Source organism: Metopolophium dirhodum, chromosome 7, assembly GCF_019925205.1.
Source record: "Metopolophium dirhodum isolate CAU chromosome 7, ASM1992520v1, whole genome shotgun sequence".
In the NCBI taxonomy this organism is placed as follows: Eukaryota; Metazoa; Arthropoda; class Insecta; order Hemiptera; family Aphididae; genus Metopolophium; species Metopolophium dirhodum.
The window spans coordinates 15,366,176-15,510,354 of NC_083566.1; the positions used below are offsets into that span (position 1 = coordinate 15,366,176).

General features: G+C 30.9%; 10 protein-coding genes across 15 annotated transcripts; 4 read left to right on the forward strand and 6 right to left on the reverse strand.

Annotated features, from left to right (window-relative positions):
* The first annotated feature begins 24,792 nt into the window (after positions 1 to 24,792).
* Positions 24,793 to 55,239, forward strand: LOC132949073 (protein monoglycylase TTLL8-like). Of its 2 annotated transcripts, none has more exons than XM_061019845.1 (5): positions 24,793 to 24,892; positions 38,608 to 39,036; positions 50,289 to 50,653; positions 53,000 to 54,571; positions 54,715 to 55,239. In XM_061019845.1, the coding sequence occupies exons 2-4, from the start codon at positions 38,685 to 38,687 to the stop codon at positions 54,533 to 54,535; spliced, it is 2,253 nt and encodes a 750-aa protein (XP_060875828.1). In that variant the 5' UTR covers positions 24,793 to 24,892; positions 38,608 to 38,684; the 3' UTR covers positions 54,536 to 54,571; positions 54,715 to 55,239. The 2 variants fall into 2 exon arrangements, with proteins under 2 accessions (XP_060875828.1, XP_060875827.1); XM_061019844.1 differs by lacking the exon at positions 24,793 to 24,892 and adding an exon at positions 27,910 to 28,088.
* On the reverse strand, positions 33,821 to 37,686 carry LOC132948540 (deoxyribodipyrimidine photo-lyase-like). 2 transcript variants are annotated; one of them, XM_061019050.1, is made up of 8 exons: positions 37,293 to 37,686; positions 36,554 to 36,674; positions 36,371 to 36,497; positions 36,191 to 36,316; positions 35,041 to 35,402; positions 34,766 to 34,964; positions 34,511 to 34,703; positions 33,821 to 34,428 (listed from the first exon to the last, which is right to left on the reverse strand). In XM_061019050.1, exons 2-8 carry the CDS (start codon positions 36,659 to 36,661, stop codon positions 34,023 to 34,025), a joined length of 1,521 nt encoding a protein of 506 aa, XP_060875033.1. In that variant the 5' UTR covers positions 36,662 to 36,674; positions 37,293 to 37,686; the 3' UTR covers positions 33,821 to 34,022. The 2 variants fall into 2 exon arrangements, with proteins under 2 accessions (XP_060875033.1, XP_060875034.1); XM_061019051.1 differs by lacking the exon at positions 37,293 to 37,686 and adding an exon at positions 37,113 to 37,238.
* LOC132949587 (uncharacterized) lies at positions 41,453 to 43,642 on the reverse strand. The gene is made up of 2 exons (XM_061020558.1): positions 43,340 to 43,642; positions 41,453 to 42,900 (listed from the first exon to the last, which is right to left on the reverse strand). The coding sequence occupies exons 1-2, from the start codon at positions 43,397 to 43,399 to the stop codon at positions 41,566 to 41,568; spliced, it is 1,395 nt and encodes a 464-aa protein (XP_060876541.1). The 5' UTR covers positions 43,400 to 43,642; the 3' UTR covers positions 41,453 to 41,565.
* LOC132949074 (cytochrome P450 4C1-like) lies at positions 45,238 to 48,020 on the reverse strand. The gene is made up of 7 exons (XM_061019846.1): positions 47,824 to 48,020; positions 47,336 to 47,530; positions 46,955 to 47,204; positions 46,567 to 46,861; positions 45,911 to 45,987; positions 45,629 to 45,818; positions 45,238 to 45,566 (listed from the first exon to the last, which is right to left on the reverse strand). The coding sequence occupies exons 1-7, from the start codon at positions 48,018 to 48,020 to the stop codon at positions 45,238 to 45,240; spliced, it is 1,533 nt and encodes a 510-aa protein (XP_060875829.1).
* A 3,019-nt stretch (positions 55,240 to 58,258) lies between the features above and the next one.
* Positions 58,259 to 69,834, reverse strand: LOC132949046 (cytochrome P450 4C1-like). 2 transcript variants are annotated; one of them, XM_061019799.1, is made up of 9 exons: positions 69,667 to 69,834; positions 67,497 to 67,745; positions 66,511 to 66,743; positions 65,305 to 65,499; positions 64,881 to 65,130; positions 63,341 to 63,632; positions 61,454 to 61,530; positions 61,034 to 61,223; positions 58,259 to 59,540 (listed from the first exon to the last, which is right to left on the reverse strand). In XM_061019799.1, the coding sequence occupies exons 3-9, from the start codon at positions 66,705 to 66,707 to the stop codon at positions 59,194 to 59,196; spliced, it is 1,548 nt and encodes a 515-aa protein (XP_060875782.1). In that variant the 5' UTR covers positions 66,708 to 66,743; positions 67,497 to 67,745; positions 69,667 to 69,834; the 3' UTR covers positions 58,259 to 59,193. The 2 variants fall into 2 exon arrangements, with proteins under 2 accessions (XP_060875782.1, XP_060875781.1); XM_061019798.1 differs by lacking the exon at positions 67,497 to 67,745.
* Positions 69,835 to 72,955: 3,121 nt separating this feature from the next.
* On the forward strand, positions 72,956 to 81,613 carry LOC132948943 (acyl-CoA Delta-9 desaturase-like). Of its 2 annotated transcripts, none has more exons than XM_061019646.1 (6): positions 72,956 to 73,042; positions 76,866 to 77,169; positions 78,943 to 79,073; positions 79,191 to 79,396; positions 79,751 to 79,936; positions 81,103 to 81,613. In XM_061019646.1, exons 1-6 carry the CDS (start codon positions 72,971 to 72,973, stop codon positions 81,482 to 81,484), a joined length of 1,281 nt encoding a protein of 426 aa, XP_060875629.1. In that variant the 5' UTR covers positions 72,956 to 72,970; the 3' UTR covers positions 81,485 to 81,613. The 2 variants fall into 2 exon arrangements, with proteins under 2 accessions (XP_060875629.1, XP_060875630.1); XM_061019647.1 differs by lacking the exon at positions 72,956 to 73,042 and adding an exon at positions 75,079 to 75,281.
* Positions 81,614 to 84,689: 3,076 nt separating this feature from the next.
* Positions 84,690 to 96,509, forward strand: LOC132948938 (transmembrane protease serine 9-like). Its single transcript, XM_061019636.1, has 7 exons — positions 84,690 to 84,818; positions 86,005 to 86,071; positions 86,817 to 86,979; positions 88,400 to 88,632; positions 92,907 to 93,112; positions 96,159 to 96,216; positions 96,333 to 96,509. The coding sequence occupies exons 1-7, from the start codon at positions 84,726 to 84,728 to the stop codon at positions 96,452 to 96,454; spliced, it is 942 nt and encodes a 313-aa protein (XP_060875619.1). The 5' UTR covers positions 84,690 to 84,725; the 3' UTR covers positions 96,455 to 96,509.
* A 2,260-nt stretch (positions 96,510 to 98,769) lies between these two features.
* On the reverse strand, positions 98,770 to 101,730 carry LOC132948989 (uncharacterized). Its single transcript, XM_061019725.1, has 6 exons — positions 100,870 to 101,730; positions 100,666 to 100,796; positions 100,090 to 100,270; positions 99,946 to 99,996; positions 99,621 to 99,772; positions 98,770 to 99,265 (listed from the first exon to the last, which is right to left on the reverse strand). The coding sequence occupies exons 1-6, from the start codon at positions 101,420 to 101,422 to the stop codon at positions 99,158 to 99,160; spliced, it is 1,176 nt and encodes a 391-aa protein (XP_060875708.1). The 5' UTR covers positions 101,423 to 101,730; the 3' UTR covers positions 98,770 to 99,157.
* A 152-nt stretch (positions 101,731 to 101,882) lies between these two features.
* On the forward strand, positions 101,883 to 105,490 carry LOC132948990 (U5 small nuclear ribonucleoprotein 40 kDa protein). Of its 2 annotated transcripts, none has more exons than XM_061019726.1 (8): positions 101,883 to 102,037; positions 102,104 to 102,258; positions 102,332 to 102,461; positions 102,539 to 102,712; positions 103,120 to 103,334; positions 103,452 to 103,655; positions 103,760 to 103,925; positions 105,296 to 105,490. In XM_061019726.1, the coding sequence occupies exons 2-8, from the start codon at positions 102,175 to 102,177 to the stop codon at positions 105,343 to 105,345; spliced, it is 1,023 nt and encodes a 340-aa protein (XP_060875709.1). In that variant the 5' UTR covers positions 101,883 to 102,037; positions 102,104 to 102,174; the 3' UTR covers positions 105,346 to 105,490. The 2 variants fall into 2 exon arrangements, with proteins under 2 accessions (XP_060875709.1, XP_060875710.1); XM_061019727.1 differs by having other exon boundaries at positions 101,897 to 102,037; positions 102,107 to 102,258.
* Positions 105,491 to 106,923: 1,433 nt separating this feature from the next.
* LOC132948438 (transmembrane protease serine 9-like) lies at positions 106,924 to 128,623 on the reverse strand. Its single transcript, XM_061018891.1, has 14 exons — positions 128,191 to 128,623; positions 127,538 to 127,664; positions 126,441 to 126,603; positions 123,347 to 123,555; positions 122,396 to 122,592; positions 121,693 to 121,753; positions 120,840 to 120,952; positions 120,393 to 120,429; positions 119,814 to 119,884; positions 119,559 to 119,661; positions 117,567 to 117,729; positions 115,395 to 115,600; positions 113,086 to 113,346; positions 106,924 to 109,055 (listed from the first exon to the last, which is right to left on the reverse strand). Exons 1-14 carry the CDS (start codon positions 128,299 to 128,301, stop codon positions 108,934 to 108,936), a joined length of 1,944 nt encoding a protein of 647 aa, XP_060874874.1. The 5' UTR covers positions 128,302 to 128,623; the 3' UTR covers positions 106,924 to 108,933.
* Between the last annotated feature and the right edge of the window lie 15,556 nt (positions 128,624 to 144,179).

The following is a 144,179-nucleotide window of genomic DNA, read 5'->3' on the forward strand; positions in this document are numbered from 1 at the left end:
TCGTTTATGATACCGGTGACGAGATTTGTGCGCGTTGCGAATGGGTGACGGTAAATACAACTTAATTTCGGTACAGCGATGCGATCGTAAAACTTAATTGGGCTGCAGTCATAATCCATAATATATATATCACCGCAGCATTCCCAAAGACGTCAACGATATTATGGACAATAAATATAATAATGGTGATATATTTTGAATTTGTATGCACGTGTGCGACGGAGACCACCTGATCGAGTACTGCTGCAGGATTTTAAGGCCCGACAAACAGTTTTTTGTCACTATTGTCTATTATCACAATATATACGTCCGCGTTATAACATAATATATGGATATTGGATGTAGGCGCGATTTGTGGTTTGAACAAAATGTTTCAGCACAACTTAATGACTATATGACTTTAGGATGGCTTTGGAAAATCGTCTCGCTATCACCTACGACACGTCGACACCCTAATACGTGATTTGATAACAAATTCTACGTTAAAAAATGATAAAAATCTTGCAGGTATTTTCACATTTTGACTATATAATAAAGCATTATGCACACGCAAAAATATTACGAAGATATAATTAATGTATAATAAATATGTAAGGTAACATACACATAACAAAACGTGCGCTCAAACAAAACAAAGAACTGGGAACTCTATTGGGTTATGGTCTCTAATCGTTAGCCATAGATAATTAGGTTCGTATTAATTATTAGCTATTCGATAATAGGACGGTTTAATAATAATCTGCTCTCGCGATAGCAGTATTATTAAAATAATAAAATTCTGAACGTGCCTAAGGTAATAACATACACTACCATATTAGTACAAAAATTTTTACTTTAATTATTATTGTCTGATGTCGCGATGTACGTTAACTATGACACGTAATTGTTAAAATTAAGTCAAATTTGTCGCGTAAAATTGTAGGTAACCGTACTCGTATTCGTATATCATTTCGTGGATTAATTAGCTTTTATAGTGTTATTTTACAAGTCTGTGCTCAGACAATGCGTAGGTGCATACGATATTTAGGTAATATGAGATACTTTACACGTTCCTAGTATAATGTATAATTCACAGTGTCACCGTAAAACGTGATATAGCGTGCGTACATGATACATTGATACACTTAAAAAGGTGGATAAGTGGATGTCGCTCTGCTGTACAGTAGGTTACAAGTGGGTCACTGTAATGGATGGTGTTAAATTTGAATTCAATGATATAATATCATTGTATAAGAAAAACGATTCTGAGCGAAAACGATCAGTCAGCCTATGATTTTACCAAGTATATTTGATGATATTATTGTGAATAAAGTAATTTATATATAACCTATTTACGTGGAGCCTTGTTTTAAATTTTCAATCCTTAGCCATAAAAGTTAAAAATTTATAAATTTTTAACCACAAAATAATTAATAAATTATAAATTTGATAAATGTTGTCAAAATTTGAACTTTAAATGCTTATAAAAAAAAATTGTGCCTATGTATTTTAATATTTTTCAACTGCTATTAGAACGATATATCAGGAGCCTTATATTAAATTTTCACGCTTTTTTACCCAACAAATAAAAATTTATTGATATTTATAGAAAAAAAACTAAAAAAATTGAAAACTGACAATGTCCGTAAACAGCTTAAAAAGAGTCAAAATATTTTCAACATTTTATGGTGTATAGAAAATGCTAATATAAACATTCAGTGAAATTTTCAAGTATCTACAGTCATTCGTTTTTTAATTACAATAAAATAAGAAAATTGTTACAAGAGAAATCGAGTAAATATCAAATGTTGTAAAAATATAAATTTCAGACGCTCATAAAAATTTAATTTAAGTTTCTTCTAGACATTTTTTTTTTGTGAAGGTAGACAAACTTATGAGTAATCTTATATTACATTTTCAAATCTTAGATTTAAAAAGAAAAATTTTTATGAATTCTCATCTCAAAATAATTTGCTATTTTTCGTGATTTTTCCGTATTTTGTCAAAATTTTAACTTTAAATGCTTATAAAAAAAAATTGTGCCTATGTATTTTAATATTTTTCAACTGCTATTAGAACGATATATCAGGAGCCTTATATTAAATTTTCACGCTTTTTTACCCAACAAATAAAAATTTATTGATATTTATAGAAAAAAAAACTAAAAAAATTGAAAACTGACAATGACCGTAAACAGCTCAAAAAGAGTCAAAATATTTTGTAAATTTTATGGTGTATAGAAAATGCTAATATAAACATTCAGTCAAAATTTCATGTCCCTACGGTCATTTGTTTTAGAGTTACACCAAAAACCAAAATCGATTTTCTCGAAAACAGATTTTGCGTAAAAATTCCCGTTTTTCCTTAATTTTTCTTTTGTTTTTCACGTCGCTTGTGAAAACTACTGGGAAATTTTTACTTTTTACCCCCCAAAGTACCAACTAGATTCACTTTCCTATCAGAAAAGTTACTATTGAAGAAAATCCAAGCACTTTTACTGTCCTAAAAGGTGATGACAGACACAAAAATAAAAAAAAAAATTTAAAAAAAAAAAACACACATCATTGTAAAATCAATAGATTCATCGCTTCGCTCAGAATCTAAAAGTCTCGAATAGTTGAATGATTGTGCAACGGTGATGTTTTATTCTGTAATGAAATAAATTTAATGTAAGGACGATTTTACGACGGTCGCGATCTAGTCTAGTACGTCCCTCTGCAGTGGCGGGGTAAGTGTTTCGTTTTTTCGATGCTCTGGGTTACCGATAATCAATATTATGACAATATCATTTACACTATTATGATGCAATCAAATAGTCAATATAAAGAAATGTATTATACGTTATACTTCTTATACTGCCAATAAGAGGTGATAACAAAAAAACATCCTCGTAATATTCGTATTAGGTACTTTGCTCAGTACTTAAGTTCGTGATGAATAGGTTTTTAGGCGTCGAATATACTTCAACAAAATATTTTAAACATTAATTATTTAATTCCACTTTGCGCGTACGTAGTCTTTTATAATATTTCAATACAGTTATGGTTTATTTAAATATTGTTTATACGTTTGTTGAGCCCTATAAAATAAAATAGAAACATGTCATATCAATAATAATAATTAATATTGTACAAACAATCAAAATAACGAAAAACCTATAAAAAACGAAAGAAGGAAATTTCACCCTAAAATATATCATATGATAATCTCTTTTTGAGTTTTATCTTTACCGGGCACCTTGTAATAAATGATGAAAATAGCACGCAGGTCGTAATATTTTTTATGGACCACGAGGTTTTTCGAATAGGTCGCGTATTATTCAAGCTGCGATAAATTTTAAAACACGAACCCGACGTGCTAATGGCATGAATGCATGATATATTATACGACCCGACGTTTTGTAGTGGGATTTCCGGATACCGATTTCAACATTTCCTGTACAGCTATACAGAGTGTGAGGGGTAACTCTAATCGCACAACAGATTCCCTAGCTCCCTGCCGTTATAATTTCTTCTAAAATATTCTTATTTAGTTATTTTTTACACTTACACACATACAGCCCATACAGGTATTGTATAATAATAATATATTGTATTCTTTATCGTACAGGAACCGTGACGACCGCGAATATATTGTTTTGTTTTTTACAACCTCCGATTTGCAATGTTATCGGAGCCATTAAATTATTATTGTGTACTGCGCTCCAGAAAATCTTCCGACTGCCTAAGGTACCTATACAATCAAACACTGAAGCCGGGTTCACACTACACCGTGTTGTGTGATTTCGTATTTTTATGTTTATAATACTTTATACCAAAATGCAATACCAATGATATGAATATTGTACCTGATGATAAGATAATATAATTTTATTTTAGTTATCACTTTTCCGCACAAATGAAACCACACGGTCAAAAGATGATCAACTATGCGGCGTCGTCTGATTACTATGATTATTTTAACGTCACGGTATGAAGTGTGAACTCGGCTTTACCTGCCATATAGAATAAGTGTATTAAAATTTAAAATATTATAATAAACCGAACAAGATTCGGTTGAAATACCTACGACGTAAAAACCAAACTAGTTACCCCCGGGACGTTGTCGGTGTAATTACATAATAATAATAATACAATTCTATACGTATATAAAAATATTATGTTGTGTTGTGAGTGAGGAAAGAGGTTTAAAAACGAAAAAAACCAAACAATAACAAATCCCCTCCTTCTACGCAGCAGTTCAGAGTGGGAGTGGCTGTTCATAGTGGTTGTAGGTCAAATGCGCACTACATCATACTATTATAATACCTACTTTGTACTTAGTAGGCCGTTATTCCAAACAAAATAATAATAATACATTCGCCCCTATTATTCCGAGTTGCTGGTCTACTGATTTTCGCCAACGATCACATTACGAGAGTCGAGAGATATCTTTTCGTAACTCATCCGCGTGGAAGTGTATAATATACTTTATTGATTTTGAGACTGTGTGCAACAATATATTGTCGGCAATAATATAAAAATATTGGGTATCTAATATCTATACATTGCTTATTCATGGTTAACATTTTGGAATTTATATCGTACACTGCAGTGCGTTTGTATTACAAATACATAATTTTAATACATCCTTATTTTCTTCCTGATATTTTTCGGGTGCCACGGTTCGTCGTCTGGCAACCGTCTATTATTAAATTCCGTATATTTGTGCGAGGGGAGAAAAGTGAAAGCCAAGTCAGATAGATACTCAGATGTACGCGTTAACAACCCAGAAACTTGAATTGTAAATCCCAAGTTGAGTTAATCGTACCATATAGTTTCTGAAATGAAAAAATATTCTTTTCATAAGAATTTTTTTTTATGTATAGGGATTACTTACGTATTATTTTTGTCCATCATGTTTTATTTATAAAACTGTTAATATTATGTAATAGTATTAATTTATAGTTTTGACGATATTTTGAACCCTTTATCTTTTCATAAACACGAATCAGACGTCATCGTGGATCTAGTGTCGTTGAAGAGCATTTCGTATGTAGAATTGTAGACATATTAATGTACATAAATTATGTAATTGTGGGATACCTCGCACACGAATAACTTAATAAATAATAACTTATGTATGATGTACCTAGTTATTTACAATATGTGGACGTCCCTACATAATGCCCCCGCGCGTTTAAATTATCACTTTTATCGGTTTGAATTTAAATATTTTAATACGAATTTGAATCATAGAAAAACAATTTCGGAAATTCATAAGGTCGTTCCTGAATCGTTGAATGCGATAAATACTAAATAGGAATAAAAATGTTATTAGGTGTACATATTTCAGTACTCTAAATAGTAAATGCCCAGTAATGAATAATTATCTAATAATATTATACTTATTAATGGGCGGTGCTGGCGCAACGTACGTTGAATAACAATACTATATTATTACTATATACTACTATATTATACAGTGGCGTATAAAAAGGGGAATGTAAAGGACAGATCCACGTATGGCATTTTTTTAATAAAGATTTTATGAAATAATGTAAGTTTGGTATGCTGATGATGTACTGATGTACTGATGCAACTTTCATACTTATTACAATATATATGACATTTATGACTACGTCTTAGGCCTGAGAGGATGTAAATCCGAATCATTTTCAGTGGTAAAAATAAGTTAACTCAAAACAAATGAAACAGCATCATTGTTAGGTAATTAGAGTAAAACGCATATTATGAAATTATGTATATATTACTAGCTGATCCCGTGCACTTCGTTACCCATTAAAAAAGCCAACTCTATATGAATATGTTTTAAACTAATGGCAATAACTATTATTATAATAGCTTCAAAACCCATGGCAATCATTATATATGAAACATATTTACTTACTCAATATTTAAAAGAAATTTAAATGACGACAACAAACTAAACAAAAGACGAAATAAATTTAGCATTGGAATCTCTGACCTCATCATTACGGAATGCTACTTTGTGTGCCTCCATTTCAAAAACTAACCAAACCACGCAGAATAAAATGCCCCAATACATCAAAAACGTACTAGCAGAGAAACGTAACGCTAGAGCAAAGTGGCAACAATTTAAATACCCCAACAACAAGATTAAAGTTAACCAATTAAGTAACAAACCTAAAAAGGTAATTCGTAAACATAAAAATGACTCTTATAACTTATACGTTGAAGCTCTCACTACAACCAACTGCTCCCTATCTTCTCCTCCTCATCGAAAAGCAGACCACTCTTGGGCTATAACTGACCTTGAAAAAGCTAAAATACTAGCTGAGCATCTATCTAAATGCTTTACTCCACATAATATACAGCCTAGTGTTTCACAACTACAAATAGTGGATATTTGTCTCAAATCACCCCTTCCCGTGTCACTTCCCGCTAAAAGCACCTCTTCTAGAGAAATCAAATATATTATCAAAAAACTACCAGTTAAAAAATCACCAGGCCATGATCTAATCAGTAATATCATTGCAAATAAACTATCCAATAAAACCATTATTTTCTTATCACACATATATTCAGGCTATGATACTTTCCAAGCACTTGGAAACACTCGGTCGTCATTTTAATCCTTAAACCCAACAAACCACTACAAGATCCATCCTCATATAGACCAGCTATAAGTCGTCTCCCAACCTTTTTTAAAATATTTGAGAAAATCTTTTTAAAAGGCTCCTTTCTCTCGGTTCTTCTTCTTCTAATACCCCATACCCAATAAAAATAAAACAATAGGTAATACCTAAAAAGTACCTTGTCGGGTGGCACTGCCGAATGCCTGCCCATGGAAGCTACCTCCTGTTAATAACCTTGTATAAAATGTACCCATTGTATACTGATTGTATTATATTGTAAATAAAATGTTAAATAAATAAAAAAAAACATATTTACTATTTAGGCATTACTAGGCCTTTGCTTTTGAGGCTATTTAGTATCCACAAAAATTATTTTTTATACGCGTGACTATTTTTTAGGGCATTTTAAATACTTTTAAGTTTTTAAAACACCTAATTTCTGTACACACAAAAGTTATGTATGCGTCATTGATATAATACATCGTGTTTATAGGCTCAAAATCTGGTCACGACTCACAAAACGGAATATAGAAACAAACCTCTACCCTACATCTACCTTGCAGCTACCTTGCCTAATGGCTCATTATTATTTGGGCCTCGGCTATCGTTGAGTATAGTTTATTATACTCAGTATTAATTAATATATTATTTATTATTGTAATTTTTAGCTGTATTATAACATTAATATTGTACAAATTATTATTAAGACCGTTCGCCTTCGCATCGCCATTCTATTTTAACTTACTAGTTACTATTATAGTTTATAGTATTACAGAAGTTCTTGAACTGCCAACAGACAGTCTGGGCCTCTGGGGTGCTGTAATAGTCAAACCACTCTAACCCTTTAGGCTCTACGCCTCTACAACGTGTATAGCACGCAGTACTGCCGTAGTATAGAAAAAGTTGCTCTTGTCATGTTTCAAACGACTTTCGTCGGTAAACAAATTATACTGTACCATGTGTAGGTTTTATTTTTAAACTTGTATATTATTATTTATAATTGTACGCGCTATGTTTATGTATATACGAGAAGATTTCCTGAAACGGTTATCGAAAGGTTAAAACTCGAATCAGCAAGTTAGTTGTGCAGGATTAATTATTATTTTATTCTTTACGCTTCCCCGGATCCAGTAGTACCTACTACAAAATATTATGATTATATTATATAAATACTTGCTACATACCTAACCACTACCCGAAATACCTACCCACCCACTCACCTATCTGTACAGTGAACGTACGAGTGCACGTTTGTTTGGTGAAATTCTGTAGATCTAACAGAACAATTACATATGAACACAATGTAATGATTATAAATATTATAATATTATTATGTTCGTCGTGTTCAGACTTTAGATTAAACGCGGATTACGAAATTCTGCTGTGCTTGTTCACAGAAAAACTAGCCGTGTTACCAACTACAATACTATAATTTATTATTTTATTAATATAATAATATTATAGTACCTATACTGTTTACTGTAAAATATGCGTAAACCATAGCAGATTATATACCTAGGTATCATTATATAATATTATCTATGGTGTAAACGTGGTACGCCATTATAGTTAGTGTAATATGACATTTTAACGCTGAAAACTGTGTTCAAACCGAATCTAGTGATGATATTATTATTCTAATAATATTCTATAATATAATGTGTTCTCCGTGCAACAAGTTTTTTCTTTAACTTATGGACGATAATATTATTGTTGTTATTATCATCTCACAATGAACTCACAATAAATAATAATTATTTTCTATGTGCAAAATATCTACCGTCCGACGCTCAGATCGTTTTTATTGAACAGAACATACGAAAAATACCGCCCCGATAATTTGTAGGTACATCATTTTTACATTATATTATATTTAATTTTCACTCACGTGTGCGGTGTGTAGTTAATAGTAAACTTAGAGGTGGTCCATTAAAAATACGACGCCAAGTAAAAATCGTCAAATTTACTCACGTATACCTATAGTATCTATTTATTATAATATGATAACCTATATCCATCCGACCAAACTGAAGTTATCAAGCGTATAGATTTTTGGTCTGTTTTTCTAACTACTATATAATCTGACGTTGTGAAAAACAACATCATCATCTTTTTATGACATCGATTCGTTACTAACGTCAGACACTCAGTCCGAAAACGAAATAAATTTAACGTGGTACCAAATGATACCAAAGTGTTAAAGTAATACAGTAGGTTGTAGGTACAAGGTAGGTACTACATAGCAGACAGTAGTCCACTAATTTCTACTAGATTGCACCTATGCAGAGGTGTCGGAAAAACGTATAGGTACGAGGTACGATGTACCTAAATATTATGCACAATGCGCTTAATACTGCCAAAAATCAAAATATTATATTTCTGTACAGAGTGTACAGAGTAGACATATTTTGAAAAATTCAGAGGCGCATTTTCTATGTCTGCAACTAGTTTTGTAAAATTAACACAGATTTTTATTTTAATCACAGTTTTTTGAAACACTGCTTGTGCCATGTTTAAGCAAGAAAGTAATATAATATTATACTATTATCCAGCGCCACGGTCGTTTCACGAGCTAAGTAAAAAAAAATATATAACTGCACGACGGTGCGTGTATTATATTATAGTATATCGAAGCAGGGAGTTGCCTATTCAAACTGTCTAAAATACAGGTAAATGTGTTATACGACATAACTAATTTTCTAATGCACAAATTAACTCCTAGTAAACTTCAAAACATCAGAAATATTGTGTAGAACGTGCTTTTGTGAAAATAATCAAAATCGTACGTTTAGAAATTAAGTTATAAATGAAAACGTGCGAATTTTTTAATGGAAATTTATATTAAATTCAGAATCACGGTAGCCGTCGTCGTCGTCGCATCAGCGTTGCCAATGTTTGTTATCTAGTCATCGGGGAAAATATGACAAAATTACCGTACTATAAACAATATTACCGTTCTTATAGATTATTGTGTAAATACTCAATATATACTCAGTATTTACACAAACAATTGTTGTTCGTACTTAACGCCGTATTTTATAAAATATACTATATATATATAAATATAGATACATTATCATTATTTGCACTGATGATAAAAATTAGTGATATCACAACAAAAACCCTTCGTAAACTACGTGTAAAATTGGCTAAGTAAAAAAAAATATTAAGATCTTTAAGCACTATAAATATGCGATATCATGAATAAATGCTAAGTATATTGAATTTAAGAAAACTTATTTTGTTTCAATAATTTATTTACTTGGCGAGGAATTATTTAGAATAGTATATAAATATTAATAATAATATTTTTTAAATAATAATAAGTTATATTTTAATAGTCCTTTGCTATTTCATATTTAATCACACTTTGTTTCTTTTAAGAAACAATTCCTTGCCAAGTAAATAAATTATTGAAACAAAATAAGTTTACATTTTTAGCTATACATTTTTTTTACTTAGCCATTTTTACACGTAGTTTATGAAGGGTTTTTGTTGTGATATTATAATATTATGTGATCAGAATTTACCGCATTTTTGTGAAGTATATCCGTGCATGCGTCTTTCTTAATTCTTGATATAAACTATTGACATTTTTAAGTAATATGTAATATGTATATATTATTAATAATTGAATATTTTCAATTTTGTTATATACTTTACTATATTACTTTGTATATTATTCTAGTTCGTCCATTAAATTTATTTTTATTTCATCACAATAATCACAAAACCGAAGTACTTATGTTTTTATTTAAATTGGTATAGTTACTGCCATTATGGCATAATAATTAATATTACAAATATTACAACAAGCAGGGCTTACTATGCTACATTATCAAACATTTTGTTTTTAATATTACACGGGTATCACCGATCTCCGGTGTATTAAATATTTCACTAACAAGCGGAAAAACAATAATGAGAAGTTTTATAACATTTGTGTTCGGGGAAATATTTTGAACATAGAGGTTGCACATATATTTTCATAATTTGGACCACCGATGTTATTACACTATTTCGGGTGCGTGGAACAATCGTCGTTTCGATCTCGCAAGACGGTGTTGACGATGAGTTTTTGACGAAAATTCTGGCGAAACAGAAATCGTGAAATAGGGAGGTGGTGGTGTTCAAACGAAATCCACGCAGAACAGCCAACATCGACACGTGGGAATCGGTGATGATCACAATGACATTAACAACAACAACAACAACAACAATAATAATAATAATAATAATAATATTATTGTACGGCTCTTGAATGACGACACGCATGCGCATTAGGGGTATTTTCATCATTATTAAAACTGTTTTGCTTCGGTTTCATGTTTTTCTCTCCAGCCAGGCAGCAATGCGATCACGTTGACCTTGGGCCGGCCCACCGGTGGTGATGACGGCGGTGGCGGTGGCGGCGGCGACGTTCGGGGTGTACCGTCGCGTCTTCAGTGAGCAACCAACCAAATAATATTTACAATTTATTTAAGACGCAGTTTTTTTATTTCTCAAACACCTATTACAACACCGCCGCCACCATGTGGTACGTCGTGCGTATCGTCACCACCGAAGCGTGCGTGTTGGCGGTGTCACACGTTTTCAGAGATTTTAGTAAAAATTTGAATTTTTTTTATGTTTTTACGATTGTTGACGATAGAACTCGGAAGTGCAAAAAGCGTATTTTGTAACCTTTAATAATTAATTATATAATATTAAACACTCCCCTGAAATATGAAAAAAATTATGTTGATATACCACCCCAAGCGTTTTTGAATTTCAATGCCGGGGGGGGGGGGGCTAAAGCCACCTCATCCCCCTCATAAATACGCTACTTTACAGTGTCTATTATAGTCTATACCTACATAATATAAAACATAATATATGAACTGCTATGATCAGTGCCGCATTAAGCCAAATTGCCGCCCCGGGGCAATATAAAATTTGCCGCCTATATATATTTAAAAAAATCATATGATAAAATCATATGATTTTCACCTCTCTTTTTTCGCTATCATAAACACTGTGAGTTGATCTCGTGTTGTTACATCAGGAGTCGAGTCTACTATAAGTGAAAAATATTTAAATAATTTTTAGTTTTTTTTTCTATAAATATCAATACAATTTTATCTGTTGAGTAAAAAATCTTGAAAATTTAATAGAAGGCTCCTAGGTTATTGTTTCAAAGGCAGAAGAAAAAAATTAAAAATCTTTAGTCACAGTTTTTATTTATAAGCATTTAAAGTTCAAATTTTGACAAAATACGGAAAAATCACGAAAATTAGCAAATTATTTTGAGTTGAGAATTCATAAAAATTTTTCTTTTTAAATCTAAGATTTGAAAATGTAATATAAGATTACTCATAAGTTTGTCTACCTTTATCAAAAAAAAAATGTCTACAAGAAACTTAATTTAAATTTTTATGAGCGTCTGAAATTTATATTTTTACAACATTTGATATTTTCTCGATTTCTCATGTAACAATTTTCTTATTTTATTGTAATTAAAAAACGAATGACTGTAGATACTTGAAAAATTCATTAAATGTTTATATTAGCATTTTCTATACACCATAAAATGTTGAAAATATTTTGACTCTTTTTGAGCTGTTTACGGACATTGTCAGTTTTCAATTTTTTTAGTTTTTTTTTCTATAAATATCAATAAATTTTCATTTGTTGGGTAAAAAAGCGTGAAAATTTAATATAAGGCTCCTGATATATCGTCCTAATAGCAGTTGAAAAATATTAAAAATACATGGGCACAATTTTTTTTTATAAGCATTTAAAGTTCAAATTTTAATAACATTTATCAAATTTATAATTTATTAACTATTTTGTAGTTAAAAATGTATAAAATGTTTAACTTTTATGGCTAAGGATTGAAAATTTAAAACAAGGCTCCACGTAAATAGGTTATATATAAATTACTTTATTCACAATAATATCATCAAATATACTTGATAATATCATAGGCTGACTGACCGTTTTCGCTCAGAATCGTTTTTCTTATACAATGATATTATATCATTGAATTCAAATTTATCACCATCCATTGCAGTGACCCATTTGTAACCTACTGTACAGCAGAGCGACTTCCACTTATCCACCTTTTTTTCTTTTGCTGCTTTTTGGTAAGCTGCACCACTTAATTTAATTCGCTTACCAGACATAGTATAGTATTCAATAACATACATTTAACAAACACAACACTGTTGTCTACCGAAATTGCGTCGATACTGTGGTCGTCAACAGACGACAGTCGATGATAAGATTACTAAAATGATCGTCAAATACGTTTTTTCACGATTATTATTAGATCATACAGCTCGCATTGCCCGCAACAGCAAACAGGCGACAGCTCTTCGATGTGATTGAGTCACTCGCCGAAAATTAAAAGCTATAAATAACACAGACACACAACTGTGATGCATTTAGTTATTATTGAATCGTTGATAGATAAAATTATTATTGGTATTAATATTTTTAATATAATAATAATTATTTTAAAAATTTAATACAAAATTCGTAACGGAGAACGTATAATATTATAATATGATATATTTTTTAAAAATCTGCCGCCCCTCAAATCACCTTAAAATTGCCGCCCCGGGGCAATTGCCCCCCCTTGCCCCCCGTTAAATGCGGCTCTGGCTATGATATCCAAACTGAATTCTAATATTGCATTAATATGCGAGAATTTGTCTTCGCATGTAAAATCATGTATAAGCATTCGACAAAAGAATGACGACAATATCCATATGAGTTGAATAATGCACAAGATCGATGACATTATATTATAATATAAAAACAACGATTTACACTGCAGTAGTCGGTACTCGTGTACCTATATACCGTCTAGTTTATTTATAACCCCAAGTGTATTGCACTTAAAGTGGATCAACATAGGCGTATTTTGAAATATATAATGTGAAGAGGGATTGCGATGGTTTTCCTGCAACTGCACCTGTTTTAGATTCATGTATATAAATATACCTACAACAAAACATACTTTCTGAATATAAATTTAATACTAACCACCTAATTTTATACATTATATGAGTTTCCAAAAACGTTCATAAACTACTGACATATAATTATTGTTAAAAAGTTTGAAATTTCACATACCTAAATTTCACATACCTAAATTTTACATAACCTAACCTAGGGAGGTTTTCGAGATAAGTCGAACAAGGTTTTCACATCCACTCCGTAAATATACACCCTTGTACTGTTAATACATTTCCCTATTGGCTATTATAGGTAGGTCTTGCTAGTTATATATTTATATATTACCTATATCGAAATATTAAACATTCTCAAACGAATTAGTCGGTTCAAAAAATACCTAGACACACTTTATTATCTTATCCATCATGCAAATAAATAAATAAATAACGTAAATACTAAATAATAAATATCCGTTCCCCGGAGTCCAGTGTACACAATCATTATCTGCACAAAATCGTTACAGGGTCGTAAGTTGTTCAAAAATCAAAGCCTTTGTTTATTCGCCATGAACGTAAAAAAAATGTTGAGCTCATTAGTCGTTGCTGTATATAGCAAAAATATAATATATATTAAGTACACAGTACGATAAGTAACAACACAATTTGGGTGCTTCGCGTCATTGTCGAGACAACAAGGAAATCAGTAAGTAAAATTGTCAATTTCCATGTGATCCATAAAAAAACTAAATAAATGTTACATTAATTTGATACTTCACGTGGCCATAACATATAAATACATCACACACATTTTATTGCGCACACAAATATATGTCTTATTAGTTATTATCAATTTATTATATTAAAACTATGAATAATATATCGGAAGGTGAAATTGAGAAAATAATTTGTTTTTTAGGAGGAGAGGGGGATTTATATACATATACCTACCCTCTTAAGACCATACCGTCCGGCGTATATTACAAAAACAAAAAAAAGTTTGACTAAAAATTAAAATGTCAAATAATAATGATGGAGATATTATTATTGAACTGAATGTATAATCGTAACTAAGCATGTGTAATACACTTTACAGGTCTTAGGAGTTAGGGATACAACCCTTTTTCCCATCGAAATGTGTTTCGGTATTAGCCCCTGATGGATGTAATGTAGATAGTTACAAATATCGTATGTGATGTGATAAAATTTAGATGATAAACTAGTTTAAAAGTGTGTCGAGCATTACAATTAGTTTTCAAAAGCAGAACAAGTATATTATTATACATATTATTATAGCATTTTTCATAACTACGTGTTTCAATGTTTGCATGCGTATAGTATCTATAAATTATAATTGGCAAATATAGAATTCGTGAAATACTTGTATACAATGTTTAACTGCTGAATGCCGTTACAATATAATACAAATTCAGCAACTCCATAAATACATTGGTAGTTAAGTATTACATTTTTTTTAGTTAAATAATGTGCACATGTCAAACAAACTAATATTTAAATAAAACAATTATTTTTCAGATACAACTTAATATTACCTAACGGCTAACCTTACTCTTTATTTTTATACTATACAGTTGGAGTGGTAATATATTATAATACATGTAATATTAATTTATTTTTTAATTGTCATGAGAATTTTTTTGTATTTTTTTTTTAGTAATTTCTGCATTTTTTCTACATCGACCTCCAGGGTTTCTCAAGTATGTTTTCGTTGGTATCGCCGATGCTACTACAGGAACTGTTGTGGTGCTGACTGCACGTGGTCCAAGGATATAAAAGTATATTGACTATATTGATTAAATTCGATTTAATCGTATTCATCAATAGAAACTAAGTCTATCAAGGAGCAAAGGGGTCAATAATAATGTTTTCTACATTACGGCACTCACTTTAATTGTGTTTCCACCGTATATCATAATCATATTATTTATAATTTTATGTTTAGTCATCGCGACGCACGCTGGAAAGAACGTGTATAATATTATATATTATAATACATTAATACCTGAATACACATAACAAATACCCATAGGTTAAACTGCAGTAATCTAAAATTTCTCCAATTCTTTTCTCCGTCTTTCTTATTTTTCTATACAATATACTTCGATTTATATATACGTGTTAATTAATAAATTAATGATATTTCTTAGATCCATAATTACTATAAATTTGCATTACTAATTATATATATGTATATTGTATACCTATACCAAGTAATAAATATTATATTAAACGTGAAACTCGTTAAACATAATTTTTTCACGTCTCTTTATTTCGTAGTCACTATTTATTGTGTCTTTAATATATAGTATAATAATTATTAATTGATAACTATAATAATTATAATTTCTTATACAGCGCGTCCCAAAGGTCAAAAGTATCACCCTAATTGTCTCCGTGTCAAATCAATATATCTAAATGCGATTTTCTTAACAGTTATCTATAAGAAATTTATGAATTTGAAATTTTATTTGAAATTTTCTTACACTTGACTGTTGAAAAAACAGGATTTAAATATTCTATTGATGTATCAGTGTATCACAGTTTTATATTATAGAGATACTTCGAGTGATACGAGACTTGTGACAAACTATAATATACTCTCTAAAGTGCTTAAACCCACACTGACTTTCACGTGATTCATTTAGTCTAAATTTGAATCCAACAGAAATCGTAAAATCAGATTTCAAAACGAATAAATAATAGGTAGTGTATAACTGTACAATATCTTTACAGACCTACATAAACATTATATTGTACATACATTTAAACCGTTTAAAATAGTTTAAAATGATTAATTTTTATTTTTTGTAGCTATACCTATCATCTGATTTGATAAATTTAAGCTTTATTACAGCATTAATAGAAAATGTTTTAAGTTAAGAGAACAATGATACGTGTTATAATGATATTATTTACTGTAATGACAAATGACAATATACGATAAATATGTTCTGTATGCAGTTTATTTTATATGCAATGTGCGTTTTATATATTTATTATTGTCGTGACATTTTGTTAATAATATTATAACATTACCGATACATACAATGTTTCGTGTTAAAATGCCAATAATATTTTCGGATAGGCGTGCTTTGTTTAGATTATAGCCAACAGGTAAGGTATATACAATAATTTTGGGGTAATCTCTAAGAATATGCCAAAATGCATAGTAGGGAGTAGGGATTTATGATAAATATAACATGATTATTTAATAATTAATTGTATTATGACTTAAATTTATTAGATTTTGCACTCGGGGGGAGAATTTTTGCGCAGATATGAGTTAAAAATAAGAATTTGTTTGATATATATAAAATATATATAGTTTACATTTTTTGGGTCCATGCCCGTAGCAATTAAAACGTCCATTGTGTATTATAATTTATTTTCTATTGAAGATAAAATTAAAAAAGAAGTGTATCTAACTATAGCTCATCGTCTCGAACTTTAAAATGTTTTGCATATATATTGTATACTTCGCGTCTAAATACAATATATTATATATTGTTTTCGTTATTATTATTATAACACTATTTGTCTATTTATCTCGCGTAACATTTTTAATTATTAATTAACGATTGCTGTTCAACATTGTAAACTTCATTACACAATTTGCAATTTGCATGACGCACTCGACTCGTCGACAACTTCAGAACACACCGAAACTGCAGGTGCAGTCGAAACCGGTTTAGACGCGCAATTTTTTTAACGACATCCAATTCGCGAGTAATTCACTAAACACGCTTATATAGTTATACATGACAATTGTAACTATTTGTTTGTTGAAATTAAATTACTCAACTACTATCAATTACCTCAGCGAGTATCATTCAAATAATTATTACATGCAGTACCTACAATCTGTGAAAAATTAAAATTGGCTTGATAGAATACTTAATATAATATAATCGTTCGAATGAATATTATAATAATAATGTATCATCTACAATTATCGACACAAAAGCACTATAAATAAGTCATAAATTATGACATTCAAAACATGATCGGCGGTGGTGGATGGTACAAACCTGAACAGTGTTAAATAAGGAATTCAAATTCGTACCACTGCAGATGGCAGATGATGGTATTTTAAATGAAATAAGTAAATCGCAAGACTTGTCGACTTACGACTATAGGTACCTATGTATTATAATAATTAATATTATATTTTAACTTATATTATATATCATATTGTTATTTAATTAATCGTATTAATGCAAATAGTTCACGAGATTTTATTGTATTAAGGACATTGAGGTCGTACATTGATCATATTATAATATTATTACGCCTCGTGCGGCGCGGTGTGCACGGTTATCATAAACTTGTAACGATGGCTATCGACGTTGCAGATCAATTAATATAATTAACACTTACCGTGCGGTAAGTATTCGGTTACGACAAATAACAACATTGTCTAAAGAGTACATTCTTCGGTACGGATTCCATGCCGTAAAATTTGTCAACGTTTTGAATAATGATTTCAATATTATGTGCGACGTACCTATATAATCTGCGGATTGCCGACCCGCTGCACCTATAAGCAACGCCTAATGCCTACCTATTATAGTCCAACATCATAAAATGTTATACGACGTATAATATAGGTACCTACGGGCTACGTGCATTATAGGTGTCAGGTACCATAATATTGTTATAGCTACGGACTGCGGTTAGTGGTTGAACTACGTGTAATTACTATAATATTCTATTAATATGTATTTATAAGACAAATCGGCACGCGTTAACAGAAATCTAAATGATTTATAATCGACAACTATAATATAAATATATAATACATAGATTATATAGGTATATATAACTTTCATACCATTAAAAATGAATTTAATAGACAATTTGTACTTAAGTGGACGCCACACTGGCATGTGTTGTCTCCGTCTTACTTCTTACAAGTGCGTAACACAGCAAATTGTACGCTAAGCAGAACACGTATTGTTTGTGCATTTTAAAATACTGATAACTTGTTTTAAAATTAAAATATAAAAAAAAACCAACGAGGTTCACTAAATAATATTCTTACTTCTAAATTTGATAATAGGTCAATTCACTCTAATTTTTTAACTAACGGAGCTACACGTGTTCTGCTGAGCGTACAATTTGCTATGTTACGCACTTGTAAGACGGAGACAACGCGTGCGGGTGTGGCGTCCTCTTAAGAGGAGTCAGCGCACTATTGGTTTTCTCTCTCTGGCCCACGCGCAACATAGACAAAACGTATTTGAGCAGAATCGTTTTTTCTATGTTTTTAAGTGATCTTAGAGTAAAATCACCCATTACAAAAAAGATAGAGAATAATATTTTTGAGGAAATGTTATGTCGATTTCTCTAAATGTTGTTTCAAAACAATTTAAACATCATTTAAATTTACAACATTTTTTTGTTTATTTTGAAACTCAAATGCAAAGTCAAATAACAATAAAATCTAAAATCGATATAATATTCCCTCAAAAATATTATTCTCTATCTTTTTTGTTATGGGTTATTTTACTCTAAGTTTACTTGGAAACATAGAAAAAACGATTCTGCGTAAATGCGTTTTGTCTATGTTGCGCGTGGGTCAAAGAGAGAAAACAAATAGTGCGCTGACAACCTCTTAACGGATAGACGCTATACTATTGTTATTAGATCTGAACTGCCTATATAGTCTATACTATTAGTACCCTATAATATACCTATTATAAAAAGTATTTATAATATAATATAGGTAATATATTATTATTCTATTTAGGATTGTATTTATGTTTAGGTTTTTATCGAAAAATTGATTAACGATGATCCCAATCGGTTCATTTACACAGTTACACTTTACACTGCAGTGCAATGGTATACCTTATTTATGTAATATATAAGTAAGTATTCGAATTCCGAAATTTCCAAATTTTTTAACACAAAATGAGTTTTCTCTAATATTGTATATATATATTATATTTCTATACGTTTTAAATTGCATACTTCACCGTTTCATCAAAAGCTAAAGTCAAGAAGAATTAAATAATAAGGGAGTATAACTTTTCTTAAACAATTTAAAGGTTTGTATGTAGATAGTAATATTATAGTAGTCATAGTAGACTAAAGAGTAGACACCTGTTCTGGCCCCCTCACCAGCGAACGTCAGTCGCTGTCTCGCCAATTTTACGCATATTACGCCGTTGTACACATACATGCAGGTAGGTATTACGTTAATTCTGATATAAATTTATATATTATATTAATTTCACTAGTACACGATACGAGCTGTAGAACCGAGACAAGAAACACGCAGAACGCACGCGTTGAGTATTATACCTATGGGCTATGGGTTTTGAGAAGATTGTTATAAATTATAATATTATAGGTACCTATAGTACCTACGCATTTTTTTCTGTTCGGCGGCCGTGAGCGGCTGTTGTTTTTCCTCGTGGAAATAAATGAAATAAAATGATATAATATTTTGTCGACTAATTTTTTTTTTTTGTAAATTTGCTATCGCGGGTTCACGTTTTATCTCAAACACGCGTTTATATATGTAGTAAATTAGCTAAATATATAACATTACCGCGGCCGTCTGAATAATATAGACTCGGATACACATTCACACATCACACCGAACAAAAAATCGCGACCTCGACTGGTTTGGCCTTTTACGTTTACGTGCGCATTTAATATGACGTTGAATAATAAATATATATTATAATAATATACACTAAATATAAAAATGTACAATGCACAAAAGTCGCGGCTAAACGCGCCTTTTTTTTCATAATGTAATACCTTTGTTTTGTAGAAAATATAATAAATAGGTGCCATTACGTGGTTTGATGCACGTACTTATAATCTATATTAATATATACCGATGTCGAAACGGAATATTTCTGCGAGATAACATGTCATTCAAATTTAGTGATAATATTATACATTTTAGTTCCTTAGACTGAAACCAAAACAGCAAACGCATCGCCCCACGTGTCATTAAGGTTAAAACGATTGGAAATAATTATATGTATAATTATTATTTACCTATATTACCATATATATGGCATAATGGCATATAGGTATTTATTATATTGTACCTATACAAGTCACAAGTTAATACATTTAAGTACCTATACAGTCATTATTTGGAAAAGCTTTAACTTTTTTGAAAATATTATTTTAATGTAATTTCAATACAATATTTTTGAAAAAATATTATATTTTTACAATTTTTAATCCTTATTATTTTTTAAGTGTTCTACCTACTTATTTAAATAAAAACATAATTTTAATTTCATGTTCCAATATACAATATTTTTTATGTATAGTTCAATACTTAAAAATTGAACTTCGAAAGAGTAGTTAAGTTATAAGTAACTACAAAGTATTATATATAATAACTTTTAAGTTTAAATACTTATAGGTATAAAATTATAACTATAAAATTAACTACTTTTCGAAGTTAAATTTTACGTATACCTATATAAGTAGGTATATATACTTACTAGGTATACTTCAAAAATATTCTGCTTCGGAATATGAAATTGAAAATTGATTATGTATTGTTGAAAATTGTCATTGAAAAAAGTAAATAAGTTCTTACTTAAAAAACGATAACGATAAAAAATATAATTTTTTTTCAAAAATTGTGTTTTGCAATGACACCAAATATTATAAGAAAAAAATATCTTCAAAAAAGTTGATATTTTTTGAAATATTGAGTGACAAATAATAATATTTGTATAGATCACCTTGTATATAAGGTAAGACTTAAAGGTAAAAAATTATTCCAAAACGATTGACCCAAAAGTGACATTGGACTTTCTCATGCCATCGTATGGATATATCATATATAATATATACCTAAATATTAATTATACTATACATTATTCATAGTTATGCATAATGTCGTGCAGTTTTTGGTATTTTGATTATATGGGAGGCGTCTTGCAGTGTAGGCATTGTTGTTTTGGTCGAGTGTCGACTGTAAAACATATTATTCATTAATTCTTATTTATTTATTTGTATACAACTATAGTGTAATATCGTCTATACGTTATAATTATTAAAATATTTAATATTTGCAGGTATATTCGATGTCATGACACCATCATGTCGGTGTACTTCAGTATTTGTAGATTTTTTGTTGCGTGTCTTGAAGGTCTTGAATATAATATGTCAGTCGGCACCAGAGTTAATACATATATGATGGAAGTTTTAGCTCTTGTATTTTGTTTTTACCCATATATGAAGATGGGGGGGGGAATATGTGTATATATATTATATATATATTATAGGTGAAATCCAATTTTTTTTATCGTATATACGACGTATGTCATCACATCTGTACTACGCGTGAACAAGGCTGGCGGATTGGTTAGGCGAGCTACTGAGAAAATCTCGGTGGGCTGCTTAAAGTTTGGGCCGGTGGTGTGAGTGTGAGTGAAAATAAATTCATGTTTAAAATACGATTGGCCACCTATAAACTCGTAATAATTATAGACGTAATTTTGGGCCACCTAATATGTAAATGAGCCGCTTATAGAAGTGAAAATCTCGATGGGCCGATACATACCAATCCGGCCCTGCGCGTGAATGTAGTCTTATAGGATGAAACTAGCCAAATATTACATTTTTCACTGTACGTTATATGATTAGCTATACATCTATAGAGGGGTGGTTTAAGCTCCTAGTTCATTCTGTACGACTGTTCCTTTATAATATGCAACTGTATATTATATACAGTAGGTACGGAGTGTTCGATTTGAAAATATGACAGAACAACAATAATATTTTATAAATAAATATATACGTACACGTATGTAGCTTACGAACGAATTAATAATAACAAAAATTGACGTCTACAGACGAGTCTGTAGTTTTCGGACGCATCTTGTACCTACACTTAATAGTTTAAACGCAGTGTATTATACGTCTAGATGGCCATTATTATACCATTCATATGATCGATCCATACTACCAAGTCTCTTAGGCAAAAAAAATATTCGTATCATGTAGAGAAATTTGGTAAATAGAATTAAATACATTTGGTTCTAATTTGGTTTGGTTCTCAAAAATTCGTTTAACAGAACATTTTGTTAAACGGAAGTTCGTTACATGTAAGTTTCTCTGTATATAATATTTATACATCGAGAGAGTGATATATATATATAGTATGGCATAGTGCTCTCATATACACGAATTATATATATGTATATGTGTGTGTACGTTCGAGACGAAGGGGAAATAAACGAATTTCGTTCAATGTCAAGGACGCGGCCATATTGTGTACTGCGTACCTCCGTGTGGATGGACGCGCATCGATCGGGCGGCGGCGTTTGAGCGCGCGACGGGCCGAGCGGGGTTTTTGCGTAGTAGTCTCGAGCTCAGCGGCGGCGATGTGCCCGCAGCCGCAAACCACGGGTCGTCGTGCGCGGTATGTTATGCGTATTGTATTTATTTAATAAATTATAATTTATAATTTAGAGATACGGTACGATAGACACGGAAAAGTGTGTACGATAAACGAGTATAATATTCATAGCGCTGCAGCAACCACGCGGCTTGCGTTATAATAAATAATAATATAATATTGTACTAGGGCAATATTTAGATAATAATAATATATAATATGTAAAGCCACAGCAATTTACATATTATATTATAGTTTCGCGCGATCGTTTAGCGCGCGACGTGTTTGCGTCGCACGTTCTTATGGATATTTTCCTGTTCGCACGGGGTTAATATATAAATCGTTGTGAGGCGTAAAATGAAAACGGCAAAAAAACGTTATATTATGCAGCGCGATTTATAAAAAAACTGCGTCCACCGTTGCAGTATAATGTATAGAGTTCTGGGTAATTTGATACATAAAAAAAAAAATTGGTTCCCCTCAAAATTGCACGTGTAACGCACCCGAGACGATTACGCGTAGTTTCTGCTCCGATGTACGTTTTGTGCGTATCGCATTAGAAGTAAGGGTTTTCGGTTTGTTAAGTTTTTGACGTTTGGCGTGTTCCACGATTTTCTTTTGTTGCGCCTATTAGTTATATACTTATATACATTTAAGTTGATTCATACACGTTTTTTTTTTTTAAGAAATTATCAGCTATAACTGATATATTTGCGTTTGCTATACTTGTGTGGACTGTGAAGTATACATTATTGTTTTTATTATTGAAAGAAAATACATCTATGCACCAAATATTTTGGGTCTTTCGTGTTTTTTGTTGTATTTTATTGTATTTTGCGAGTACAGGAATTAATATGTTTAATGTATAATAGTACTAAACGTCTAAACAGTACACGTATGGTCATCTTAACTAATTAGTATAGCCAGTAAAGGTAGGTAAGGTATTCTGAGTCCTGTATCCCACTTAAGGAAACAATATTATGAAGGTTGATTTGAATTCTCGTAACAAGTTTATTTGTCGATTCACAGTCCACTTATCTTTAACTCATAAAGTTATGCCAAAGCCCATACTAGATATTACTAGCTAGTGGTGGTTATTCAGGTCTATCGACTTTGTTACTATTAAAGCATTTTCGAAACTCAAACCATCAAGTATCATAAATCATATAAACTATTCTATTTTTGAGTCAGTGTGAGTATCGTTATGCAGTACCTATATCAGTCACCCGAGTTGTATATAATATCGTATATTCTGCCACGGTATTAATACAATCCAATATCAATGTTTAATTGTTTAAATGAAAATCAACAGCTGTGAATAGTGTGACGCGAAAAATTTACCAACCTATTTTTTGTTAAAAAATCTTTATAATGAATCGAATCGCCGACGACTGCAATTTTCTCTCGGAATACCAAAAGTCACGGTTTCAGGTAATCCTGAATCTGATACTTCCTTCCGTGTAATAGGTAGTAGGTACACTGCAATGTGTACCGAAATTTATATAATATATTATATAATTATGTTACATTTATTGTCTATGAAAAATTGGTTTGGCAGAGCTGCCGCTCGAACTGTTCACCTATTCACTCGTAATTATTTAACTTGTCGGGAAAAACGAATCAAATCGGCGTATCGCGTATGCTATATAATATCAACTATGTACCTACTCATTGTGCGTAAGACAATTATATTATGTATTATTGGTAATATTATTAATACTGCTGCAGTAAAATATAGAGTGTGGCGTTTCGACATAATATATGTGATAACAGATAAGTGATAAGCAATAAAAATGTGTAAGGCTGTAGTAAATAATAGCATTACCTGTGAATAATTGTTCGTGAATAAATTCTACTGTAATCGTCGGACGTTATAATCTCTGCCGAGTTGTAAGGGAAAAAAATACATGTATACGCAATAGTGTATAACATAATAATATAATCGTTACTCGCGTCGTTGGTGACGAGACAGTGAGTATGACCATTTTAATATTATTATTATATTATATAAAACTAAGTAGTAGGTTCAAAAGAGAATATTAATACGAATTAGTTTGCAGAAACAAAACTGTGAGAAACGAACGAGATTTGTGAAAGAAATAGTCGAACCGCGAGTATTGAAATGATACGATGACGTAAAAAACAAATATGAAAACATAAAATGTAATTTCCACGACTAAAATATTTATGTAAGGAAAGTAATATTTTTCGAAAGGTTTCCTTTTTAATTATTTGAAAACCATTGTAAATATACATATTATATCCATACTTTGTGTATCATACAGTTGTTTGTTTTTGTAATCACAAAAATGAAATCGAATTAAACTCAGAACTACAAAAGTATATATTGTATGAACTTTTGAAGCTAAGTTTTGAGATGAGTTTTGTAGGACTTTATATTTTTAATATAGTGACAATTTATAACTACTTGTTAGTTTTCAATATAAAAATTCGGGGAAAAATCTTGAAATAAAATAACAAATAATTTTTAAGAGCCATTATAGGAACAGAACAAGAATATTTGTTCATGTTTTTGCCAGTTACGTTACATAAATATTTATCGCTTTGCGAATACTGCAAATGCAAATTATTAGTACTTAGCACAATTACAGTAATAAAGTAATAACATAATAATAACAGGTTAGTACTTAAATTAAATGATTCATAAGTCATAACAAGGTGGTACGATGTAATATTTAAGTGACCATGAAAACGAGGAGTAAAATCTAGGCAATTTATGTACACCACAGAATGTGCGACGAAAACGTAATTTAATAATTATATAATACAAAAAACACTTCTATCAAGCACACAAGTACACTTAATTTCGATTTATTTTAACACAATAACACGTTAAAATAAAATTTCAAAAAGATTTTACACAAAAGATGTACGCTGATGGAATGGAATTATAATGTGTATTATAATATTGTATCTAGGTACATTCTACGTTTTTTCTGAACGGTGCATATTATGTACAGACAGGGTACCTAAAGCAAAACGTTTTCAGCGTTTTATTTTATATACCTAGGTAACCGATGTTGCGTAATAGTGGTGTGTAGGTATTTGGTATTTCGATCATTAATTTGTTTTCCTTTAACCGTCGCGAATATAAACCACCTACGCATTTTTCTCGGATACTATACGAAACGTTTTTAACGATGTCAAAATAGAAAAAAAAACAAAACTATTTATTTTCTAAATTGCTTAATAAATTATCATTAAACGAGATTTACTTTTATTTTCGATTTGAAGGGCCCTCGCATGTCTACGTGACTATATTATTCCGTTTGTCAACAATAAACAAAACAAAGTGGCGTGACATAGAACGGTGCTTCGCGTATAGTATTGTATTTATATAGTTTCCGTGTGTGTCTGTGTGTGTGCTGTGCGATAAGCGGATCGATATTCCCGTGACTTCCAGGCAAGTTTTCTTTCGGAAACGAAACCGTCTGGTGTTCGAGTTTTACAAACTATTGTCACTTAATGCGTAGTTCCAAATATATAAACTATATAAATTATTTTGTAAACATAATATTGTTTGCTCCAACCAGTATGTATATCGTATATGGGTATTTCAAGTTTTGTCCGATCATATTATTTACAGTGATTAGGGATGTATAAAGTTCTTGTATGCAATCCCTAAAAATCATACACACTTTTTAAGATCCTAGGACATACCTATAACCTACAAAACAATTTTGTCCGCTATTCAGAAGGTTCGGATTGTAGAAAGTTTGTAGTCGGTTCTCAAGAAAACATCCGCTATTGAGAAGTGTCCGTTAGGGGACGTTTCGCTTTATAACGAGATGAAAAAAAAACACTGTTCTCTGACCTCTGTTAATGACGACCCTTGAGGCACTTATCGCCTATCATAATTTGCAACATGCGTGATGGCCGCATATTATTCAGGTTGGGAACGAGTAAAATTATCATTCTAAAAAATAATGAAACGTCAACTTAATTATTTTTAGCGTATCAAATAAAGGTACTTTACTTTCTCGATTTATGTTTTAAATTTTTTTTCTCTACCGATATACGTAACATATACCTACCAGCTATGCCTAATAGTACCTAACATCAGCATTCGATGTGCAGTGCATCGCGTAATATTATATTACTATCTATAATATAATAATCCGTGTGCACTGCAGTGTCCGGAGATGCAGATAGACCGGACTATCTAGGAGGTACCTGTATATAAATATAATATAATATTATTATGTATGTTATATATTGAGTGGACCATAGCGTTTTTTCGGTTTTATGCGGCGCTTGTTTATACGCATAACTCGTTTACTCGTATGGTATATACCGGGTATGCAATATATATCGTGTGGTATATTATAGCTGTAAACACGTGCACTGGAAAACACCGTGGCCCACACCCTGTATGCACGAATAGTATATACATACTCGTGTGTACACGAACGAATAGTAAAGGAGGTGTATGCCTTATACGACGAAGGTCACCTTCGTGCTCGATTACAATAGGTTCGCGTGTGTTGTGTGTACATGTATGTTGTATAAAAAATATATATAGTCACACGCGCTATACAGCGCGTGCGCTTGTTCAAAACGCATATTATGATATTATAAGTAAGTAGGTACCTATAAAATGTAGGTAAATGCGAATGCGGAATAGTGTTTAGGTAGGTAGATAGGTAAGTTAATTTTGGCGAGCAGTGGTCATTGCTATACCGAACATACCTACTGATGTAGGCTGTAGCAATACAGTTGCAATTTTATACGGCTACGGCTGTGGCGTGTAATGTGTATACCTCCATGTGTGATGGTTCCAAATAGACGAAAAAAAAACTGTCGGTGGTCCCGTGCCTGTAGTGTGTGAGTGTGTGTGTGTGTGTGTGTGTGTGTGTGTGTGTGTGTGTGTGTGTAAGGTGGTGGTGGAGGTGGTGGGGAGGAGGCGAAAAAAGGAGAACAAATCCGTTTCCGCGCGCGTCCGAAAAATTTGGACTGATGTCAAAAAAACACGTTTTCGTCTGTATATAATATTATAATATTCTATAATATATCATCGCGTGTGCATAAATTTATTGTATTCGATAATCGCGCCCACTCCCATGTCTCTTGTATAACGGCGACCGAAAGCACACCGCGGAAACGCGACCGCAGCTGTGCAGAGGTCAACTACAAATTTATCATACCGGTGAGCAGCGTAGGCTTAAATACTTAATACAAAAATATCTTATATCTAATATGTGTAATATGTGTCTAAATATTGTGAGCGGCGCTTCCGAGACGGTTATACTGATTTTTTCGTATTATTTGTTTCACGATGAAAACCAAACTCTTCAAAATGTTTGGGACTAATTGACTAATTAGTCATTACTAATTGATTAGTTAGATCGAAATAAAGCGTATGACAATATTTGTACGTATATTGTCGTTCTCACATTGGGCCGATACTTTGGGAAAACTTTGAAGCCAATACAGCTGCAGGCGCGTCGACGGTCATTATAATATTAATTAATTATGATATAATCGCCTTTGATTGTTATTGCGCTCAGATCGAGCGTATACCGTGAGCAGGCAACACAACCAACGCCGACGCGTAAGTTCAGTCTCATAGGTTACTCACTAGGGGGGTGGTATATTTTAGTAGACACGTCATAGGTATTGCATAAAAAAAATTAAGAGGGAGTCAGGGAGTCTGAGGAGACTAAAGCCACCCCCAAAATATCAGAAAAATTGTTTAGTGTTCTGTAACGTATCTATGTATTAAAATTAGACTATTAGTCTATATAAAAAATTATCAAAAAAATTAATTACGGTTACTGATTTAATATTGTATTTATAACGATATACATGTAACATTTTATTCGTCATTAAATTCTTTGAAATTATGTTTTTTGGCTTTTCTACATTAAATCAAACTTAACACTATTATTATTCACTATTCAATCATGTACACGATTTGACCACGTGATTTTCGATTATTTTAAGTATGGTAATTGGAATGAAAAAAGTCTAAATTTTTAAATCTTCAAGAATTTGTGATAAATAGGAAAATAATAAAAATGTAACTCAGTAATGATGAGTAGGAAGGTAATTTAGCTAGCTTTAATATAAAATATTAATGAGAGGGATTTGATATCACACCCAAGCGGTATAACCACTTGAATTCATAAAAACGTCGGCGTGAACAGTCCCAAAATTTCTATTTTTTAACTTTTTTTCCTAAACTATGATTAAAATTATTTAATTTTTTACAGATAAAAAAAGAGTTATTTTTCGATAGATTTTCATTTAGCGAGGTAGATTTCCGAAACTGGAGAACGGATTTTGTTGTTTGGGGTCTTGTTAGATTCACATTGGCTAGGAGACGTGCAGTGAAGATTTTCAGAACTTTATCTCCAATCGTTAATTCACTATTGAGCTATAAATCTGAAAATCATCAAAAAACGCCCAATAAAATTTGTTTTAACTTTTTTTAATGTTCTGTAGTGAATTAACTATTAAATATAAAGTTCTGAAATCTTCACTGCAGTTTAACTAACCAATGTGAATCTAACAAGACCCCAAACAAAGAAATCCACTCTCCAGTTTCGGAGATCTATCTCACTAAATGAAAATGAAAATGATTTTTTGTGGGGCTGTTCACATAGACATTTTTCTGGATTCAAATTGTTATACCGCTTGGGTGTGACATCAGTTAATAAATTTCTAATAATTAAAAATCAAGAAGTTTTACATGCCAATCCCTGACTTGGCAAGCGTTTTTTAAATGTAATTAATACTTATCAACTATATAATATGTGGTCAACGAATAGTATTTTTTTAAGACTTACGTGTCCGTGTGCATATACTATTCTAATTTATTTACACGATTTAAATTTTAAAAAGCTACTTATTAGTAGATACAAGCAAACCGTTTAGTTTGCATAGTAAAATTAATATATCATCGTTCTGACTTGGTCGCTAATAATTTCAGACGTTTGTGGAACCCACTCAAACGTGAGACACATCGCACATGTCACTTATAGTTAAACTCTGTGATAAATAATGTAGTTTACGTTAATATTTATCCTTACTGTCACCAATGTTACCTGAAATTTGACATTTTTATAATTGTTTTTAGACACGAATACTGCAAATCCCTATAATCTTTCTATTCAAACACTGTCAATTTGAGCACTATATAATATTATAACCATCACAATATATAATATTTTATCATGATTTTAAGACGGTTCCTAAGATTATTCATGGGCGATCGACATTAATTTTTCATTTTTGTTAGTTTCACGAAGTTTCTAGTCTCCGAAACACTGACCCCGTGTCCCCGTGGTTCGAAAACAGGAACCAATAACACCGATTAAAATGCATCAGTTGCGACCAATTTGAAAATTTAAATTTGAATTCAATGATAAAATATCATTGTACAAGAAAACCGATTCTGAGCGAAGACGGTCAGTCAGTCTATGGTTCGTGATTTTTCCGTATTTTGTCAAGATTTGAACTTAAAAACACACACATCATTGTAAAATCAATTCATTCATCGCGAATCTAAAAAAAAATATCACTGTGTGTGTGTGCGTGTTTGAGTGAAAGAGTATAATGATAATATTGAAATCGCAACAACAGTCGTGGACAGAATATTATTTCCGTGCATCCGTAACGATAATTATTATAATCAGACCTACCGAGCGCGTAAACAGTGGTCAAGGACTCACTGCGGGACTATATACTATTATGATACCCAGATACCTATACCATACTATTAGATAATTTACCAATATGTGATATATTATACATCGTCACACAGTACATTCAGTACAAGCAAGTGCTACCGGTGAATAAAATGCGGTGGCGGTCGGTAACGACACAAAGCTTACCAAACTTTGTGCAACGAGTCTGCGTTGTTTCTTATGTTTTGTAATTGATATTGTCGTAATTGTTTTGTTTTTCGCTTTTGTCACGCACTCGCCGACGACTCGGCTTGCGACTGCCCTAGGAGGCGATCGGCCGCGGTTTGAAATCTCGCCAGATCGTTTTTAAAACACGTGCTCAAACGCACGTATCCTATAGCTGTAGGATTGTATTATATGTGCGCGAGAATTGGCTATTTCATTTTCCGTAACCTTGGAGATTTTATAGTCCCTGCAAGGACGTTCTTCGTTTCCCTAGAGAATTGACCATGTTATTATTTATTTGTTAATTCAATCCATAACAATCGGTGTCGGCAGGGACGTAAGCAAGGATGGATGTTGGCGTCAGATCCTCCATAGCCAATTTTTTTCAAATACAATATTGTACAAATAAATGTATTTATTTCAGTACAATAATTAACATTTCACACTTTGACCTAAAATTTGATACATACGTAGGTAGTAAATAGTAATACGTAGGTGTATTTAGGGAGGACTTAGCCCCCCCCCCCCCCCCAGTGTGAATATTAACCCCTCCAGAATTATTGTTAATGTAAAATCATGACAATATTATAATACCTTCTAATATTATCACTTTTGTAATTATTTATCACAATAGTGTTTCACAACAGAACATAATAAATAATATCATTTTAGATTCTGAGCAGAGTGAGTTTGTACTTTTGAGAGGTAAAAATTGAAAATGTCCAATACTTTTCATAATAATAATCGGGAAAAAGAAAAAAGTAAGGAAAAACGGGAATTTTTAAGCAATACCTACCTGCAGTTTTCGACAGAATCAATATTGTTTTTTTGGTGATCTCAAGTAGATCTCAAAAACAAATACAACCGTAAATACCTACTTAAAAATATTGTACTTAAGATATCTAATGACATTTTTTATTTTACGTAGGTTTTTTCTACTTTCTATGTCGATATTTTCAGTTGGTCAAAAAGTTGGAAAATTGAAAACAAAGTTGTTCATATTATAAAATTTAAAAAATATTGAATACCAATAAACCACATTTTTATAAGTGTTTGAAGGTTTTTGACATCCTCCCTTAAATTTAGTATTTCTACTCAATCGGTTTGGTTGTAATTCAAAAACGAATAACCGTAGATACTTGACATTTTCACAAAATGCTTATATTAGCATGTTCTATGGACATGGAAATATTTTGAAATTATTTTGTCGTCTTATAATATTTTAGCAATTTAAAAATATTAAAGATACATAGACATGATAAAAAAAAATATTATTTCATTATCATAAATCGTTCAAAGAACAAATACCATTGAAAATGTACTGAACAGACCCCCCCACCAATATATTTGATTGATGTAGGAATAACTATTACTGTACAAGTGTGCAACTGTACAAGAGGGTTATTGTGTAAAAATTGTATCACTGCTAAAATATGGTAGTGGGTAGGTACCTAATGGTTTCTGAGAAGTATTAGGTATTTTTATTTATATAAGATTTATTTTAGGAGGAGGGGGCAAAAGAGGGCTGTTAGGTATGTTAATTTTTTTAAACTTTCATTGTTGTAAACTTTTCATAACTCCATTAAGTTATTTCATATAATTAATTTTATATTACTTTCTTGATTTTTAATCAAGTAAGTATGGTAATTGAAATGAAAAAAGTCTGAATTTTGAAAACTTCAAGAATTTGTGTTAAATAGGAAAATAATAAATATGTAACTCAGTAATGATAAGTAGGTGGGTAATTTAGCTAGCTATAATATAAAATATTAATGAGAGGGATTTGATATCACACTCAAGCGGTATAACCACTTGAATTCACAAAAACGCTGGCGTGAACAGTCCCAAAATATTTATTTTTTTAACTTTTCTCCTAAATTATGATAGCTAGAAAGTTGGTTGATAACTCATTACAAAGGGATTACAAAGTAGATACTAAAATAAAAAATTATTTTATTTTTCACAGATAAAGAGTTATTTTTTGCTAGATTTTCATTTAGCGAGGTAGATTTCCGAAACTGGAGAACGGATTTTGTTTTTGGGATTTAGTTAGATTCACATTGGCTAGGAGAAGTGCAGTGAAGATTTTCAGAACTTTATCTCACTACAAAGCTGTAAAGCTGAAAAACACCAATAAAATTTGTTTTAATTTTTTTTTTGTTCTGTAATGAATTAACTATTAAAAATAAAGTTCTGAAAATCTTCACTGCACTTGTCCTAACCAATGTGAATCTAACAAGACCCCAAACAACGAAATCCGCTCTCTGGTTTTGGAGATCTATCTCACTAAAAGAAAATGAAAATTATTTTTTGTGGGGCTGTTCACACCGTCATTTTTCTGGATTCAAATTGTTATACCACTTGGGTGTGATATCAGTTAATAAATTTCTAAAAATTAAAAATCAAGAAAGTTTACATGCCGATCCCTGATTTGACAAGCGTTTATATATTAAAATTTGTTGCCATAGTTATTAACCCATTAGCGCCGGAGTTTTTTTATTTACAATTTTAACCAAAATTTTGTTGAAAATGTATATATTATAGTATTATACCTCAAAAATGATTGTAATAAATCTATGTTGCCATATGGCAACGCACGGCGTTAATGGGTTAATATTATAATATTAGCATTTATGTCTTAATCATATTAAACATTGAAATTGATCTATCCTTCACCAAAAATTATGATGGTGTATATTACATTTTTTAATTGTCACTATTTTTAAATCTAATATTTTTTTTTTTTGTTGCACCTGGGCGGAAAGATCAGATTTATTTACTTATTTATTTATTTATTCAGTAGGCGAATCTAGTAGTATTTTATATGGGATGATATGATTATTATTATTTCACATATTTATCAGAGACAAAAATGATGGTAAATAATTTAATTTCTTATTGAACAAAATACTTTAACATGGACTAATGCAAACTTTGCAACTTTTTTTTTAGTTTTAGCTTTCTTAATAATACAGGAACACTTGACGAGGTTTACAAAATAAAAATATTATAAATAAAATAGCAATTTTGTATAAAATTAAATTATTATAATTTATTAAGTAAAGTATTCATAATAAATTAATAATAAATTAATAATAAATTGCATAATAAAACATGTAAAAATAATACTGTGATGTTAAAATTAAAATTAAGACATAAACATTCTAAATAAAACTGATGCAAAAAGAAAATTATTGACTTGTTTTACGTAAATACAATCTTAACATTTATTTTTTAGTATATTTGTGAACCATGCCACCGTATCTAGCTATGAAAGCATTTATGTCAAACTTTCTCTTGCACCCTGCATAGTTCATATACCTAATTTTTCCAAAAATGTCTCTTTCTTTCCACCCCTGATCATGAATACCACATATTGACCACATACATCCAACAAAACCACTTGGATCACGACCATCCATGCTATATTTGTCATTGAGATAAATTGCATCTGCTAGTGCTCTATCTGGAGTATCAGTCCATTCCAGTATCTTTTTTGCCCAGTACATGCGTAGGAAACCGTGCATCTTGCCTTCCTTTACCAACTGTATTTGTGCAGAATTCCACAGATCGTCATGTGTGCGTGAACCTTCCAACTCTTCTCTAGTGTACACAAACATTCGTTTATCTTTTCTAAACAAAATATACAATATGTTTATTAATTATTATGATTTACCACTGAAAGCAGAGTAATACAAACAAAAATAGAACTTGCCTGTGTTCATTTAAGGAGGTTTGAGCCCAGTTAGGTGCACCTTCAATTTTATCATATTTTGGGTTGTAGAAACAAAAGTTGTCAGAGAGTTCTCGTCGAACAATTGCTTCTTCCCTATAAGCTGCCACACTATCTGGGTACTGTTTTGATAGTTTACTAACTTCTAAGATACATCTTTGAGCTGATATCTGACCTGAAAATTATAAATGTTTTAAATAAAATAAACTATTTAACATAAATATAATACATTCTTACCAAAATGCAACCAAGGTGACAGTTTGCTAAGACCGTCTTTTACTGGATTATTTCGATCTGTAGAATATTTTGGCAATCTTTTTTTCAGAAACAGTTCTAATTCGCTCATACCAGCTTTGAAACCAGCCTTTAGGCCTGGTACAGATACAACGCTACGGTCCACTTCTAAGGTTTTGTCGGCTTCATCCCAATTCGTTGGCTAATAGTATTGAATTAAAAACAAAAATAAGTTATTTTTATTGAAATGTTTTAAACTAATCAATTCCAACACATACTTTAGCTTTAAATGTACTGCGAAATGGATGTTTGATCACTGGTGGGAATTCTGTTAAAAACTCTGGTAATTTGTTATTGATTTTGTTTCGTATTGTTCTTGCAGCATATTCTTGTTTGTCAGAAGCCACCCAACAAGGTACAATATTATGGGCATCTACCTGTATAACAGGTACTTCAGATCCAATGCGATCAGCTAATTGTTTAGTCCATAACATATGTTCTCGCACAGGCATAAAATCTACAACTATTGCACCCAGTTTATGCTTCTTCACAAAATCTGGTAGTATGTCTGCTGCACAACCAATTAAGAAATGAAATTGGATATCTAGTGATTTACACTCAGTTTCTAGTTCTTCCAAGCCTATTATAAAAAAAATAAAAAAATAGTTAAGTTCAGTTTTTAGTTAAAGAAACAATATAGTTCATACATAAAATACATTATTAAAAGTTTAACTAAAACTTTTTTTATTTCATCAGCTAATGATAAGTTTTACTTTTAACTAATATGTTAATTTTGTTTTACATGAAGTAAATTCAGTAAAATACTTATGGGATTGGTATTGCCATTAAATATTGATTATACAAATCAAATAAATATATTTAGCCATGATACAATTAATAATATAATCAACGGTAGTACCATATTTTTTTTAACAAATACAAGCAAACACAGTGAAATACTTTTTAAAAAGAAAAACTCTAAATAGCGTAAACATTGCTTAATAATGGTTGGTTTGATTTATAACCCATATATTAGTTCACTCTCAATAATGAAACAATATTTTACATTTAATTTTTATTGACATGTAGTTATTATATAATAACAATCGGTATTAATGCTAACATTTCCAAGAAAGACAAATTTTTTTTACTATTTTTATTGTTAAATAAGCATTTATTTATGCACACAAAAATTCAAAGATACTCCTTAAGCAGTACAAAAATCTAAAGACTTCAAAAATATGGTCTTTAAATATATTTTTAAATTCCAAAAATCAGATTTTGAATAATTGGATTATTGAGGGTAAAAAGGGGTTGAGCATGCTCGGCGAGTCACCTTGTATATTTGTCATAAGTACAATGGTAATAATTTTAGTATACATTAGAAACCAATTTGTATTAAAATATTAAATATATTATTTTTTTTACCTTGAAATATATGCTTATAATGCCGTAAGCTGCAGTCCAAAAATTGTTTCAGTCTACAAAATGTGATATGTAATGAAACTTTGTTTTTAATTGCTAATTTTTGTGCATAAAGTAATGCCCAGTTATCTGGAAAAAAAATGTTATAAAATGATCCAAATTTACATTAAATATTTAATTTACCATGAATACGTTCATCTCTGAAAGTCCAATAAATAACTCCTTCAGCCCATTCAGGGACTTCTTTTTGTTCAGATAACACACGTACACGTTTCTTATTGAATTTAAATTCCATTATAGAAGAAGCTGTCTATAGATAAGAATTTTGTTATATTAATGTACTAATTGATCAAAGAATTAGCTTACTTTATTACGCTCTGCTGCTACATCGTTCAAGAAGTTACTGGTTTTGGAAGTGCCAACTTCAGAAATTGTTTTCTTAAATTTCTTGGTAAGCGGTTCATTTCCAGACATTTTATATCTTATACTAAAAAAAATATAATCATTCTTTTTTAAGTGTTAAATTGTAGTATTTTGAATAATAATAAAATCAAGTAGTAGTATCTGGATTCATTAAATTGATAACGAGCAAGTACTGGCAACAAAGAGCAAGTGCTTGCAATGTCTTGCAACAGGGTGCAAGAACTTACAACAGCTAGCAAGTACTTGCAACAGCTAGCAAATACTTGCAACAGGGAGCTCTTGACATTCAAGCGGATGCAAGAACTTGCAATGGCGAGTAAGGACTTGCAACAGCCAACAAGTACTTGCAAATTGCAATGACTTTTAACAGGATGTATTATGTACTTGCAACAGGGAGCAAGGACATTCAACAGGGTGCTTCTAAAGTACTTGCATGTGAAGTACTTGCTAGCTGTTGAAAGTATTTGCTCCTTGTTGCAAGTCATTGTTCGTTGTTGCTCACCGTTGCAAATCCTTGCTAGCTGTTGTATGCCCTTACACCCTGTTGTAAGTCTTCGTAGCTCATCATTGCAAACACTTGCTCTTTGTTTCCAGTACTTGCTTGTTGTTTCAAGCCAATATTTGCCATTGCAAGTCCTTGCTCCCTGTTGCAAATTATAAAAAAATAACTAGTATAACGTACCTTCCTTAACTTATATTCAAATTCCGTAGTTACTAGTTTGATACTTCAAATTCTTCAATAGTTTATTGTAAAGTGATATTGTGTGAAGTAGATAATTTTAATTTTTAATTTGTAATTTGTAAAAGTCTTTCTAATCTATAGACTATATTATAATTTCGTATTTTTTTATGATAATATAATTTATAAATAAATCATAAAAAATATTTAAAAGTAATAGGTAACAAATTTAAAATAATAATGAAACAATACTAAAATTTAAAATACAAAAATAATAAATTAATGAAATATGTTAAATGCTTGTAATCGTAATTTGATTAAAGATCTGGTTTAGTTAAGGCATTACATAATATAATGGGTTATGGCCTATGGGTATGCTATGCCACCATTTTGCGACTCATTTATCAATGATAAAATGATAAAAATATAAAGGGGGGAAAATTCATATTCACAAAACATTCATAGTCGCAAAATGGCGGCGTAGCATACCTAGATGCTAGTATCTAAAGTGCCCTTGTTTAGTGGTTTGTTTTAGAGTCATAGATAATAATCTTTATTAGAGCACGGTAGATTATAAACCATAATAGATTAATGAATATAATCTACCGTGATTTGGAGCCACAGACTTCTACACTATAGTACTATATAGAAATCTGTGTTTGGAGCACGGTTATCTACTCGAGTAGGTAACCGTGGTTTGGAGCATAGGAGAATTTGGAGGTTTGATTAGTCAGTGGTTTGAATATACTAACCACTGTCTGGTTACCGCTGATATGGAAATTAGGATGAAATTGGTTGATACTGCGGAAGTATATTAAATTTAATTTACTAGAAATATTGAGAGGGTCATTAAAATAACTAAATATAATTATTTTTTAAAACAAACAATTATTTCAACCAAAATGTACCAATCTTTTGTCGATCATATCGATGGGCCTGATAACGCGATAAAACTTCTGAAAACTGATTTGAATTTGTTAATATTTCAGATCGATCAGGCCACATTTTAAGATATTCGAATAATCAAAATTTAAAATTTCCTATCATTAAATATACTTGGTAATATAGGTCTTCGCTCAAAATGGTTTTTCGTATGTAATGATTTATGATTGAAATTAAATTTTACACATGCAGTGACACATACAATGATGAGGTACATTATTTATTCGACACCTACTGTAAAACAGAGTGGTTATCTGTTTTCTCCCCTTTTTCTATACATCGTTGCCATCTTTACGGCTGAATATATTATAACATAATATATTTATTATAGTTAACTACGTACTATTTACATTATCCGTATTACAATTTTTAACAGTAAACACAAAATTTATTCGCAAATTTCAACACCAAACACATTTCATTCGTTTTTTGGACCGCGTTGGACACCTGTAGATGGCCTGTAATAACCACAATGAACTCAAAGAAAACGGTGGCAAGAGATCCAACAATAATGGCGTATGCGGTAAGTTGTCGTCGTCGTCGTGCAATGAGTCGGCCGATAGGACTCGAAAGGTCACGTTGAACGTCGGCGGCGAAAAGTCGTCCAAGGGCTCAAACGCTAAGTCTTCCCGCGGAAAGTTACGTCGAGGCAAGAACTACTCGGTAGGCACCCTGGACCAGGCGATCCGCCAGAGAAAAATATTTACCGCGGTGGCCAAAATGCCGACCGAAATTCAGACGATGTTGATCGAAAACGGCTGGATCGGCAAAATTATGGTCGCCGACGACTGTTTCCGTCGGAACGGTGAGTACCTCCCACTGAACTGAATACGGGATATGGCCGTTTTTTTAACATGCACTATTTGTTTATTAAAGATATAATTTACGGTTAACAGATCTTACACATTGAAAAAAAGGTCGTGGAGGGATCTATCCTCCCCCCACTCTTTTGTCCACCCCTGCCTGATACATCAATTATTAACAAAACATTTAATTTTTATTAAACACTTTATTATGTGTATTATAATATTGTTGAACAATTTTTAATAGAATACTACCAAACAATATTATAGATTTTATTAGAAAACTAAACTCGGTAGGGACTTATGATTTTCGACGATGACACATTTCCCGCCATTGTTTTTAGAGATAATTTGAATTGTTATAACTTATAATATGTAAGTATTAATTTTGGTCGAAAAGTTAAAAGTTCTAGTAACATGAAAATTGAAAAGTATATTGCGTAGTAAGTATAATATGCTACTATACCTATAGGCTAGTCGTATTCTACCTATGGTGGATTAATATAATCAATTAATACAAAATCCTAACATAACCTATTGCGTCACTGTATTTTTAACATCCAGATTTCCTACTTTTCCAGAGGATTTTCCTAAAATGTTCTTTCATAGAACCCTTCTCCGTAATATACTATTTCGTTAAAAAAAAAATCAAGAAGATCTCTGATAAGTTATGCCAGAGTTTACCCTGTACAAAGATTTTCATTTCACATTTATATAGTTAGAAAATATATACATATTGACAAAAAATAATAATACAAGTCAACAAACATGCCCGTAACTAATAGCAAGCAATATACAATACACTATTATTATTTTAATCTGCAACTAAATTTTGTATTATTTAGTTTATTTTTTTTCTGGAGAGATGGCGCCACTGTTGTATTTTTTGACATCCAAATTTTCTACTTTTCCGGTGGATTTTCCTAAAATTGTGTTGCATAAGAACCTTCTCCTGACAATTACGAACACAACAAAAAAATAATTAGCAAAATCGGTCCAGCCGTTCACGCGTGACGCGATGACCAAGGGAATCAGGGATCCATTTATATATATAGCGATATAATATATAATATGATGATAATCCTTTTCCTATATTATTGGGTTTATATCGATATATTATATCAATACAAGTGTACACTGGAAAATTAGATCTACAAAATCCAAAGATAAAGTAGAAAAACTATAAAAAGTAAATTTTTATATTTATTAAAAGTGTGCGGTTTTAAGTATAAAATATAATACGTGGTTTTGTAATATATATATATATATATATATGTTACGGTAAATGATGTTAAATGGAAATTAACGTTATTCGCCGGTTATTAACGTTTTTTACCAAATACACAGATAATTATCGTTGTAAACCGGATAATCACGTTAATGACCAAATATAAAGGTAATTGTTGTTATAGATCAGATACATGTACGCGATGAATCTCAAATACTACAATTTGAAAAATAAGGATTTTTAAAAATAGAAAAAATGCAATATTATTTTGTATTTATTTTTACAAGCTGTACTCCCATGACATTTACTATTGCATAATATTTCAGCCCCACGGCAGGCACAACGCTTATTATTGCAACCAGTTTTGCAATGGCAACGCTGGTATACCCTTGAGGGCCCGCAACCGAACTATTACTAGCTGCTCCCCTCAGTGTCGACTGTCTACCATCTGCTAATTTTATCACATTGTCTATATCTAATAGATTTTCTTCGCAAGCAGCTATTTTAATAATTTTAATAACATATTTTTTCATTAAGAATTAACTTACAGAGTTTGTATAAGTCGTGTTCAAGTTGGGTGACAACTGCTAGTATATTTCGTGGAGAACCACGAGCTCTATCAACGTCCGCCACAGTTACACGTACAGTCTATTTCAAGTTGAGCAAACTTTTCTTTCGAAAGTTTCATCATTTTCTCTCCTTGTTTTGAAATAAGTGGTAAATACGACGACAGTTGTACATATACTGAGGTTATAATCAATATAAATTTTTGTTAGGTATGATATTTTCAAATGTAACCTCCACCGATATTATTATATGTATATTGTATATACTCCGCGCCACGAGAGAATGCATACGGCACGCGCATCCAAATGACTGCGCTCCGCTGTCTCGAGGCCAAATGTCCCCACCATGCGGCAACTGGTCTCTGCATACAGCGGTTCAAGTAACACAATAGAAACACGAGCCGTGTCGCGTATTTACGTATAAATATTATTATTATTATTATTATTTACTTATATTCGTATAATTTTTATTATTATTTACTTATATTCGTATAATTTTTATTATTATTTACCTGTAGTATTATTTACCTGGTACCATTCAATTTATGTTTGTATACCAAAAATCAAGACCTATTTTTTTGGTATTTTCTTTTATCAAAATCGCAAATAATTAAACATAACAAAATTACAAATTAATCATTTATTGTCAGTGCATATAAATACATAATACAAATAAAAATATATAATATATACAAATACATAATACAAAAATACAAAATTAAAAATATTATATTAATTTAATCGGAATCGGAATATGAATCAGACGTGTCACCCGTAATTGTTAGAACGTGTGGTGTTACTTCAGCATCTAACAATTCGTTGGATATAAAATCTACCTCCCAGAATTTATCTTCTACCTTAATGATATGGCCAACAAAGTTCTTCCACATATCGGGCGTAACCCGTTCGACTCCTTCTTCTAATAATTTCTTAACGTCATTAATTTTATAAGTACGATTGTTCATTCTAACATAATTTTTCACCGACGCCCACGCAAGTTCTATTGGATTTAATTCACAGTGATACGGGGGTAGGCGTAACACAGTTTTATTTGCAGATTTCGCCAATTCGTCTATCACATATTCATTATACTGTGATTTTAAAATTTGCGCTCGATCCAACAGTTGTTCCTTGACCATTGGTTTATCTATTACCTCGCCTTTATCTGTCAACCAATCAATGATGTCTTGTTTTTTCCAAGATCTTACTGGAAACGTGTGCTTCTTCACAGAATGATACGACGCGTTGTCCATGACTATAACGGCATTTTCACGAAGTAGCGGTAAAATGTTGGCGAACCAGTCATAAAAGGTATCACCGTTCATCTCATCGTGGTAATCGTCTGTATTTTTTTTCGATTCAAAACATAATAATCCACCAACAACAAAGCCGTCAGATGAACCTATGTGTACCACGATGAGACGTTTTCCTTTACCGGACGGTTCCTTTTGTCCAGTCGTTAATCCTCTTAGGAATGCGTCTCGTGGTGACTTCACAGTTTTATCGACCCATGTTTTCGATGTGGTTTCACCAGCATTCACCCATGTCTCGTCCAGATAATAGATGGGTCTACCTAACTGACGGTATTCTTTTATGGACTCCAAGTACCTTCGACGCCAACACACAATATCAATTCGTTCAATAAGAGCGCTATTACGAGATTTTCGAACATACTCAAAATTGAGATGTTTTAAAAGTCTACGTAATGTTGTTTCGGAAAAATTTGGTAATGTTGTATCTTCGTTGACCGTAGTTAAAATTTTCTTTAAAGTTGGAATTTCTCGCCTGTGCCAAAACTCGTGTACTTTTTTCCTAATGGCATTTTGGTCAAAATCATCAACTTTTTCCGTAACAGTTGGTCGGATTTTGGTTTTGTTAGGTGATGATACACTGCCTTTATTTCGGTATTCCGATAGAGTAACACTCACTGTCCTTTGCCCTATACCACTCTCTTCGGATATTTGCTTAATAATCTCCTTCGCTTTTAATTTTGGGCCGTCTGCATTGTCTTGCTTAGCCATTTTAGTCTTGTAAAGGTTTACGATCATCAATTTCTGTCGAGAACCAACAAACTAAAAAATAAAAATTTATTGAACATTAAAAAAACATATTGAAAAAAAAATGAAAAGTAAATATTTTCATATAATATATTCGAATAACTAATTCTAATGATTATTTGTATTATAATTATTACATTTTCGAGATTTTTTTAGTATGACATATCATTTTTATATTTCATTGTTATTTTACTTTGTATACGACTTCAAAAAAAAAGTACATGTAAATAATGTTTAAATTGATTTAAAACTATATTAAGGTAAATCGATGTGTCATACCCTCAAAAATATTATTCTATATCGTTTTTGTAATAGGTGATTTACTCTAAAATTACACAAAAACATTAAAAAAAATGATTCTGCGTAAATATGTTTTGCCTATGTTGCGCATGGGCCAGAGACAAAAAAAACAGTGCGCTGACATCCTATTAAATAAATGTTTTAAAAATCTTACTTTTCCACGAGGATTTCTTTTCATCGGTGAAATGTTGATGGATCCACAGTCTTCGTCCATTGTATTGACAGAGTTAAAAATGTAAAATTGGCAAGTAAAAAACAAAAAAACGGGCGCAAAATAGGAAACGTTGATAAACGAAAATCGGTAAACGACTAACGACGTGATGAAAAAATGTTTGTTGTTGTAATCGCAGTGTACACACCTGCCGACAAAATCGATGTGCTCCGTAGAGCTCCGACGGGTGGCGATCGTGCTGGTAAAGTGGTGGGGATGCGCGAAAAAGAACGTGTTTTGGTGGGCCGCCGTATGCATTCTCTCGTGGCGCGGAGTATAGTAATTGTATACTGTATAGGTCCACATTATCTGTGGCTGATAAAGTTATATTGGTTCACCCAATTCAATTAGTACCACAATTAGTTTGGCGATCACCTTATCATTGCTCGTTGAACATTATTTTATAATCAAATAAACATTTCCCAAATCATACGGTTATTAACGTTATTATTAGAAATTAACGATAATTCCCTCATTCGTAGGTAAATAACGTTAATAACCGGCGAATAACGTTAATTTCCGATATAACATCATTTACCGTAACATATATTATATTATATATATATATATAAATAAAAATAATAGGCGGTTTATATATTTATTTTGTCCATAACGCTCCTATATAATATTAGTAGGTACCTATAACTATATTGGCATATTGCATATTAAGTTTCTGATTGACTGCATCATCGTTAACATTAGCGTTTAAAACTTTATAGTAACCTGTAACACTTAACTTAACGCGTAGTATTTAATAGTATGTATCTACTATCTACCATTAAATTAATCTAATCATCCTACCTACCCAAAAGGTATTTTTAACCCCCCAATCTTTTTTACGTCAAAGAAAATATGTCTTTGCAGTTTGCAGTGGACTTACAACGGTTTAGAAAATTAACTAAATAAAGATAAAAAAAAAAATATAGTTTCGATGAACCTAGTAAATTGTTGTGCTATATGGAAATATTAGTACCTACCCACGTAGCAACGTATATAATAGATTGCTAATTACACACGATTATAATAATATTACAACGATGTAGCCTGTGGGTTTTGGGTAAACCCTTTCTCTTTCATTCCATTCCCTTAATTCCTTATATTTAGCAAAAACTAGTAGTAGATTTTTTTTGAAAACTATGATTATGAATTTATGACAGTTATTTTTTGTACTATATACCTACTTAACTATATATAACGTACTCACTACTTTACTGAGTAAAGACTTCTATTTGAGTTGCATTATCGTGGATTGGAATATTTTTTGTTTTTTCTATTCTGGTTTCATTTTTGTTTTTGACAAATACAATTTAATATAGTCAGTGTTTCGGTTAATAATACCAAAACATTTTGAATCAAAGAATTAAAAATACTACAATTATTAAAAAAACTATATTAAAAGAACCGGTATTTTTTTTAATTTAATAAGTAGTTTGGTACAATAAGGACAAAAATGATGTATACTTACATATTTTTATAAAAGACAAATTATTTTTAATTAATTTTATTATTAAAATATAGTTACTTAACTATAATCATATCAGTGATATATTTAAGAAATAACTCAATTTACAAACGTCATACACAAAACAGTTTAGAATACAATTTGAATAAATTAAATCGTTAAATATTATATTATGTAGATATTCTTAACATCTACTTACATCATATTGAAATATTGTTTATCTATTGTTATAACATAATAGAATAACGGAATTCGGCAATATGATTGTTATAATAGTACCTATTTTAGTTTTATATAGAGTATTAATTTTAAACTGTTCATTTGGACCGGTAAACTGGTTTAATAAATGTTCTCTATTCTCTAAATGACTAAATGTTAGTCAAGTTCGTGGTTCGATTTTGATGTAACAACCATCAACTAATTTAAGTGTCATTAAAAACATTAATCTTAAGTCTTCTGGTGTAGGACATCTGTCAGACGGGGAAAATTTTATTTTTCTCACTAGAGTGGAAATTACAGTTTTTATTTGAAGCATAGCATATTTGATTCCGATACAGTTTCTAAGCCCCGCACCGAATGGAATGTATGCATACGAATGTCGACTACTACAAGCGTCGGGCAAGAAGTTGTCCGGGTTAAACTTTTCTGAATCGGTGTAATACAATGGACTTGATTGTACAAATATTGGGCAAATAATTAACGCAGCACCTTGAAATTTGTAATTCACATATTTTTAGTACACCGTAAATTTATGTTTGTTTTAAAATTACCAGCTGGGCACATATATTCTCCTATTTTCATATCTTCATCTAATCTTCTGCCAAGAAATGGCAACGGAGGGAAAAGTCGCAATGTCTCTTTGATTACCATTTCGACGTATTTCATTTGTTGAAAATCTTTATAAGTAGGTGGTCCATTACGATCTTCGTTCACAAATATCGATTGTAACTCCTCAAATACCTGCAACTTAATTAAATTAATTACTTTTAATTAACTATACAATATACATTTATACGTAATGTAAATATCTATTAGTAAAATATAATTTGTGCCTTGTTTTGTACGTCCTGATGATGAGCTAACATGAAAATAGTACAAGTAATCGCCATAGCAGTTGTTTCTTGTCCTCCTGAAATATGATTAATATTATTTCGAGTAATTATATTTTAGCTTATAAATTATAATATTTATAGAAAATCTTGTAACAAATCCTCTTGAAGTATCATGTTTACAAATTAAAGATGTGTACTGTACTTATTTATATATATATCATATATGGGGGTCGGAGTGGCCGAGCGGACTACGGCATAGGTTCCGACGCGTACCGTCGCCGGTTCGAATCTCGACCACGGGCGGCTTTTCTCTCTGGGCAGGCAACTGTCTTTATTGATTCAATTAATTAAATAATAGTGGTGATAACAAGTGGAGAACGAGCATTTATAAGAAGTTGAATATCAGGATAGGGTAACCTAAGAAAGACCATTGAAATGGGTGGTTCTATATGGAAATAATAATGATGGGCAATGAAAGAGAATATGTATATTATTCAAAATAATAATTATTTTTATTCGATATTGAAGAGAGCAAAATGGGTGTGGAGAATTAAGATAAAGAATTTTATTTTATTTTAAATATGTCTGGATGTTTTCTTTGGAACGATACTAAGTGGGATATTAGACGAAATATTTTAATGTTTTTTGATATTTACCAATCATAACTGTTACAATTTCGTCTCGTATTTGTTCATGGTCCATTTTATGAGAGCTTCCTAAAAGAATTTCTAAAACGGTTTTTGATTTTTGGCAACAGTCTTCATTATCTCTTTCTATTTTTTTCTCACTGTTATTTATATTTTGGGATAATTCAATGATTTTTTGTTTTATTATTTCATCTGTCAATTTGTTAATGATTTTTTGACTTCGATCGTGTTCACGTTTCACCGATGAAAATCGGAATAATGTATTGTTTAAGTACCATGGGTGTGTAACTCTATACTCCCATGCCTAAAATAAGCGGTAAATTATTAAAAGATGTGAACTTATTAATATGATCATATGAACAACTGAATAAGTATCTCACAAAATATGATAGCATACATGCATTGCAGTTTGTAAATGTTCAACAAATTGATTGCAGCCTCCTGTTTGAGCATTAAATGTTACACCTAAAGCTGTTTTTCCGATCATTTCCATTGTGGCCATACTAACAGGACCACTAATATTACATTCATTTGATTTCAGGACACATTTTTCTTGAAGTATTTCGGCAAGCACGTTTGCTTCTTGGTAAAATATTGGTATAAATGATTTTGTAGGTGTGAAATTCAAACCTTTAATTACCATTTTTCTAAAATAATATAGATAAAATATATATTATTTTCTGCCACATATAACTTAGAATAACATAATTAAACGCTATTTTTAGTTAATTAGAAAATTAAACTATTATATAGTATTTTAAATATTTTTATAATTTACCTGTTATTTTTCCATTTTCCAATATCGTCAATGGAAAATATTCCTTGTCCCATGATAGACTCTTGTAAAACCATATAATCCTTGGATTTTCTTAAAAATTTTGGATTGCTAAGAATTAATTCTATATCTTGATGTCGCGTAAGTACAATATATAAATTATTAAAAAGCCAGAATTTAACTATATGTTTCTCATATCTAAAACAGTTTTTAAAAAAATATCTAAAAATTATATACACAGTACATTTGCTTGCCAATTAAAGTATTTTTATTTTTTAGTTTTTGGTTTTTAATTTTTTAGTTTTGGTAATTTTGGTATGCATAAATATACCTATATAACATTTTATATTTGTAATTTCATATTGACGGTACAATATAGGCTTTATAGAGTATGATAATTAATAAGTATAAAAATGAATGAATAAATTATGTTTAATAAAACTGAATATATTAAAACTAGAATATATATATTATTAAATTTTTAAACTTACATTCGGTATTCCCTTAATATATTTTTGATTAATTTTTCTGGCCCTTGTAAGAACAGTGGTAACATACCAACAAGAAACCATCCATTTGGCCCAGGTATTCGATTCGCTAATATTCTATTCTTTCTGCCTTTAAGTATTAATATCACTATAGTTATTACCAGTATAGAAGAAAGCATCGTAAAAGTTAGATACTCCATATTTTATCGATATTCAACCTGCAAATACATTTTAATTTTTTTTAAATAATATTTTAATTGTAATAATACCATATATTTTTATCTATAAGATTTAGTTTAGATACCTACCTTCAAAAACAGTTAATAAATTATTAAAATATTAATTTTTTTCAAATAATTATAATGTCTTAAAAATATCATATTATTTTAAGGCATTTAAATACAATTAAGTGTGTATGTTCTGTCTAACTATTAAATATGTTCAGTTTTTTTTTTTTATTAAAATAAAAAATTTACAATCTGTAGCAAAATTTGTACTATCAGCAAATAGGATAAATATGATGGAGAGTATTTACATGATAATATATTATTATGAAAAGGGAGGGTGTCCAGTAAAAGAACTCTAAAGCGGTATTTTGATTAGGGATTTAGTAAATAAAATAATGTTAACTAATAAAATATTATATTATTTTATTATGATGGATATTCCAAATTTTTAATTAAGTTATGTATCATTTGGCAAAAACAAGTGGTAAATAAATTTAGCTACCTAAGAAGTTAGTTTAAGAGGACGTCGCGACCGCATATTATGTTGTCTCCGTTTTACACACGTAAATTAACGTCAAATTTTCGTTCATCAGTTTCAATATAGTCTGCGGTTAGTTTTGATATTAGAATAAATTGACCTTTTATCAAACTTTTAAGTAAGAATATTATATGTGTTTTTTCGTTAGTTTTTTACGATATTTTAATTTTTAAGTGAGTTATGAGTATAAAATATTTGAAAATACTCATAGTAAAATACTCACTGAAAAATTAAAATATTGTAAAAAACTAACGAGAGAACGCAGATAATGTTCTTACCTTATTGTTTTATAATAGGTCAATTCACTTTAATATCAAAGCTAACAGCACACTATTGAAATTGGTGAGCGAACATTTGCTTTATCGTATATACGTGTGTAAGACGGAGACAATATATATTATACGGTACGACGTCCTTTTATTAAATTAATGTGTGAACTAGAGATTAACTAGGTAATACATTTACATGTTCTTTTAGTTACTTATTGAAGAAATTAAGTTTGGTTAAATTGTGTTTTACACTTACGCATAATACAACGCATATACGTATATACGCATTTCTAGTACTTACATATAAACATATAACCAATTTACAAACGTCTTGACAAATAAGAATATAGCTAAATGGTACCTAAAAATTATAACAAAGTTTAACGGAGACGTAAAAACTAATAAAACTAAAAAGCTCCAATGAACTATATATTCTGATATCTGGACACTTTCTGTTCTGCTTGAATATTGTGTCGTAGTAAGAATAGTATAACAGTATATTATAGTAATCGAAAAGAAACTCGTCGTTTAGATAGGCTATACCAATAAATAATAATATTCTACTTGGGTAACTCATGATTTTGCTTCTGTTGCTAATTTTTGTCTGTTTTTGATGATATTATGTTTGTATGTCTACGTGACCTTAATATCATATATTTCAACAGTTGAAACATTATATTATTATATTACTGTGTCAGCATTATTCATTTAATTTACCAAATATCGAACTATTTAACATATAATGATGCTTGCCACTTGGGGACCTGCCTCAAAGAATCTTATTAAAATTTAACAAACACAAGTAATATTTAAAATTGAAATTTAATATTTTTTAAATTAATAATATCTATGCCTCCTGTTTTATCAGAAACACGACACTACATAACAGCTTCCAGATTCCTATCATAAAAAATTATATTAAAATATTATGAAATAATTTTCAAGTATTAACTTACTGTAAATAAATTATCATTTATCATCTATTGACTATCTGAACGTCCTCAACACGAGGGCAGGGCTTATATTTTCGGCTGCTCAAGGAAAATTTAATTTAAGCTGTCCCTATTTTATAGTTAATTTTTTAGGGGGAGGATGGTATAAAAAAATAAATATTAAAACAAATGTGATGAAACAGTACAACCAGTAAAATTGTATAACCAACATTATACACTATCATACATTCAAAAATATTAAATAAATACGTTTTACATTGAAAAATACAAATACAATATCAAATTATTTATTATTAATAATAGTATTGTTTATATTTTTAAAGTTTTCAAACAAATTATGTTTTTCATAGACATTAAATACATTGGTCTTTACATCAACACTTTTAACAATGTTTTATCTACCTAATAATAACATAAATCTTAGCTTAACTTAACTTAAATTTATTCAACTTAATCGGTTCGTGTCATATTATATGGATAGGTACCTCCGTCGAGGTGATATCGCTGCACAATAACGTTGAGCGCGTAAAAGTGGTCGTCAAACGTTACGAATCTGGCCTGATGTGGACGGACGCACGCAGCGGCGGCGTCAACTGGATGACACTGCACCCGGACGTCGTGGTCAATCGGTTCCCGAGGGACGGGAATGCCGCATTGAAGTTGTGTGGCCACGCTCTAGCTGGACAATCCGAGTTCGACAACCACTACCCGAGGGCGTACCCGGCGTGCACCGAAGGTATTCATGCAGAGAGCTTCGTCGCGGATTACTCGCTAACCGCTTGTGTGTCGTTACTGCGGGCATTCGTGGACGGTGGTCATCACACCATGTGCGCCAAAAACGGTCAGGTGAGCGTACCAGGAAAACTGTTTATTTTCGTATTAGCTTAGGTTTATAAATCATAGCTGGGTATACTGATAACCGAAATTATTATTAATCGTTACACGTTAAAAATGAATTCCTATTCATAGTATAACTATTTTATTTTTGGTTGACCGTTTTATATCGATGTTGTTTATTTTGACGATTTGGTTAATTATTTAGTTCATCAATTTTGAGATAATATAATTTTCAAGCATTATTCGTTTTTATTCCATATTATTGTTTGCTGGGTTAGCACAAGATCTATCCCACACTATTGTGTCATTTAGAACACGGACTTTTTATAATCTACTGACTATTAATATTATTATTTATAATATTATGTTAATGGTTTTTTCAGTTTTAAAACATATTTTATTGTTACCAATATTCAAAAATAATTTTAGTTTTGCAGTCATTTAAAGTTATTGGAGCACCCTATCTTATGTGTGGTTTTAGACAAATAAGTGGAAGGTACTCATCTACTTCCTGATGTCCGATTACTGTTTTAAATATAAGTATGAGTGTATAAGCTTGTAAATCAAGGTTATATAGGAAAATATTTTTAAGTAACACACCTTAAAATTAAAACTATATTTTTTTTAAAAGCAATCAAGTAACCACTTTGCTGTACAGTAGCCAGTAGGTGTTAAGTTTACTTCGTCATTGGGTAAGTTACTGTAATGTTTGTGTTAAATTAAAATATTTAAAATAAATTTATAAATAAAAACAATTTGAATTAATTTGCATAGAAATTGACTCAGTGGCGTCGGTCGATCCTATGGTTAATGTGTATTGCTTCAGCAATACATACAAAATTTGGTGGGTGGTTGGATGTAAGATGTTTATTTATAATACAATGACCAATATTAGTGTAACATAATTAAAAATAAAACAGTACTAAATACAAGTTTTGAAATAAATCATTTTTAGAAGAAAACGTAGCATTTATAATGTTATTTATATTAATTATCCTACTAGTAAATTGTAATCAAAATAATACCTACAGTGTGTGTGGACTTTAATTCTTGCTATTTTAGATTCAGAGCGAAGCAATACCAATTTTTGACAAATCCTATTAATTTTTTTGATGTAACACAAAAACGATTGACCGTCGATCCTTTAATTTTTTTTTTGTCAAAATTGTTTTTTATATCAACATAATTATATATTGGCATTTAAATATCATAAATATCATCAACAGGTATGTCGCCACACCTTATATGTTTGAAAAAATAACGTTTTTCAAATATTTTTTCTATTAACGAATTAATCACCATTTAAATAAATAGTGTTGCGCAGTTTGAGGTGTCAAAATAAGCTTCTTCTTTTTAAAACCTAAGTAACAAAAACGTCGTTTTAAAAACGGTTTTCAATCCCTTTCCTATTTAAAACAAACATTTTTGAACATTTTTTTGGGCAAAATAGTTACTGGACGGTGTCGTAAACTATCTAGCTTAGTTTTAAATTTTACTCCGAAATCCTTCCATCACAAAATTGTCTCTAAGTGAAATTTGTATTAAAAAGCCATAACATAAACGACGTTTATAAAAACTGTTTTCAATTCCTTAATAATTGTCTATTATATATATTTTTTCTTTTAAAAAAATGGTTGTTTCAATTAAAAATATTACATTTTTTGTAACAAATTTATAAAAAAGCGGGTAAGTGGATGTCGCTCTGCTGTACAGTAGGTTACAAGTGAGTCAGTGTATAATGGATTGTATTAAATTTGAATTCAATGATATAATATCATTGTATAAGAAAAACGATTCTGAGCGGAGACGGTTTTTATCAGTCTGGATTTTTTAAATTTTTATTAATTATTATAGCCTTTAAGTTAAATTAATATTATAATATTATAATAATTTTTTATTCGTTGCTACGGTGATACACAAAGCGTTAGAAATTAAAATTCCATTTTAAGCGGTTTTTCGTAATTTGTCAGTAATTTTTCCCGTGGAATTAAATAACTATTGAGAAACGCGAAAAATTACCTCTCAAAAGTACCATCTTGATCCAATTTAAAAATCTAAAAGTTAAGGTACTATATGTTGAAATCGAAGCACTCCTTCTAGTAGAAATTTGGTGGGTTTTCAGAATTTTTTTCAGCAATACATATTTATTTGAGGATAGCTGTCACTGGAAATTGTATTTCGGATTCTTTGCGGAGCGATGGAGTGTATAAATGTATTGTATTTACTATGATGTGTATTTTTTTTCTGTCTGTCGTCAACGTTTATTATTGCTTATACATTTTATGATCAATTTTTTATCCGTTATTTATTTGGTAGGCTTTGACAATTTAATTTTTCTATTTCATGATATCACAGGTTCCTCTTTCGGCACTTAACTTCGCCGCGATTAAATGTCACCAATACCTAACCGACGGCAGATCGCTAAGGGCGGCTTCGTTTCCAGGGAAGGGCGATGTTTGGGAAAAGTTTTTTGAACATTACTACAAGATCGTACACGACCGACGGAAGTTCACAGTGCCGGTAGCGGCCGACGACGAGGAAGCGGCGCTGCGCTACCTGACGACGTTTAGTGGCCAGTTGGTTGACCAGTTGACAACGGTGAGGCCGCAAACGGCGATGGACGGTTACGAGAACGTGTGGATTGTTAAGCCTACGGTGGCCCTGCAGTGCGGCCGGCCGGTGATGCTGAATAAGATCAGCGATGTCCTTGACTGTTGCGCGCGCGTAGTTGGTGCCCACCACATCGTTCAGAAGTATATCGAGACACCACTGCTGTGCGATAACGTCAAGTCAGACGTGCACACGTGGATCGTGCTCTCGACGCTTGATGGTCGGCTGACTGTGTGGCTGCACCGGACGTGCGCTGTGCAACCGTACACGCACGGGTTCTCGCTGCACCCGGGCGCCACCAAGGACGGGCATTTCCATCGGGTCAAGTCAGGTGTACTACACGGGATGCTGCGGCCGACGGCACTGACTTGCGGCCTCAATCAGCTCGTCGAGACCATACGGCATGGCAAGAAAACGGGTAAGCAGCAGAAGAAACGGCGGCATCAGCAGCAGAAACAGCAGCTGGCGGTGAACGACGATGGAGAAGACAACGACGACGATTTATACTTGGCGGTCAAGCGGTCTGTGGGGTCGGCAATGGCCACGGCCGCGACGGCCGGCTCGCTTGACCTGAGACCCAATTGTTTGGAACTGTTCCGTGGCACGTTCGTCCTGGGTGAAGATACGCGGCCGTGGCTGATCGACATCGTATCGGACGATCCGTGTCTGGACACTGACTGTAGCAAGAAATGTGACCGGATGGCGCCATTGGCCGTCGTAGCGCGGAGCGTGGCCCGTGGCGTGGCCAAGATGTTGGTGGACAGTGGTCGCGGTCGGGCCACCCGGATAGGCATGTTTGACATGGTGCACGAGTGTTCGATGCCAGTCGGCGCTGTTCCGTACGCGCCGCGACCATTCGCCGAGTCCGCGCCCACATCCGCCGCGTACAAGTTGCTGGCCAGCAGGATCGATCGACCGCGCAGCCACGTGTCCACACAAGCTTCGCGCAGTCACGCCCGTCACCATCACCACTGGTGGGACGACAATTCCATCAGCACGTACGTGCAGACGGTTAGTGTGGACGACGTGCAGGATAAACCTCTAACACCCTCACCGGCGGCCGGTGTGAAGGTGGAAGCGGTGTCAGTAGACGATGCAGAGCTGTGCTCAGCAGACGATGTGGAGTTTGGGTCGTCCGAAAACCACAACCTTTGCGGCCCACGCAAAACCTGTCGTTGCTCGAAGCTATTCAAAAAGTGTAAGACGAAAATCTCGTCTGTGCAAAAGATTTGCAAGTCCATCATACGCCGAGACCGCAACAACAACAGTCGAAAAGCGTGACGAAACTCAGTTTTTGCAGCGACGACCGTTAAATGAGTATGATTATTATTATTACTATTATTATATGTACATATTACTATAATGTGGCTTTGCAGAATTATCCAGCTAGAGGCAGGATGGACAATATTGAAAATATTGTTTTTTTCGATTATTAATAATGTTTTTGAAAAAAATGTTAGGTTTGTGCGGGCTGAAAATGTCATGATTTTCGGATCGTCTGCATCGTCTGCTGCCCAACTAGCTGCAGACAGGTCACCGGTTAAACTGAAGTCGCAGTTCATCACGTCGTCCCACTGGTCGTCTCGGATTTTAAAGAATTTAACTATCAAAAGCAAAACTGATTAGACTGATATCAAGAACCAAGAGCACGATCAATTAAAATTAACACGCACATTATAGAAATGTTAAATGCAATTTATTAACAAAGTGTGTAAAAGAACTTTGAAGTCTTTAAAGTTTAACCCAATGTGAATGTACTAATATATAATTTCTTTACAGTTTACCTACTTCAGTATTTACTCGTAGGTCGGACATCGGTTAGTGATAAACATTATTCGCGCTTTGTTGTTTCAACAAATAATATATTACAGTTGTGTATGTTATAATTTACACGTCAAAAATCAGTGGTTAATTTCTTCAGATGCCTATTATTCTGTTGAAATAAATAAAAATATACTCATAAATACGAGAAATAAGAAACAACATTTTATTATTTTTAACAAACGTAAAAAAATATATGAATAATATAATAATTTTACAATAAAGATTAAAATAATCATAAACTAATAAATGGTTTTAAATTAAGAAAAAAAACAAGACATGAATTATAACAAAATATAAGAATAATTAATTATTCCCGGATATGTGACCACTGACCACCCGGGTTTTTAGTTACAAACCCTTGCCACACGTACACACACGTGTACTTATAAAACCGTACGCCCACTCTTATATCAAACAGATAATGGCCATAGTTGCCGGGCTTAAAGATCAATAGTAAAAAAAAAATTAAAAAAAGATATTATATTAATCATAAATATTATGAATTTAATATACATGAAATTTTAAAATAATTTCATTATTAAACGCCGTGGTTAAAAATATAAGAAATAAAAAGGAAACAAAAACTGGTGAGTGGGTACAGATGATGTTGGTAAGTCAATCATTTTAATTTTAATTTATAATTTTTTTATTATATGTAATCAATTGTAATCTATTACTAATGGAAATCAAAAAAATTGTATAATATGCGATATTTCAACTAATATTTTCTGGGCTTCCATATGGGTTTCCACTCAGTGAAGCTCAGTTATATTTTTGATATCAAATAAAATAAATAATAAATAAAATATGCGTTTATACAAACCAACGTTCGTATACGGTGTACGAAATTCCCGCTCGGTGAAGCCGTATTGCGTAAACATGACGACGTGTAATTTTTTTAAGCTATTTATTACTGCTGTTTTTATTGATTTTAAATTTTTTTTCTAACATTTTTGAAACAGTCTATATTTACTTAAATGTTTATTTGTTTACCTTAATTGACATTAAATAAATCGACATTGACTCAATTAACTCAATTTATTAAGAGGAATAAATAGTATGGAAAAATGCTATGAAAATTAATTTTTGTATTTCCAAGAATATGGTTTATTGAGTGGTTTAAGAGTATAAACACCTATTATCAATGCTGTAGCAGAGAAGTTAATCTGTGCCTATTTAAAAGTAAATGTTTGATATTTTAATAAAATTACTAAGCTCAATAATTCAAATATAAAAAGTAAAATAACTCAAGATATAGAGCTAAATATTGGACATTGAAAATAAAATATCAAAAATCGACTCATATACAACAGTCCTATATAAACTTTTTAACTTAAATTTGTATAATAAGTGTTCATGCTATAATGTCACTCAGTAAGCTATATTATTGGAAATACGAAACTTAGTTTCAGTGTTTCACTAAAATTTACCTTTGTAATTAGTGTGTAAAGTGCTGCGTTATTGGCATGTACGTACTACGTGTAGTGGTGCAACTTGATAACAAGGGGCCAATCTAAAAGTTTCAAAACTGGGGTCCTTGCCCCTTACCTGCTAATAAAAATGAAAAACAGTCATATCTTAGTATAAGTTGACGCAGATTATAGCAAAAAACACCTTATACTTACTGTATAAAATAATTCACATGGAATAAATGATTAATTTATAGTTTACATGATATGTAATCAACAAAATCATTTAAAATAATGTTTTTTCAGCACCATATTATATTACGATCGGACATTATGGTTCAAACAACTTACTCAAACTTCCTGGCTGTCAAAAATTAATTGAAAATCTGCGGTCTAGTAAGTAATGGTTGAGTCTATAGACTATAAAAACAAACATAAATCAATTAAATTATGTCGTATAAGTGTTTTCGTTCTTCAGTCTTCACTCATTGTCCTATTTATTTAGCTAAAATTCAAAACTGTAAAAATACGTTGTATAACTTACACTATTATATTAAAATACATCGTTAAGAAATTTATATATATATTTTTTTATTGGTGTATATAGTGTATTGACAAATCGGTAATATTACATAACAATATTAAGAAATTAACTACTTAGCTGTCAAATATATTACGGAGGACGCTTGTCTGTAATATTATTTACATGTGGTAAATAATATGTTTTGAGGTCACCTAATCATAACCGTTATATTTTAATATTTTTAACTATTATAGCCTATAGGTAGTCAAATCTATTAAGAATAATCGCCCACCTCAATATTTTATTTTATTTTTTGATTTCTCTTCAAATATTATAAATACCTAGCCTCATACCTATAAGTACAGGATGTAACAGGAAGACCCGACAGATGAAATAACGTTTGTTCTAATCAATATTAAATTTTTTTTAAATATATAATTTATAGTAACTTGTACTACACGTATAATATAAAAACAATAATTTTTATTTTTTATTTAAATTTTTTTTGGATAAATTCAAAATAGTTAATTTGTGAATCTGATTATAAGAACAATTTTGATAGTAAAAACAATTATCTAAATCAAGTAGTTTTTTTTTATTTTTTTAAAATATCAATATTTTTTTAATTAAATTAATTTGAAACGTAATAACTTTTTTCAAAATATTATTTTTGGAAATTTGTTGACATGAGTATATTTCTTAAATAATTTTCAAAATCGATTTTCATATACAATGATTTTATATCATTGAATTCAAATTTAACATCTTCCATTACAGTGACGTGGGTTACAAGTGGTTGTAACCTACTGTACATTAGAGCAACACCCACTTACCTGCTTTTTTGTTTAGAAATTACATTTTGTTAACTCAGGTTAAGGGAATAAGTGATTTTACTAAAATTTGGGATGTAGGAACCATAGAAAATAATTTGCCAATCCCAAAAAACTACGTACATATTGAATTATGTTAGTCGGAGAACTTAACTGTGTAATTGCTGTAAGCCCTTCGTCTGTAGGACAGATACCTTTGATATAAATTATATTTCTATAAAATATTATATGGTTAAGTACAACGATAAACTGTTTTTAGTATCGGATAATTTTTTTAATATTTTCAACATATAGTATTTTTTATGTTATTTTAATACATTCATGGGGTCAACTCTCGAACTGCGTATATAACAGTGAGGAAGTACCTAAAATCATATAGTAAAGTTGCATGAAATATAAGATAATATAACACGATTCAGTAACATAATAAAAATGTATTTAAACGAACAAATAAACCTTCAGACACTTAAAGCATGACAAAAATATACACATAACAATCTTAATAATGAATTAATACTAATATGGAATCATGAGCTGCTTCAGTGAGAAGGTTTTTTAATTTAGAATGCCTGAAAAATGTTTTTAAAGATGACAATTTTTTTTCCTGACGTCTAACAGTTTCGTTTAGAACTTTAATTTTTTTTCTTTGAACGATCTGAAGTTTAGCTTTGTTGAAATGTCTTTTAGCTTTCTCATTGGGGTGGATAGGTCAGGTTTTTCACCAACATAAGATTTTTGTTTTTTACGATTAGGCGTATCAATGACTAAGTAACAAATAAATATAATTAATTGGAAAAGAAAGAAGATTAACATTTATTAGTTACCTTCAATATGACTAGTAATAAAAATTGGTGATGATAGCTCAGAGATTATTTTATCTGGACTCAGTCGAATTTGCGTTTTAGAATTTCTATTATTATTTGAAATAAAATAAAATTTAAATAAATAAATACAATCATACGATAAAAATATTTTACAATAAGCTATATCTCTACACTTATACAAGATTATAGGTGATTTATAGGAAAAAAATATAATATGATAACAATAATAATTATAATAATAATAATAATAATAACAATAATAGTAAAGCCAGGTTCACAGCTACGTTGTCTGTCATGTAGTAGTGTACAAAAGTTGATCTCGGATCGACTTCCTCGGTAGATCATAATTAGTGTATGATACCATGGTTATAACGACGCATCAGAACACGATGAAAGCCACACGACACGGCAATAACGTCGTAGCTGAGAACTCGGTTTAACAATAATAATAACAATAATATACTGTATGTTTTTGACCAGCTCGGTATACACGTTGGTATAAAATGTGGCACACACCCCCAGCAGCTGATCACTCCGGTCCCCGCGGCTCAACTTTGACATAACAGCCGTCGGCCAGCTTGAGCGTCGTCAAGAACATGAGACGCAGTCGGTCCGGCGTTGGGCACCTGTCAGACGGCAGGAACCTGTGGTGGCGGATCAGCGTGGATGCGACCGTCTTCATCTGGAGCATCGCGTACTTGATACCGATGCAATTCCGGGGTCCGGAGCTGAACGGGATGTACGCATACGGATGCCGCCCGTGACAGGCTTCCGGCAAGAAGTTGTCCGGATCGAACGCATCCGGTCCGCGAGCTGTGCTGCCGTAGTGCTGCGGACTCGAATGCAGGAACAACGGGCAGATGATCAGCGTGGAACCTATAAGGATTGCACCGGTGTAAGCGATATTTTAATTTTACAGTATGATTTATTAACGTATTTTTTGTACACCCTCCGACTTTGTATGACGCGGTTTCCGCAGAAATTCAAAAAACGATTCAATTTTGGTTTCCGTCAAAAATATTTCAATGGAAAAAAAGGTGGGTAAGTGGATGTCGCTCTGCTGTACAGTAGGTTACAAGTGGGTCACTGTAATGGATGGTGTTAAATTTGAATTCAATGATATGATATCATTGTATAAGAAAAACGATTCTGAGCGAAAACGGTTAGTCAGCCTATGATATTACCAATAGTATATTTGATGATATTATTGTGAATAAAGTAATTTATATATAACCTATTTACGTGGAACCTTGTTTTAAATTTTCAATCCTTAGCTATAAAAGTTGAACATTTTATAAATTTTAACTACAAAATAATTATTAAATTTTAAATTTGATAAATGTTGTCAAAATTTGAACTTTAAATGCTTATAAAAAAAAATCGTGCCTATGTATTTTTAATATTTTTCAACTGCTATTAGAACGATATATCAGGAGCCTTGCATTAAATTTTCACGCTTTTTTACCCAACAAATAAAATTTTATTGATATTTATAGAAAAATAAACTAAAAAAATTAAAAATTACAATGTCCGTAAACAGCTCAAAAAGTGTCAAATTATTTTCAAAATTTTATGTTGTATAGAAAAGGATAATATAAACATTCAGTAAAATTTTCAGTTATTCGTTTTTTAATTACAAAAAAATAAGAAAACCGTTACATGATAAATCGAGTGAATATCAAATGTTGTAAAAATATGAACTTCAAACAATCATAAAAATTTAATTTGATTTTCTTGTAAAAATTTTTTTTTTTGATAAAGGTAGACAAACTTATGGATAATCTTGTATTACATTTTCAAATCTTATAATGCCTTATATGTGCCTACGGTTATTTGTTTTAAAGTTACGCCAAAAACCAAAATCGATTTTCTCGAAAACAGTTTTTGCGTAAAAATTCCCGTATGTTGTTCGTTATGTTCTTAGTTACACGCATAACATACACGCATCAAATAATTTTAAGCAAAATATATGAACGGTATTTATTATTTCGTCATTGATAGTCGTCAAAAGGATGTGTCGTATAACCACGGGCGTTCATTTATAAAGGAGCCAAGCGATATTATTATTCAAAATTGGATTTCATGTACATAATTAATTATTCTCTTAATAATACGTAATTTGGTATATACTTGTTTGTTCACATCCGAAAATTGTTTAAGAAATGGGTAACTAAGTTCCAGCTAATACCAGAGTATAAGGTTTAGCAGAATCTGCTGATGAATCGTCTCAACTGTTTATGCGACCCTCTTAATAGCGTATAATATAATAATATAGTTTACGAACAATATTATACGCCTTGTAAAAGTCGCAGCAGCGCATTATTATATCTACACCATTATACGTTGAAAACTTGGAACGTATACCATACCAGCGGGGCATAGGTAATCTCCGATTGTCGTGTCTTCATTTAGATCTCTACCAAACACTGGAAGTGGAGGGAAAAGTCGAAGCGTTTCTTTGATCACCCGTTCCAGGTACTCCATCTGAAGCAAATCGTTGTATGTGACCGGTCTGTTACGATCTCCGATCGAAAATATTGATTCCTGCTCCTTGAACACCTGTACAATTATACATATACACAGATTAAAGGCGTTTGTAAATTAATCCGTAGTTTAGTATTTACACGTAAATCGTATGTCAAAATCAGAGCCGTAGCAATGTTCATTAGCGCTCCTGGCCATTTATCATATTTCCGCCCTTGTAAAATTTTTTGTGCTTCAAGCACACCCCCTATCCACTATACCTATATACAGTATGCACATGACACGCTTGTAATTATTATATTTACCTTGTCTTGTACGTCTTGATGATGAGCCAACATGAAAACAACACAAGCATTCGCCATAGCAGTTGTTTCTTGTCCTCCTATATTCACATATATCATATTGTTTATATTATATATAAAAATAACGACTTACAATAATTTAAATAAATGTGGCTCGGCGCGGCGCAGTGGCTGAAATCAATCACGCGACATGATTGAGAGTAAGCAACGGCCGTTGCCACTAGTTCTCGGATGGGTGACCACCAGGGTTCGTAGTGCGTAAAAACCTTGCCACAAATGGCGTACACGTGTTCCTAACCGACTGTACAAACAGTCCCAACCCTATTGTACCAACCCTACCAACCTACAGGCTAATGAATTCAGTCGTCAAAGCCTTACACCTAATCGAAAAAATAATATAAATTACTTAGCCATTTAGGTACCTATACATTTCAAATTTTTATTGAAAAAATACTATTTTACAACAATGAACGACTGCGATATCTATAATGATAAAATGCAATGTATATAATATTAATACATCACAATCATATTTGTGATGCTAAATATCTTATTAGGTACCTAAGCCATATTAATCATGTAGACATTTGATATTTCTAGAATTATTATTATTTAGGTGTATTTTTAGAATATTATGTCATACTACTGTCCTACTTATCAGTTATCAATATATTGTTGAGAAGCTTATAAATAATCACGAAAAATTAAAAAGTTAAAAATTAAAAATAATAAGAATAAAGGACATTTCAATGAAACTAAGTAATCGTATCATGGCCTTATCCTTAAAAATGATCTTCCAAAAATTTTTCTTTGTTACGTGTGATCTACTATTTATTACCTATATTACGTATACCTACATAATTATTCATTATAAGTATTACTATAAATTAAATGGTTTTGTTATAAAATTGATTTATTATTTAAAAAAATAATTAATTGTCGAAAATTGTATAACAAAAAATGATAATACTAGTACAAATGTATATAATATAATATGGTATGGACATTAAGGCTCTGTTAATTGAAACTAAAAATTAAAAACAAAATTTATCTTATATGAATCATCAGAAAATGTGCCGTAGGTTCGGTTTTGTATAAGTTGAATTGCCCATAACTAAAAAACTAAAAAGTTAGACCTCCCTTTAAATTGTCTTTTTCATAACTTAAGGTATACTATCACAATCTGTTTTTGACGTACGGTAAAATTGTAACGTTACGGTCAATTACATAAACGGAAAATAACGTTATTCAGCGCCCATCGGTCATTATCATTATTGACATAGGTAGATAATTATCATAAAAATCAGATATTCACGTGCGTGAAGTTGGTCCCGCCTCCAAGACTAATTTGAAAGTTATGTTGTGCTTTTGAAATGAAGCACAAAATTTAAAAAAGTTTTTCTGTCGAATATTAACTCTGTTGGAGTTGAAATTGTTGAAATTGGTCCTTCAATAATGTCCACTAAATCGAGATCAAAATTTGAACGCGAGACAAAATTCGTTACTAAAAAATTGTGATATTAGAGTATAGTTATGGGAGTGCATTAAATTAAAATTGGGGAGTGCTCCAAGATAAACCGTATTATAATATATTATATCCCGTATAAATATCCTCTACCTATGTGATTATTATCAACATTTCCCATTTCATACGATTATTAACGTGATTCACTAAAAAATAACGATAATTCTCTTATATTGTAGACAAAATATAACTTAAAGACCGGTGAATAACATTATACTCTGTTAGTCTGTTATAACGTGAATTTCTAAATATGGCCCTGACAATAAGACACAGTCATACATAGTACCTATAGCATAATAGCACAGTGGAGAAGTCAAAACTTGGGTGTTGGGTGAACTGGACACTGGTGTGATATAGGTACTCACCAATCATGACTGTTACAAGTTCGTCTCGTATCTGCTCAAGAGTCATATTTTCATGGGAGTTTTCTAGGAAAATTTTTGTGAGCGTTTTCGTATTTTGTCCAATGTCGTCGTCGTCTGCATTCACACCGTTCTCGCTTCCTGAATTGTTTAACTCGACGATTTTCGTTTTGATTATTTCGTCGGTGAACTCGTTGATGATTTTTTGACTACGATCGTGTTTTTGTTTAATCGACGAAAACTGGAATAGCGTACTGCTCAAGTACCACGGATGGGTAATCCTATATTCCCAAGCCTAAAATTAAAATACATTAAAATATGTTAATAGATACCAAACGAAATAACCATATGTAAAATGAACGAAAACAAAAATTCCTAGAATAAGCACTAATATCGCGCGGAGAAAAAGAAAACCTGCAGATTATAGATATAATAATATTATGATTAATAAACAATTTCATAAGACTTTAATAAGATTTTTCCGTAATATACGTATAGTATATAATAGAAGTAAGTATACTACCGAAAGATAGGGTAATTAATATGTAATCCTTGTAACTTTTATCGTTAAGGCGCCCGGTGCCGATGCCATTTTGTCCTCAAAAATACACTCTGCGGGAATAACGATACCGCCTTGTAGAATCAACCAAATTTCATAATTCTTTTTTAATTGCGAGAGGGAAATATTCTATAGCCCGCATCGATCTCTGTTTTTCAATATTTTATTCTCAAACTTTACAATATGTCTAAAAAAATACAAGATAAAAAGCATTTTTTTACACATTTTTTAATACAATTATTTGAAATAAAATACAAAATCAGATGCGGGCTGTAGGAAGTCTTCTTCTTTCAGATAAAAAAATAGCCATCAAAATCCGACAGTTCTACAAAGCTTGAGTGAAAAAGTCTCATAATTGAAGTGGAAACTAAAATATAAAATTTAATTTTCAAATTTTATAGGATTGTGGAAAATTTGAAAAACTGGCATCGGGACCCTTAAAGTGATGTTAAATTACTAAAATTTGACATCTGTATACTGACTGTACATAGTGAAATGCTATCGTAACATTTTTCGTGATAGCGTGTTTTAATTTAAATTTTGTTAAGCGTCTTAAATGGAATTTAAATTAGTGAAACATGCAACAATAATAAGGATAACATTTTTTTTCCCGGGAAAAATACGTAAGCATTTGTAAATTAAATCTGTTGTGTAATTTCATGTGCCTTTTAGTGGTATTTTACGCGTAAGTACTTATCGATTTTTTAGTAGCAATTTAGTTGCTATAATTGCGTTAGTTAAAAATGTATTGTATTTTACTTTGTTTAAGTTGACTATAATAGTGTTAGTGTTTGTATTACCATAATGATAACACTATAACAGTACCTACCTATCCCTATAATAAGTGTATTTGATTCCACAAGAACTACAACTTATTAATTAATTTTTTAATGGTTATTTTTACGTAGCAAAAGAAATATGTACAATATATTACGGAAAAACTAGAAAATTATAATATTATAAAAATCATTATTATTATCATACGTGCATCGCTGTTAGTAAATTTTCGACAAATCGATTACAGCCGCCCTTTTGAGCGTTAAACGTGACCCCCAAAGCGGTTTTCCCGATCATTTCCATCGTAGCCATACTGACAGGAACGCTGATGTCACATTCTTTTGATGTCGAGTCGCTATTGTCCCCGAGTATTTCGGCAAGAACTAGTGCTTCTTCGTAAAATATCGGTATAAATTCTTTTAAAAGTTTAAAACTGAAACCTTTAGTCACCAATTTTCTGAAAAGGTTAAAAAATCATTATCGTGTATTTATCTCACGTGCAATGGCGGGTTTGATTTACAATATTAAATTTCGGGAAACTCGTATGCACTGTGCCACCGTTAATACCATTTTAGTCCTTAAATGGCTTAAATATATAATAGAAACGATATGATTCATTATAATTTGGTACCTGTTAATTTTCCATTTATTTATGTCTTCGATCGTAAATATCCCTTGTCCCATGATGGATTGTTGCAAAACCATATACTCCTTAGATTTTCTTAGAAATTTAGGACTGGCAAGAATAAATTCAATATCTTCGGGCCGAGTAAGAATAATGTATAATTTATTGAACAACCAAGCTTTAAACATTGATTTTTCGTATCTAAAATAATGCCATAAATTACAATATATATTACAACTAAAATAGATTAATTATAGCAATTATTCGTGTACACTTATATGACTATAATAATAAATATAATATAACATAATAGTATACACAGTTACAATATACTCATAAGAAGAAAAATCCTTATTTACCTATTATTTTAAATTTAAAAATAAAAAATATCCAAATAGGTACCTACTGTAGGAACTCATAAAGACCTACTAATTTAAATAATTATGCAAATTTAAAATATAGTTTTGTAGTATAATAGTATACATTTATATTATAGGTATAAGTAGTGACTAGGGTGACCATTTTTATAAAAAAAAAACGGGACAAACGGTTACTCTTAGAAAAAACCCCAATCGTATTTTAATTTTAATTTTTAGTATTTTACAATTTAAATAATTTGAATGACTTTAATATTTTAATAAAACTTGTCTTGTTAACTTTTACATTAATTTTTTGTTGTGAGTTTGGAAAAATTGGTATTCTTACTCTTATTGGGTTGATGTTGATTACTTCTCATTTTCTGTATTACAACTTACAATCAACTGTTTCGTATTTTTTTGACGAACTGATTGCGTTTAATAATTTTGGTTAAGTTAACACAAAAACCATAAAAACCATTACAGGAATATTTTTTAAAATTATTTTCTAGAATTATAACTGCTTTGATAGTAGGTACAAGAAAGCGATTTTTTTCGTCCGTCCATAACACATTTGTGATAGAAAATATTCTCTCTATTGCTGCGTAAGTTCCTGCAGGCATTTATAGAGAATATTTTACAATCTTCCAAAAGTTATTGATAAAAATATTTTTTAAATTGTGCTATCTGGTAGCCCAGTAAATTTGAATACTACGAGATTTGTTTTCCAATTTAAAATTTGCTCAAAAATAATATTTCAGTAGACCGTTTAGAATAATTTTTAAATTAATAATATTACAGAAGTGTATAGTTTACTATTTTATAAGTTGTTTTACAATAATTGTACGAAACTCACATTCGGTATAAGTCTTGTGCGCTTTTGATTTTTTGTTCAGCTCCTTGTATGGCCAACGGTAACATGCCTACTATAAATGATCCTTCTGGGCCTGGTATTCGGTTAGCTAACATTCTCCTGTTTCTGCCTTTAATGCTTAATACTATTGAAGCAATCGCTAAAACGGCCAAGAGCGTCGTGAAAATCGGAAGCCACATATTTTCACGATCAGTTGAAATTAATTATATAATTATCTGTAAACGTATTTTTATAAAATAATATATTAGTCATGTCGATCGTTATAGTCAGAGCTTGACTTGTAAAAGAAATAGTAGAGGAATTCTGATGACACAAAAAAATTTGCATCCATGGCTATTGGCTATACCTAATATAACTGTGGGGGGCTTGAGTCTTCGAATTTTCCATCCCCTTTATTACACGCTCAAACCAACAACCAACAAACATTTCATAAATTATTAGACCGGCTTAGTGCTTACTTTAAAATATTCAACCATAAGTGTTCGTAGATGGTAGACTATAGCAGGCAATTGAAGTAATACTGGTATTTTTCTTAATGGATCAATTATCAATTATAAAGTATATTTTAAAATATTTTAATGAAGTTAAATATTTATAATAATATGTTCTATATGTCTAAATATTTTTAGTAAAAATATTTTTTGTCTAAAATGTTTATAATCAGTTCAAAATTGTCACTTTATAGTGTTCTTATTCGAAAAGGGGTGTGATAAAACATCAGCGTGAGTTTACTTAATTATTCTCGCAGGCACGTAGCTAAGGGGTGGCATGGGGTGGCTTGGAGTAGCCTGAGGTCCCAATGGCCACCTCATCATATTGTTAAAATATCCAAGGCTCAAATAATTGAGTAAAAAAGTTAAACCATATTCAAAAGTTTCTATTATGATATTTGTTATTACTACATAATTATCTTGAACGCTGTGTTCTCACGACGATTACAAATATGAATATAATAGCTTGTAATTTACCGCATCAGATGCAATTTGTTTTTCGAACGCCATGGTATGATTGCCAGAACTCTGAATGGAAATCGTTCTTCGATACTCGTCATGCATCTATATTATTATGAACCCGCATTCCTATTTCATTAATTCTGCATTTCTCATCACGGCTTCGCTTCATTGCTTGGTTATAGGCTATAGCGATGGTTAGCTTGGTACCTACCATAACTATTATGCGTATTATGCGCAATAATATATTTAGTAGGTACTGTATACCTATTTATAATCCATAAATATGAATACAATTGCCGATTTCCTACTATCATCAACTATAACATATAATAGTATGATAATATATTTATATATACCTATATATACTTATGCCTATTATACTTTAATATGTTACTTCATAACCTCAAATTTAAATGAAAAAATAGCTTCATCGGAGCAACCAGAATCTAATATTAGGTATATTAAAATAGTATAAAAATACTTATAAATTAAATTAATGCCCAGTTGCCCGGGGGAGGGGGGGAGTATTCTCAATTCAATAAAAATATCGGTGATAATTGGCCAACTCTAATTGTATAATCCTAGCTACGTGCCTGTATTCTCGTATTATGTACTCTGCTGGAATTGTTATTTTAATTTGTTTGTAGATAATCGAAAAATTTCTGTTTTAGATACTGAGTGCTCCAATAAATGCATTGATGTTACAATTATGTGTTTTCTTTTTAAATTTTTATGATTGTTTTTTGTCTGTGTACAAGATAAGTAGACAAAATAATGCTTCGCATTTCAACTTCAGTGTCTTTTCCAGCGGGAAAGTTAATCTAGTTGGTGCATATGGTATCGTATGTATATAATAAACTTAAAAAGTTTGAAAATTTAATACTAGGCTCCTGATATATTGTTACAACAGTAGTTGAAAAATATTAAAAATACATAGGCAGGTTTTTTTTTATAATCATTTAAAGTTCAGATGTTTACGAAATTTATCAAATTGAAAATGTACCAATTATTAAATAGTTAAAAATGTATAAAATGTTCAACTTTTGTAGCTGAGTATTAAACATTTAAAACCAATACTAAGTAGCTAATTCTGTAACCAAAAAATCAAGTTCAAATTTGGACGAAATTAAATATTAAATAACTAATAATAACGATTTTAGTTATTCTGTTGTAATTAAAAAATATTTTTTGTGGGTACTTAAAACTTCTCAAGTATATTATTATATACAATTATACAACATTCAACTTACCGGCTACCGTATTAATAATAACAATATAAATATAATATAAATTATCCTAGGCGGACAATCCGTCTCCGCTCAGAATCGTTTTTGGTAAACAATGATATTATTATATCATTGAATTTAAATTTAACACCATCCATTACAGTGACTCACTTCCCAGACAGCAATTTGTAATGATAATATTATAATAATGTTATACTAATATTATCCGTTATTACAATGTTATAATAATATTATTAATCAAAAAATTGTTGTCTGGGTTGTAACCTACTGTACAGCAGAGTGATACCCACTTTTTATTTTTTTTTTTCTATAAATGTGAATACAATTTTATTCGTGGGGTTAAAAAGCTTGAAAATTTAATACAAGGCTCCTAACACGTTGTTATAATATCAGTTTAAAAATATAAAAAATACACAGACAAGATTTTTTTTATAGTTATTTTATGTTTACATTTGGTTGAAATTTTAGTTATGTTGTTGTAATTTAAAAATATTATTGGGTACTTGAATCTTTTAGAGTACTTATAAGTATATTATTATATTTTATAAACGCATGACATTTTCGTCAGCTAGCGAAGATACTGTATTATAACTCGTATTTATTGCAGGCCGGAATATTATTATTATACATTTTACTATTTTAGTGAAGTAAACAAAAATAGTTAGTGGGACTTCGTGGTAACATACAGAATAAATGTAAGATGACACACACGTCTTGTTATGTGTAATGTGTACAATGTAGGTAGTAGGTACATACTATAAGTGTAATGTATAGGTATATTAAATATTATAGTTAAACTATAAAATACCATAATGGTGATGACTGATGAACCACCATTGTCCATTAAACGTGTAGAATATTAAATCTTGAATTATAATTTTTCTACTTAAAGAACGGTTAGGTAATGTGTTAATATTTATTATATTATGTTTACATACCTTAAAATATTTGATCAGCTATGTAATACTCGTACCTATGTTTTTCGTATACCTATATCATACGTAGGTACTTGACGAAAAAAATTTCATCTATTTTTCTGTCGTTGAAAATATAAGCAATAATGTCTTCTTATTATTCTTATTCACACTGAACAAATTAATTGTTTATTGTTTTATCTGTTTGTTAATTTCAGGACACCTAGAGCACTCAAAAGTATGAACTGAAACTGAATAATTAAATTTGAGAATAATATTGAAGTAAAAATTGAATATAAATTACAATCATATACTAAATTGAATATTAATTGAAACCAACGACATTCATTACGCATACCTAATAAGTAATAATAAATATTGGAAATAATTTAGGTTAAAGATATGATGAATTTATACGGGATAAGTTGTACATAGTATATAATATGTATTATATTGAAGAAAATTAATTTTAACAGATGATACTCTGATTAAGTGTATTATAGGATTCATCTTAAAAGTTTTGTATACAAGTATGTTTGTTTGTACACGTCTAAGTCCTAACAGTAAATATTAAAATACAATAGAAATCAATATGTACAGAGTTTCGTTACAACTATACGTATTTTGTTTTCGCTTAAATGTAAATCGCATTCAATCATTATGATTACATTAACAATAAGGATCAAAAGTCTATAGGAGATGGCCTAGTTATAAATAGTGCCAATAACCTTATTTTTCGTTTAGATATCCAATTTGTGAAATTTTAACTTGAATTGTCTATGAAAAATTGTGTATTTGTATTATTGTGATAAACACTTACCAGAAACTAGCTATTACATTTTTAAGTGGTAGCTATAATTATTTTATACATTTTTAACCACAGAACAAGTGTAAGAATAGTTATTTTGACAGTTTTGGTCAAAATTTGAATTTTAAATTCTTATAAAAAAATAGCATTTTAAGAAATATTGTCAAATACCTATAAATAGTTTAAGTTTAGTCTAAATATTTTGAAATTTTCATTGAATATAGAAAATTATAAATTAAGTAATATTTTTATATGACTGTAACATACCTGCAATATACCTACATACATATTTTCCAGAGAAATTCAAAGAATAAAAAGGTGGGTAAGTGGATGTCGCTCTGTTGTACAGTAGTTTACAAGTGGGTTACTGTAATGGATAGTGTTAAAATTTAATTCAATGATATAATATCATTGTATAAGAAAAACACGATTCTGAGCAAAACGGTCAGACAGCCTATGATATTACCAAGTATATTTGATGATATTATTGTGAATAAAGTAATTTATATATAACCTATTTACGTGGAGCCTTGTTTTAAATTTTCAATCATTACCTATAAAAGTTGAACATTTTATAAATTTTTAACCACAAAATAATTAATAAATTATAAATTTGATAAATGTTGTCAAAATTTGAACTTTAAATTCTTATAAAAAAAAATTGTGCCTATGTATTTTTAATATTTTTCAACTGCTATTAGAATGATATATCAGGAGCCTTATATTAAATTTTCACGCTTTTTTACTCAACAAATAAAAATTTATTGATATTTATAGAAAAAAAAAACTAAAAAAATTGAAAACTGACAATGTCCGTAAACAGCTCAAAAAGAGTCAAAATATTTTGTAAATTTTATGGTGTATAGAAAATGCTAATATAAACATTCAGTCAAAATTTCATGTCCTTACGGTCATTTGTTTTATAGTTATACCAAAAACCAAAATCGATTTTCTCGAAAACAGATTTTGTGTAAAAATTCCCGTTTTTCCTTAATTTTTCTTTTGTTTTTCATGTCGCTTGTGAAAACTACTGGGAAATTTTTATTTTTGACACCCAAAGTACCAACTAGATTCACTTTCCTATCAGAAAAGTTACTATTGAAGAAAATCCAAGCACTTTTACTGTCCTAAAAGGTGATGACAGACACAAAAATAAAAAAATAAATAAAAAAAAACACACATCATTGTAAAATCAATACATTCATCGCTTCGCTCAGAATCTAAAATAAAAACGATTACATTTATTTAATTCTAAGTATTTAAAGTTTTTATAAGCAGAGCTATGGACCAATACTTTGTGGGGTGCCATTGTGTTATGCCCCACTCACCTCAACAAAACTTTGGGAGGACAATTGGCCTATTTTCATCTATCAACCTAAATTTTAAAACTGGTCCTTAAAAAGAATCATCCTGTACCACGGACTAAGATAGAATGGACTGGAAACAAATAGGTGGGTGGTTGACCGTTTTTGGATGGTCTTGTGTGGAGGGGGTATATAATACATAATACGGACTCCATTTATTTAGTTCTGTGATCGAGCGTTACCTATATTCATCAATCATCATTAAGTTTATATGATGAATAACGCTCGATACGTGATTGTCGATTTCCCTCTCAAAGTTCGCACAAGCCTACCTTAAATCTTAAACGGCCCGGTGGCTCTTGTTTTCAGTCCATTTATCGTAGTTCGTGTCCAGTACCTAAAGTGTACATATTTTATGTATACCTACCACCTACACTTAACTCTAAAATTTTGTCAATTTTGCTCTATTTTATAACGTAGTTTACACAGGGACTTAAGCAATTCTGGACGTGAGTATTGTATATCCTTGTCCCACACCACACCCTAAGAGAATAAGTGGAGACCCACTTCGCTAAATTCTCAGAGGGTGGTCATCCACTACTATACGCTGAAACAATATCTTTATACATGTACTATTATAAGGTAGGTTTGCTTGCACAGTTGCACTATATGCGATAGAATTCCGTATTATTATAATATTACAATATCATCGTGTAAAATGGAAATTGCACATTGAACCAAGGAGGTTATAGTTTAGATTACAAAATAAAACTCAAAATGTCCGTTGTCGTCATTCCCCAAACCTAGGTCAATTATGCCATTTATCAAAACTGGTGGTAACTGATGATAAATCTCAAATAATACACTGATTGTTTTAATATATTGTATCCTTGTATTTAATAATGATTCATTGTTAGTAGGTAATTCAATTTTGAAATCTATTTAAATTAAATTAAATTAGGTTAAATTAAATTAATAAAATAGATGCATATTATAAATTATTTATTTGGAACTGCAGTTCTGGTTTCCGTGACATTTTGAACTGCACAAAATCTCTGCTGCATTGCAAGCACATTTTTTAGTGCCACAACCAGTTTTGCAGTTGCATCGATTGAAGACTTGATGATCAGCTATTGTCCAGCGGCTTCACGTAATGCTATTTCTTTATATTTAATTTTTTTTTATAGCTTCACCTAGTTCTAGAAATTTTCTTTACATGGGGAACATTAGCGCTCCTGTATATTTATGTTTCAACACGCCATATTCTGTACTTGATTCAAACATTCAGGTACTTATTTTATTTAAAATTAAATATATATTATCAAATTAAAATTGGTTACATATTTTATATATGTCATTTCCACACAAAATAATAACAGCAAAGTAACATCGTTTTTAATGGTAAAATAAAATAGAAAATGTAAAATGATAAATAAATAAATCATAATATTAATCTTATTGCCGTATAAAATACCATCAACTGCCAACCGATCTTGAAGCTTCAATTTATGGTGGGATTTCGCTATCTAGTACTATATACTAATCTGTGGTTAACACTGACATAAATGTATTGAACATCATTCTCCAACTAGACTGGGGATTGACGTCAATAACCGGGGAATGTCTACATTTACAACATTTACCACGTTTATATCATTCACTGCAACATACTAACATATATATATATGTATGTATATATGCGTGTGCATGTGTCTATGTGAATGTGTAATTTTTACAAAATATACGGGAACATAAATTAAATAATTATTGTCGTGTCTAAGCGGAAGTGACAGTCATGAAAATTTAATCGCAATATCGTAAACACAATGATAATAATGTACTCGTTTATTATAATTTAACTACCTATAATATATTGTTTGCCGTATAATTGCGTGGCCTAAAACCGGAATATAGCATAAATATTAGACTTGTACTTGCACCCCATGACTATAATATATTATGTTATGCACGGACGCACGGTTTATACCGGTGTAAAAATGTATTGTTGAATATCGTTACGCACTTCAGAGTTATGCTACTTTAGATATCGAAAATTTGGACTATTATTTTCTTTTTTGATAAAATTCAAGGATTAAATATTGATTTATATAATAATAATAATTCATTCGGTTGCTGTACATTGTAAAATATATTAATTTTAAGGCCATATCATAATGTTTTCACTTGATTCATATATTATATCCTCATTCCTCTTATTTATTTTAGATACCTATTGCACATTTCTCAGTTTTTTCTGTCAATTTGCATGTCATCCCTAAATGCTTTTTTTATTTTGCATAAGTGCCATAAGCTAATAATTGTGAATGGCGATCAGTGACTACCGAATATTCCAACCTGCCATAGATTTATATTTGTTACTTATTTATCCTATTCGAGTTTGGTTGTAATGCCAATTGCCATTATCCTATAGCCATCTAGTGCTAAAGAATTCTAAGAGAATAATAATGATATATATTATTAGTAATAATTAATAATAATATAAATGTATAATAAATGACATAATATACAATAATAATATTATATTAGTTTAAAATAGCTAAATGATAAACAAATGTTTTTCATTACATCATTATTCTAAATTTTTTTAACAATTTTTTGTTATAGTGCTACATTTATTCATCTATAAAATCATTTTGAAATAATAATAACAATTTTTTTCTACTAAATAAAATTATTTAAAATAAAAATATATTGATGATTAATAATTAGCATAATACCTAACTATTTTTCATGAAAAAAACTGTAAAATAAATGCCAATAAGTACCTAATCAATTGTATTATAAATTATAATATATAAATTTAAATGAATGTAAAGGTACATTTTAAAAATACTTGTTTGCTGGTTTATTATAAATTAACTCAATCGAGGAAAATTTTTTCCTCCAAGATGAGGGTTCAATTAGTTTAGTTTAATTACTATTATAAAAATAAAATAATTTCTTTCAAATTAAAAATAGTTTTAATGCATAATTTTAGTGCTTAATAAATTATTGTTTATGGCAGGGGAGTCAGCGCTCAAAATATAACTAACAATTCAAATTGAATTCAGAAATACCGGCGGCGATGGCTATGGCCTATGAGTAACAGACATATAGACGCATAGTTGTTGCTGCAGATGTACCTACGTACTTTTTTGTATTTATCTGTACAATATATTTATATGGGCGTTGTCACTACGAACGATATCGTTTTTAATCTGATTTTTAAATTCAAAGCGTGTAATCGTCTTTTCCGAGCATAATGACATGTAAATTTCGGCAACGTAGATCACAACAACGGGCCCACACCATACGCTTCGTCATACGATCTTCGCTTCCCTATCCTATAGTCGTTACCGCTTACGATTATACTACCTATACTCTTCAAATTGTATTATATTTTATTGATGCAAAGTCGGAGTACGATACAATTTGTAAATTATTGTTGTCCTTGTGTCGGATTTGAATTATCGGGATCCATACGATCGTACAAGAGAGATTGAACACAAATCGCAGTCATGAGATACGTAAGAAAGATGATTCGTTCTTTTAAATTATTATTTGTACGTTAAACTGCGGTCTTAAAACGACCGCAGATTAATGAGTATTATTATATGATTATTTTTTTACGTTTATGAGGACGTCACACACATCCACCTGTGGGGTTTTCGTATTACAAACATAAGTACCTACGATTTGCAAAGCCTTACTTGGTAATATTTGGGCCCAGGTCTATTTTTATAGGTGGGTCCCTTAACTTAAACTTTTTTTATTATTTCGGTATTTTTATATTCAATTTATACTTTAAGATTATAAATAATATACCACAAGTTTATAAGTAATTTTATTATTTTATGTTGATCGATATAAATAAATCGTATAATTGTACTTATTACAGTAATATATGGGGGCCCTAATTTTGTTAATAGGAGTGTGTGTTCGCCTGTTCGGTGATACCAGATTGAGCACGGTTGTTATTGGCCGACCTTTTAGACGACCGATTGAGCACGATAAAAAAAATAAATATTGTGTACAACGTTGTCAGATTTTCACTAGTACCTACGTATGTTGTGTAGATATTACTAATAGGTAATTACTAACATATTAGGCGAAAACGATTTTGCTATCGATCGATGGGTACCCACGGAAGTTGAAAATAACTGGGATAGATAGAAAACCAGAATTTTATCTACAACAATTGCACTAAATTGTGATTAACTGTTATTGTATGTACCCACACTGTGAATAAGACTTGGTTACAGTCAGTCTGTTCTGTTGTCTCGTGCTCGTGTTCCTTCAAAAATAGGTAGTGTGCAAATTTTACGATTTTTATGATGGAAAATAATGAAATAAAAATTATTTTATCCGAGAGAGGTAAAGAGTTGGCAAATGTTGGAGCTTTCAAGTACAGGTTTAAAAGGTCATAACCTATTCGCAAATATCGTATAATATAAAATAATATAGTCTCGTTGTAATATATATAATTTATTAATAAGGAGCATAAATATTAGACGCAACTAGGAACAACATTTTTTGGAGAGGAGGACTGAGTTCATTCCTTCATACTAAAACATGTAAAAGACATACACCACCTCCCCCGACCAGTGATTTTTTTTTGGAGGGTGAAATGTTTAGGTTTTACAATCCCCCCATAATTGTGACTATAATTGGAGGATATTTATATTATATATATATATCTTTTAATATTTTCTGCTTTCTGCAAACTCCGACTATACCTATATAGATACGTGCACAATGCGCATATGTTATACGCGTACAATGCATATAATAATATTATTACAAACAAATGCAGCCAATCAAAACGATTGTCAAGACGACAATGGAACATGTATTTTAATGAAAATAAAATGTTTTTGGACCGCGTTTACAACTGCTGTCTAATTAGCATATAACATGCAAAGCGCGTTACACGATCGGACCGGTGTTATAAAAAGCGTAGTGAGGGCGGAACGATTAATAATACCGTCTTGATCAAAAGCGTTTGTCACACTGGCATACACACTAACACATACCTACACGCGTGCATACACGTGTTATCATGATATATACGTGATTCTTTCGTGATTAATAACGACCAAGACCGTTCGCAGAGGCTGATTTACACATTGCTGACCACCGCGCAAGAGCTTCTGTTCGGCAAGAAATTGTTTTTTGACTGGCAGCTCGGCGACAACTGGGCGCTGAAGAGCATGGATATTTTGGACAAAGACTTGATGGCGGCCGAAAATGATCGTAAAGAAGGCGGTAGCCCGGGAACGAAGGATCAGCCGGAGTACGTGTACCGCCGGCAGATCGTCTGGTTCAACACCATCGGGTTCCTCGTGCTCCACTTGGGCGCCGTGTACGGCATGTACTTGTTCTTGACATCTTCGATGGTACTCACTATGCTGTGGAGTAAGTATAATAACTGATAACTAATTAGTACTTGCAGTGCCTATAGCATGGTATATAAGTAAAGGATCTAAGTCCGATATCGATAACGACGAGGTGATCTACATACTTAAAATTGGCCACACTCTGATCTAGAAAATAAATATTTTTCCTATACCAGTTTTTGATTTTAGTGATTTTGTAGGTTTTTTAAAAAAACTCTTTGACAATCAATTTTTCTTATTTGGGTATAATTTCATATAATTTGGATCAGAATTCATATCACAAAGGTACTGAAAAATACCTTTCTTTTTACATTTTTATTAATTTATTAATATATTAATAAAAATGGTATATTTTCAGTTTAGACTAACTGAGTTAAATTTGGCTAGTTGAAAATACCCCGTAAAAGTTGTGCTCATCTAAACATTAAAGTTTAAATGTTCATGCTTTAAATAAAAAAACCCGTTTTTATTAATATAATAATTATATGCAATATTTATTCATCAATATTCTTAAAAAAAAATAGTCCAATTAAAAAGTTAACAATATAAATTGTCATTAAAAAAAATGTAATTTCATAAAATATCGCAATGATAAAAATAGTGAAAAATCATTTGATTTCATACGACGTTATAAAAACTTCAAATTAATAGAATTTTTGTTTCAAAATCACAAAATGATTTCATAAATTATTGTTATATAAAAATATAGTTGAAATAAAAAAAAATAGTTCATGGTTTACGTCGTATATTATCTGGGGGCGTCCTATTAAAACGCACCTATTCATTTTACTGCGAGACAACAATAATTCAATTTATTGTACAATGTACATGCTTAATGCCTTTATTTATTTATTTATTTTTTTTTATTGATCGTGAAGCCCGGCAACTATGGCCATTAGCTGTTTGTTTTTGTTTGTAGGAGAGGGAACTGTAGGTGTAACACGTGTGTGTAGTTTTGACAGATTTTTTTAGTGGGCACCCGTGGGTATCTGCCATGCCCGGGTGGGGGACGGCGGCACTTCTCTCCGGACACCGTGACTTGCCCGAAGAAAAATGCCACCCGTGAACCGAGGTTTGAACCAGCGTCGGTGTGCGTCACAACCGACGCCTTAGTCCGCTCGGCCACTCCGTCCCCCACTTATTTATTTTAGACATACGAAGTGCTCAGTCTGTTAAATATAAGTTTATATAAATTATCCCGTTTCAAGGATAATTAATTATATGTAATAAAAATACCCAATATTAAAAATCACAACTTTTATAACAATTTCATATTATTTACTATTTAGTACTTTGAACGGGTGTTTATTTTTAGCATTACCTCAGTCATTGTATAACTGTTTTCTGTATTATTGTGCAGAATTATATGTTATTTTTAAATTTTTATGAATGGATAACATCGAAATGTTAATCCACTAATCCGCCAATCTAAATGTTGCTTTTGTTAATTATAATTTAACTAATTTAGCGCACACTTTAACAATTTAATTTAATACATCTCGAAATAATCTAAAAAATAATCTGTTTAGGAATATAAAATTTGAAATGTACCTATAAGTTGTCATTAAAAAAAGTTAACAACATAAAAATGTATAAATAATAAAAAAATAGGTAGTGATAAGTATTATTTTTTTGATTGGTTTGATGATATTTTTATAAATTTATGACAAATTACGTGAACAAATATTTAAAAAATCGTCAATTTTCGAAATAATGAGTGTTTTACGTTAAGATTCACTCAGTGTGAGTAATAAGTGTTGAGAATTTCATTAAAATGTTTCGGTGTGATTAGCAATGCTGGTAGCTGGCGCAAGTGCGTTTTCCGTCACCATGGGCGCTCACAGATTATACACGCACAGGACTTTCAAATGTAACGATTGGGTAAAAGCCCTGCTGGTGTTGGGGCAGACGGTCGCAGGACAGGTGAGCCTATATAGTATTATTACAGTTCAATAATGTTGTGGTTATTTTTGCGGAAAACTGTCGGACTTTTCGTGCTTGTTATAATTTTCCTAAATGTTTTCTGTCGTTTTTCCTCAGAACTGCTTGTACGTTTGGATCAGAGACCATCGGCAGCATCACAAGTACAGCGACACGGTGGCCGACCCGCACAACGCGTCACGGGGATTCTTCTTCTCGCACATCGGGTGGTTGATGGTGCGCAAACATCCGGAAGTCATTGAAAAGGGCAAGAAGATCGACATGACTGACATCGAAATGGATCCGTACGCCATGTTTCAAAAAAAGTAAGTCGTATCTCGTTGATTATGATACTTCCGTGTCGCGCGTACGGGTGTGGTTCGATTAAAAAGGCACCAATAAAATAATAATATCTGCTGTCGTCGCTTTTCTACACACATGATATTCACATTCACTGCAAAGTGAAACAAAAATTGGACTTGGCGCGATTTTTACCTCACCCTTTGAGTAGGTATTATAGTTTACAATCTAATCAATGTCAAGTTGACATAAAATTTTGCGAATAATCGTGCAATTTTGAAAGGAAAAAGTCACTCATATGGTGCCTTTAATTCGAACGTACACGATTGATTGTACGTGCACACCTACCTATAAGATCGTAATACGTTTGCCGCACACAGATATTACAAAGTACTGTTCACGATCTTGGCCATGCTGATGCCGATGGTCGTACCATTCGTCTTCTGGCGGGAAACCCTGTGGAATGGCTTCTTCGTGTGCTTCCTGTTTCGGCTGATGACAGTCCTGAACTTGACCTGGCTGGTCAACAGTGCTGCGCATCTGTACGGCAACAAACCATTTACCAAGTGAGTACATTATTTTATATGACCTCTAAACGTTCCAAAAACGTATAGGTGCCTATTCAAGTTCAGTGTAGCATGAATTACATTTTTTTTTTTGTATGATCGGGTGGTTTTTTGTTGCCCCCAGGTGTCGAATTTCTAAATAGTGCCCTAATTAACTTAAAGTCAAGAATATTACCTATCTATGTTTGTACATTGAATTATTACAATATTTCAATTTTTTTGCAAATATGATACATTTTTAAATTGTAATATTTTACTAAAGTATTTCATAACTTGCATAAAATTTAAATATAGTAAAAAATATTTATGTATAATGAATACGCATTACCATTAATCTCTGACCACAGCAATCGTTTATTCAAAAACTAAAGTTCCTATACAATGTCTCCCTTTTGGGAAATACATAAGATCATTAATAAATAATATGTATTGGACATGTAATCTTAGCTTTAAACAAACAATGACATTAATTTTAGTCAATACATTTTTCATTCATGTCGAAACTTAGCAATCTATAGAAACAACAGATTACACTTATTGAAAGGGATGAAGCGGGGGACGAGTTTCAACACCTAAATTTATTCGTTTATACATTATACCATTATAATATTATGGTTCAAATTTCAAGTTTCTAGCACCACGGTCAACACACCAACAAACGTTGCATTTTTTTCGTTATAAACATTTTTTTTACCCTAGACACATCAATATTAAAAGTCGACGTACAAACACAGATAATGTACTAATATGTTTTATAATAGGTTAATCTTTTTGTAAGACTGATACAACACGCGTGGGTCCTATAATTAAGCCTATTTGAAAAAAAAAATAAGGTAGGTAAGTGGATGTCGCTCTGCTGTACAGTAGGTTACAAGTGGGTCACTGTAATGGATGGTGTTAAATTTGAACTCAATGATATAATATTATTGTATAAGAAAAACGATTCTGAGCGAAAACGGTCAGTCAGCCTATGATATTACCAAGTATAATTTCAAGATATAACCTTGCATTCAATTTTCACGCTTTTTTACCCAACAAATAAACCCAAAAATAGTATACGACTCCACGCCGTTTATTGGCAGGTGTATGGGTTAGGTCGGATTATAAACAAACGTATATTATTGTAATAATAATATTATTATGCAAACGTTTACGTCGGTTCGTAGCGACATAATGCCCGCGGAGAACGTTTACGTGTCCATGTTCGGGCTGGGCGAGGGCTGGCACAACTATCACCACTCGTTCCCGTGGGACTATCGGGCCGCCGAGTTCGGGCAGTACTTCAACTTGACGACGATGCTGATCGACTTTTTCGAAGAGATGGGCTGGGTGTGGGACAAGAAGTACGCGACGCCGGCCATGGTCCGGAGCCGAGTGGCCAAGCGTGGGGACGGCACGCACTGCAAATACGCCCGGCCGCAGTTGAAGGACGGCGGCGGCGATCCCCCGGAGGCGGTGGCGGACGACGAGACTTACGAGGAGTTGTTCTGGCTGGAGGAACGGTCGACGAAGACCGCCGAGCGCGTGGTCGAGGCTCAGAAGGGCTAAACATCACCTAGCCCGCGAAACACATAATATCACTTAATAAATTATATTATACACGTATATACACTGTATAGTTATTACTTATAACTTATTATTATTATTATTATTATTATTATACGTCACCAGTGTATATTTTTAAGAAATATTTTTTTCTTAGACTTTATTTAAATTTTTGTATGTCGACCGATGACGTGTGGCTCTCTCTCTCTTTCTTTCTCGCTCTTTGTACATAATATTTGCGTGGCTTGACGATACCGTAAAAATATGCATAACGGATATATAAGAATCACGAACATATTTTGTAATAATAATAATGATAATAATATATTTACAGTAGGTACTCGAATTGTAAAAATAAAACTGGGACTTTTTGAGAAAAAATGTGTGTCCTCGAAATTATTGAACTCGACCTAACTTAGAGGGGGAGAGGGGTGACACACGATTCCGCACAATATACCTTTTTATCTACCCGATTCCGCACATTTTCGTAATACAAAAGATTTTTTTTTATCTAACCGGAATGTAACACGATTCCCCATAAAAATTGTTGTGACGTTGTCAGTTATGGTAAAAATATAAATAGTAATAATAATATTAATATGAAATAAAACAAACAATTAAAAATAAAGTATAAATAACAATTTATTTCAATTTGTTCCTTGATATCCACGACTAATACATTTATAATAAATGTGAATAATATGGTAATTTGATTTTTGTGAATAAATAGTTTTATATAATTTTTATTTTAAAACTATTGTTAAAGTAAAATCAATACAACAAAAAAATAGTCGAAATTATGTTGCAATAAGTACAGGAAAATGTATTTTTCTAATTTCTATCTGACACAATAATACGAATTTCTGAATTATTCATTTTAATTTATAAACTCACGAGGAATAAAATGTATAAGTCAACAGTAAAACACAAAAATGTGATCGAAATATACGTATTAGTGCTCGAACTGCAGGCAACTGATGAGTCCAGATAAAAATTACAACGTATACTATTCAGATATTAAACTAGAATTTGGGATAAAACTAAAATAATGTTATAATATGTCTAATATGGAATATTGATATTAACTTTTTTTATGTCTAAAATTATTTTTGCCCTAACCATCAATCAAGTAACAAATATTTAAAATATATTTTATCATACCAGTAACAATTACTTATATGAGCGAATATTTCTGAACAATAATCATTTATATATGGCCAATAAAATATGTATATTTATGCGTGTAAACAACGAACCCGTAAAATATAATAATAATAATAAAGGTAGTTCCGTTTCGTGTTCGATAATGTAAAACTATACAGTAGGTATGCTAATTCGTTGTTTACGCGCTGCACTATAAGTACCTACTAGAAAATCACATCCTTTTCAATTATAATATTATACACAGCGTGTATTGCTGTATCAGATATTACAATGTATATGTACACATAGCCGGCACGGTCGCCTACGTTTTTAAAGTTTGTTTGTTAGTCAGTGACACTCGAGCCAATGTGCATATTAATACGTTTAATAAACAGTGTGTGCCCTGACAGTAGTCTAGGTGGGGTAGCACCTATGCAGCAGTGTATATACCATTATACCTATATAATCAGTGTCGAGCATAAAAACACTGAGACCAAACGATGATTAAAATTTGTAAAGATTATGTCTATACATATATTATTTTTAGATGATAAATTTAATTAAATAGGTAAGTATACGTTTATTGAATTTGTAGATACTAAAACACTGTCGATGATTGATGACAAATAAAATAAAATATGACTACGAAAAAAAATCATAGCGGTTACTTTTATAGGTAGTTTCACTCCACAATTTTTAGTTGTCAATTCGTAGTAAGCTCTTCAAATGTTTATAATAATATGATAGAATATGGAAAATATAAAGAAACGCATCGAAAACTTATAACTATCTCAATATTTTATGATATAATGGTTATTTAAGAAAAACAAAGAATGCTATGAATTTGAACACTATATGGCATCTCAAATTCACATAGATATTGCAAACGTAAAATTCTACACAGCAACACGCAATAAACTGAAATGTTTTAAGAACTTAATGTTACCTCCATTCACCACTCACTCTAGAATCGTAACTATCAAGTTAAGCCATTAAGATATTCTTAAATTTTAATGCAAATATGATTATATAACGTTAAAATACTTTTTTCCAAAAAATATTTTACATTTGAAGATGAGAATTATTTCTGGTTTGATTTTACCAAAAATATTTAATATGATACTATTATAATGAACGATACGAATAAAAAAATTAAAACCTAGTTTTCCATTTGGTTACATACTTGTGCAACGGTCACCGTCTAGTAAGTATCAAAACTTTTGATGAGTCGGTGTATAGTATGTTTACCTGTCTATATTTTATTTCAGTGTTCCGTCTTTCCGGAACATCAATCATTTTGTATATGGCCGCCACTGGTTTATAGGCTAAAGTTATAATATGACGAGTATTAATATATGCTTCCACTTCTTTTACAAAATTATGATTCACATGTTTTTAAATAAAATAAATTTTTTCGGGCATAAAAAAAAATAAACGCGACCGGAAATATTGCTATAGACCAATTCTTGATGTCAACTTGACCAGTTTGCGATGTAATAATAATAATGATATTTTAATGTTTCAAAATTTATACCTTTATAATCTTCATGTCTTATCGGCCTGAACTTGTGTTTTTTAGGTATATGTTCCGAAAACGGTGGTGACGAGGAGAACGAACATGACAGGTTATAGGTTGGGTGAGCAATCGATTCGCTCGTGGTACAATAATAATATTATCATTAATCACCGTTGTGCCAGAAAATTACACGATACCTATTATAAGCATTTACGCCGTTTCCGATTCCCAGCGGTCGTGCATTACACTAATATACGATAGGAAAATGAGGAATACAGCGTATAAAATATTACAATAACGTAATATTGCAATATTACGATTTGATGGATTATTAATTACCGGTCATTAGGTCCACGAAATCGCGATGACGAACGTAATATACGCGGACCGCAGTCGTGGTTAGTCGATCGTTTGGCAGTTTCGCCGCAGTATACAAAAGTTATTATTATATTCTGGGAATTGTGGATAAAGATTTTTTTATAACAAAAAAAATGTGTCATCTGTACTGTTTATGATAAGAGTATTGTCTGATATACATACAATATATTATGTTATACACTCGACGAACATAATATACAATTCACGATGGAGTTATCGCTGCAGCTATTGTCGTTAATTGCATCGCTTTTGTGTCACCATGTCGTTTTGGTGTCAGCCCGACGGAATATCACTAGAAATGTAAGTATATAAAGAGGTACATTAACTATTATAATAAAACCCGGTCGAAATCGAGTGACATAATCGATTTTTGGGGATAGCGAGAGGGTCGTACTTTTTTACTTCATGGGGGAAGAATGTATGTATATCAATCCATATGTGTTTTAGACATTTTTAAGCCATCACATTATATAAAACATTTTTATTTGTCTACTGCAGTGTTTTACTGTAGACTGGAATTTGTTATTATATCTGCTGGAATCGTGGACATTCCCCCCCCCCCCCCCCCCCCCCCGATTGTTTTCGGTGTGTAAGACATTTCCCCCTAATTTTTTCTTAAAGTTTACTTTTTCATAATATTATTTTATTATTTAATATGAAATTATTTTTTTTTTCCTATTGTCTAATATTTTCAAATATTTTCATAAATATAATAAATTATAGATGTATATTTTTGATTAACTGAACTACTCTTAGTGATGGGCAAACCAAGACCAAGACCAAGACTATGGCAAAGTCTTGTCTTGCAGACTCAATCTTGGTCTTGGTCTTGCAAAACCATTTATTGTCTTGGTCTTGGTCTTGGTCTTGGTCTTGGTCTTGCTGCAAGACTTGCAATATTTAAAAAAAAAAGAATCTAACCTGGGTTATTCTAATATAATATAAATTATTTATAAAATTAGATGAGTATATTTCTTGTTATTATTGCCAACGACAATATTACGATAATAGCCATCGTTAAGCCCGCATGCAGATTCTCGTATTATCGTAATATTGTCGTTGGCAATAATAACAAGAAATATACTCATCTAATTTTATAAATAATTTATATTATATTAGAATTTTAGTAACATTGGTTTTATAATTTTGTAGGGGCACTATAATATTTATCTAGATAAGCCCATTTTTTATCTAAGCTAAACATTAAATCATAACATAATTATCTAGATACCTACTTTAAAAGATAATTTGTTTCAAAAAATCTTATCTAGATAATTCCCAACACTGGGTGTATAATATATGTATCTGTAAATCGGGGTTCTCGTGACTGGTGTACATCATCAAGTACTTGCCAAGTGCCAAATATTCGTCACTTGTGAAGTTGTGAGTTATGGACGGATGCCTGTCACACTGGTTAACGGTCCACTTCTACTATTATTTTTCGTGGGGATATCGTGTATTAACATTATTTTATCGCACCATATAGGTATATTATGGCCGCGGCAACCAAAGGACCGAAAATGGAGCAGTAGATTTGAGATGTCAACCGTGCAGTGAGGCACATATTATATTATTATGATATTATGCTTAAGAGGACGGCATACTTATGAGTGGTTATTTGGTAATATCTCTGGTGGAGGGAGGGGGTTGAAAAGAATAAACATGGTCTACGAGACGTATTGTTTGTTACATATTATTAGTGATACGGGGAGTATTTATTAATCTTATATCAAGGTACTTAAGATCTCCCCAAACCCCCTTCAAAATAACCACATTCGTTATCTACGACTTATGTTAACATAGAAAAATTAGGTTCAGCAGAACACGTTTCGTTCCATTAGGTTCAATATTTAAGGATATCAACATTACCTACCCGTGATTTATCTTCACTTGTTTTCTCGATATATTAATTCGGATGCGAGTTATGACTTATGAGCATTGAGCATGAATACATTTTAATATATTATTACATACATGCAGTAATATTCTTATATTAATCACTTAAAAATTTACCCTAATGTAGATACATAAGTACATTTGTTTATTTATTTATTTATTTATTCTCATGCCACGAACTCGCTAAGATGGAAACATCAAATTGTGGGTGTGACGATTACTCGATCAAATATGAAAAAATATGTAATTAAATATCTTTGGGAACGCTAATTTTCGAGTAGGTATATATTTTCGCGTTACCTATATACTTGGGAATCCGAACCAGCTTGTCGTACTATATCTATTGTATATATATATTATGAATGTTGCATTTATTCGTATTATTACGTATTGTGCATACAGCCTGCGGTGTTGGATATCCCGGATCAAGGATCGTGGGTGGCAGCGAAGTCAGAGAGAACGAATATCCTTGGATGGCATCGCTGTGGAACGTCAAGAGGAAGTTCTTTTGCGGTGGTTCTATCGTCACAGATCAATACGTGCTCACGGCTGCCCACTGTTTTAGGTAAGTGATTTATCACGATTTACCTATCCGCATACGACAATCCCGTAGAGGAAGATTTTGCATTTGCTGGTCTTTACTCTTTAAGTAAGTACACATAATATGCACCAAAGGGCCGAAACACCTTTTCCAACAGTCCTTTTCCAAAGTCACTCTCTTTCTACGTGCTATAAATATAGAAACAACCCCTGCTTCCCTTCATAAATTAAAATATCTATAATTTCTCATTTCTGTCTAATTATCTTGAAACAGTGTTAGTATAAGGGTTAAACAAAACAAATACTTTTTATCCTTCATAAATAGAGCCCAAACTTAAATGCTCTTAAAGTTTAAAAATGTATGAAAAGTTTACTTTAAATGTTCTTTATAAAATATCAATATGATCAGTGGCGGACTGAACTTAAATTTTAAATGACGCATTTTCATAATTAAGTACTTATTGCCACCGTCGCCCCCTACCCCACCATTATTACTTATATAACAAAGTTATGATGTAAATAAAATGTACCCGAAAGAGCCTAGAGGTCGGGTCTAAAATGTAATTCTGTCCCACAGTCACGGGGTAGTACCACCCCCTTTAAAAAGTTGACGCAACTGCGTAAAAATAATGAAATAGAACCCTTTACCCTTCTACTCGCCACTGAATATGATTTTCTATCTTAAAGTACCCTTCATATCTATTATCAGTTACCAGTAGATAGGTATAATAATAGTATTTTAAAGTAAACACAAGGATTGCAATTTGAAGCATAAATATTGATCGTCTTGATTTCATGATACAAAATTAAAATATCAATTCAATGTCTCTAATTCTCTATTTTAATTTGCAAAATGTAGAATCTGCATAATATTATTATTTATTACTATTTTCTAGTATCATATATTGTTCTATTAAAAGTTGTATTAATTACCAAATAACATTCGTAAACTCATAAAATATGCCTATAAGAATGAAAAAATCTCAAAATAATAAATAAGCATTACAAGAATATAATATGAACTAATAGCTTTTTATTTTTTATTCGTTAAGACATGAAATTAATTTTTAACTTATATAATATTATATTATATAGCAATAATAGTATGCATTTGAGGTTAGTTTGAACTAAAGTCCGCGAACTTTGCAACGCCGCTGCTCACGAATGACATTTGAAATTAAAATAATATTTAAACATAAATATGTATACCCCCACCCAAGTGCGCCCGCAGCATAAAATCCCACCCGTGGCAAAATAAAAATTATTTTTAATCTAATATTAGTTATAGCAATATTAATATTAAAGTACATGCAGTTAAAAATTTCCAGGGGGGCAATGGCCCCCTTGACCCCCCCCCCCCCTGCGGGCGCCCATGCCCCCACCTACCACCTACTGATTATCTAACCATAATAATAATATAATTTATGATCGTCCGAACGTCTAAGCGAAGTACCGGCTACTAATTATCGAGAGATACACGTTGTGCTCGGGCAGACCAGAAGGCCCGGCAGGCTGTATCCGGGCGGTCCGAACGTCATCCGAGCCGCAGTAGTGAAGATACACCACAAGTATGACCGACAGGGAGCGAATGTGCACGACAACGACATAGCGCTGGTCAAGATGGTCAGACCAGTAAAATTCGAACGCACCACCCAGGCCATTTGTCTGCCTATGATCAGTAAGTAAATAATTCTTATAAGACACGAGCTACACTGCATCAGAACGTTTATTGACAACGCGTAGTTTTAAAAACCAATATATACATATATATATAATATTAATTCATAAGTTGTATTTCCGACAATTTTTTTTTTTTTTAACTATACGAATTGCTTTTTTTTTACGTTCGGCGTAAGTATTATAATTTATAAATATAATATACTATAGATTAAATATTCTCTGGGAATTATTAAAATAGTGGATACCATATTTTTAATATTTAAAGTAAAGAGACTAGAGTTGTGTTATAAAGAAGATATACAATATGTTTGTACAAAGCGAAAGCACAAACTATACGTCTATGAGCAGTTGTGAGTCTATAAATCTAGAACTGGTGTAGGGGGAGCCTATTTTTTTTTCATAACATCTATGAATTTAATACAGCACATAGCAGTGGTATTGGATAATATATTTTTCAAAATCATGACAAATTAGACAATATACTTACATAATATTTTATATAACATCCAAAGGGCAGGCCTGACTAGAAAGGAGGGAAGAGAGAATTCCCCCCGAGCCAGGAAATTTGGGGCTACTCAATTTTCTTTAACTAAAGAAACAATTAAAAATAAGAATTTGATAAGTACTCTACTTCTAACAGTTATCTGAAAAAGTTAATGATAGGTGGTCAAAAATAGTGGGGCCCCCAAAATATTACCACAGGGCTCGGGCTTCTCTCTCCACGGCTTTGCCAAAGGGGGGGACCTAAAGCCCCGTAGGGCTCTTTCCTGGATCTGCGCCTACATCGACGAAGTTTGATTTTTACGTTTTTAATTCTATATACGAAGGATAAAACGATGTCCATGAATTTGACCCACCCACTTTCTATGATAAGACCCAAACCAATACCAAAAGTTAGCAAATAGTTAGCAAATAATAGCAAATTTACTATAGAAGTTAGCAAATCATTATTGAGGCAGTTATAAGCATTATTTATTTGGGTGGGCCAAGTTCAGGTAACCCACCCACTTTATCCGATCGTCTCCAAACAAACGCCGGTAGTTAGCAAACAGTTAGCAAATAATAGCAAATCAATTTTTGAAGTTAGCAAATCAAAATTCTATTTTTGGCCGATTTTAGAAAAAAAAATTCCAGCCCACCCACTTTGTCCGATCGTCTCCAAACAAACGCCGGTAGTTAGCAAATAGTTAGCGAAATAATAGCAAATCAATTTTTGAAGTTAGCAAATCAAAATTCTATTTTTGGCCGATTTTAGAAAAAAAAATTCCAGCCCACCCACTTTGTCCGATCGTCTCCAAACAAACGCCGTTAGTTAGCAAACAGTTAGCAAATAATAGCAAATCAATTTTTGAAGTTAGCAAATCAAAATTCTATTTTTGGCCGATTTTAAAAAAAAAAATTCCAGCCCACCCACTTTGTCCGATTGTCTCCAAACAAACGCCGTTAGTTAGCAAACAGTTAGCAAATAATAGCAAATCAATTATTGAAATTAGCAAATCAAAATTCTATTTTTGGCCGATTTTAGAAAAAAAAATTCCAGCCCACCCACTTTGTCCGATTGTTTCCAAACAAACGCCGTTAGTTAGCAAACAGTTAGCAAATAATAGCAAATCAATTTTTGAAGTTAGCAAATCAAAATTCTATTTTTGGCCGATTTTAGAAAAAAAAATTCCAGCCCACCCATTTTGTCCGATCGTCTCCAAACAAACGCCGTTAGTTAGCAAACAGTTAGCAAATAATAGCAAATCAATTTTTGAAGTTAGCAAATCAAAATTCTATTTTTGGCCGATTTTAGAAAAAAATAATTCCAGCCCACCCACTTTGTCCGATCGTCTCCAAACAAACGCCGTTAGTTAGCAAACAGTTAGCAAATAATAGCAAATCAATTATTGAAATTAGCAAATCAAAATTCTATTTTTGGCCGATTTTAGAAAAAAAAATACCAGCCCACCCACTTTGTCCGATCGTTTCCAAACAAACGCCGTTAGTTAGCAAACAGTTAGCAAATAATAGCAAATCAATTTTTGAAGTTAGCAAATCAAAATTCTATTTTTGGCCGATTTTAGAAAAAAAAATTCCAGCCTACCCACTTTGTCCGATCGTCTCCAAACAAACGCCGTTAGTTAGCAAACAGTTAGCAAATAATAGCAAATCAATTTTTGAACTTAGCAAATCAAAATTCTATTTTTGGCCGATTTCAGAAAAAAAAATTCCAGCCCACCCACTTTGTCCGATCGTCTCCAAACAAACGCCGGTAGTTAGCAAACAGTTAGCAAATAATAGCAAATCAATTTTTGAAGCTAGCAAATCAAAATTCTATTTTTGGCCGATTTTATAATAGTTAGCGAAATAATAGCAAATTATTAATTATTATTTTTGCATTACTCTTTTATATTATTATTTTTAGATTATGAATTACGATAGTATCCATAATAAAACTCATATACTCATATACGATATTAGTTATTACTTATTAGGTGTAATTGTTAGTGTTTTATAAAATAGATACGTGTATGAGTATGAGTATGAGTATGAGTAAACGTGTTGTGTTATTTTACCACCTCAATCCAAACTAGTGGTGAAGTGCTGAAGTCCCCAACAAATATTATTTGTGTTCCATAATCCTGTTTAATATTAATATCTTAGTCCGTTAATAGATTTACATTTGTCGTGTTCATCTTATTAGCAGTAACCACGATATGTGATGATACCAGAAGACATTAATCGTGTGAAAAAAACACAGACTACAGAGTGGGATGCATACACGATGATTGAACACTGGTTGATCATGATCCGGTCGTAGTGTTAGTTTGGATTGAGGTGGTAAAATAACACAACACGTTTATTTGCTTTATGTCACTAATTAGTATATAATATTATTACAGCCAAATAATACACAGGCATGAAGTTCGTGAAAGTGATGTAGGTTTTAACTATACTATTTATAACATGGTCAAATCCCATATAATGTAGATATGAAAATATTTTTGTAACCCCCCATCCATAAAAAAGGCTTATGTACGCTACTCAAGCAGATTGAGAATATTTTAGAAGTTGTCATATCACCAAGGATACGAAAAATCATACTCATACACGTATCTATTTTATAAAACACTAAAAATTACACCTAATAAGTAATAACTAATATCGTATATGAGTATATGAGTTTTATTATGGATATTATCGTAATTCATAATCTAAAAATAATATAAAAGAGTAATGCAAAAATAATAATTAATAATTTGCTATTATTTCGCTAACTATTTGCTAACTACCGGCGTTTGTTTGGAGACGATCGGACAAAGTGGGTGGGCTGGAATTTTTTTTTCTAAAATCGGCCAAAAATAGAATTTTGATTTGCTAACTTCAAAAATTGATTTGCTATTATTTGCTAACTGTTTGCTAACTACCGGCGTTTGTTTGGAGACGATCGGACAAAGTGGGTGGGCTGGAATTTTTTTTTCTAAAATCGGCCAAAAATAGAATTTTGATTTGCTAACTTCAAAAATTGATTTGCTATTATTTGCTAACTGTTTGCTAACTACCGGCGTTTGTTTGGAGACGATCGGACAAAGTGGGTGGGTTACCTGAACTTGGCCCACCCAAATAAATAATGCTTATAACTGCCTCAATAATGATTTGCTAACTTCTATAGTAAATTTGCTATTATTTGCTAACTATTTGCTAACTTTTGGTATTGGTTTGGGTCTTATCATAGAAAGTGGGTGGGTCAAATTCATGGACATGATAAAACGCCTCCGAGTGGAGCAACAAACAAAGCGATTAATGTATTGTCTTAAAAAAAAATGGTTGGATTAACTACAAAATATAAAATAAGTAAATCTATTCCCGCTTTTATTTGTAGTAAAGCTATATTATTTGATTGTTTTAACTATATTGTTAAGTGAATTCAACAACGTATTACATAATAGGAAATTAATAACTACAGTGGTAGGTTAGGTTAGGTTACCGGTAGGTTTTAATCTATAGGTAGTAGGTATTATATAAAATTGTTAAAATATCACTACACAAGGCTTCAACGGCAACAAATCAACTATTTTTATGTAGTCAGTACAATCGAACAATACTAATTATTAATTACCTACTAAATAATTTAATCATTACATGCCGACATGCCGTACTTACTATATTATTTTAATAGTGAAGTTCAGCAACTATAATAATTTACAAAAGTGAAGTAATGTGATTCCTATACTTTTTTGATTTCTTATTACCTCTTCATAAACCGTTTGTCGTCGTTATGATACTTAGGGTACGACTATGGTGGGTTGACAGCGGTCGTAGCCGGATGGGGGCAGTTGAGCGAGTACAGCCGCACGTCGCTGAGCCTCAGGCACGCCACGCTTCCCATGTGGACCGAAAAGGAATGCGCTGCCGTTCCCGGGATCGAGAAAACGGGATTCACACCCAACATGATGTGCGCCGGGCTCCGGGAAGGAGGAGTGGATTCGTGTCAGGTACCCATATTATAATAATATAATATAAACATAGTAATCAATATTTCTAAGCCTATTTAGGTACTTAATAATTAGTATTTTTACCTATATGGCTACTAGGTGTTGGGGTTATTGTAAACTCCGCCAGAATACCGGTTAGATAAAAAGGTAGGCAGGGGCGGAGTGGGAACCAAATCCAGGCCGGGAGTTTAAAATTTATCCAGGCCACCCTCCAAAAATTTTTTACTCGCTGCGCTCGAATGTGGTTTTTATATTCACCTATTTCATAACTATTATATAAGTAGATTCAATAGCAATTTTCATTACTACTTTCAGTATTATTAAAGTATTTCAATCACTATTTTGCCATTTCTTCTGTCTTCTAACGCATTATATTAATATCAATGATGGGCATTAACTTGTTAAAAATTTAAAGTTAAGTTAAACATTTTTTAACTTAACTAGTCAGTAATTTTTTTTTTAACTTATTAACTTATTCAGTTAAATTTTATATTAATTTAACTTAGCTTTTTATAGTTGATTATCATTATTGGACAATTAAGTACATTTTTTTTTGTTAACTTTTAAATTTAACTGAAGCCTGAAAGCAATTTAATAGAATTAACTTAACTAGCCAGAGTTAATTATTATTTAATAAGAATGATTATTATTATAAAATTATGATCTTTTGTTGATGAAACCGTAACCATCAAAATTTGAAATGGTTTAAATCCCTGATTAAAGTTGAGTCCCGTTTTCCCAAAATTACATCTATTAGCTAATTAATTCCTAAAAATAACCTAATCCAGTCCAAATTATAACCTAATGGAATCTGAAAAAGAATACATAATTGAGCAAAAAAAATTTTTAAAAAAAGTGAGCCGTCGCGGGACGCCTGGGCGGCTGGGCCTAGCAGATTGAAACATCGAAATTATTTTGTATAGAAAATATGAATGAAAATTGAAAGGAAATAACCAAGGCATAATCAAAAACAAAATGTTCATATTTTTTTATGAATTTTATTTCTTTATTTGAAAGGCCCATTAGATGGTTGTGGCTACACGCGCTTTGAGTGCTTTCCGCGTAAAGACGTCACCACGTCAACAAACGGTTTCACCCTGTCTTTAAACATTTTAACATTTTCTTTACCACTTTACAGACTAGGAGTCTCGGTTACACAATGTCATTATACCATATATAGTTAGTCTTTACTTTATATATTTATATGAAAATAATCATCTCACCCTACGTAGAATTACTATCATTTATAATGTGTGTCGTTACTCGTAAGAAATAAATGACGTAGTTAGGTCGAATATAACAATAGGAAAATCTAATATTAACTAGGTAGGTAGCTGTTGATTCGAAATCAATAAAGTGTACGGTGTACCCAAGGTGTATTTATATAAATTATGAATAAAACAATAAGAAATAAGTGGGTAAGTGGATGTCGCTCTGCTGTACGGTAGGTTAAAAGTGGGTCACTGTAATGGATGGTGTTAAACTTGAATTCAATGATATATCATTGTATAAGAAAAGCAATTCTGAGTGAAAACGGTCAGCCATTAGTACCTATATTAGTATATTACTAAGTATATTTGATGATATTATTGTGAATAAAGTAATTTATATATTTACCTATTTACGTGGAACCTTTTTGAATTACATAAAAATAACAAAATCGCTACAAGAGAAATCGAGTGAATATCCAATATTGTAAAAATATGAACTTCAAACGCTCATAAAAATTTAATTTGATTTACTTGTAGACATTTTTCATAAACTTATGAATAAATCTTACATCACATTTTAAAACCTTAGATTTAAAAAGAAAAATTTTTATGAATTCTCAACTCAAAATAATTTGCTAATTTTTGTGATTTTTCCGTGTTTTGTCAAGATTTGAACTTTAAATGCTTATTAAAAAAAACTGTGCCTAAGGATTTTTAATAATTCTTAAATATAATTGTAACAATATAGTAAAAGCCTTGTATTAAATTTTCAAGCTTTTTTATCCAACAAATAAAGTTTTATTGACATCCATAGAAAAAATACTAATAAAATTGGAAACTGAAAATGTTTCTAAACAATTCAAAACAAATCAAAATATTTTTAAAATTTTATCGTGTATAGAAAATGCAAATATAGTAATATTATAATATAGTATAATATAGTAAATAACCATTGGAAATTTCATGAATATACGTTCATTTGTTTTAAAGTTACACCAAAAACCAAAATCGATAATGTCAAAAACTGATTTTGCGTACAATTTCCCGGGTTTCCTTAATTTTTATGTTGTTTTTTTCGGTGCTTTAGAAAACTATTGAGAATTTTAAAATTTGACCTCCCGAATGCACCAACTAGATTCACCTTCCCATCGAATAAGAAACTGTTGAAGAAAATCGAAGCAGTTTTACTTGCCCAGACCGTGATGACAGACACAAAAAAAAACAAAATTAATAAGTAAAAAAAAAACACACATCATTGTAAAATCAATACATTCATCTAAAATAAATAAATTTGTATACCTAGGGCACAGATCCAGAACAATGATCTGGCCCTCTGTGGGGGGAGGGGGCAACAATTTTCTTACAACACAAATACAATTAAAATATAGGTATACCTACATTTTATTCTTAATTTCAATTTTTTTCCATATATTAGTTAAATAATCTTTATGTAATAAATCAATTAATGATTATAATATATTTAATAACAAAATTAAAACGTCTTTTCATATTGTCGTTTTTCCAAAATGGTCAATTATTAGATTAATGTTGATGTAAATTACAATTACCCTATGAAAATTGGAGAATTAATATATATCTGGGGGGGGGCTGAACCGCTAGGCCCCCTCTGCAGCCGTCCCTGATAGGTATACCTTGGCCCTTTGGTGTACGGAATTCATCCTTAAATATAGTTCCAAATCTAGGATTGAACTGTAACTCTTAGGTTAAGAGGTTTTATCGTAAAGCCACCGCTAGAAAAAATCCACCAAGCTTGCGGTCTGCCTTTGCATATATATTATTGTCATTGAAGGTTGAATAATAGGTAATTGTTTTAGGGCGACAGCGGTGGACCTCTGATGCTTTATGATAATAGCGAAAAAATAACAGTGGCAGGTAAGCTTACAGTAAACAATGTTGTTAGATTATAATTTATAATATCTTTCAAGTAATATAACAGTTAAATACACTGGTATTATAACTGTGATAGTGTAAAATGGTTTATTTTCCAGGAATCGTTTCTTGGGGCATTGGGTGCGGAGCTCCAAAACTCCCAGGAGTGTACACAAGGGTCGACAAATATCTAGGATGGATAATGAGAAACACGAAGGACAGTTGTCACTGTACAAATTGAATCCAGTTTTCATGACCATTGAACACTAATGTGAAAATCTGAGTTTCCATTGTTTAATTAGGTAATCTTATTTATATATAGGTACCTACCTTATATAATATACGACTCGTATTAACACTCAGGTTTGCTTGGGATACATATTTTTATTATGAATTATGATAAATTCACATTAAGAAAAAAAAAACATTGAATAACTAGGTAGGTATTTGAAATAAATACCCAAATTAAAAATCTGGGAAAGTCACTCAGCTGTGTAATAAATAGCCAAATAGGTTGGTAAATGTATAGTTACCTATAAAATATGTATTGATATTGATGACATATAGATTACTGCAATGCTCAATGGATGTGATACATTTGATTATTTGAATTCAATGATATTTCATAGGATATGAAAACGATTCTCGGCAGAAACGGTGTGTCGCCTACTCGCCTCTATAGTTCCATATTCATATTCTATTTATTAAGGTAGGTATTCATAGGTACCTAGCTTTAGACTTTATGACTATCGTCTGTTAGTACTTAGTAGGTACTATATTTTACCTATGGAAATATTGTATTACTAATATAAAGGTATGCACTATAAAAATAAAAGGATTAAAAAAAGAAGAAATCATAAGTATTTTTTGAGATTGCAAGAAATATCCAATATCCATTCGTATTTGTAATCATTTTACGTTGCCACAATTGCCATACATTTTATAGAGTGACTAACCGGCACCACTGCGAGCATTATAGCCAAGGCTGGGCAACTTAATGATTTTTTTTAACTCAGTTAAGGGCCGTTCTTACAATATCCGGTTAAAGTTAATCGACACTTAACCGGCCGAATTCTGCCGGTAATAAAATCTGTTATCAGTCGGTTAGCGTTAACCGACACTTTACCGGACATTGTAAGAACGGCCCTAAGTTAAGTTAATATTATGCACCAATAACAAAAAGTTAATACACACTTTTTGTTAACTTTTCATTAAGTTAAAAAAAAGTTAATTTGTTTATACAACGCTAGTGTACCTACTTAATTATTTTCCAACCCAAAACTAAATTATAGACTAGTGTTTATACTTTATACAGTATTTCCATATAAGTTAGATTCAAATGATATAAATTATTAACTTTAAACAATTTACGATTTATATTTCTTGACATGAAAACGAAATAGACTGAAATAATGAAATTAATAAAATTTAAAATTAAATAAATTAACTTAACATACTTTTTAAAATGAAAAATTAACTCTTTTAATTTCATGTTAATTAAAAGAGAAATTTAGTAAGTTAACAGTTAAGTTATTGAAAAGCCAAAAGTAAACTTAAAATTAAAACTAAAAATTAAATTAAATTTTTAACTCGTTAATGCCCAGCCTTGATTATAGCATTAAATACATCTTAGCAAGATTGATATGCAAATGCATGAACTTACGAGCCCTGTTTATGAATTATAATAGGGCTGGATTTTTATAGGTACCCAGGTACCCTAAATAATATTAAAAAAATAGAAAAAAATGCATTTTAACAGTTATGTTTTAAAAAATGACCAAAAAATTGTCTTAACTTTTTTTGAGCAAACAAACTTTCGAACTTAACGAAATAAACGCGGTTATGATATAACACCAAATACCAACGGACTAATATTAGTTATTACTGGTTATTGGAAAGGAGTCAGCTGTATCAAAATCACAAATACTTAGTTCGATCGACAAAATTGAAAATATGATAAATGCCAGATTGTCAACGGAACAAAAGTTTTTTAGTTATCAACTAAGTCTAATCTAAAAATGTATAAATATGCACTAAAATTAACAAAATTACTTGATAATTATAACAAGTGCTCGAAAAAATACAAATAAAAGTTGTTTTAAATTCTGAAGTATGAAATGGATTTTGTACCTAGTTGAAAAATATTGCCCAAAAAATAATTTTGCATTAAAATCCGGCCCTTAGTTATAAGTATTTAAAATTTAGTTACCGGAGAGGATCATGTTGGTCCATTACCAAGGTAGATTAATTTGTATCAGCGCGGGGCACATGATATGACACCAGCCCACTGTGCAATAATTGCAGCGGACTGCTCCTGCCTCAATTTCCAAAGTACCAAGTAGATCCAACTTTTAATTTCATATGACAACATTCTTATATTTTTATTTTCAGTATTGGAATAATCAATATTTTAATTATAGGTAAATGAGTACATAGATTAAAGTTTGGGATGAAAGTATGAGCAAATATGTTCATATATGTATTTTAATCCAGAAACACTGCTGTACGTGGAGTGGATAACTTAATGCGTAGGAATATGTAAAGAACAAACATAGATAGATGATAATTTTACTTTTATATATAGAGATGTATTAAGTATGTTGTATAAAATGTCCCTTTTTTTTTGTTGAATAAAAAAGACAAACTATGAACTTATTACAAATTTAAGTATTCATGTTTTTTTTTTTGGACAGTTAAAAAGTTAAGATCAACAGTTTATAATTAATATCAAAATAAAAGCTAAAGGTTCCTAAAAAAGTCGTAAAATTTATATATACAAATTTTCATCACAGAATTTTTTCTAACTTAAAAATATATATCCCATTAAAAATTTGACAATTGTTATAGGAAATTCTTCAATCAACAACCACTCAACATCACAACATTGAGAGTCTAAGACTAATTTAGTTTTTGCAATATAAATCGCTGAAGATAATACGTTTCATCAAAACACAGTTGATCCATCATCAGTCTCTACTTTCAAATAACTAGAAGTATTTGGTCGCCTTCGGTGGTTAGTACTTCGCCGTCCTTCAATTAAAAGTGCAATTATCTGAAATGAGATAACATTATATAAGAATAGTTTGAAGAGAGAAAGAGAGAGACACAAAGAATCTTTTACATAAACATATTTATTTATAATATGTATCTTAATTATTTTTGTTAGATAATGTTGTATAGTTTATTATTATTATTTTCTTATGTAATGTCCTAGCTGATAAAAGTGATTTCTAATTTGACCCTGGTGCACACAGTGTGTTGCCCGCATGCAGAGAAATACAAGCTATTTTGTTTTCCTCGCATGCGTGCTAATTAACTAGGACACGGCGTTAAAATGTATTTACAAGTCACAAAATATGATAATGCATTCAAGTTGATGGTTATAGTTTTAAAAATTGTTTGCTTACTTTTTTCTTATTGTATAGAGCTAAATAAAACAGCATTGATAGTATAGTCATTATGCTGAAGTAGAAAAGGAAATGTGAGTCTTCTGTATCGCCAAACGCACGATTTGGAAATTTAGGCTTAGGACCTAATCTTGATACAACTTCTTTGGTCTCTGCAAAAGTATGATGCATGTATTATTTTAATTTTAAAATACTTAAGATACATGCCATAAATAAAATATGAAATTGTTGAAACAATATATAATACTTCATTCACATTTTGTTCATACTTTATTTTATTCAACAAAATAACTGGCATTTCAAAAAAAAAAAAAATTAAGTTTACCTGATTGGTTAATGGTACCGTCGCTCTCTTTAGGATAATCAACACTAGATTCTAAAAGAAATAACACATGTATATTATTATATTATAAATATTACATTAAATCTTAGATGGTTTTATAATTATGGATATTAAATAGGAACTCACTTGAATCAGGTTTAGAATCGATCGGAGTTTGGGCATCTATTTCTTCAATTTGTTTTTCATCTTCAGTAGTAGTTTCATCGTCTTCAATGTTAATATTGTTATCCTTTGGTATTTCTGCAGGAAGTTCTTCATCATTATTACTATCATTATTGACATCAACTACTTTTTGAGTATTGTCTACCTAAATAATATTTTAATCAATTATTGAATTAGTCTTAAGAAATAGTTGAATTAATCCTAAAGACATATTATATTATGTCCATATAAAATTGTGTTGACATTGGTGTATTTAAGAAAAAGTGATGTTAAGTATAGTTAATTGAGTCTCTCACACAGTAGACTAAACAAAAACAATACCTATTATTAACACAAAAATACACATTCACACAACACAATTATTAAATAAACAATCAAAAGATATATTTTTTTAGTAGCATAGGTATAACTTCAATTAATTTGATTTAAAAAGTAGTAACTTACTAAATGTCACTATATAATATAACAAACTTATTGATTAAGAAATGTTATTAGATATGGTTATTTTTAACAAATATTTTAAAATAATATTATACTTACGATTATTTCAGGAGATTTATCAACCTCAATTTGAGGTAGGCCCTCAGGTTTTTTCGGCTCTTCAATAGCAGTACTAGGAACAACTGATTCTTTAATGTTTTTTGATGGATTGGCAATATTTTTTTTTATAGCTAAAATCAAGTATTAAATACAGAATTGTGCATTGCTATTTGCTAGTGTATATTAAATTATAATATAACTTACATGTTTTAGACTTTTCCAAATAGCTACTGTGTAACAGTAACACCTCTACATTTAAAAATTTACAGTACGTATGCAATTCATTTTTCAAATTATAACAGACCTTATTCCATTTAGTTACATTGTTTAATGGATCCATTAGTAATTTCATTGATTGTGAGATTTTGGTCACATTTTTCCACATGCCATACATGGTTTCGTCTTTAAACTTGTGATCATTAGTTGTGTATTTTGCTGCTTCTAAGTCGATGGAATTTAGGAGACTGTATTCAAATTCACAGCTAACGTTGTAAATTACTGTACAAAAACACTGAAAAGCATATTCGTTTTCTACTGTCTTGAAACTGTTGACGTCTAGTAATGGATAATTGCAAAATTTGTCGAGATTCAGGTCTTTGAAATAATTCAACAGACCAAATTTGCTAAACTTGTCGGCAGATGACATCATGAGTTGACTGACAGTTTTCTCAGTCGGTGGTGCTGTCGACACATTTCCTATTTGCAACGTGACGACGATCAGACCAGCAAGTATTAACCGTCTCCCGACCGTGATCATGTTATTATTTCGCTATTATTTTTCGTTTCACCCAAACACACTCGATCTCACATTATAAAGTGAACACAGAGTTTTGAAAACTGAACAAGCGCCAAATATAAACAGAAACCGAGGAGGACAAGTTTGTCGACACACTCCGCGAATCCAATGTCAACCAGTAATAATCAAATTCCAAGCCGAGTCGTGCGTCATCAAATTTCTATTAAAAATAAACATATACAAACCTATACCTGATGAATTGAGTAAATAATACAAAACTACAAAAAAGTAAACTCGAATGTCGAATAAATTATGCGGATGCGGAATAAATATCTTATATCACTGAACATTACTATTGGAGTCGGTACTCGTAGCGGCCAGCGGTTCTGTTAATTGTTATCAGAATTTATTTTCGTTTTTATGTTCATGCCGGTAAACATAACCTCAAATCATCTGACAAGGTAAAAGCATCTATGGGCAAAAGTATAAGGATCGACTGCGGACCGACAATGACTACATTTCGATTTTCGATAATAACAATAGTAAACACTAAAAGCTAATGAGTGGAAAGTAACAACTACTTGTAACAGATTTTCAGATTTAACATTTACAAATTAACGGAATACAGACACACAAGTTAGTAACCCACGATCATAACGTACAGAATTATTATTATATTATAATATTTATTGTTTATGTTAGTAGTCAGTATCAAAAATATAAATAGTTGACGAGTAGGTCAACTTTTAAACAAGAACTGTTCCGCGATCAAAATGGTAAAGCGCAAGAGCGAAATAGCTCTGGCTGACGCTGATCAGAACAGATCGATCAGAGAAAAGTATTTCAAGACCGACAAAGTAAGTTCTGGGATTATTGGTTGCTTTAAAGCTTAATATGTAGTTATGTTGATTTCGATTTTATTTGCTGCAGTCCAATGTTCGAACATCCAGTCTTTTTATGCCCATCATGGCGCTGGAAGGTCACGAAGGTGATATATTTACGACAAAATTTCATCCTGAAGGGGATTATCTGGCATCGTCAGGTTACGATAGAAAGATTTGTAAGTACAAGTTTGTCCGCCGTTTAGGTATTGTCTGATTTGTGTAAATTAATTTAAATTGAGTTAACATGTTTCAGTCATATGGAGCGTGTTTGGTGAATGTGAAAACTTGGGCGTCCTCGCTGGCCATTCTGGAGCTGTTTTAGATATGAAATTCTCCACTGATGGAACGTTAATATACACTAGTAGTACCGATATGACAGTTTCTTTTTGGGATATTTATAAGGGCCAAAGAGTCAAGAAACTTAAAGGTATTTTATAATATTCAGATAAAGTAGAAAGCGAATTACAATGATAAGCATTTTTATTCGTTTTTAGTAATAATTTGAATACATTTGTTTAGTATGAATGTGTATATGTTGAAAAGTTCACTTATAATTAGTTTTTCTTCAGTGTTATAAATGTAAAGAGAAGTCACTTTTCATAAATACATTTCAAATTGTTATTGCACTACTTTATGTAGCCAAACTTGAGACAAATGCCTAACTATTAATTTAACGTTTTTATATTATCTTAGTAAAAATAATGAAAATGTATTGATATCAAATAGTATGTAGAAGTTTCTATCTTTCATGTTTTTTTCTTGCCATTTACCTATTATATATTTTTTATTTAATGAAATGTAAAACATTTCTCTCTAACTCAATTTATTTTGTAGGACATACTGGGTTTGTTAATTCCTGTGACTCTGCAAGACGTGGACCTCAAATGATCACAAGTGCTTCAGACGATTGCACCATAAAAGTATGGGATCCTAGAAAACGAGGAGGCGATGCAGTTACTACTTTCAATAATAATTTTCAAGTGATGTCCGTATGTTTTAATGATACAGCTGATCAAGTCATAACTGGTGGTTTAGATAACGAAATAAAAGTAATTTGTTATTTATATGATATAGTTTTTATTTTAAATTTTAACCGACAGCAGTGCGCACATTACTACTCCAATATAGTTAGTATTACTAATGTTTAGTATAATTATGTATGCTAGATTTGGGATTTGCGTAAAAATGCGTTACTTCATCGTTTACCTGGCCATACAGATACAGTGACTGGACTTGAATTGTCACCCGATGGCTGTTATTTATTGTCTAATGCAATGGATAACAGCTTGAGAATATGGGATGTGAGACCTTATGCACCTGCTGATAGATGTTTAAAAGTTTTCTCAGGACATACTCATAATTTTGAAAAGGTACTAATATAAAAAAAGTATATTGTGCTTAATTATATTTGTCTAATTTATGTATTATTTCATACTTATTTAATTTTAAATTGTTTTCTACTTTTTGTTATAAGAACTTATTGCGGTGTGCGTGGTCACCAGATGGTTCAAAAGTGTCAGCAGGTTCAGCTGATAGATATGTGTATATTTGGGATGCCAACACTCGTAGAATATTGTACAAATTACCAGGTCATAATGGGAGTGTAAATGATGTGGATTTCCATCCGAAAGAACCGATTAGTAAGTAAAATTATTAAGAGTTATAAATACACTTGTTAGAAAGTTATAGCATAATTTATCACTGGGAAATAGGGCAATATTTTGTATTAAACTGTAATGCTGTTTATGTGTATTTTTGTTTACTGATATTAGTGATGATTTAATAATGTTATTAAGTTTAAGTATTTATTTACTGTTGCAAGAAAAGCTATCATCATTTTAGTATCATTGTGTCTATTCTGAGGGTTCTTAGAGGACTAAGTCACTTTCTAAATTTTTCAAGAGAGCAAAAACATTTGCATTTTATAGTTAGGAAAATTAACCCTTTGATTACTGCATTGATAATATAATATATCTCTATGCCTCAATGCACTGAATAAAATTAACTTTATTGGAAATTACTATTTTGATTGGATATTTCCATTCTATATCCTGTAAACAAAAAGAAAGTTTACACTTGACAGCAGGAGGTTAGCGATGTTTAGTGCTGTCGCATATACCCTCTACTTTAGTCATAGCGTTAAAACATTATTTAATTTGAAATACAGTTGTTTTATTTCAATAAGAAAATAGCATACTTGCAATAGTAGTTTAAAGGTTATTAAAGTACTCTACCTTCTTTTAGATAATATAATCATAATATAACCATTATCATTAATTTTAAAATACTATTTGTCATGATATACTTGATGTTAAATGGGAAATTTCCTACCGCCAGCTATTTTTGGACTATTGCTGGAGTAACACATTTTTCCTGGTACATATTTTAATAAATAATATAATTTTATCAAAATGGAAAAATAACATATACATTAAAATAATATAATACATACTATATTTTGTTATTCTAAAGTTAAAACCACAGCTGTGTAATCAAGTTGATGCGAGAATAGGTTGTCAGACTTCTTAAACGATGGTTGCAAGTTGATTGACTACAAACTATTAAATTAAAAATATCTTTTGATAAGCAAGCTTGTGCAATGTCTTATACTAATGTTATGCTGTATATTTCCAAACCCCGTGGTGCGTCATGTTATAAGCCCATAAAGCGACATATAATAGTGAGGAAAGTATATTGACATCTATTTATGTATGATTATTGATTGGAAACAAATTAAGTAGTGGATTTTTAATAGAGTTAATATATAAAATAACTAAAACCCAGAATTTATCAGGATTAGATTTGTCACTAAAACGTGATATTTTATCAATAATTATTTAAATATAAATGAGGGTAGACATTATTTCATTGTATTTTTTAGTACTTCACTACTAAAGCTAACAAATTGAAAAAAAATGTTCCTAAATTATTAATACAATATGTGCATTCATTATTAAAGTATTAACTACAATCATAGTTAATTGTTAAATTGTACATTTTATTTTTTCAGTTATGTCTGGATCCAGTGACAAAGTTGTATACCTCGGTGAGTTCGATTGAATCCATTTGAAACTGAACTGACACTTTTGTAATTTTAAATTTATGTTTAGCTTTTTCATTACTTTGTATTTATTCGATTAAACTCAGAGTCATATAATAAAATGTATGTTTTTATATTTTAATTATAGTAATATTTATGTATTCATATTATTCAAAATACACATTACACATACGACATACAATTACAAAATATTTCATTTTCAGAGTATTGATATTTTTAAATCGTGCCTTGAACGGTCTGACAATAAATTAATTTCTGGGAGGAGGAGGTATAATAATAAACCACTGATTTCTAACTATTTAAATGTTAAAATAAGAATATTATTTTATTGAACATAATTTTCTTTATTGTAGGTTCTATTAGCACACAACACAAAACAAAAATTTCTTTACATTTTTTTTTTAAATGTTAAACTATTGTAGCTATGGATATATTAAATGATTTAGTGAAAATCCGATGTAAAAAAAATGATTACTTTAAGAGATATTAGGAAATGTTGAAAAGCCGCGTGATGTCATTGGGCCCAGCTCATCGTAATTCCCTATCTTATACGTGTAAAAGTTCCTTACTTTCCTCACTTTCCTCGCTTCACACCAAGATTTACCAATTTAAAAATTTTATTTTTGAAATCTAGTTTAAGTATAAATGTGTGATTTCATGTGTTTAAGATAATATAAGTATCAGAAATTCAATATTTAGTTTTTTTAAATATTAATACATCTTAAAAGTGCTATTTTTGTTAAATGGCGCGTCATGGCTATTTAAATATAAAATAAAAATTCAAATATATCTCTTCTAAGCGTAGCAGCAATTTGGGGGGGGGGGGGCCTTAGCTCCCTAGTTTAAATTAATCCTGCTCATATTTGTAAATATATTTATTCTTAAATCAATAATCAGTAAGACAAAACCCTATAAAAAAAATAAACAAATTAAAAAAAAAATTTAACTGTGGGATTTCTTAGCCAACTTATAGTCGGTGTACAAGCATGTTGTCTAATAAGTAATATTTAATATCGATTTACAGAATATAATATAGTCAATTGTTAATTATGTTAGCAACTATTAGCATTTAAAGTCAATGATATGATATATTGTTGTATAACAGTTAAAGTATAGATAATCTGTATCATAGTAGTAACACGAGTATAAATATTATTATTGCATACCTATTAGTTATTTTTTGATTATGGAATTTACGTACAGTATATTATTAATTTATTATAACTTCTTAACGCTATTCCAAGGAAACGCTGAACGCAACGTTTCTGTCTTACTCACTGCTCTAGCCTCTAATACTTTATATTCTATAATAGTATAATAATATAATAGAAACTCACTTAGAAACTGTGTAGGTTATATCCTGTAAATCCAAATTAATTTTAATTCTTACTGGACTACAATTCATTCTAATGTTTTATTTTTTATAGTATAATAATTAATAGTTTAATTTATCAAAAACAACTTTATTTCTTCGTGTGTTAAGTATTTTTTTCTTGATATTTCTACACGGCCGGCGTATATGACATTCCGCTGCATGGGTACTTTTGAACCACAGCGGGCCCGCCCGACTGCGCTCGTCCCCAAGGCGAGTCAGTCATTGTCAGTCCAACAAAGCCTCCACAAATCTGTGTATTTTTGTATTAACATAGTGTTCAAATAAAGTATAGTGGTTAACTACCTCATTGCGTGTTTCATTTATTTAGTTGTGTAGACGTACATAACATCAGATGTTTTTGGAAGTTAAATAATATCAAGAACAATAATATGTTTAACATTTTTAAATTCTATGAGATTTCCTCTAAAAAATTGTTGAAAATAACAAAGATAACGCTATGAAAATGATTATAAGTGGGAGATGGAGTGCGGGGCGTAACCCCTGCAGGTCTGTTGATTTTGTAAATTTAGCCCCCCCCCCTCCAAAAAAAAAATACAGTTGTCCAAATTTCACTTATGCGTTACAGCATAAATTATAAAAAAAAACAATATGGTGATAAACATACCACTGGTTTAGTCTCCCCAATAGAATTTACATAATTGGATAGGAATATAGGATACTGAAAAGTTTTAATTAATGATCTGTCATGATCAAATTGTAAAATAAGAATTTCAAGAGTCAAGACTTCAAATAAAATCAAAACATTTACATTGGCCATATAATTACATTTATTGTTGATCTTACAAGTGTATATTATACTTCAATATTAACTAAATTGTCATTGTATCTACTTATTATGTAATATTATTAAAAATTAAATATAGAGTTTAAATAACTTATCAATTTTAAAAATAAAATACTTTTGTCTGGGATGCATGAAAAATTTATTAATTTAATGGACCATTAGCTCACTATTGATTCGTTAAATGTTTATTGATTGTTCACGCAACCCGGCACATAACTATTTTTAGCTGTATGCTCAGGTTTTATACATTTTAAATATGTATCTAATATTTATTCCAATTACAAATTTGCAAAGTTTATGTATTTATGGTTTATTAATTAATATACGTAACAAAATTATTTAACATTCAAAAATTCACACAAATTTTTGTAAATGCTTTTCTGTTAATTTTACACAATAATATACTGTATGTTAATTAATTAGAAAATCATAAACCCTATTTCACGATGAAGGTAGTGCGTTTATTTTAATGGAATATAATATTACTAATGGTAATTTACCATATTTTACCATGATTTATAATATATGAATTAAAAAACAATTTTTTTTTTTTTTTTTAAATAGAAATTTAAATAGGGTTATTGATTACAACTAAAATTAACACAGTGTACACTATTTAGGATGTTTCATGAAGATGTTGAAAGACATGTTTAAATTTTAAATAATGTAATTTTTAATTGAGGCCTTCAGTGCTGTAATGGCTTAACTCACAAACTACTAATTGACAATAATTAACTAATCTACAATATTTGAGTTAGTTACATTAATAGCAAATATACACCAAACAATTCCATACATAAACGGTCTAAGCCACTTTTACTTAATACTCACTACATAGCAGCACCTAAGCCGTTATTGCATTTTAAACCTTTAAAGTGTAGTTTAGTTTTAGTGTAGATTATTTTAAAGTTACTAAAGTACCTACCAAAGTTTGTTAGTCATTACTGCACTGAAGCTGAAGCCTTCAATTTTAATTGTCAGATTTCCATGTCCATGATGCACCCAGTTTATTCTATATTTATATAATTCAATCACAATAATTAACGATAGGTAGGCAGGGGCGGCTCCAGAGGCATAGTAGAGGGGGGGAGCAAGTAATAATTTTCAGAAAATTTTGATGATTTTTTTGGTAATTTTGATTTTAACAGTATAAAATTGTTTAGAAATAGAGCTTGGGGGCGCTGTGGTGCCTAGGCCACCCCCTCGGTGCCGCCCCTGTAGGTAGGTACTATTATAATATGATAACTACCTAGGTAAGTTCTTAGCTTTGAATTAATAATAAATTATGCCTCCTCGTTTAAACATGATATTACTATAATATTCCTACTATGTATCTATAGGTAGGTTTATATTATATATATTGAAATTTCCAGTCGTATATTTAGTATTGTCTCCTCACTTTTCTTATCATTGCGAACAATAACATCCTTCTTTGGAGTTTTCTTTGATCCAAGGTAAATATTTGGCAACTCTGGTGTATACTCCAGGATATCCAGGACGGGCGCATCCGTGACCCCAACTCACGATCCCTATACGAAACACGGATATCATTTAACATACAATATTATTATATACTCTAAGCCGTTTATACATCGTTCTGTCATATACCGAGTTTTTAGCAGAAATTGCATTGCATAATCTGCCCGAGCAAACACTAATTTACCGGTACCATTGATCAATTAATATATTTAATCCTTTCCGGTACCTCGTACCTAGCCACCTAGGTGGCTAGGTACGTATTTAAAAATGGTATGGAGTTAGCCTTATTTCAACAAACAGTAGAACAGTAGTAAGGGAAAACTCTTTTGGATAAGAATTATGGTAAAGTAAATATCTATTTACTATTTAGTATGTAATAGTTCTAGGTTTAATCCACAATGTATGGATAATGTTATTTCAGGGGCGCAAATAAAATTTAAAGTGTTAATGTTTTTACATAGGTATCAAAATAAGTTAAAAGTTAAAAGTTAAAAAAAAATAGCTAGATATGTTTAAAGTTGAGACAGAAAATAAACTTGACTTAACTCAGTTAAAAAAAGTTAATTTTTTTTTCAAGTTACTATAATATTTTCAAGTCATAAACTGCCCTAGTATTTTTGATTTACATAAACATGTGCAAAAAATTAGATTATTATAATATAAAATGATTAGAAAAAAATTACCAAAATCAAAAAAGAGTCATTGAATGAGTATTGTCTAGTTGGTTTCGCATGACACGAAAAGAAAATGAACTTAATTTCACGAAAATGATAATTAACTATAATAAATTAAATTACAACAATACAAAGTTTAACCAAATAAGTTAATAAGTTAAAAAAAAATAATTAACTAGGCAATTAAGTTAAAAGGTTAAAAATAATAACTTTTTAACATAACTTTAACTTTTTAACAAGTTAATGCCCACTTTTGGTATTTTAAAAATTAAATATTAATAGTATAATAAATGCAACGTTTTGAGCATAAATTAATTCAACCTACTGTATTACTAATACAGTACCTACCTAATACCTATCGTGTAAACTAAATTAGGTACTATATAACATCAATATAATTAATATATCACAAATTATTATTTGTAATACAGGCTGACCGCTGATAGATTATCTTCGCTCAAAACCATTTTTCGTATGCAATGATATATCATTGCCTTCATATTGAACACATCCGTCATCAATCATCATACATTTTATTCATACAACACCTAACACTCGACACATATACAAATTACAGCTTGCTGTACAGCAGAGCGGTCCCCCAATTTAACGATTTTTTTTATTTCATAATATTATGTTCGGTTCGTTTGACGTCACTTGTAACAATGTATAAAATAATAATTATATCTGTTCAGAATTAATTCAGGGGGGCTTGACGACGCGTAACGACTTATATTAACGTTGACATCACGGCTGAATTGCTTTTAAAACCTGGGCACCGCGGCAATTCGATTTTTACGGTCGTATAATATTATAAAAGCTCAACGACGTGTTTATTACGCTACCTGCATTTTACATTTTATCGAATTTTATGGAAAGGTTTTTAAACGATAATAGAATTTTTCACGTCAATTTTCTGAGAAGGGAAATAATCGTATTAGATTAATAATTGTTTTTGTTCCTGTAAAATACAAACAACACAATATCTGTTGTCTTGTAAAGACTGTAACCAACGGCCTTAGATTCCGGGTTATTTCTGAGATCAATAAAAAAAAAAAACTGTATAATATGTACCTTAAGAGGATGTCAGCGAACTGTTTGTTTCCTCTTTCTGGCCCACGCGGGCACACGAACCATAGATAGACAAAACGCATTTACACATAATTTTTTTTTTTTATGGTTTTCAGTTATCTCAGAGTAATATTATCTATTATTTACATGATAGAGAATAATATTTTTTAGGGTATGACATAATACCTATCGAGTGGACTAAATATTGACTAAAAACAATTATAATAGATATTTAAATTTACAAACAATTTTTTTTTATTTTGAAAGTCGTATACAAAGTCAAAAAATAATAAAATTAAAGTGAAACCCTCAAAAATATTAATATCAATAATTTTTGTAATAGGTGATTTTATTCTAAGATTACTCATAAATTATGAAAAATGACTGCCTTGATGAAAGCGTTTTATCCATGTTGCGCGTGGGTCTGAGAAAGAAAATAGATATTGTGCCGACACGAGGGCGCAATAATGAACAAAATATGGCATAAAAACATGGTTTTGTAGTTCAAGTAATACGGCTTAGTGAAGTGGTTTACTATAAAAATATCAATTATAAAAATTGTAGAGGAAAATTTTATCTAGAATCGTAAGAGGCCCGATTTTTGGTGTTTTTATTAATAGTTAAATTTAATTAATTTGTGTCAAATAATAAAAAATAAGCTTATAGTTAATAAAGTTAATTTATCCTGTGGGCTGCGATATTGTATGATTGGAAAACGATATCATAAATCGGGCTTCTTACGATTATAGATAAAATTCTTCTCTACATTTTGATCATAGGTATTTAGGTATAGTGTAAAACCCTTCAATAAGCAGTATTACAACTATTACTTGAAGTGAAAAACCATGTTTTTCAGTAAAAAAATGTTTAGTTACTTCCGGCATGTGCTGCGCCCGATAAAAAGCCGCATCCTTCGATCGTAATAGGTAAAATATATTATACACGAGGGTTCTAAATTATAATATATTATATAGAATTAAATATAGGCGGGTACTTAATTTAATTTGTACAGTCGTTTAGGTACATAATATTTAGTTTGCAATGATATGATATACCTGGCCATTAAAGATAATTGATTTCGGTATAGTTATAATTTATAAACTTATAATTTATAATACTAATAAAATCGTATTATTATATAGTTTAATGGTCTCATCTATCATATTAAATAATTTAATGGGTGTAAAAAATAGTATTTAAAACGAAGTTTATGTTACTTAAATTTTTAAAAGGAATGAGCTTATTTTGACGCCTCCAACTGCGCTACACTAATTATTTAAATGACTATCTATACGGTCTAAAACGTCTAAAAATTTGAAAAATATTACTTTTTTTCGAACTTAGGTGGTGGCGACATACCTGTTGATGGTGTTTTAAATACAAATTTAACTTTTAGAGAATTTTATAGTAGCAAGATTTCCGAGCGAACTTCAAAACTAAGCTAGAGTAAAAATTTTGCAAAAAAAAATTAAGTGGGTCGACGGTCAATCGTTTTTGAGTTAAACAAAAAAACAAAATCTAATCGTCAAAAATTGGTATTGCTTCGCCCCGAATCTAAAATAACAAGATTCATAGTCCACACATAATGTAGGTATATTTTCATTACAATTCACTATAGTAGGATAATTAATATAAATAACATTATAAATGCTACGGTTTCTTCTAAAAATGATTTATTTCCAAACTTTAATTTATTATTGTTTTGTTTTTAATTATGTTATGGAAGGTTTTGAAGTACAAATTTATTTTTTATAAATAATACATATTTAATATTAGATTACCTACTTACTATAAATATAATGCATACTGTTGTCATGTATAATATATAAACATAACCATTATTAATGTTAAAACTATTATATTAGGTTATGTAAACATGTATGTAATGTGTAACAAAATTTAGTATTAAGTCTTAGTCATTAAGTTTTAGTAGGTGTAGCAAAATTTAAACTATGTTAGCGAGTAAGTGATAGTAAGTGGTAGAGTAGACAAAATATGTGGGGTCGTTCAGGGGTGATCACTGTTGGATAAAAAACAGTAGTAAAGTGTTATATTTTAATATTATTATGTGTGTTTGATAGTGTACGTTGGAAGCGATCGACGTGTACAACAATGCATATAGAAAAGAAAATATAAAATATTTTAAGTATGAAATTCGAGTAAATGATCAGTAGCTATTTTCCGTAAAACTTTATATTGTACATTTATTACTTTGGTATGATTGCAGTTTAGTGAGTTGCAACTTAGTTTATAGGTCTACGGTAAGTTGCCATATATCTAAATATTAATTATACTTTGTAGATAATGAACACTATGATAATAATTGTATGCGTACCGATGATCTCGAACCGTTTGTTTTCCATGAGTCTCATCAGCGGTCCACCGCTATCACCCTGGCAAGAGTCCTTTCCACCCATCTCGTGCCCCGCGCAAATCATGTTATCCGTGATCAGGTCACCTGTGTAGTTGGTCTTGGCGCACTCCTTGTTGTCGATTATCGGCACGTCCACTTGTCTCAGGTGACACGACGGACTTCCGTTCTCGTACAGCGTACCCCAACCGGCAGCCTTTCCCACGCCGTTACTGTACGTGTCGTCTGCAACGTTATTCGTATCGTAATATTTGGTCGTCGTAGTTGTCATCGATAGCAATATTGCATTGTAGGTCGACTTTCTTATAATAATCAAAATTTTTGTATAGGTGCCCATGGCTATATCGGAATTTGCATTAGGTATACGCAAACCGTATCGGTATTATTAATTGATTGTACACCGTGTTTGCAGACACTAGGAATTTATGGAACTTGAAGACTATGGCGATTTAAAATTTATTTTTTTGAAAAAGTAGTAGGTACCTATCCCGCTGTTTTCTGCGAATCGTCAAGGCTGTTATTGGGTGTAGACGTGTAGTTGTAAACTCGGAACAACTTATATAGAAACATTTTTAAAATATACTTTTTTATAATTTCCTTTATACCTAGTCGTGTTGTGTTTACGATTACCCCCAAAAAAGTAAATTCTAAAGTCAGCCCTGGTTTTGAAATGACCCGAGTAGGTACCTACAGATTTTTTTAAACTGCTCAACGTGATTTTCCAGAGAAAGTCCGTAGAAAAAACAACCCGCGTCTTAGAAAAGGATATTTTAACATATGTCGATAGTAGTCAGTATAGCAGGGCTTAAATTTAAAATAAATATATCGTTTTTACGTTTTCGGATATTTAAACGTTATAGGTACAATTTTTATCGTTATTGTACTTTCAAACGTTATTTGATTTTTTTGGTTTATCGTTTTTTATTTTTTAACGTTATTTTAATTTTTTTTTTTTATACATTTTATTGTTATTTTTGGTATAAATAGGTATAGCCGTATACTGTATAGGTATAGGTATGGTATAGAACCACACTTTTATGTAAGAACTATCAAAGTAGTAGAAATTGTTGTCCAGGATAGGTTATTTTTAATAATCCTAGGATTTTTAGTAAGTAGCTATAACTCGCCAGTTAGTGTTAGGTGTCAAATATTGCTTAAATATTATGGCTTGAATGAAAGATGTAAAAATAGATTATTTATAACAATAATACAACTTGAAATAGCATAATAATGATAATGTTATATAAGATGTATTTAGTAGGTAGGTAGGTCGTAGGTACCTACATTAAACCACGCGCTTGCAGTTTTGTATCTTATTGAAATTTGAATTACAGAAAAAAACTAATATTCTATTAAATTCAATATTTATAAATCAAACAGATATAAAGTATTTCAAAAATATAAATTACTTTTAACATAGGTTTGCCAAATCTGAATTGTTTATAGTTATAACTTTTAAGATTCATACTTATATAGACTACAAGATTTAAAAACAATAGTAATGTTAAGTTCAACGTAAAAATAAGCACAAACATTATTTCGTTATTTGTAATTTTTTTATGTTACGTTAATTGTTTTTTTTTTCATTATTTTCTGTTATAACGTTATAAATAACGTTTTGAAGGCCTGGTACTCAATAGTGAGACTTTTTAGTTTTTTTAAACATGAATATGATTTGGGCTGGGTACAGATTTTATTTTTCTAACCAATTTTTTCCAACACTTTGTTTATCACGGTAGAAACGAATAAAATGGAAAAAATTACCTAATTTTCACTAGCCACTAGATAATATACAATTAATGGTTACTTATTAATATATATATTTATGATTCATAAATTTTCTTCAAAGTGGAAAATATCGTTCTACGTTTATGACACACGATAATTTGATTCCCTTATAAATTATAGCCCTACTAAATTGGCACTGCAGGTGGATCGCACAACTGTGTAATCTTTTTTAAATCAACAGTTCATACATTATCTTATATTTTAAAATATATCACAGCCACACAGACAAGGTTGAAGGTGACCTCATCGGCCAGCTTAGGGTAAAAGCCAGTCCGGCCTTTCCAGGTTGTTTACCTTATAAACCAACTGAACTGATTTTGTTATTTTAGAGGGCCCTAAAAATTTTAAAAATTACAAATATAAATTTCAACAGGCCCATATTTTACAGGTCCAACAGACCCCCCCCCCTCCGTTCAACACACCTTTTGGGGGCTCTGTGTGTAAGCATAAATTGGTATATAATTATTTTATATAATATAACGCACTTGTGTCGGTCGGCAAACAAACGGGCTTTATTGTAGCAGACATCGGCACTCGGTCGTTGAGCCTCAACAGCGCCAAATCGTTTTGGAAATTCAGGTAACTGAACTCACCTACGATGGACCTCAAGACGAATCGGGTTTCCGGTTTTCTAGTGGCATTGCAATAATCGTGTTCGCCAAAGGTGACTTTGATCAGCGGCCAAAAGAATCTAAACATTAGTAATTATAATATTATTTATTATGTGATGTAGGTATACTATATATAAATAACTCATTTTTAATCATGCTATAATATATTATATAGTATACTGGTATACGAACGGAGTAATTTTGTTGTAGTTATTGTTTATATCCACCTACTGGATGATTATTTTAACGGTAAACACTCGAATAAATTATACTAAACACGAGTTCGGAAAAATAGTTTTAAATAAATTATTATAATTTTTTCATTTTTGTAAAAAAGATAATTTTACTAACAATCTATATTAATTATTAAGTACTTGCGTAATACAATAAGTAAATTTGATCAAAGACTTAAAAAATAACACGGGATTCACATGATCATAGAAAATATTCATGACATGACTACAAATAGTAAACATAATATAATATACAAAAGTAATTATAACATTATATTGAGTTAACTCAATCAGAGATACCTACTAGAGAAAGGCAAACTTGTCTATATTCTGTAAATAATAATATTAGTACCTACATTAGGTAATCTCTTATAAATTATAATCAGTGGTTCTAACCTCTAGATTGATAAATACATCAATACGTCATTTGTTGGGCATAAATTTGGCTTAAATTTTGCTTAAGCTCTAACGTTTTTACTAAAGACCATAATGTGTTTAGTAAAAAAAAAAATAGGGGAAAGTATAGGTTACCCCGCTTTGCAGCGTCGGATGTACCTATACGGTACTCTCAGTATAGCCGTATTATATGTATATTGTATATATTAAGTCATTGAGTAACTCTTTAAGTTCTGCGGATAAATGTTTGTTATTTTGAAAAGTACTGAGCATTTTTCATTTTTTTTTAAAAAACACATATCATTGTACGCTCCGCTTAGAATCTAAAAAGTTTACCTTAAAGTTACCGGAACCATAATTATAATTTTTCTAGTCTCAAAATATAGATGGCACAAAAATATAAAATTAAGTCTCTAATTATTCGATCCCGAACGTTTTCAAGGAGTTTAATATAAGCAATTTTTTATGTGTGTGCATGTGGATTGTGTACTTGTGCGCTTAGTGAGTGATCATTGTATAGTGTGAGTGACTGTGTATAAAATAAATAACGGTGCGCACCTCTACATGCACGTACATTATAATAACGCATTATACAAATATTAATTGTGTGTTTTTTTGGTCAAATGTATCAATCTTTTGCCAATAATATTAACCAACTTGTTTATCCGATAACATTTCTGAAAATATATTTGAATTTGTCACTACATTTAGTTGAAAACAACTTTCTCACATTTTTAAATTAAATTTTAAACTTCAATATTATTAAAATTTAAAAAAAATCTTAAAGTTGAAAATTTAAAAATCTAATTTTGAAAGGTTAATGTGTTAATGTAAAATTTCAAAAAAGTTCAGAGTCATTTTCAAGAAAACTTTATGACGGATTCAAATATGTTCACAGAAGTTTTATTCGACGATAGGACCCACACAGCATAAAAATATTTCCTAACTATGGTAAAAATATTTTCAGGAAAATAAAATAGTTGTAAAAATATTTAAAAAAAGTTGCGTTAATTTGGAAATATTTTAGTTATATTCTTTGACCGAGAAATTCATATTTTTTATAAAATATTTTCAAAACATTTTAACCATATTTATTTTCAACAAACATTTTTATGGAATCATATAGTACAATATTTTGTTATAATGAGAAGAAAATATCTATATAAGTCAATAATATATTAGTCAAATGTTCATTATTCAAGCACTTTAAAATTTTCACAAAATATTATCATTTTCCGAATGCTGTGTGGGGACAGTTGGCTTAAAATAGGTCTATTTTGATAGAAAACGGGATCGAAAGTGTTCGGTGTGCCGTATTGTATTAAATAAAAAATAAAAAAACCTGTGCTTTAAATCTATGAACCATATATAGGTACCAATCACCGTTATCGTCGTTATATAAATGCATTATAAGTACCCTTTGACACAATGAGCAGCCGTCAGCACGTATCTATCGTTGATCAGCGTACCGCCGCAGTAGAATTGATTGAAATACGACAGACGGACCATCCAGGGGTATTCGTGCACACCCGAAGGGTCACCGCCCACGATCTTAGTGTCGACGTTCGGAGATCCGCAACCTGTTTTTGATTTTTCGCACAAAACACGTGTAGGTATTAAATATTTTAAAGCTAAAAATTTGTACTTAAAATTCGTCGCGAGTAGGTATGACATTAGGGGTTATGTGTATACTATATTTCAGCGTTTGAATTCAGTTTAACAAATAACAATAATTATTACAATTATTAATTATAACTATCAAATATTTCGTCACATTTCTCGATTGTTTAAAATGTATTTTTTTATGACTCGGTATCGAGTACGTACATTTTATTATACACACTTGTTGAATAATTTTGAATTGGTTTTTAACTCTATATATATATATATGTGTGATTTTTTAAAATAAAAGACAGCAGTTGTAAGACAGTTTATATTCGACAATCGTCTCTTGTCTATACAGTATAAATACGCACTAATAGTTTGTGCGAGTTCATTATTTTTTTTAAGAATCAACTACATGATGTTATTAGCTATAACGTTAAATTATTTACATTTATATTTTCATTATAGATTAGTCTATATAATTAAATTTTTTTTGAATTTTTAACGTTTTTTAACCAGGGACTTGGTCGCTAGGATATAGATGTGTAATAATATATTATATGATATAATGTTTTCTTTTGGTTACCCACACATCACTACTAACCCTCGAGACTATACGCACATTTCTGTAAAATATTTATACATAATATTTATTATAAATTATTTTTCTGGTTACCGTGCCTATATATTGCGAAGTCACCTGGGTATTAATACCTCAACGCAATCTTCAGAGAAAAGTGCAAAATACTAGAAACGTTAAATATACATATATAGGTACCTAACCTAACTTATATACTGTATTATTTTTATATGATTATAAGAAATGTGTGGTTTTCAGTCAATGAACGGTGACCGTGGGTATTAACATACGCAAATATAATATATTATACAAGGTTTGCGCTTAAATCTATAAGAAAAAAAATGAATTATATATATAATTATGTAATTATGTTTTTTTATTTATTTGATAGGTTTATCAGTCAATAAGATCAAAATCGTGTAAAACTATCGTAATTTAACGTAAATTAAATTGCGTTCCAGGTTATTGACGTTATTAATAATAATCATAATAACAATATAAATTTATTATATTTATGTTTTATGAAAATAATTTAGTAAACAGTTTTTGTTTACAGATATACAAACTAACAAACTAATATTCAACTAATAATTTATTATTATTATGGATTCATTTAATATCTGGAGTTGTTACTTTTTAATCATTGGATTGGTTATAAGTTTATAACTTATAAAATATGTATTATAAATTAAAACTTACTTACATTTTGTGAGAACGTGGACGGGTTTACAGGGAATTCAAAAGTTTAAACCAGCTATTGAGTATATTAATTATTAGTTTTAACGATATAATATGGTAATATGGTATGGAGTATTTCATTTCTATATACTCGATCATAGTAGAACTTTGAGCGATGCTCTTCGAATGAGTTTCTTTTTGTATTTCATAAAGTTGCGTCAAATTATTATGTATTTTTTTTTCTCAAATATTAAACTCTACTAAGAACTAATGAAAAATATATAATCTCTGAATTACATCAATTCAAATTTTAACTGATCTCATGATTGTAAAATAATATAGTGTGTTGGGGAAAATATAATACCAAATGTAATTTTCTATAGACGTCCGGAGTTTACCAAAGTCGTAAACCAGTAGATTTCGTATAAATAAAAGTCTAAACGAAAAGTGGATGCAATTTATTATATATGGGTAGGTATGCGGATTAAATTCAACGGTGCTGGCCATCGGACATCTAAAAGACAATAAATGTTTAGGTATACTCACTGCAGTCGCACTCTTGGCCATTTTTGGTGACCGAATTCACTGCGATTTGAGGCGTAGGTCTGCGAAATCCGAAGTCTGTGAATACGTTTCTTATGCCATGACCCTGCACCGAAACATCAGTCGGATATTGTAATATTATTAGATCACTTTTCAATGTATGATAATATTATTATATACGTGCAATGCACAAAACCGAGGATTCACAAACCATTACGTTATAATAAATTATATATTTTATAAAATGTAGGTACTTGCCTGTTGCGTTGCACATGCTATTACGAGCAGAACGCCCGCGACAAACGAACCTTGGCGACTCGGTGTCATGACTGTGACCCGAAGCGGCCACAAGTATTATACGTTTAACGGTATCGGACATCGTTAAAATGTGTACACACACACACACACACACACACACACACACACACACACACACACACACACACACACACACACACACACACACACACATACACACACACACACACGTCTTGGATATAACAAACGGGAATCCACTTTTCTACACGCCAATTCAAGACTGACCGCCAGGTCCAGTAAATATATTATATTAGATACACATGTGTGTGTGGGTATTATTAAAACGTGTTCGGATTGCGTAATGCGTCCGCGAGGCTAATAGACACGTTGTGTGCGTTTTATGCGGAATTTCAAAAATGCGTCTGACGGAAGTATCTGTCATACATATTATTATTATTATATAGGTACACCGCGAGACGGTGAAAGAAGAAGAAGAAGAAAATACGAACGACAGAAACGATGACGACGAGCAACGCGTAGGCAATGTATACGTCTTTTCATATATTATACTACGCGGACACGCTGTGATATCGCAGAGCTGTACATTATTGTACACCTACCGAAATATAATATCAATTGTACATATTATTGTTTGTCATATTTTACTATTATACCGCCGCCGAAACTTGAAAGTGAGACGGCGTCGGTGACGTTTTTTGTCCGCAGACGGTTATGCACGAGTACCAATAAATATAAAACGGATGAGATGTGTATATTATATTATATAGTTTTATGTAACGTTTTGTTCGAGTTTTTTTTCCTCCAAACAAAACGTATATTAGGTATATGTTTTTAGACACAGGATGTAGAGTAAAAAATAAAAAATACAAGATCAAATAAATAATATAATTTAAGGACTTAGATAAGTAATAATATATGTACAATACATTTAATATTCGCATATAGGTACGTATAAATTATTTGTTATTAACGTGTAATTTTATGGAAGTCCGGCCGCTATCTGACGCAAGCGCAGGTGTCCCTCATATTCTTTTGAATCCAATCCAGGTATTTGGTAACTCTGGTATACACGCCCGGGTAACCGGGTCTACCACAGCCGACGCCCCAAGACACTATGCCTGGAAAACGACGTTATGAACAATTACGAAAAAAACACGAATATAGATAGGCACCTAAGCGATTGTTTGACCGAATTCAATATTACAGTAAATTATAGTGAATGAATCTTTCAACAGTGATCACTCGTTATTTCGAAAAATATTATGTTTTTAGAAAATATTTTTTACATGAAAAAGTCACGCAAAAATCATTTTTCAGATAAAATTTTTACAATTTTAGTATACAATTTTAATTTTGAATTATTTAAGGTTTCAACACTTTTAAAAATTAACTAGGTAGGTTAGTATTACCTATAGGTATATTTATAAGTATACACATCAAAATTCTCAGAAAATAGTCTGCTTTGGCACAGAAATTAAAATTGTATGCTGTCATTATCAAAACATGAATTAGGTACTTAAAACAAATTATAATGATAATAGAATAGGTAAGTACTAAAGTACCTACTAAAGGTCCCCACACACTACAGCAGTTGTGGTGGCGATGGCGGTGAATTGCTGCAGGAGTGCAGGACACATTTCACCGCTCACCGCGGCGGTATAAAGCCAAGTAAATAGAATTTATCGCCACCGCCACCGCTGCAGCGTTAAAGGTTTTTTTTTAAAATGTTATTTTGTAAATTGTAATGCGACGTTGTATGACGTAATTGTAATTATGTGAAAAAAATATTTTAAAAACGTTAATACTTTGCGAGACGGCGAGTATCATTACGGTTATCTTCTCCATATATTATACTCACCAACTATTTCCAACTTGTCATCGACATCGCTATTTATCAACAAGGGACCTCCACTGTCACCCTGCAACGACAATAATCAATATTATTAAATATGCTTATATAGAATGGTGGGCGACGCGAGTGAGGTATAAAAAATGGTCGGTTTTTTGTATAAAAAAATTGTTTTCGCGTCCTAAAAGAGTTTCAAACGCATTCAGACTTCCACTTGAAATGTACATAATAATATTAGACAGTGATAATATAGTGATAATATAGTGATAAAAAATATGTAGAGTAATCAACTGAAATATATTACATGACAATGACGCGTATCAAATACTAAGAACGCAGTTATACATTAGAAAGTTTCTGAGTCGCTATTTCCGGAAAATTTCAGGGTGTTTCTGTTGCAGAAGTATATTGCGCTTGGAAATTGTGATAAATAATATAACGATATACCTAATATAATATAGACAGTGGTAATTATGACCACGCTCGTCGTATATAATTTTATATGAATCATGGTTCGTCGGAAGTGGACTTATTCTCGGGACCACGGGCTTTTATCGTTTCAAACCGGTATAATATAATAAATCGATAGGTATATAGTAACAAAATTGTGATTTAAAAAAAAAGTTCGTAAAAAAACAGGAATCGAATTAGTAACAAATCAGGGGTGGAAATTCGATTATTTCACTCAATCGCACAAAATAAAATAACAAACCTGACAAGAGTCCTCGACTCCCTTTCCGGCGCAAATCATGTTGGCGGTGATTCTCTGTGGTCGGTATTTTGAAGCCCTGCACTGTGCCAACGACAGGATCGGCACTTGAACTTCTTGCACAACGTCCGCCAGATTTCCACCTTCTGACACACGGCCCCAACCGACCACGGTTCCTACTTTTCCAGACGGTTCGCGGGCTACACATGAAATAACGTTGATTAAATAATGTGCTTGCGATAAGACATAAGATGAGTTTGAAAAAGTCATCATATAGTGATTTTTCACGTCTCTTCTATGTAATTTAGTTATCGCTTTCGTCAAATCCACTATAACATCGTAGATTGACTCACACGTCACTGAGACTAGGACCTAACTTAAAAAAAACCGGTGTTTTGAAAATCGATTGGACTAGAAACTTTTTGGCCAGTTAGAGGTAGGGGTTTTTTTGGATTTTTGGATTTTAATGTACTATAATATTAATACATAATTTAAGTTTTGTTATTCTCGGATTTTAGCTATATTTTAATTTTATACATTCTAAACTGTGTAGTTTTTTAAGTATAAAAAAAGTTATCAACTGAAACCTACAAAATCATTTTAAGCCTTCACAGCAGGACTATACAACTTTCGGCAAGCGATTACATGGTAAAAGACGACGGACAAGAATAAGTGTGGAATTTTAAAAGTTAATTTATTATACTGTCGGTATTTGTCATAGTCCACTCGGCTATATCAGTGGCGAGTATAAAAAAAAAAATTGGTGTTGCTCAGTTAATTTTAGGTGACCTACCCCTGATAACATTGTCATATACCGACCTAGAAAATGTTCTATTTTCCTTCTATATCAATAACCACCCACCCATATTTAAGGCGTTGCTTGAGAGACACTTGGACCCTATATGTTACACGCCACTAAGTTATATTACTTATATTATAATATTATGTACTTACTAGCTAACGGCAAACATATCGGCCTCACTGATTTGGTAAACGGTACCGCCTTCCGCAGCCGTAGCAGAGCCACGTCGTGGTTGTACGAGTTCACGTCAAAGTTTCGATGACGCACGATCGAAGATACCATCCTGGTAATCGTTTCACCGTCGGTCGTCGTGCTCTGGTCGTGGTCGCCGAATATCACACGTATACGAGATTTTTTCAATCTATAAACACCGTTCGTTATAATATTTTACAGTCGTTATTGCTTGTTAAAAGACGATAATATATTTTATGTTTTATGTATAACTTGACTTGACGAGAAAGAATAAAAAGCCGAATCACTATGTTTAATAATATTATGCTTCGGTAATAACGACGCCGTTATATCGCGTGGTATAGACAACTATATTATATTATTCCAAATAAACTGCAGTACAGAAGAAAATAAAAGTATCTATTTTATCTTTTTCCAAATGCATGGATCTTAATCAGACGATAATGCCTGTTTATCGTTATAATTCGAAAACATGTATATGCATATGTGTTTGACTTTCTCCAAGTCCCCGATTAACAATAACTGGTACAATCTCGAAATCACGTTGCCTGCATATGTATATGTATATGTATACATTATATTTTATATATTACCTAGGTATATTATGTTCTATAACGAGAACGAGTAAGAGTATAAAAAAGCAAATATTTAACAGAACACGATTTTTACATCGATAAAAGCACATCAATCGTATAATATTATATTCAATGGTATGTTTAATTACCTATTGTCTTCGATCTAATATAATATTATTACAATGTGATATTATAAATTATTATGTAATAATAATTATTAAAAAAATTGATCGTAGAAAATGTTCCGATCGCAATCGTCGCCGTGTATAACTTACTGTCGTAAGTACGTTTTAAATTTTAATTGGCAAACACACACACACACACACACACACACACTTGTATGTAAACGATGTTCGCGTTCCACGTGTGTTCGTGAAATGAAAATGTGTACGTTTCGCGTATTCGAAATTGTTTTTATGAATAATTTCGCAATGGAAAGTTATTATGCGCGCGGTATAGGTATAAAGTACCGTGGCTATCGTATTATTATCTATCGGATGTGTATTATAACCTCGTTTGTTTACTCCACGCTGGTAAAGCAACAATTTAGGACGAAATCTCTCGGCGCGGCGACGGGGAATTGAAATATATACTATACAAACGTATAATAGTATAATATATTATAATGACGGTGCGAATTGACGGTGGAAATGCAATACTACGGTTTTACGCTATGGTATTATACTGTCATACACACACGGTCATACGGGTATTCCGTCATCGGAGGTAATATCTACACACATACGGAGTGATCCTAAGTGGCTACTTTATAATAATTTTCATAGTCAATTTAATATATTGTGTTTCTGATATATATGTGTATACATATTACACACGCAGTTATCAAAGTATTATTACCGCTACATTTTTGTGCGCGATTTGATAAAATTCTGAAGCAAAATAATTTTTTATGACATTTGACGCATAAATATTTCGGATAAGTATTAAAAATATAACTCATGTTGAAGTGAGCGGTGTATTAATACAGTGCGTAGGCACACGTCATACTGTTTTTAATAATATATTATAATTTTAGAAAAGTATTTTGCTACAGATTATAAAATTAACAATATAGTAGACGTTGAAAATTTAAAAATCCTCAGAACGTCAGAATCCAAAAAAATAGTGCTACATAATTTTTTAGTGTACATTTGGTTGGAAAACAAAAATCGATTAAGAACACTATTTACGATGCTTGAATGAATCACCCCGTATATTGCAGTACATGCTAGTACTTATACATATCTGACCGCAAGCGTTTGCGGTTTTTCGAGTGATTTTTATGGTGTGGTGGATTCGTTTTTACGGCACAAAATTACAATATATGGGTGTCTATATTATTATTACAATAACGGTTGTTCCAAAATCAGAGACGAACAATAATGATGATAATAATAATAATAATAATAATTATTATAATGGATCGGTGTCACGCGTAGCATGTATTAATGTATTATGGATTCATGATGTATTTACAAAACGCGTACGCTGACATATTATACATAAATAGTTAATAGTACTCGACAGCTTCTGAAACGGCAATGTGTAGTGTATGAGTGTATATAGAAAGTCAGGAAACCCCAAATTCGCGGTCTGTACCGCGTATTGCTATATAGTATTGTAACGACGACGAGGCATTCGAGGACGGTATAATACATCGATAACCGATCGTTCGCAATCAAAAATTAATTTTTAATCATACAGCGTGTACTAGTTATTACCTATATCATCGACTATCGGCCACCGCCACGAATTGAGGGTTTTAAAACTTTCTATGCAGACCCAATAGTTACGCGTCTATAAAAACGGCAGCAGGTCTCTCTCTCTCTCTTTGTCTTTCTCTCTCTGGTATACTCGTATAATATGTACATATGCGGCTATTTATTAAAAATGAATCACTTAGTAATTTACGATAACTCGGAGTATGGGTTCTAGACTTTTAAAATATATTTCCTTGTACCACTTTTAGATTTTCTAAACAAAATACTAATGAGTCTCAAAACTTCCGTGGACGTAAATTGCTCAGTTAATTTTTTTCGATTAGAACAATGCATATGTAACTATGACACATTACCTACTTATACCATTTTTCTGACTGAATTATGAGATTATTTTAACGGACTGTCTTATTGGTTTCCGTATTACGCCATTGTAATTTTATAGTAACTCTCTCCACCTTACAATGCCTATTCGATTACGCGAGCCTCATATGCACAGACACAGACACAAACGCAAATGTATGTTAATATTTTTATATCTTATCATTTACTTCATAAAACTGAGTCTTATAATAGTACAAAAATAAAAGAAAATACATTCCAATATCTTCAGATTTCGATCAAATCAAAGTATACATCATTATAGCTTAGTATTTCATTACAATATATTGTAATCAAAATGAATGAATAAACAGTAAGTCATTATAAGTTTAAACCATTTTAAAGACATATAGTATATTTAACAAATAATATGCACTCACTTCCGGACGCAATGAGCTGCGGTTAGCACGTAATCGCTGTTGATGAGTGATCCGCCGCAGTGGAAATGGCTTTCGTACATGAGTTTCGCTACCCATGGATACCTGTGCACCCCGGTGGGGCGGCCACCCACTATGCGGATTTCTTGGTTGGGCACTCCACAATCTATATGTATAAACAAATGTTTAAAATATTGATCGATTTGAAACAATGTTATTGACCGCTAAGGGGGCTATACACCAAGATTAATGAATAACTTTTGCGCTATGGCGCACTTTAAAACATGAGTGTAATTGATATGTGTTGATATTGGTACGAGTCGTGGTTGAACAGTCCAAAAAACTTGTGGCTGAGTTTTATGTAACGATGATCTATGTTTGACCAGTAAAGTCTATATTATACTGCTTAGGAACATAATTTAGTATGCTATATGCACAAAATAATTACACAGAATCGATATAAAAACTGACTAGAAATCGAGTGATAGTGACTTTAACAACCGGCGTGGAAGACGGCTGAAAAAAGACAACGAATACCAAATGAAAAGCCCATACGATGAATGTATGTGTCTTATATGTAATCTAAATATACAAACATTATTCGACGTGGGAGATATTGACGTGTGATATTATAAAACGATATAATACATTGAAACCGTCGGTGTCTATTGAATAAAACTGATTTTATGCATATTGTGTAGTTGTATGCGTGAAAGAAACGGTAAACCTTCTTGTCAGGAAGTATTTCGGACGCTTTCCGTTACGAATTTAAAACATGCATTAATAGACATTAAACGCGCATTTCGTCGCGACGGTAAAAGTATAATATAATAATATTATGTATTTACATTCTGACCCGAAAACCGTGTAGCACACTAGCGCCACTGTAACCGGTATGATTGGTGTTTCCGAAACATATCCGAAAAACGGTAACCAGGTCGAACAGCGTCCTTAATAGCGTTTTGGCACAATATAATATTATTGTGTTAATAATGTGACATTAATATTCGTTTATTGTATTGGGTATTGATAGTCTCGCAACAACTAATAATGTAATCCGTAGACATATAATTAAATGACATATTATAGTATGCACTCACTGCAAGTGCAGTTGGACACAGGTAACTTCTCCTCGGGCTCGTAGCTGACTGAACCAAATATGTCGTCAAAGAATATTCGCTTGTCGTCCTGCCTGTCGGGTCTGGACGTGCCGTCGTCGTCGTTGTCCTGCGGAAAGAAAGTGCAAACTATCAACACACACACACTTACTCACATTTCTATAGGGTAAACCACAAAGACCTGGCATGTTAAAATGCTTTTTCAAGATCTTCCCGATAAACCTTTACCTATACGTAATATAAGTAGGTTAGTTAGTTGGGTGGGTTAGTGGTTCACACACACGACATGTGATTGCAAATATTAAAAGACGTGTAACGATAATATCGATAGCACGTTATTTTAAGCGCACTCGCAAAACGTTATTTTGTCGTTGTCGTTTTCGTTTTCGTACACACATGACGAATGTGTTTTCTATCTTTCGCGGTGGCGGCAGAACTACTTTTACCGCAGAAATGTAACGCGCCGGCCCAGTCTCAAACCAGTCACCAGAGAGAACGACAACGAAGACACCGAGACACGATTATTATTATTATTAATTTTTTTAATTTTTGTATCGTCGGGGTGCGTCTGCGGAGACGCTGTGGACGGTTTGGGGCGCGGAGCGTTATACTGCGCTCACCCCACAGAAGCTTACCGTGGACGCGGACGCCGGGGTGGTGGCCGATCCGTGGCCGACGGTCGAGGCGACGGCCGCGGTCAGCATACACACGTGCACCACCATCTGCTGCAGCTGCTGCGACCGCATCGTCGACGGCGGCCGAGCAACATAAACGCGCGGTGGCCGCGGTCTGCGCGCGCGTTCGTCCGTCCGCACGAGCGAGCTACGGATAGCGATCGAGCGCGTACTTGTTGGCGAGTGCGACGAGCGGCCGTCCGAGCGATGTGACGATGTTCCAGACGCGTCGCGCGTATTACACACCGCGGTAAGTGGTTACCTCCTATACGACGTCGCGACCGTGTGCACACTAAACCGAGTTATCGCGTCGTACTGAGTGCCGCTTCCACTGAGAGACGGCGACGGCGGCGGAAAGAAAGTGCACCCGCCAGCGGACCGGACGCGAGTAAAAGCGGACGTGCACGCGCGAGGTATCGGTAGCTGCGTAATATTGTTGGTATTGTTGCCGTGGTATATACCATATACGTATATTATATATCTATATATATTATGTACCTACACGACGATAATATAATAATAATATAATGCATATGACTTGTTACCGGCCGCCGCGTATACCTACTCTCACTTTCTTGCGGACGCGACGACCTTGAAGGCGCCCCCCCCCCCCCCCACTGACGGCCGACCGTGGCTCAAGCCAGCAATATAATAGGTATATTATGTACTATCATAAATTCGACGTGTATGTATAATATCGAAGAAAAATCTCGTCAAATCGGAATGTCACGGACCGAAAAATAAAAATTTCATTTCAAGCAAGCGTTTTCCGTTTTGTGTTCGATAATCCAGTGGCGTGCCGGGGACAACTGTTTTTTGACGACAAGTCCAATTCAGTATTTACCACCTCACACAACCCACTAGAGCCCTACTTAGGACTTTTGGTGCCCGAGGCTAATTTTTTGGTCGGGCCACAAAACTTGCCATATAAATTCTGCTTTTTTGTTAAATCACATTCATATAATGAATTTATTTTTAAGATTTTAGACCATCGCCTTAAGACTTAATCACATTATGCGACGTATGTTACACGACAAACGCTGTTTGCCACGGCGATTTAAAATTATTATCTGCAGTCAACGAACTTGCAAAAAATTATTGTAAAAAGTTCCAATCAAAGATTTAAACCACTTCAACTCTATTTATATTTAGACATTTATGTCCCACTATCCAGACTTGGGTATAGCACTTTTTAAAAGGATTTCAAATACATATACCGAATACTCAAAAAAAGTATTCAGAATATGTATTCGAATACTTTATGATAATAATATTCCGAAGTATTTGGAATACTTCACAAAAAGTATTTTTAAGTATTTTTTTTAGTAAAAGTAAATATTTTTCGAATACCTTTTTAGAAGATTTAGTTTTCGATAACAAAAATATTATTTTTTCAATTCTATGTTTATAAATGAACATTATTATAATCTCGATAATACACACCTATCTATTAGTTATAAATTATATTCAAATTAATATAGTTAATAAGTAATAATTAGTAATATATAAGAGTATACCTATATAAGAAAAAAAGTATTCAAAATACCGTATTGAATACTTTCAAAAAAAGTATTTGGAATACTACTCAAGTGGCATTATCTCAAAACATTCACCGTCGTTTTAAAAGAAATTGGCCCAAATAACTAGGTATTATTAAAAAAATCTAGTAAGACCACCTAAATTGAGACCACTTAAGGGTCTATTACAGAATTGTCTCATTTATTGTACTACATCTTATTTATTAATCAGTGTTAAGGTTTAACAGATATCGCAATGTATTTTATGAAATAAAATAAAATAAATAAAAATATGTGTTAATTGCAGGGGTCACTAATAATTATTGTTAAATTTAAATGCAATTTTCCAAGTGAAATAAAAACCTTTAAAAATTATTAAACTGTATATAAGTAACATACCTATAACATTTTTCTTTGTAAAATGATTTAATTATTGTTATGAGTGCTTATTATTTGATATTTACTATTTAATTTGTTTTCTCTGATTAAATGTAAAAGTTAAAATATCTTCTCATTACCCGGAACTTCAAATGACGGAGTTTGAAAAAGAAATTAATCTAGATACGTATAGTACACCTACGTCCAACAGTAAATTACTATGAAAATTATACCTAGAGGTTAAACTCATGAAACATTTTTTATACGTTTTTAATTATAACAGTATCAAAACCCTGACACTAATTTTAGTACCTAATTTATTATGGATTAGACATCTCGTAAACTTTTTACAAAGATGGATGGACATTTTACAAGTAAGTTTAGTTTAAGTGATTAATGATTTTTGAAATTTATCTGTTTTGTTTAGTTTTAAAACGACACGATATAATAAATAATAATTCTATTGCACACCTGCACCAGCGTTAATAAGTCGGCTAATTTAAATTCAAACAATTTTTTTTTTTTTTTTTGGCACGAATAGTTTGGATAACATAACAATGTACAATTATTATAGTGTTCAACACTACGTGATGGTTTTTTTTTTTACAAATTAATGTATTAACGTATATTACATTAATATTATAGATAAATCATTATAATATTGTGATGTGCGGCTTCACCTACGACGATCCACGTGTATAAATGTATAATATATGTATTTATATAATATATAGTGTGTCCCGTCTTATATGCACCACTATAAATATCTCAGCCCGTTGACCTTACATTGAAAAACGGTTTGCTGTGATGGATAGAGGGTACAAGAGTACATATTTTTAACTTCTTTACGCAGTACAACTTAAGTTTTTTTGAATATCAACCCTAATTTTTGTCACCAGATATAGGTAGATCATTTTTTCTAAGTAATTTTGATTCATTTACCATGGTTCTAAACCTAAAATTAACTGAGTTACAAATTTTTGAAATTTTAAAATAATCCGATTTTTCCAAAAACAAGGTATTAATATTGAGCAGATTGTAAAACCTTTGTAAAAGTATTAACTACTTGTATGAAAGACCTTCTATTTAATTTCTAAGCCTTAGATATACAAATTTAATATATTTTCTTAAATATTGAAGTAAAAGTGGTTTTGTCAAAATTCGAACTTTAAATGCTTATAAAAAAATAACCGTACCTATATTGTACCATTAATATTTTTAAATAGCTATAATAATAATTTATGAGGAACCTTGTATTCAATTTTACAAAGCTCTTTGACCGAAAATAATAATTTGTTATTAACATTTTTAGACAAAAATTAACCTAATCAAATACAATCCAAGCGAAGACGGTCAACCAAGTTTACTAAATATTTTAACACATTTTAATTTATTAATTTTTGTTTTTCTTGATTATTTTAAAAAGCACTGAGAATTTTCCATCCCGACCTTCTTGAAGTACAAACTAGATCCAATTTTAGATATATTCATATTTAGTGATACATATAAGACGGGACCACTGTATAATGTATATACAGTGAAACTTCCATATAACGAAGTCGAATAAGCAGCAAAAAAAATTCGTTATATAGAGGAATTCGTTAAATAGAATTACGTATTTTTTTCAACTTTTTTTTTATTATTTTTTTATTATGTATATTGTATGTATGTAAAAACAACATCAAACATCATATTACAGTTTAATTTAATTTTTAACCTTAAATATAATTTAAAAGAAATAATCAGTAATAGTTTTGTTTGCTTATTATTTTTGAAAATTGTCCTTCTTTCGTAAAAAGTTTCTATATCGTCAAGTTTTAAAAAAATCACTTCTCCAAGCTTTCGATACCTCAGAAATACAATCTCGCAGAGTAATTGTTGTTCTCTGTTCAAGAACTATGACATAAACTATCAATTTGATGGTGACAAAATTTACAAAAACTGGTTTTTATCGAATAATTTTTTCGTTATATAGAAACATCAGATTCGTTATTTGGAGATAAATTTACGTGTAATTAACAATGAAGGTCATAGTTCTTAAAAATATTTCGTTAAACAGAAAATTCCGTTAAATGGAAGTTCGTTATATGGAAGTTTCACTGTACTTATTTTGTCTTATTTTCGTCTCGAAGTCGTTAAAAATTATTCACAAAAAGTATACCATAATATACTTATACGGTAAACATTATTAACCAGTGCGAGAATTTAAAACCGAGATTAAATGTTCAAAGGCAAAGATCCGTCATAATAATAATAATAATTAATAATACCTATATAATAACATACTTTCATAAAATACTTTCGCATGATACGACATTAAGACTCGTGCAGTTCCCGAAATAGTTTTACGCGCTCAACAAATGTAAAACTAATAAGCAATCACTCTTGTTTGCAGCTCTCGTAGTGCCTTATATTATACGACTTGTATATAATATAATATAATATAATATGGTAGCAAAGTTTTAATGTATTTCGCGTCAATGAAATTCGTCGGAAGTCAAGTTATTGCAGAAATGTCACGTGCACACTTTTCTGCGAAGACGAACGTCGAATTTTGATTGACTTACAACCAGAAAGTTGGGCAAAAGTGTATTAAATGAACGTGCGCGTCGACCTGCAGCAGCCCTGCCTGTCTGCCAGATCTGCCTGCCTATACCTACATATACATACACGATAAACACACATGGTTTACTATAAACCGTTTGCTAACGTATACATTTTGCGCACAGTATAGTATTATGTTAGGTATTGTACGACGCGGAATAACTTTTTGCTCGATTTGAATAATTTGCCACGAGGGGATCGGTTTAAAAACGACCATTGCAGCATTTTTCTACTGTCCTAAAAAAGGTTATGCAGTGAGAACTGAGAACAATATACAAAATACATTATTCGAACGCGTAAATGTGACTAAACTACCTTCTCAAATGATTTTAACTCGCAATCGGTATACGTTTCGTCGATTCTTACTTCCGACTAATATTATGAAATATTATATTCATCAATGGTAAAAGTATGTATACTATTCTTCTATGTATTATGACGAAAAAACAGTTTTAGAACTATCGTGGGTTGACAAATTACCAGTATACATATAGGTGATAATATTTATATATAGATAATATGACGTGTTGTATCCGTCTTACTAACGCATAATATACCAAAATGTACGTCCCTCAGTTCCGATTTTGTGTTGTTAGCTTAAATATTAGAGTGAATTGACCTATTATCAAACTTAAATGTAAGAACATTATCTGTGTTTTTTTGATGGTCTTTTTACGATATTTTAATTTTTAAGTGAATTATGAGCATTTTTCAATGTTAATATTTGACATACTATATCATATAACCCACTCAAGATACGGTATACTATATTATTATCCTCTTAAGATTTTATTAATATCCTAGAAATTAATTCTGAATTTTAAGTTGTTTTTTTGTTTTTATCACTTCACATTAACTTTTCTCAAATCATCAAAATAAATATGTAATATTTCTTTTTAGTTCTGACAATAATTAACGTAAAACGTGTGGTCGGATCAGTCGGCCATTTACTGCAAAGCGTATTTAGGTTAACTTACTGATCGCTTACAGTTTTATCTCGATTTTACGTATATGATACCGAGTAACACTTAACATCGTAAGTTTTGGATAGGTACATCATTTATATTATTATATAGGCGTATTCGTAATGTTTCATCGATTCTGCTAAAACACTGCGGTATAGAAACATACATAGATTTCAAAATTATTTTAACGAGGTAAATCACTCATTACTGAAATGCGTGAACAATATTAGTTGTGTAGAATGTAGATATTAAAGCTTGATGATTTCTGTTATTATAATAATATGTTTGAAGGTATACGCTTAGCTATAATATGACGACCAAATTAATGAATTTCATTAATACTCTATAAATATATTTATGATGCACGCATATAGTTGAAAAACGAAAATAGAAAGCGCAATGTACTTTTATGACAGTAATAACAGTTTTATGCTATCAGAGTTAAAAAAACCACACATTTCAATATTTATTCATCGTGCCCACGCGATCAAACTCCATCACGGTGCGTCGAAAGTTATAGCTGACCGTGTTGCGCAATCACAATTTTTCTCCACTATTTATTTTAGGTTAAAATGTTTGTTGCACTACTCCGCGGCTTGACTAAATTCAACAAAATACTTATCAATTTATTAGAAACTACGAATGTCGAATATTCAATATAATATTTTATGCATCAACTTCTTGAATAAGTTTGTTTGAGAAATTTAAATATTAATTAAAAAAAATAACATTTAAAAAATCACAATTGAAACAATATATTGCATAAATGTATAACATATTATAATAACTTCAAACAAAATAGATTAAAAATATTATTATTTTAAAGAATCACAAAAATTGACTGAGAAAATTAACACACAATTATCAATCTGCAGAAATTGTTTACTTTTTTTTTCTATTGGAGTGCGCAATTTGATAGTTAAAGAAAAATTGTGTCGTCTGTATGACGTCTTTTTGCTTATACCTTTTACCGGTATATGTAGGTAACTATTGTAACCGTATAGTGCAGAAGAATCAGTTGTTCATTGTTTAGGATAATTTTTTAATATAGTATAATATATACATTATGTATAAATAGATTGGTACTTAATGTTTATCAACGATTTAATTGGAAATCGGTATGTTATAGTGTAATTTTTATTAGAACGTGATAATAGCGTCAGACCGCGGGCTTTACGAAAGTGAAAATGTTTACTTTGCAGACCGCGTTCGTCGTCGGTAGAAGTGCGTTCGCTCAAATCAAGACGTGTACACTGTACACACACTAAAAAAAAATCGGGTAAGAACCAGCATTGACGATTTCTATCTAAACCGCAAAGTAAATACGAATCTTTAAGACAGTTCGATTTACATGTTTTATAGAAGGTATATAATTATAGTTTATACGTATGCGTAGGTATATTTCTGCTAGTAATATCACACCAAAAACACTTCGTTATAACACCTTGTAAAAAAAAGCTAAGTTAAAAAAAAATAAATTTAGTAATGGTTAAATCTTTAAAAGACATGATATAATATGGAAACTAAGTAAAATGTCATTTTATAATATTACAAATACCTATGATGACAAATAGGATCAATTGTAATGTTAAATACTTATAGTCAACACAATATTATTTATACATTATTAATTACGAAAAATACTATAGTGGACAGTGGTTACTTAATTGTATTTATTTAAGTATACTTTTACGTTCTGCCAAATAGTTAAACCAAATATGTTGACTAAGTATTTAACATTACAATTGATCCTATTTATCATCATAGGTATTTGTAATATTATAAAATGGCATTTTACTTAGTTTCCATAATATATCATATCTTTTAAAGATTTAATCATTACTAAATTTATTTTTTTTTAACTTAGCTTTTTTTTACAAGGAGTTATAACGAAATGTTTTTGGTGTGATATCAGCTATTTTTTTATGAAAAAGTCGCGATGTTATTTGACTGTATATAATAATAATAATCCATAATATAGCATGCATCGTTGGTCTCCTGTTGTTATATCTTTTTTTCTAAAACTATAATGTAAACATCTTTTCCACCACGAGGCCAGCGTTCCATACTTATAGACATATCGTTACATCTAACCCATATTTTATTATTATATTTAATAATTGATGTGTAATGGGCTTGAGACTAGAGTCATAGATGGACCATGATGGCAAATCATAGAATTAAGAGCATATGATTTGCCATCGACCTTAATTGTTGCCACGGGTAATGAATTAATCACCAGATTGTTTATTTTCTTATTAAAATTGCTCCAAGTTTTCAGCATAATAATATGATACCGTCGCGCTGGATCACAAATTCACTAAACAATCACAGTCGTTGAGTAGTATATTCACGAAATACACGCAATACACGCAATACTACGAGTAGTGGGGATGGATAAGCAGTGGGGCGGGGGACATTTACGATATTTTCGTTCCGTACGCAAAATCGGTCTTAAAGTACTTGAACATTTTTGCTTATAACTTATAAACTATCTAACCAATGAGTTCCTCTGTTCCAATTGGCACAATATTTCTGATCGATTGATACCTTATACGACTTTATATGTTCAGCCGTTTGCCCTGTAGAGGTTGACAAAGGATTGACATAAATTAGGACGGGTTTTCAATGGTAAAACTCTGGCTCCTGTTATTATACGTGGCTACTCCGCTATTTTTTTTTACTTAGCTTCGCGCCACTACCGTCGCGCTGGATAGGTAATATTACTATAGGAAATTTGTAATATGCTAATTTGCACCAAAATTGGTATCTATGCGTATTCAATTATTTGATATTCATTATGTTAAATATTTTACTGACAGTTATTGTTTATAATATTAAGAGTTTATTTGTACCTACTACCTAGTACAAAAATACACATGTAATTATAAATTTACTACAGATATATAGCTACACTTTTGCGTTGGTACCATTTACTAATGTATATACCATCAAAAATGATCAATTTGAATTTTGGTGCAAATTACTTACACATGTTGTATATTATATTTTGAGTCAATATTGGTGCAAATTGACTACAGCCTTTTTTTTACACTTTAATCGCTCAGCTTATATATTGTTATATATACAGGGCTCAAGTGATTAAGTATAATATAGAATACCACAGGGTAACAACACTTGTAAATATTACTAAAACTGTTGCAGCTATAACTGCAGCGTAACCCATGGGAAAGTAGGCTGTAAGACGTTCTATATTATAATAAAGCTCAACACTCACAATATTATTACTTTTATCTTCAAGAGCGAAATGGAAGCTGAAACGTATACCTAGTTGTCGTTATTTGTTTACACTGCACACTCTTCTTCCACAAAACATTAAAATGTTACTTTATTCAAAAATCCAATAATATGTTTCGGTGTTCGAGTACGTAATGAGTATGACGATAATAAAAATAATAATACAGTGGCTTGATGTGATGCGGTGTTTGCATTCAGCCACGAATGTGTTTTGAGTGTACGCACTAGCCGGTGTCACTAGTAGAATTTTTAGTGACAAATCCTTGCCACACCTACACACACGTGTTCAAATAAACAGTACCCTCCCCAACAGTAGCAGGCTAATGAAATCAGTTGTCAAAGCCTTAATTTCAAATTAAAAAAAAAAAAAATATATTAATAATAACAATAATAACAGCAGTCAACGATCCGGTTTCCTTTTTTCTACGCGATTGATATAATATACATACATCATAAATATATAATATGTAACATTTTATATTTCAGTTATCGGGGTTACGCCCTGAGCGTTTAATATCAAACCACCGTTTTAAAAAAGAATCGGAAACGTATTTTCCACGTAACAGCTGGTACACATTTTATTTAAAAAAAACATATTTCTACTAATTCTATAGTACAAATATTGTTGTGTGCATTTGTGCGCGTCTTTTCCACGGAATACGACATCAAAGCTTTCGAGCGCGGTACAAAAATCCAACTGTTAAATACGGTTTTGTATTCCCGGGATCAGTACTGCTGCATTGGCTTATTATTGTAAATATTTTTTTTATTATTATTATAATATATTTTATACATAATATTTTAATTGCATTTATTGTATAATTTCCTAGTACTGCACTGCGGGACGGAAATGGTTCCGATAAAAAAAACCGTTTCATCTTCTTCTGCCCCTCACCGTAATAAGATATATAAAAAAAAATAAAAATATTTTTTTCATTCCGCCACAGCACTTATAGGTATTCGTATATTTTCTTGTTGACCTAGATATGCTGTAATGGTTTAATGGTGACTCAAACTCTCGAATAGTTCAAATACGATACAAGGGCCATAGCGAGTATATATTGTTATGTTAAGTCGAATAGACTAAATAGCAAATTATTACCTATACCTACCTAAAAAAAAGTTTTTATGTCACTATAGAAACATTGGATATCAAGGGTCACTTGATTTTAACAATGCTTAAAAAGATGTACCCGATAAAATGAGAATTGGTAAACTAATATACGTAAACTTACTGAGATCAGAACTTAAAATATTTTACTTTATTTATATAGCTTATATTAGTAATATTGTAGTGCTGTCGTGCTGATACACACTCGTCGAATTAATTGTGTAATATGTTGTCTACTTATAAAATTGTATTGTAATTTGTAATTGTAATACAAAAATCGGATGTGACAAATAAAATCTTTGCTAATAGATAAAAATAAAGATACAGGTTAAAATGCTCATAGTATTATAGTACTGCTATATTGATTTATAAGAATATTTTATTTATTTATTAAGTAATCAAAAAAAATGTATATATTATATTAAAAACATTTTACTTACTTTTATTATCAAAAGTGCAGAGGGCATTAACTAGATATCCAAAAAATTGTTTTTAACTAAACTAGTTGGTTAATATTCTTATTGATTAAGTTGAACAGTCAACATAATATTCATATTGTAATAAATTTTTTCAGTTAATTAAAAAAATGGTGATAAGTTAGAACTATGTTTGTACATAAATATATCTGCAGCTATCACTACCTAATTAATTATCATTGCTTGTTTAATCACAATGCACACAATGATATTGAATACAAAATTAAATATTATAAGTATAGGTATTTCATAGTTTAATAACTTAATTGGAACAAACGTTGAAACATGTCACCCACTACAAGTGAGTTTACAACTAGTGTACAATAAGAAGAAATACTATAAAATGATTTTTAAAAAAGTTGTTAACTTATTATTTAAATTGTACTATCGCCTAGTTTTAAAAACAAAATATAAATAAAGCATAGAACAACCACTGTATGGATTCACTAGTTTTAATATACTATACTATACTAAATGTCTAAATAACATATTATATGGTAATCATTACTATAAATTGGTAATTTTTCATAATTTCTGGTCATACTTAAATAGCTAATAGCTTGATTTAAATAGTTTGATAGTACCTACAGTTAAAACATTTTAAATATTGACAATTTTTTTTTTTTGCGATTATTATCAAATCTAACTCATTAGATTTTGAAATAAAATGTATTATTTTAATATTTTATATTGATTTATTGTAACTTTAGAAATATAATGGCAAAAAAATAAATATATTTTAGCCATATATTAATGGGGAAAGTAAAATAAATTTGAAAAATAACCTACACAAAAATTATAGCACAACTATAAAACTCATTGTTATAACCCATATTGTAAAGAAAGCATCGATTTAAAAACTTTGTACAATGACCATGGAGTCAAGATTATCAATATAATTTAAATATTTTTTTCTACTTCTTATCTAGGCGTTTGATTTTAAATTGTCCTTTTATATTTTAGATAATACCTATAATACTAATAATATTAAAGACTACAGTTTTAATAATAAAAAATAATTGAAAAAAATATGAATAATTATACAGTGAACATATATATAGTGTTCACAATATTTGATTTTGAATAGTACACTAACTAATAATATATAAAACGTGTACAACCTGGATAATTTTTTTATTAGACAATCTGTTACAAAAGTTGAACAATAAGCTTAATTATCGTTTGATAATTAAACCTGGATAATTTAACTGACTTTATCTTTAAAATATTACGTATTATACTAAACTATATTACCTAATTTTTTTTATATTATTTATTAATCTTTATAATGTAAAGATGAAAGTCCTAGAAAACCTTTATTATTAATTAATTAATAAATATCTATTCATTATTCATAGGTACGAATTAATGTTAACTTATAAATTGTGTATATATTGTATAACATGATAGTAAGAATATGGTATTTGCTATTGCGTATATTAAAATATAATAGATACCTACCTATTATGTTGCTATAATTATTACGGTTTGCAGCGTCTGTGCGTGCATTTTATAAAGACGAGATATCGTTCGTAGTGCGCAAACCGCATTATTTGCAGTACGCCCGTTCGACATAATATTATATTATTACCACCGCCGCTGTCGTCGGCGTCGTCGTCCTTTGTCCGTATTATTATAATAATATATCCTGTAAATAATTATTGTAATATGCGTGTTGTATGCGTACCTACTTAAAGTGATTATAATAGTCGTTACGGAAGCGCAAATAGGTACCATTCTTCCGAGGAAGACCCACAATTAAAACGGAATCCGCAGTGCTATATAATCTAATACAATCTAATACAATTCTGTTTTGAATTCCGTGACGAACGTATCCAAAAATTAACATTTTCAGGTCCATACACTGTATGTTTTAATAGGTGTATACCTACGTATATATTATAATATGATGCTCTCGGCCAGTCATTGGCCTGGTTATCGGCTTACAAAAACTTGGTATTCTAACTAGTACCTACATATTTTACTAAGCTTAGTAAACGAAATAAACAGTTATTTGAAAACGTTAAAATATTCTCTAGGTAGCAGTAAATGAGCTTGTAAATATGCAAAATCTATATAATGTTAAACTGCAGTTTTTCTTTTAAATGAAAGACTAACAAAACTTTTTGTTTGGTTATTATAAAGCAACAAATTGAAGTAGTTACCTACACATTAGGACCACTACTGCAATATATCTCTTGGTAACAAGTCTAGGCAATACCGAGGCTAATCGGTAATAATGGCCTACGTAAAATAGGCTACGGAAAATTTGTCCAACAGAAAATATTTGTTTAAAAATAGTGATAAAATAACAAAAACATAGTATATACTAGTATTTATAATCAATGATAATACATAGGTTTAATGCATAAATAGATAAATGCATAAGAATTATACATCATTATAATAAAATAAAAGTTAATACAAATACATCCAAAAATACAGTCATTATATACAAAAAAAATATATAATAAAAAAAAATCTTTGAAGATACTGCCTTTAAAAAGTTTTTGAAATTTAGTTGACATAATTTATTTAGTTTTTCGTGGTCTATTTCACTTTGGCTATTTTTTTCGTTGTCATCATTACCGATTACCCTCTGCAGTCGCACATAAATCGGCTATACATTCTGGGGTAAGGTTTTATTATATTGCACAATGCATGTCATTTAAGATTTTAAAGATTGAATTATAATATATTCCATACCTGTATATACGTATATTTATTGATATATTATAGACACATAAAATTACAATTTTTGTTAGATTATCTCCAAAAACTTTAGACTTATGCTAACCCTATGCAGGAGATAATAATATTTCATATATTCAATGTTTTATCATTGAATTCAAATTCAACACCTAGGTATATTACATTGACTTACTCAATGACGAGGTAGTTTTATTAATTAATTAAATTTATTAATATGTCGAATTTCAATATAAAGATCAAATAAAAATATGAAAACAAAATAAGACAGCTTTGAGGAAATATTATTTTATATAACAGAATTAATTTTATAAAGGTTTAAGCAAGGTTTGTTAAGCAATGTTAAAACACTATTATTTAGGATAAAATGAACGGACGAATATTATTTTTTGTAAATACAACTTCATTAATTACCTAGGTATTAAGTATTAGGTACCTATCATATGTTTTTTAGATTTTTAATTGTTGCTTAAGTAGATTAATATTATTCATGAATCATGACGTACAGTGGCAGTCAAATGATTTTGTTATGGGGAGGGATATGGCTAATTTTTTAACATATGCATTATTTTATCATTAAAAATATAATTCATGGTTATGTCTAATATCAATTAATAAAATTATGGTAAATACAAACTTTATTTATAACTTAGGTTTACAGACTCACTTTTTTTTTTAAGTTTACTATTTAATAATAATATAAATACAAATATATGAAATTATTATTTTGCCTATTGTCTAATATTTTCAAATATTTTCATAAATATAATAAATTAATAATTATAGATGTATATTTTTGATCAACTGAACTACTTGAATCAAATTCAAAAGCAATTATTAAATTGTTAAATATCCAAACTGGTATAGTCTTAACAAAAAAATATGACCAAAGGCTAAAAAATATGTGTTTAGAAATAACAAAAGAATTAGTAATCAAATGTTTTTTACAAAATGTATCATTTTTATACCGGAATTTTTAGCTATTTTTATTAATTATTAATTATATTTTATTGTATGCTTATTTTTTTTTTAATTTTTATTTTTTTAGTAGTTCAGTGGATCGAACATATAGATTTATAACCTATTATATTTATGAAAAAAAAATGTTTATAATATATATTTTTATATATAAAAAAAAAATAATTTCATGTTAAATAATAAATAATATTGTATTATTAAATTCAATATCATTACTTATTAGTCAATAATAAACTTTTAAAAAGAAGATAGGGGGAAATGTCTGCATCAAAAATATATCGGGGGGAAATGTTTAAATGTCCTACTAGACCGAAAACAGTCGGGGGAAAATCTCCGGGGGAAAAATGTCCGTTTACCATACAGACTTGATAAATATATTATATAGTATTAACAATATTTTTATTATATTAGTAAATCTATTTTTTGTTTTTTTTTTTGCTAATTTGTCCAGTACTTCGTTGGATGTTATCTTTATAACCTCACGATGAACAGCCATAGTAAAAATATTACCACTAAGTCCACAACTTGATTTTTGTAACGATATTAGTGATCTTACTTATTTTTTCATCCACCGAGCGTTTAGAAGTAGAGTAACTTGCATAAAAATAGCTAGTAATTTTTCTTTCATTAGACATAGAAAATATAAAAAGACAATATTGTCAATATTACAAAAGATATCGACTGTATGATAGTTATACACTATTATAGTGCACTACACGGACACACAGTAGAAAACACGAGTACGAAAGAGTAAAGACGAATCACGTTGATTACTAAATATTATGAGTTATGACAAAGAATATAAAGCAATCGATGTTTCAAGTTTTCAACCAACTAATGACCTGTGGCTGGAGGTACGTAATATTATAAAATATACCTACCGATCGCACTATTGCCTGTATGGGTCAATGTTCTGGGATAGTGTAGAGCTGGTTGTTATTGAGAATTCTCGATCATCTAGTGGGATAATTCCCATATTATATTTTGTGTAAACAACTAAATATTAATAATAATATCCTAGTTCCTAGATATGAGTCTAGATAATAATAATATAGTCATGTCATATAAACTCATATAAACACATATAAACATGTTTAGACAAGAAAAAAAATTGAACAAAATTTAATGTATTATAGAATATACTTAATTATAAATTGTTATAAATATTGAAAAAAAAATCCATGGGGGATCTATCTCCCTCATCCCCCCCCCCCCCCCCCCCCCCCCGTTTGACCACCACTGATGACGTTTCATCTGTGATTCTTTAAAAAAAAAAAATGTTTAAGAAAAATTACTAAATGTTATTGAAGAAATAATAAGACCAAAATCTTTGGATTCTGTGCACTCTGTCAGTCTTTTAGTATGTGTTTTATCAGATCACTATCATTCTTATAAGCATTATCGCATTGAGTATAATATTCTATATTATTATATATGCTGTACAACATATTATATTTAATGTTATAAGATACCGAAAAAATTAACCCATGGCAGTGGTGTAGCGAAATAGCCTATCTATAACGCCATGTGAATATCAGAATATTATATTGTGATCATATTATTATCTTTATTTCAAGTTTCAGGCGCAGCAGCAGCTAGCCCGACATAAAACCTTCCCATTTCATAATTCTATTCTTATAATATAAGTTTGACTGAAACAATCAATTTAATATATTTTTATTTCTTATAAGAAATTCTGAATAATATGTACTTTAATTAAATGTTTTCATAATTTATCAAAGAATCATCTTGCAGTACTTTTGTATGTATATTGTGATTTATTATAATTAGTAAACCTACCATACCTGTATAGTTAAGAAATATAGTAAATAAAGATATGCGCATATCATTAAAATAATGGAAATGTTGATGGTTATCCCAAGGTTTGATAATGATATTAATTATTATTTGTTCATTTAATTAGACGACGGTTTTGTGACTGTTCAGCACTCAA

Coding starts and splice junctions, on each gene's coding strand:
- LOC132948989 (XM_061019725.1), bottom strand. CDS start 101,422: ATGATCACGGTCGGGAGACGGTTAATACTTGCTGGTCTGATCGTCGTC. Junction 100,797..100,869: donor TTTGGAAAAGTCTAAAACAT/GTAAGTTATATT, acceptor ACTTGATTTTAG/CTATAAAAAAAAATATTGCC. Junction 100,271..100,665: donor ATAAATCTCCTGAAATAATC/GTAAGTATAATA, acceptor AATATTATTTAG/GTAGACAATACTCAAAAAGT.
- LOC132948540 (XM_061019050.1), bottom strand. CDS start 36,661: ATGTCTGGAAATGAACCGCTTACCAAGAAATTTAAGAAAACAATTTCT. Junction 36,498..36,553: donor TAGCAGCAGAGCGTAATAAA/GTAAGCTAATTC, acceptor TCTTATCTATAG/ACAGCTTCTTCTATAATGGA. Junction 35,403..36,190: donor TTATAAGCATATATTTCAAG/GTAAAAAAAATA, acceptor TTTTTATAATAG/GCTTGGAAGAACTAGAAACT.
- LOC132949587 (XM_061020558.1), bottom strand. CDS start 43,399: ATGGACGAAGACTGTGGATCCATCAACATTTCACCGATGAAAAGAAAT. Junction 42,901..43,339: donor AAAGAAATCCTCGTGGAAAA/GTAAGATTTTTA, acceptor TTTATTTTTTAG/TTTGTTGGTTCTCGACAGAA.
- LOC132949073 (XM_061019845.1), top strand. CDS start 38,685: ATGGCCTGTAATAACCACAATGAACTCAAAGAAAACGGTGGCAAGAGA. Junction 39,037..50,288: donor CGACTGTTTCCGTCGGAACG/GTGAGTACCTCC, acceptor TTATATGGATAG/GTACCTCCGTCGAGGTGATA. Junction 50,654..52,999: donor TGTGCGCCAAAAACGGTCAG/GTGAGCGTACCA, acceptor ATGATATCACAG/GTTCCTCTTTCGGCACTTAA.
- LOC132948990 (XM_061019726.1), top strand. CDS start 102,175: ATGGTAAAGCGCAAGAGCGAAATAGCTCTGGCTGACGCTGATCAGAAC. Junction 102,462..102,538: donor AGGTTACGATAGAAAGATTT/GTAAGTACAAGT, acceptor AACATGTTTCAG/TCATATGGAGCGTGTTTGGT. Junction 103,926..105,295: donor CCATCCGAAAGAACCGATTA/GTAAGTAAAATT, acceptor TTATTTTTTCAG/TTATGTCTGGATCCAGTGAC.
- LOC132948938 (XM_061019636.1), top strand. CDS start 84,726: ATGGAGTTATCGCTGCAGCTATTGTCGTTAATTGCATCGCTTTTGTGT. Junction 86,072..86,816: donor TTTGAGATGTCAACCGTGCA/GTGAGGCACATA, acceptor TTGTGCATACAG/CCTGCGGTGTTGGATATCCC. Junction 96,217..96,332: donor CGAAAAAATAACAGTGGCAG/GTAAGCTTACAG, acceptor TTTATTTTCCAG/GAATCGTTTCTTGGGGCATT.
- LOC132948438 (XM_061018891.1), bottom strand. CDS start 128,301: ATGCGGTCGCAGCAGCTGCAGCAGATGGTGGTGCACGTGTGTATGCTG. Junction 127,665..128,190: donor CCCCGGCGTCCGCGTCCACG/GTAAGCTTCTGT, acceptor TTCTTTCCGCAG/GACAACGACGACGACGGCAC. Junction 121,754..122,395: donor GAGTCGAGGACTCTTGTCAG/GTTTGTTATTTT, acceptor TTGTCGTTGCAG/GGTGACAGTGGAGGTCCCTT.
- LOC132949074 (XM_061019846.1), bottom strand. CDS start 48,020: ATGGAGTATCTAACTTTTACGATGCTTTCTTCTATACTGGTAATAACT. Junction 47,205..47,335: donor GGAAAATGGAAAAATAACAG/GTAAATTATAAA, acceptor ATATTATTTTAG/AAAAATGGTAATTAAAGGTT. Junction 45,988..46,566: donor AATTGTAACAGTTATGATTG/GTAAATATCAAA, acceptor ATCATATTTCAG/GAGGACAAGAAACAACTGCT.
- LOC132949046 (XM_061019798.1), bottom strand. CDS start 66,707: ATGTGGCTTCCGATTTTCACGACGCTCTTGGCCGTTTTAGCGATTGCT. Junction 65,131..65,304: donor AATAAATGGAAAATTAACAG/GTACCAAATTAT, acceptor TAACCTTTTCAG/AAAATTGGTGACTAAAGGTT. Junction 63,633..64,880: donor ATTTACTAACAGCGATGCAC/GTATGATAATAA, acceptor TTTTAATTTTAG/GCTTGGGAATATAGGATTAC.
- LOC132948943 (XM_061019646.1), top strand. CDS start 72,971: ATGGGGAACATTAGCGCTCCTGTATATTTATGTTTCAACACGCCATAT. Junction 73,043..76,865: donor TACTTGATTCAAACATTCAG/GTACTTATTTTA, acceptor GACCGTTCGCAG/AGGCTGATTTACACATTGCT. Junction 79,937..81,102: donor GGCAACAAACCATTTACCAA/GTGAGTACATTA, acceptor GTCGGTTCGTAG/CGACATAATGCCCGCGGAGA.